This window comes from Lytechinus variegatus, chromosome 10, assembly GCF_018143015.1.
Source record: "Lytechinus variegatus isolate NC3 chromosome 10, Lvar_3.0, whole genome shotgun sequence".
In the NCBI taxonomy this organism is placed as follows: domain Eukaryota; kingdom Metazoa; phylum Echinodermata; class Echinoidea; order Temnopleuroida; family Toxopneustidae; genus Lytechinus; species Lytechinus variegatus.
This window is the reverse complement of record NC_054749.1, coordinates 26,673,576-26,808,514: the sequence shown is the minus strand read 5'-3', so window position 1 is coordinate 26,808,514 and position 134,939 is coordinate 26,673,576. Positions and strand designations below refer to the sequence as shown.

Sequence of the window (134,939 nt, the reverse complement as noted above, 5' to 3'; positions counted from 1 at the left end):
TATTCTGTAAACGAGTAAATTATATACCACGACCATCTTTCATTTATAGGTCTATTACGATTTTTTCATGGCTATGTTGTAATGAATTTGTTGAGATATAAAGTAATGAATTACAGTTAATATCAATTATGCGAGCGAGTGAAGCAAGCAAAATGATGACCAAAATTTTATTTCAAGGGGTGTATAATTATTGGAGAAATACAGCGAGTGAGCAGTCCTTTAAAATAATGCATTATAATTATTACAGAGGATGATAAAAGGAAATTATTAATGAATTAAACTTTAGAAGAAATTAAAAAGAAATATAAATAGCAAATAAGTATCAAACACTCCTTTTGTTCAAGGAAAATTAATATGCTCAGTGGTTAAAGGTGAGCTAAGAATAAAAGAAGGGATGATTATTATCGTGATTAAGGGTGCTCAATGAAATGGTTATAGGCAATCACATGCCACAAAACACATATTAAAAGGAAAACATTGCAGAAAGTAAAGATTTTGAATAATATTTAAGATTATTGGGAGATGATGCAACATGCAAAAAATTTGGGGAAAATCATATTTGAAATATTTATCAGACTCTTATGGAATGTTGTTTAAAGTCTCCTGAAATGGATGAAATCGTAAAGTGTGTGGGAAACGTTGTCCAAACTTGCCTCTGTACGGTAGTGATTTGGTCAATGTCATCAGAAACCCATCGTACACTTTGCTTGAAGTATAGGCTATGTCAGGGCACTTGGAACGATTTTTTTCACTGGGGGGGGGGGCTGATGTAAATTTGAATAGAAAGAAAAAAGATATTCACTACGGAATGGAGCTTAAATTCGTCCGACAAATTTGAAAAGCAAAAAAAAGTTTCATTACAAAATGAAGGTAATTTTCATTATATATATATATTTTGTTTACTTCTTCCAGAATACCTGATGGGGGTGCTGCCTGTATGGAGATGGCACACGAAGCACCCCAGAAAGATTTGGGGGTGCTTCGGGGGTCACGGGGTATGCCCCCAAAATGCCTATATTTTTTGGTATAAATTGGCAGTGTATTCAAAGGATGTATTGATTGGTCTATGATGAAAAGTTATACCCACGTTTAAAAGTCATTGGTATCATAATATTATAACCATACTTTCATGATGCAGGGGTATGACATTTTCAATAAGCTTAGGCGAAGGGACTCGTCATGGCCAAAATCTTGTAAGATTAGATTAGGCGAGGGAGCAGAGCGAATGCGCGAGATATTCTGCATATTTAGAATGCAAATTGGGTATATTTGAGCACATTGACCGCATTTAAAGATGAACTCACACATAAACAGTAATATTTTGATTATTGAAAAAATATCGTTTCTGTTTTGAAAACTGTGTTGGGTGATTGGTCACGCCAAATAATTTTGAGACATTTCTGACATTATAATTTCAGTACTAACACCATGCTTTCTTTTTCTGTGCTTACTTTTTTGTGCTATTTATGATCGGTCCCCTAAAAACATAAAAAGTAAGAAATTCATTCATCAATAAAATGCATCATGAGGAAATTGATTAAAAAATATTTATAGAATATGATATTAATTGGACCTGTCAAAATTGCCCCACCCCAATACCTCCGTAAAACCCAGGTCTGAAATTAAATCTGGGGAGACTACACACGGGAATTTGGCTCCGTCAGCCTGCTGTAATGTAATTGTTTTTAACAGATTTTGTCGTTGTTTTACTATGATAGTAGTCTGCGCGAGAGTCCCAACTGGCTTTGCCCTCTCCCTGTCCTCCCCATGAAAAATAATTTAAAAATCACTGTCATTTTTTTTTTCAAGTAGCTTCCGATGTTGAGTGTGACCTTTGACCTTTTTGGGGGACCGCCCCCCCCCCCCCCCACTATACAATCTTTGAAGCTTGTCCCGCCCCTGTGAATATTAGTCTGTATGTTTCATTATATAGGCCTCCAAACACCTATATTTATGTCACTGTCCTGCCTTTTCTCTTTAACTGCCGGTAATCGATACTAGAACCATGCCCTTTTGGCTCATCCATTACTAGATTTTTCGCTTTGAATTAATGGGAAACTGGTCATTAATTAGAATTCCGGGATGAGATGGACATACTTGCATTTCTTCAACTTCACTTTTTCAGTTTTTATAAACTTACTCAGCAAGTAAAAGTAAAAATGCATACATATCTAGGGTCTAAGTCTTCAGTAAAGTATACAAAAACTCCAAATACTACGCTATCAATGTGATTATGTGACTTTATGTCATGATGATGGCATCCATATAGTTTATCATAATTGACCACACCCATAATTATTTTGTCGTGGAGAGCTCGAGCAGAGTGATGTGGAAAATTTGGGGAAGTCCCCGAAGTTAACTAGTCTATTCAAAGTCGCCTAAATTTACGATTTTATTTATGGTTTATTCAAATAACAATCCAAATTGCAAAATATAACATTATCATGAAAACATTTCATTAAAGAAAAAATATCCTTTGGAAAATTGTTTTTTTTTTCAAAAGTATATTGAAGAGGCAATTTGAAAACCCCGGCATAGTTTTAATAGTTTTTCAATCGGCATTAATTATTGCTTGAGCATTAGAACGACTACCATCTACCATCGAGATTACATCATGCTATCCGAGTTTATGCCCTATGTCTATGAATATGAATCTTCTGCTGCTGTTGAACAATATAACCTTAGAAGTCCACCACTGCATGACATTGCAAAAATATAGCCTATATTTTTATTTGTGATAACTTTTTTTTCCGGTAACACCCTCATCGTAAAACTGGGTCAGATCTCGGTTGTTCATGGTTAAGGACAAAGACCAAAGTCTGACTCGCTTGATTTCCTTTCAGTGTTTTATTTTGAACTTGAGTCGCCAGTCGGAGCTTTGCATTGAGTGTTGTTAGTTGTCGTGGTCGTGGCCGCCGTGGCTTGCTACATGAGCTGGACTCTGTTCATTGACAAAAATCTAAAGCCAAGGTAGATCTACTCCAATTTCCATTTTCCAATCTCTATCCAAGTTTTCGGCAAAATGTCATTTTGTTCCTGGTTTGGTGGTGAGAAGTACAGAGATCATTTTGAAAATGGTGAGTAGATTTACCGCACTACCGTATGTTTGATCTTCTCTTATTTATATTAATAGATCTGGGTTGTATTTGTCAGTTGTCGTATATATTTAGTCAACACCCACACTCCACCATGACAAAGAAGTCACAGTCTAAATGTTAGGCCTATTATACATTATTAAACTTAAAAGTACATGTAGCTTGGTTGGTTGAATAAATTAAGGACATGTCGATACTAGACTACGTCTACGGTACGGTACATTTAATTCTTTATAGTTCATTTGTTATTCATTTCAGTGTGAATTTTGTTATTCAGTTGTTTTTTTTATTCTTATATTTGGTCCATTTAGAGTTAACATAAAAATTATGTTACTCTTGAATTTAAATTCATCACCATTTTTGCAAACTGTCGAGCTCAAGTGTTGACAGTATGATCATAGTTGTCACAAGAAATGTAACACAGCAATGGGGTCATGCAATGACATCAAAATGTTAAGTTTGACATAAAGTTTAATGTTAGCTTTGTTTTGTGGTTATTTTTAAGGGCTATACATGTAAGTATATGCACAGCTTCTAAAGGAAATAATAAGATGGTTGTTTAATGTTAAAGTTAACAATATTTTATTCCCAAAACTGCAGGCCTTCTGTAGCTTAATTTTTGATTGCATTAGAAATAAAGTGAGCCTCATAATCAGATTCTTTCTGTCGTAAGACTCTTGGTGGCCCTCCTGAATGGTGTAAATTGTAATAGTAAACTACATGTATAGCCTACATGTGTATTGTAACTGTATGCTTATAGCTTTAGGATAAATGCCAGTTGTGCTTATGATTTCAAAATGAATATACTACACAGGATGCTACATGCTTTTTAGAAGTACTTGCCCATTGCAGTCGGGCAAGTAAAATTTTAAATCGGAATATACTTGCCCAAAAATCTTTTTCACTTGCCCAAAAAATCCTTGGAAAAAAAAAACTTTTACCTCTTCAAAAGAAAGTTTTGAGCTTTTATAAACCATTGACCTTTTTCTCTTTTGACATAACTGATCTACCTTGACATTGCATTTCTTTTTCCAAAGTGATTTTATCTTGCCTGCCATGACCAAAATTAGAGTAAATATATCATCGACCCTAATTTTGGTCATTTTGCTGTGAGAATTTGCTTGCCCAATTCGGGCAAGTAGTTTTGGTATTTACTTCTAAACACTTGCCCAACTCTAAATTTTACTTGCCCCAGGCAATCGGGCAAGTGCTTATGTAGCACCCTGCTACATCTCACTACATCATCCAATAAAGTGACCACACAAGTGTCAGTTTGCAAATACGTGTCCAGGGATTCTGGAAGAATTTGTGAAATTGATAATGTGTCACTTCTCCATCTTTCTTTTTTCTTCCTGCGTACAAGGTATCTATGTCTGTGTGGAGTGCGGACATGAGCTGTTCTCCAGCATGACCAAGTTTGAGCACTCGTCTCCATGGCCTGCATTCACCAAGACTGTTAGAGAGGATAGTGTCTCCAAGAGACCAGAAGGACCTAGTGCTTTGAAGGTTGGTACCCTATGTCTGAAATCTGTCTGTTTGGAGTCAAGATTTTAATTATGATTTTACTTCGGTCTCCTCATACCCTTATGGTTAGCCATGTGGAGTGTAGTTTGAGCTAATACATTGTAGACCTGTTGTGAAAAGGCTACAAGATGTTATAGGTCAACACTCTGAATAAGAAAGTTACAATAAAATCAATATGATGATAACCAAGATGTTTATGCTTTGGGGCAATCTACTACGAGGTTAAAGGTCAACGTGCCTTTTGATGGAGGAGTGTGTCTGTAATCCAAGCTGCATGTATGTTGGTGAGGCTTCAAGGTTTGTACCCAGGTCAAATCTTTTGGATGGCAACGTACTGCTTTAAGGTCTGTCCTAGATATATATGATCATATATGATTGATGTGTGTCTAAAAAAATTCAATTACTAGTACACACACTCAGTTTGGAGACATAATATCAGAAGCACACATTTAGTAGACATGATTTTCTTCTGATGGCGATAAGCTGGTACCAAGCCAGGCTTTCCCAAGTAAAATCTTATTATTGAATTCTACAAATACCTAGTAAACATACTGTAGATAGCTGTTTAGCTTAAAGGGGCACTCCGAGTTGAACATAGATTAGAGTAAAATTCACAGAGCAAAATGCTGAAATTTTCATCAAAATTGGAAAACAAGTAACAAATTGTGAAAATGAACCCCTGTATTAGGGCCCAAGCACCTTCTGAAAATTGTCTGAACACAAATATTTTTTATCTTAAAGGTGTACGTTCCTGGGATTCAAGATGCTGTTTGGCGCTTTTGTTATTTGCTGTACTCGCAGCCATCTTAATTATGGATATCATCTGCATGTAGCTAAAAATCATCAGCTAGTCACAGGCACAGTACACTTTCGCTGCGCTGCTTCTGGCTATATCGTCGCTTGCCCAAACATCCGCTGTTGTCACTTCACATAGCAGAAGGAGGCTGAGCCAACCTGCCAGAATCTTCGAAAACCAGCCGAAAACATATGCAAGCTGAGAATCATCAAGAGTTCGGGCATTCATAACGCGCATCTGCCTAAGCGCTGTTTAACCTTGTTGTTCGTGGGCAGCTGGTGCTGCTATCAGTGTGTATGTATGTCCAACAGCGCCATCTTGACTCCCAGAAATATGTATGCCGTACATGTATGTTTTCTTGTATTTATCATTATTCATGTTTGATGCCAGAACTATGATATGCCTAAAGATAAAAACGACTCTTAAATATCTCCGCACACAAGATAAGATCTGTATGAACATTCTTAATGTTAAATTCCTTTGCAAATGAAACATATTCAAAATTGATAGGGGACTATTGTACTGTTGAATGTGATTTTTCCTCAGTCTATTAGGAAAATTTCATGCTGGAAATACTTCTTTTTTTACAAGAAGAAACATTTTAAAGACAATAGAGAGGTGGATTTGCAGACCTATCAGCAATTCATGATCTCAATCCTTTCTTAAATGTCATGCCAGGGAGAATTTAAATATGATTACTGAAATCAGGAGTAAACTTTCAACTTGTTCATTATTTCATTTTGTTTTTCCATGACTAGGTATCGTGTGGAAAGTGTGGCAATGGCTTGGGGCATGAGTTCTTGAAGGACGGTCCAGACGGTGTCCAGTCCCGTTTCTGAATATTCTCGTCTTCCCTGAAGTTCAAGAAAGGGAAGACAGGTAAGAATGGAATCATTAATCAATAAAATGAATTGATAAGGATATTTTACATCGGGAGCATTGTGGCCCAGTGGATTAGTCTTGGGACTTTGAAACCGAGGGTTGTGGGTTCAAATCCCAGCCATGGCATAGTTTCCTTCAGCAAGAAATTTATCCATATTGGGCTGCACTCGACCCAGATGAGGTAAATGGGTACCTGGTACATGTAGAAATTAATTCCTTGAAATGCGTGTGTGCTGTATATATTACGGCCACCAAGCTAAAGTGGGGGTAATAATATCCAAATTCTTTGGAAGCGCATAGAGACATTATAATCATAATATGATATGCGCTATACAAGAACTGTTTTATTAAATTATAATTTTTGTTAATAACGAAGTTTTGTGGACATTGTTGACATTAATTACAAAGAGTCAAAGACTGAAAGAAGTATTCTAATCAGCAATAAAGAAATCCTGGAATAGCTTAATATATGTTTTGCATTTAATTGAAAGCTGTGCATGGCCATGTAGATATTGTGAATAGCCCTGTATATTTTCAGAGGTAAATGTACAAATAAGGTATCATTGAAAAGCTGAGGAGCTGCTCTTTCATATTCATGTAAGATGTAATATTTTGTCATCTTCAAATACGAGTCCAATCAATTATGATTACCTTTCTATTGATAAAATGTGCTATGCCTGTATCTACCTTCGGACTGTAACATTTGATTTCAATCCTTTTACTGGGTATTGAGGATGTTCTGGAGTTTAGACATGACATTCATCTGAGAGGATGGAAATAAACTTTAGAACGTCCACTTTGATTTGAAAGTTTATGTTTGGGGAAGAACTAAATCCTTTATTCATGTAGCATGACAGAGGGTGTGTTATGAATTATCATAGACTAAGTGGATTTGTTTTCTTTGATACCAAGATGTAATGAATATCTGTCTTAATTCTTTTCTTTTCTTTACTTTGTTTCTTGATACAGTCAAAGAGAATGGTACAAAATCATAGCTACATCTAGAGGTTATCATCGATGGTGGAATTTGGCCATCTATCTCCATCCAGATACATGAAGTTCACAAGGCTGAACATAGAACAACAGAGCAAGTACCAGTTGAGCAGTGTCAATTTCTTTTTAGATACTAGTCATATTCTTGCAAGTACAGGAAGGATATAGTCATTTTGAAACTTTAAATGTGCTGGTATAACACAAAGAGATGTAAGCCACAATTTTTTACCGAGCAACAGTTTGTTTTATAAACCTAAATTGAAATGAAAATGAAATAAATATAATGATAAAATATATAATGTACACCAAAAGTTAATCAAATTTTTACAAGGAATGATCATTGTCCCATCACAGACTCAATATATATATATTTATGAAGGGACGGATCAAATTTCATGAAAAAAAATGCTGAAAAAATGAGTTGTTCCTTGAAGAATGCTTAATTTGAAATACGTGCATGTATCAAGATGGAGATGATATCCTTTTTCTGCTTTAAATATGTTTTTATCAAATGAATTATTTGTTAATGAATTACCAATTTTCTGGAAAATAATGATTGAATATCAAACTTGTACAGTAAATCTACTCTGCAGGATGAAATGGTACAACTAACTTCATTATGAATGTTGTACCATTGATGGTTGCATCAAAGTAGCTTGCGCCTTGCATGATATTTAATCGTTTGAAGAAAGATATGGTTCTTTGATTTTAATGATTAATTTGCTTTATTACTATTTCAATCAGCTCGACCATCAATATTTTCAAATAACCCAATTTGCTTGATTGTTTTTTCAAGGTTTGAAGTTACATACCATGACTCCTGCCACCAAAAAATCTTTAATCACTCAACTGCTTTGGTCAAGACCATTGATAATTGAAGGGTTTTTAGTTTGACTGAGGGTTGAGGGGAGGGGGCAAAAACTGATTAAAATTTTTGTTTTCTTTAAATACAAGTGAGTGGAAAAATTAGCTGAACTCTGTACATGTATATTTTTTTGTAAAGGGTTTAGCTCACTCTTCTCTTGGATTAATAAGAATTTGCCCCCAAATGTACAGGAGGGCTTAAAGCCTTAACATTTTAAGGAATGACAACTACCCCCTCTCCCTCGCAACCATGGTCAAGACCAAACAGAAATTCAGTGTCAATGTTTGCTCATGTCATAAGAAAGATTTCTGGAGAGGGTTCGTGATACCGAGTGTCAATGAGACCGAGTGTTATAAACATGTATGTCTATGTAATACATTAGAATATCTTCTGCTCAGCCTGATCTTCAATACAAACTGAAATATACAATCTAGAGAACACATATAACTCAGTAGTTATTTAAACATGTAATTCAACTATAAATCCCCTTCAGGGCATGCTTTGAAACTAAAAGTAACTATCATAAGATTAGGCTATTAAAAAAAGGCAGAAAATAGTTTTGACATACGTAATCCTCGGCCTTGTGGGAAGACCCCAGATTTCCTTTGAATTAAAGTATGGAGGATAATGTTTGAAAGTGCAAGCCTTGGAACAAGTCGAGATCATGAACACCGCCACCTTTAAAATCCCAATTGCAAAGATTATGTTCATGATTTCAGTACGTGCTATTTGTCCTTGCTGAAATGTATTTACTCTTGTCTTCAGTTTATGGAGGGAAAATTCTGATTATATTGTTTGTGATGCAGCATGATTTACTAGAGTTAAAGCTTCTACAGCAGCTGTAGTTCTGATGATTAGCCACAACCACGGTCCCTTCTGTAACCTGAAGACATCATCTTTCAGCAAGTTGTTAGTTGAATATTTTCTGATATTTTTTTTTAATATAAGTTTGCACAAATATGAAGTTTCTTTCATTTCAAATACTTATCACTTTCATGCAGGTTGTCAGTATCAAAGCAGACATTTTTTTCTCTCTTTCTTTATCCTATTTCAAGCACTTACCGGTACTCCAGTTCTTATAATCAAATTGGATTTTTATTTTCATTTACCTGTAAATATACAAGATTTTATTTTTTTGTGATAGATATTTGTCATATTGAGTCTTAGCGTTGTATGTGTACATGAAGGGTTAAAAGATGAAATTGAAATTTAGCTTTAGGCAGTCTGATGTAGGCTACATAAATGTTCGAAGGGGTCGTTAATAGTTTTCATTGTAGAGAAAAGTATCCTATGTAGCAGATCTGCTGTGTGTGCAAATTATACCGTGTGTGCAACACTTAAATACCTACATGTATGTGATTTTGTACCATATGTATTTTGGTTGACTAGCACAATCATGTTTTTTTCAACAAGAGGAATGAGATTTTGTGATGAAAGCAATAAAAATACTACAGTATTTACATAGGATTCTTTCTAATATATACCTGTAATATATCTGTAAACTGTATAGCGCTTTAGAGACATCATCCAATGAATTCTAGCGCTGTATAAAAGCGGAAGAATAAAAACAGCATTTATGCCAGCTATCAAGACTTACTCCATGACTGAATGGATTCCCCGGGGGGGGGGAGTTTTGATGGGAAGGGGACATGGTGACCTTAAGATGACATAATTTTTTTATTGAACCAGTTGAATTAAAATCGACCTCTGGTACTTTTCTGTCTCATTTTTTCCTTCTAATTTTTCTTTAATCTCTGTTTTAAATAAAATACTTTTGTCACTACTTGAAAAAATTATATGGGGAGTATCTGCCCTGCTTCACCTCTTAAGTGCCGCCTCAGGGATATTCCATCATATGGTGAGTGTTTCATAAAGTAGATCGTAAAGTTACGCTTGATTTTACAAACAAATGGGACATGTTCTTTGGTGCTAAGTCAGCAATGTAACTATGGTAGGGATATCATTTAGCACAAGAAAGGGTCACTAGTCAATATGTTGATATGCATTTTAATAAGGAATGGGGCTTTTAAAGGTCAACAAAAGTTGTGCCAAAGCTGGAAATATTTAAACATTCTGAGCAATGAAATTCTCTTGATAGCTAGGATTTAGGGAGAATGGTATGAACCGATGATCCAATGCAAAGAAATGCCCTTTCAGTCCCCTTGCATTCAAAATGTAATAGCCGAAACTGCCAATTTCGGCTATTATTCAGCTATCAATAGAGTGAAATCATAAAGAATCAAGTGATTTGAAATCACTGATTTCATCATTTTGTCGATTAAAAAAATACTGGTTCTTTATGTGCATTGTAAATGGGCCTTCACTGTCTTTTTGAGAAACTTCTATTACTCAAATTCACTAATCACCACCAGAAGTAAATGTAATCCCTACCAGTATCATGTATGGAGTTGATTTGTACTTTTTTAGCTGATGCAATACTTGCAGGGTTAGAATTCAGTACCGGTATACATTTGTAAATGCTGCATGAAAAGAAAGCCAGAATTACAGTGTGTATTAACTGGACCATCCTTGTGTCTCATTGTGTGCGTGTGAATATTATTCATGTGAAATATTAATCCCCAAGAATATCACAAGTGCTCTTGTTATTCGTCCATCTTTTTTTTACCCATTATAGTACTACTGAATTCAGGCACAGTACACAGGCAGATATATACATTATCTTCATGATTTGTGCTAATGAGGCTTTTCTTTCAAAACATGAAGTATTAATGTAAAGCTATGAAAACATCTGTGTTGTATATGTTGGTATGAATTCGAATCTGTTCTCACAAATTGATACTACTGTGTTATTTCAATGGTCTATAAAGGTAGTAGTTTTTAAATGATTAGAATGTGTATTTATACTGGTAACTATAAAATCTATCACCACAATCTTAAAAACTTACACGGTCAAAAATCATAATTGTATTAGAGATCAATTATACCTTAATTGTACCTGAATTGTTTATGCAATTGTGAATAAACAGAAATTCTAGTGATCACTGCAATTGTCTGGGAAGTTTTCACAATTTCTTGTGGACATTTTCATTCTTCATAAAGTAGATGAAATAGAACCTCGATTCAAAGGATTGTTTAAGATTTTTTATTGAAATATATTTAAATAGCTATTGATTATCTTAATTTATCATGTTCTCTAGAAAAAAATGAAATATAAAGAAAAATGCGTTCGCAATGGCTATGTCAGTACCTAATTCAAGCAATTTATTTGATTGTTTTTTATTATGCAATTTGTAGTTTTTAATAAAAGTAGAGATTTTTTCATATTGAATGTTTGTGGTTTGTAAATTATAGATGAATACTACTGATCTTGTGAAATATATTTACAGTCTCAACGTCTTGTTCTTTTAACCAATGCTGATGCTTAAATTTGATCGGGCATCATCATCTTGCCAAGTCTCCCAAAGTCGTATAATAACATATATTTGAGTGTATCTCTTATTATCAAGGGCCTAGTCAGGGGGGGGGTGGGGGTGCACTTGCAACTTCCTACTGAGGCAGAGGAGTTCCAACACTGGCAAAATGAAGTTTGTGCCCTTTCTTCTGCTTTCAACCACTGATTTTCCAAACTTAAGTTTCACCTCCCCAGGATGTGCACCTTGCCCTGCCCCCTTGCTCAAACCAGCCTACACCCTCTATAATTTGTGATATTTTTTCTTTAAAAACAGTGTAGATGTTGTTGCCTCAGGACAAGAACGCCCTTAGAACTGTTAATTATCGTCTTGATGCAAGGGCGAATGTGTCTCCTTACATCTGTGCATTGTATATACATAAGGGTGTTCCTATGCAATTCATTGTGCAGTAATGGCTCCCAATTGTGTTCTTGCCTGGATTGGGCAAAACAACTTGTTTACTCTCAGAGAAATGCACAGTGCACTGTATGCATGTAACAGCTGAAAGTGGCCATTTCATGAAATTTATTTCTTTGCTGCTACCATTGAATTTGCTGGCCCAGCAAATTCAATGGTAGCAGCAAAGAAATCAATGTTTTTAATGAGAAATTCTGATATGCTGTGTGCACAAATTATTATACTATTCACCGTTTTGTTGGGTCTTCCTCTGTCGGTCAGATTTGGGTATACATGTAGGAGATCGATGGTTCTGTTTAAATGAATATTGGAACTTTTTTTAATGCAGGATGTATTATTATTAAAAGGTTACTGGTGTAATCATGTGTGAATTTTTGTTCAAATAAACCCTGGCCTATTGATAATAATTTAGTGGTTATCTGTTTACTTATTTGATGACAATTATTGTTCATATTGCAGACTAAGGAGAGAGGGAGAGAGGAAGGGAATCGGGGATGGTGAGAATTAAATTCCTATGATTTAGTGAGAGAAGAGAGAGGGAGAAAGGGGGGGGGTAGGGAAAAAAGCACAAAGGTTGGAGAACTTGGAAGATATTCAACAAAAATATTGAATGAGTTGAACGGAAAATCAAAGATATCAAATCCTACAGATGAAAATTTACATAACATTCTGTGGGTTCGATCCCTGGCCAAGTCATACCAAACACTTTAATAATGGGACTAATGTACATGTATTATTTTTTTGCAGACTGAATTTGCAGTGTGAACTAATTTGCAGTGTGAATCTCAATTTCATGTGAATGTAAGATCAGATTGGCTCCTAAACCCAAGAATTTCAATAATTTTACCGAGTTCGTGAGATCTCTCGAGTATGCATCCCCTTGTGCAAATGTGATGATGTATATATACTAAGTACCACAAACAACTCGGGATTAAAGTGGGACGATTAAAGATTCACTTTTAAAGGGCAAGTCCACCCCAATAAAAGTGTTTTCAATATATAAAAATCAAACAAGTATGAACACTGAATTTTTTTTCATCAAATCAGAGACAAATACTTTACTTAATTTCACAAACGGTTTGATGCACAATCTGGGGGCCATTTTATAAAGCTGTAGGTTAAGAGTGATTTTAGTGATCTGAAGAATGACTGGTGAACCTTTCTTACGCGCTGAACCATAGCCAATGAACATATACCATTTAACACAAAGGATCACCAGTCATTCTTAAAGTCGCTCTTGACTTACAAACAGCTTTATGAACCGGGGGGGGGGGGCACTTACATTGATGAGTGGATACCATGCGCGACCAAAAAAACATGTAAAAAGGATGTCTTTTTCACGATAGGGCACGCTACGTACGTAACGTGATAAGGGTGTCAAAAACACAAAAATAATGAAAAAAGGGTATCTATTTCGCTCGGAAATTACGTGTTTAGGATCGAATTTGCGAGGATGATAAAACAAAATTAAAATGTTTTATAAAGGATGTCCTTTTTGCCAGAACACTTCGTGTTTAGAGTCCGATTTGCGTGAGGTGCAGAAGGTGGGGTCGTACTAAACCAAATAAGGTAAAGCCGACGACCAAATGACCCGTAACAATAAAACATTCCTGTACTTGTTTAGGGGTTCATTTCAGGGAATATTTGCCAATACTTGTTAAGGGTAGGGTTTCACTCGCCAATACTTGTTAAGGGGTGCATTTTCAGAATATGGAAATTACGTGTTTAGGGTGCTTTTCGAGACCCCATGGTCGCGCATTGTATCCACTCGTGAATGGAAGTGGCCCCCCCCCCCCCCCCCCCCCCCCCCCGTTTATGAAACACTCTTCTGGGCTCCGTAACACAAAGGTTTGCAATCAATCGCTAAATACCAATGACCAGTCAAGATCATCGTTGCATGGGCGCTCTGTTTAAAATACTGACCGGGAACCAATCAGTGCGGTTCTTTCATATTTGCAATTCATCGCAAACCTTTGTGTTACGGAGCCCTGGTCTGTTTGCTATTGAGTGAACTGATGATATCACCCACTCACTATTTCTTTTTTCGTATGGTGAAATATGAAATCTCTATTTTTTTCCTCATTGTATTGTGAGAAAAGGTTTGATTCTTCCTTAACATGTGCAATCGCTATTGTTGATACCTATTGTGATTCAACGAACAGCATCCAACTGTCACAGTCCATATGTCAAATCTGCGAACAATTTGAATACTCTATTATCAAAATAAATAGTGAGTGGGTGATATCATACACTCCTCTTTTGCATGTCACTGTATTGTGCATATAACAAAGCGATAATTTCAAAATCTGATTTATGAAATTTTCTTCGGAATGCTTGATTTCCCTTTCAATTCAAGTTGACTTTTTGTTGGGGTAGACTTCCCTTAACATCTTTGTGAAAGAGCCTCTGGAAATGTAAAATTTTATACCAGGAATGGTGATATGCATGCATCAGAGACCATCTTATTAAGAGCTGTGACTGATCCTATCAATGTCAACTATGAAAAGCCAGCAACTCCAATATCTAAAATGCATATTTGAACTTTTAAGTATTTAAAGTGTTTTTTTATGTACATTTTGCACGCAACATTGTCTAGACAATTCAATGTGCTACTCTTTGTTTACAAAGGAAATAGGGACATTGTGCCAATTTCCAGTCTAAAAAATTATGATATTGATGGATTTCCATAGGTGAAGTTAATTGGATCAATCATAAATCTCCATATAATCTGTAAAGGCAGAGTGAAATATGACATTATACAGGAAGTTTAATTTAAATCATAATTTAATGACTTTATTTCATTATTCTTTTTTCACAAAATGTCATCAAATATTCTTTTTCAATTTCATATGTGAAATATTCTCATTCCATCCTCAATCAATGCAACATACCCTATTAGTCGGGTACTAATACCTGACGTTTTCATGTAATAATTTGTGGCCGTCCAATAAAGCCAAACCTTTTATTTTACCTATTGAATTTCCATACTCTCAGACGTACATGTACAGTATACATGCTACTCCCAACTCTGCTCAGACAAATCTCTGTGCTTTTTTCACATCGGAATATCATGCTTTCTTTAATAATACTCCACAGATAGATCTTCATAAAACTTGTTGCAAAACCGAATGGTGACATTTGATTGGTTCATTGCAAAATTGACATGGGGATTATCTAGATATCATATCAAATATTACAACCCTGGACCACAATACATATCATTGACCATTGATGTCAATTTTGCCATCAATGATGATTTCCTTAGAAAATGCTTTTGATTGGGTATTGATCAACATAGTGGCATAGATTACAATCAAGGCTATTAACGTTTCATGCAGTACGATTTCATATGGATATAATTTCATCTTTAATATCAGTATCTGCAAGCAGAAGAATTGTTATAAAACAAATGCATGAATTCCATTTTAATCATATTGAATGATTTTAGTAGCTTTTGACTGTTACTGAAGATTTGTTACCGCAACAAGTGATTTGAAACAGTTCCAAGAATATTGTATCCCATTGGTTGAAACATTAACAAACAGAAATTTGCATGACATGGAACAGAACACATAATAACGAAAACAGATACAACCATGTAGGTTCTTAGAAATCATTTTCCAGGGGCCCATTGCAGAAAGAGTTGAAATCAAACGCAACTCAAAAATCTTGCGCAACTTGATTTTCAGCCAATGAAGCACTTGTATTTGGGACTTAAGTTTAAACACAACTCTTTCTGCAACAGGCCCCTAAAGACAACAAGAACATACATGTACTTATTGAAATGTCGAGTTTGGTTGGTCCATTTCAAGACCAACAATCGCCCCAAGAAAGATACATGGTGTACCATGAAACCCACTGCATGTCATGTAGGTCCTGACTCAGCAAAAACAGAGACAAAAAACAAATTGTGAGATAGCTTCGGATCACTGTACCCTGTTATTAAACCACTAAGGCCCATATTCTGAAGTCAGGTTTAACTTAGACCCATAGAGATAGTATATATATATCTCTATGCTTAGACCACAGTCTAATTTTGTGCTAAAATTATGGGGAGCCAAAATTTCAAAAATTCTGTTTATATTGTATATTTCTTATGTTTACTATTTTGTTTCCTTTTGCTTTCATAATGAATAAAAATACTTCAGTTATCATTCCCAGACAATTATGAACAATTTGAGTATCAGATAAGTTAATAAAGTGGATTTGAGCCCAAATTGGCTATCCATAGTTAAACCACAACTTAAAACTAGGGTTTAATGTAAACCCAAGTTCAGAATACTCAGGATGTTCTGTTTATAGTTAATTTTCATTTAACCATCTTCAATATTCCATGTTACAGAGTATCATACAGAATGATTAACACATATCAAATTTAATAAGAGCACCTAAACAAAATGAAAACCCATGATGACCTTCATGTTATAATTCAAATATTACTGAATCGCTGATACATGGTGGGGGGAGAGGGGGTAAATAATACAAATTTTCATCTTTTCATAATCAATTTGGTTTTTACCAGTAACCTTGCAAAATTTCGCCTACATGTTTCTGCACGCTTCTTCAGACTAGTGCTGACTCTGAAGAAGCCTGCAGAAACAGGTAGGCGACAGCTCACAAGGTAAAAACCAAATTGATTGTGAAAAGATGAATATTTGTTTTATTTGAGTTCTACCAATCAGATTTAAAGTTATGCTTAAAACTCATCTTTTTAAATCTTAGATTGATCATATCATATGTTTATTGGCCCATTTGATGGTATTTCTTTATTCATGATCTGGTGAGAAAGTTGTAAATTGTAATATTAGTTTTTATACATTTTGTTGTGCAAAGTAATTCTATTTCCTTTATACATGTACTTCATTTTAGAGGCAATTTTGTGATTTTGCGGAATATAAAATTGTTATTATTATTTATTAACGTCACTATCACCAACCTTAAAACAAAGAAACAAATAAAAAGTGAAGGTTCAAGGTTCAGATGATATGGTGTATGCATCATTTCACAACATGTTCACTGTAGCTCATATTAATTCGTGAGAAAACACCATTGGTCTATTTCTAATTGTTGGATAAAAATGGATACAAATAGACTCGCCTATTTGATGACCTTGTCATGAGAAAGGCTCAGTGAGCTGAAACGCTGAAGTATGATCTCCTGGTATGGTATTGATGAACTATATTTGTATACTCTTCTATAATTGTGTGTAAAACATATTGGGCATTCAGATTATCATCATAAATAAACCAATTCCCTCAGGATCAAGCAACTCTATTTCCATGGCAACAAACATAATGAATAAATGATATCTCTATATTATTTAATATCAGCAGTCCTAAGTCTTGTAACACTGTATACTGAAATTCAAAGCCTGTCTAAATCTTAAAGTCAATGGTCAGCAATGTGAATAAAACTTGAGATTCATCTAATATTCCATTATTGCAAAAGTGTATCAGATGTTTTTTCAGATGTAGAATTTTAAATTTGGCATTTTATTCAGCCATTTCATAGAATTTAAATTTGGCTTCTAGAACCACTCTTAGTAATGCTTTTTTTTTCATTATTCAGAAATAGCCCTTTGAGCGCTTACTTTACAAATTTATTCATTGGATATTGGAAGGCTACCAGATTATATCCTGACATTTTCAGCCTATTCCATGCCTGAGAAGGGGTTTTATATAAACAAGACAAAAATATGCAGATCTATACTTTATTTTGATTGGGCACGAAACAAAATCAATTTTGATGTAAAATCTGTATTGGAAAGATATCTTTAAAGGTAAAGTGCACCCCAGGAAAATGTTGATTTGAATGAATAGAGAAAGTCAAAGTAGCATAAAACTGAACATTACATCAAAATTGGATGTAAAATAAGAAAGTTATGACATTTTGAAGTTTTGCTTATTTTTCACAAAACTGATATGTACATTTCAGTGACATGCAAATGAGAAAGTCGGTTATGTCATTCACTCACTATTTCTTTTGTTTTTTATTGTTTGAATATGACAATAAGGATGAACTTGACTGAACCATGTACTATTAAACAATGCTATTTAAATTCCATATGTTCAGGGAAGAATTAATTGTTGTTCACTTGACAATGAGGAGAAATTTAAATTATTTCATATTTCATGTAATAAAATACAAAGGAAATAGTGAGTGGATGACATCATCAGTCTCCACATTTGCATACCGACTAGGAAGTGCATATTTTGTTTCGTAATATTAAGCAAAAATCTCATAACTTTCTTATTTGACATCTGATGTTGATGAAATTTTCAGTGTTTTGCTTGTTGGATTTTTATTCAAATCAACTTTCTGTTTGGGTGGACTTGTCCTTTAAGGAATTAGAAGACAATTTTCAGACAACATGGTATTTCCATAATTCTTAAAATACGGCCTTTCCTGACATGGTATTAGCAGCAGACTGACTTTATGACTGATTGAAATCTTTGGAACAAGTTAACTTCAAGTTAGCTTCATGTTAACAAGTTAGCTTGAGTGAAAACAGAAAAATCATAGAAAAAGATCAAAGATATGCATTTGGAAAACAACTCAAAAGTTATGAGAATATGAATGTCAAAAAGGAGATCCTTTTGGCAATGTGACCAAGAAGTGTGATGTTAAACACTTCTAAAACTTTATATTTTACTTAAATTCTCACTTTAGTAAATACTTTCAACAAATTCAACAAAAAAGACATGTAATTTCATTTTCAAGGACATGCTCTTTCAAAGAAAGGACATGTAATAAAAGTTCACAAAATATATAATGGATAAATCATGAATAAAATGGGTGTATTGGGGGTATATTTTAAGTTTCAAATGGGAGAGTTGGACATCAGAAATCTTGATTGCATTGCTGATTGGAAGATCTCCATTGCATTAGTGTTATCAACATTCAAATGCTCATTACTTTCTCATAAGAATGTGTCTCAAGTTTTACCCAAATTTTTGTTGATCTCATTGTTTTTTATTTAAATGCTTCACACAAGCTAACTTGTTTGAAGGCTTTCATCCCCCCCCCCTTCAATGGGATTACTAATAGGACTTGAGGGACAGCAGTAACAGCATGTTGTTTTTCAGCCATACATGTATAAACATAATTTGCTTGCCTTGTTCACAGCTCACTAACAATAAACTAGTCTAATGAGGCCATTAGCAATGCAATTAAGATGGATGAAGTCCGTAAAACAACGATTCCCATGGCAAAAAAAAACCCTTAGCTTTATCTAACTCATAAAAACATCTGGAAAGCACAAGTGCCAGACTGTTAATACATTGAATGTGCTGAAAACTTTTGTGAAACTGCCCTTGAGTACAGGAGAACAAGGGGTGGCATTCTGAAAACAATCTTCTCTTTTTCTTACCATTTCAAATTATTTTGAGTGCGTAAATTTATAACTTGCGCCCAAGCACGCTATAACAAATTGTGCTTGAATGAGATAGGTGTATGGAATTCTGAAAACGTTCTTAAAATTTATCTTTCACAATATTTATGATATTTACAATAGTTAGACGGCCACCGGTAGTAACAAGGAGGCTATCATAATGTGTATGCCTTCCACTGTTTCTTTCATTCACCCAAAATTTGTTGGTCTCTTAACCTTTTTTTGTATCTCTTTCTTATTTCTTTATTTCCTTCTCTTCTTTGTCTCTTCCTTTCTGTCCTTCTTCTCCTTTCTTTCTTTCTTTCTCTCTTCTTTAATATTTCTTCCTTATTTTCCCTTTGCTTTCTTTATTTATTCTTAATCTTTCTTCCTTTTTATTTTCCCTTTTCATTCTTTTTTTTTTCTTAGTCTTTATTTTTGCTTTTTATCTTTCCCCTTTTCTCTTCTTTCTTATTTTCTTTTTCTTTCTTTCTTCACATTATCTGTTTTTATCTTTTGATCTCTTCTTTCCTTTTCCGTTTCATCCATCCTTTTTCTAACTTTTTTTATTTTTTTGTTTCGTGTTGAAGATGAGAAAGGGGCAGTCTTTGCAGAGATAAGAACGCATTAAGATTGTCAGAATACCGATTTACAATGATTCCAGTGTCATCCTATCTCAATGAGATAGGATAAAAGATAAGAACGTTTTCAGAATAACACCCCTAGTTTAATATTTTAAATACTATATCAAACTTTATTATTTTATATCCAAATTGAATAAAATATTGTGTGATGCTTGTTCCATTTCTGCCAATTTATTCAAATCAACAACCTGTTAAAGGGGAGATTTGGCCTTTTTAAGTAATTCATTCCAAAATAGCAAATTGTGAACAGAATGTACTTTACCATCAATCAGGCAAAACAAAAATAAAAGGATACATTCAATTATTTACAGCCATGAAAAATGATGTGAAGTCAAAAAGGAGTTTCATCGTGATATAAGTAATTCTTAATCCTACCACAAGAGGGCACTCTTCACCTATAATACCCTGTTGTCTTTGAGCTCAACATTACATGTAGGAACATGAATTTTCCAACCTTCATAATCATTATATTGAAGATAAAAAAGTGACAGTTTGCGTTCATTGTGTGCTCGCTCATGCATGACTTGACAAATATAATTCAATCAATATAGGAACATGTCTACCAAGGTTTTACTTATTTTGAATCATTCCAATCTTGTTAATATGTATGTTGATTTATTTCAATAAAACATACAAAAAACTTAAAAATTGTGAAACTAAAGGAAAACTTACTTTCTTGTCTTATGTTAATACATAAATACATGTAAAGGCCACCGCACACCTTATGACCCGACTGGTCGGCGACTGGCTTGCGACTGAGTGAGGGGAGATGAATCGCAAGGCAGTCATAAGCCTCGACACCGCACACCTTGCGATCCGATCTGCGACTCACGCATGCGCTTTTTGCTTTTTGGCATAGCATCTGAGAAATTGCGCTTACTACTGCGTATTTGCGTTGTTTATCACAATACGCGTTAAGCAACTCTACTGTCTGATTGGCTGGAGGTTGGATTGAGCTTGCGATCCAGTCATAAGGATTCGACATGTCAAATCCTTCCGATTTTCCTTGTGACTTGTCTCTGACCGGTCTGCGACGCTCAAGCTGACAAGAGCTGTGGCGTCACATCTCCCCTCACCCAGTCGGAGACTGGTCGGGTCGTAAGGTGTGCGGTGGCCTTAATGGAAAAAATGTATTTGTTTTGTCCTACCTATTGTTAAATTAGAGCAAGGGAAAATACCACCATCAAATCATATAAAACAGAATTGGTCCACAAAGACATGTTATCTTGTACAATAACAAGATAATAATCCACTAAATTTTGAAGATTTATACAAGAACTGTTGTCATGTTTGATACTTGGCTGACATCTTGTATAGTGGTATTTCAGAGAGGTTTTTACTTCTGGGGCCCCCGTTTCATGAAAACATTGTAACCCCACTTTGATGCCATCTCTTCTGAGGGCCGATCTGAACAAGGATGCAAACAATGCACAATACAGATGCATGGAATTTGCACATGAAAAGCATGCTTAAAATATGTTTAAAATATCACATATTGGTACTTTAGAATGACGATAGTCAGATGTATAACTCTTTGTGGAACACCCAGGCCACTAGTCTTTGGAATGGGCTCGTGAGAATTTTCCATATTCTGGCTATTTAACAAACATCTGCAGTATGATCCAGAATCAATGACTCTCATTTCAAGTGGAAATCTCCAAAACCAAGGAGGAGTTTAATAATTACTGAGAAGGCCAAAGCAATCACCTAATTTTGATTTTATCTTCTCCTCTTCCATGCGGGATGTTGCTTGCTATCCTCAGTGTTCTCGCTCTCTGAACTGCTATCTTCTGTCACCGGTCTCTTTCTTGTCCTTTATAACAAATACAGAAAATAATATTTTACCTTCAATAAATTGAAATTGTATTCTTTGATCCCCCAAATCTGCATTTCTATGATCAAATGCAGACTGCTCTTGCAGATAGAAAAAAAAAAACCCATTGAAACACATATCTCACCATGGTTTGAACAAAAGAATTAAGACATTGGTTCATATTGCTGAGGGGTAGGGGAAAGGTTTTTATTTTATACTTGAAAAAGTAGAAAGCTACCAGAAATTAAAGCTTGGGAAACCATGTTGTAGATTATAACCTAGCTTATGAATGGTATTGGTATATAATTTGTCAACTTCACGATTCACTTTGGTTGGGGTACACGTATTTGTGCAAATTATTCTTTCCAAGAAAGAACAGATGGGTAGTAATGGCCTCAGGTCTTATCAGTCTCAAAACATAGAACAGAATAGAGTATGTATTATGTCGAGCAATATCCATTTTATCACAAGGTGGATGAAATGCAATTTAAAAAAAAAATGAATATCAAGTTGATTTATATCAAGATCAGAACCCGACTGGACATCAGAGGAGATGCTTTACTGCATTACTCCTTCATAGAAAAAAAAACAATAGGAAACTTCTACAATAATCAACAGATCTAGTAAGTTTCAAGTAACTATTCTACTTACGGGTTAACAGTCTCACTATCTGATGATCGACTCGCTGGATCCCTGTCTGACGCTGGCCTATCACCTTGTCTAGACCTAGTCCTTCTAGATAATCTTGTCCTAGAACTGCGGCGAGACTGGGCAACCTGTCTGGGGTCTTCTTGAGAGCCACTCCTGTCAGGGGTCTCTGAGTTTAATTGGTCTGTATCTTCACCATGACGATTAGCAGGGTCAGCAGTGTTGTCCTCGACACCATCAATGTCAGAAGCTGGGTCATCAGGAACCCATGTCTTATCACTTTCACTTGAGTCCACATTGTGAAGAGAAGAAATGAACTTTTCATACACTTCCGGGCTGCTACTTAGAAAATCATCATCATCGTCATCATCGTCGAAAGAATCGTACATGAGCAATGATTCGTCAGAGATACTCACATCTGAAGAGACATCTTCTGACTTTCTCTCCCATGGTGGGTCTGCACTGGAGTCTGATTCATCCACGGGAACGCCATAGAAATATTCCCTTCCATCTCTTGAAGCGGCAGTTTCCTCCTGGTGACCTCCAGGAAGGGGAGCATCATGCTCAGAGGCTGCATCAGATGCTTGGGAAGGTTGCCCAGTCCTGTCTCTATTACTGGAGTGACGGCTCCTTTTATTCCTTGAGCTCCTGCGATGTGCCCTGTTGGTTTCGCGGCTCCTTCGCCTTCTCCTGCTTGCCTCATCTGGATGTCTCCTCCCATCTCCACTCTGAGGATCTACGTGAATTATAATCGGTTCAAGAACATTGGATGAAAGGTTTGCCTCTGGTTCTTCCACAGGTTCAGATGCATAACCCTGCTCATTCTCACGGGGGGAAGCTCTTCCCGAGCTGCCATATTCAACACGAAGGCTGCACAGAGATGAGTGTTCATTATCATAATTATTGTCACGGGGATAAAATCCCTCAGCAGGTGCTCCATCATGAGTAAGAGATTGCTCTTCGTGAAAGCCAGTCTGCTGATCTCTGTCCCCATCCTGGTGTTGCCTATGCTGGTCTCTCCTTCCACGATCTCGGTGAGTGCTGCTATGGGGGGAATTGACAGATACTGGATCACTCACTTCCTCATAACTCACATTTTCAATCAAAGAGGAATCCTCCTGGTGCAGGTTATGGTCAGAGTGAGGGCTTGTTGGGCTAACTTCATAGACTTGAACAGGTTCCTGATCATCCGCAATGGAATCAGAATCGCTGCTGTCAAGCAAGGAATCGTTGAGATCACCCTCTGAGTCATTGTTGCTGTCCATATCAGAATTGAGAAAGAATGCAGTGTCTGAATCTTCCTCCTCTTCTCCAACTTCTTCTTCCTCCTCCTCGTCATGCCCCTGCTGCTCTTCTTCCACATGAGGTTCATCAGGGGAATACACTTCATAGGTCTGTGCTTCCTGGTACTCAGGAGTGCTTTCAAAGTCATTATCTTCATTGCCAGAGTAATAGTATGAATTACTATCGTCATCATTATTCTCCTCAAAATCTTGAATGTCTGTGTACTCCATATCCCTACTCGGCGAATCGCTCTCATCAAAACCGGCCATAGACGAATATGAATCTCTCGCTGATCCCCAGCCTGAGCCATAGTCCTGTTGACAGTTCTCTTCCATAGCTTTTATACGATCCTCCAGAACTTGAATTTTTGTATTTAACTTGGCTTCTAATTCAAGGAGTCGCTGCTTGTACTGCTCCTCCATAGCTAGGAAAAGAATAAATACGAAAAAAGAAAAAAAAATTAACATCTAAATCGATCATAAACCATGTTTCACATTGTGTTTAGACAAGGTTTTAGTAAATTTATGTGAGTGGAAAAAGTATTCAAACAATATTTCACAAATGACTTTGATGCTTATACAGCAACTTCTCAACAAACCATTAACGAAGGCTGCCAGCAAAGAAAATTTGTAATTTTCTGACATCTCCCACAGAAAATTGTGATCAGGGTTCTTCTTCACAATCACAAATAAGGATTTACAGAATTGTCAGAGAGAATGACAACTTAAAAGTTATTGTAAAATAGCTCTGTATTTTTAAGCATCGTGATTGGCCAATACGCGTCGCATGAAATCCAACTTTTTTGGTGCACTGCACGGCAGTGCAAAAGGTGCGCAACGAAAATTGATATTGCACGCTCGAGCAAACCAGTGCGGTAGAAGTCCAACAAAACTGTACTGTAACTTTTTAAAAATTTGTTTCTGTGTTGCTATTTCATAAAACAAATAATACACTCGCTCTGTCGTGCGTAAAAGTTAATGTAGAGAAAGCTCGGTTTCTTCAGATGATGCACACTGGGCACTCGCCGCATGCGGCTCGTGCACAATGCGGCATCTATCTAAAGAAACCTTGCGTGCTCTGCATTTCCACCAACGCACTCCGCTGCATGCGTTATTTGTATACTGTCATACATCTACCTGACAGCATACAGCAGGGTGCTACATAAGCACTTGCCCAAATGCCCGGGGTAAGTAAAACTTAAAGTCGGGCAAGTGTTTTGAAGTAAAGACCAAAACTACTTGCCTGAATTGGGCAAGCAAAATTCACACACAGTAGAAAGCAAAATTCTCACGGTAGAATGACCAAACTTAGGGTCAATATGATATTGACCCTAGTTTTGGACATGGCAGGCAGGATAAAATCACTTTGGAAAAAGAAATGCGATAGATCATTTCATGTCAAAGGAGAGAAAAGGGTCAATGGTTTATAAAACCACAAAACTCTCTTTTGAAGAGGTAAAACTTTTTTTTCAAGGATTTTTTCGGGCAAGTGAAATAGATTTTTGGGCAAGTATTCAAAGATTTATTTGCCCAACCGGGAAAGTGCTTCTAAAAAGTTATGTAGCACCCTGATACAGTGTCAGTGAATTTCCTAAGAACCAACTAGAGTTTAGGATAAATTTTTTTGACAAAATTACTTTTAAAAGACCTTACTGTATGAAGTTAGGTGTATTCAATTACTACTGTTAAGTTAATTCCTATCCTTCAGTAGTTATTGTATGACTTTTCTTGCCCTTATCTTACAATTACATTGTGTGCAATATTAACAAGAGTAATGAAAGAGGTTGTGCCATCAGCAGTCTCCTGCATATGCAATCAAATGTCACTCTCACCTGTCATACTTTTCTTCAGCTCATCCAAGCAGTTGTGCTTCTTCAGCTTCTCCATGGAGATCGGTAACCCACACCCTTTCTTACACATGATCAGGCGATATTTGCAAGTCTGTTCATGGGCCAGCATGTTCTTCCTTAGCACAGTCTGTCCACACCCTGTATTCAAGCACTTGATCGGAGCAAAGTCACAGTTCTGGACATGTTTATCATACATCTCAAGCTTGATTCCCCCAGTGCAGCCATGTTCCCTGTTTTCGCAAATGATTAAGAGCCGGTTGATCATGTTCCTGACGATTGGGAGAACTGGTTTAAGCTTGGAGATGCGAAGTCGTTTGCGGCAGTTGGGACAGTTGCTGCGATTGGTGAGCCATGTCTCGATGCAGACCTTGCAGAAGACATGACGGCAGGGACTCTCCAGGGGGTTATCAAGGACACACTGACAGATGCAGCAGATAAGGTCTTCATCAGGAGGATTCTCAAAGCGATCAACATCATATTTAGCCATCTTTAAAAGCAGCAAGTTCTGCTCTATGTACGATGCCTGCAAAGGATTAAAGACAGAATACCAAGAAAATTTTCATTCTTTTGAATGTTGTGTCTGTTTCAAAATTTTTATGAGTATTCATGACATTCCCATGTAATGTTTTTGCATATTATCTTGATTCACACTAGGCCTGGGAGTGAACATGGATTGATTGAATGGTTCGAATGGCTTGCCGCCGATTGCTATTCAATTAGCAAAATTTTCACTTTTCGAATGTTCAGAAGATCCTGATTACACACTGTCTTGGGATAACTCGAATACTCAATATACAAAGAGACAAGATTTAACAATGATAAGTTGTTTTTACATACATGATACAGGTTTAAAAATGATCTTATCGAGATAATTTTTCAAAAATGAACGATGATTGTATCACATTCCCAGTTAAAACACCAACCTGAGAGAGCTCTGAAAATATTAATCCACGCCACCACCCGTACCAGCCTTGCCCTCGATACACAATGCATGTTGTCTGCATGCTTAAAAGTTAAAACAGAAAGTACACATACAAAAAGCTCACTTGAGCTGATACGTGATTGGACGTTCCGACGGCCAATGAAACCTTTTGGGAGACAAAGCTAGAGAAGAGACCACATGGTTCCACTGATCTTTACACTATTCAGATCAACACACGTGCTTCCCATTATCAGGAAAGGCCATGAATTCAGAAATAAATTGACCCCTCCCATTCTCTGTGTGCGTGGGTGTGTGAGAGAAAGATAGGGGCTGGGAGCAAGAATTCATTTCATGTTTCAAAACAAATCAATAAGTCCCCCCAACCCACTTCCCTGTATTACATTCACAGTCACTAAATCATGAACTGGGCTGATTCAAATGTATGCAGGGAAGTGTAACTTGGAGGGATGCATGTAACCAACATTGATTTAGGAAGTATTTTTCATTAGAATAAACTGAAAGTTTTAATCCATTTCATATCGTTTCTTTTGACATAAAAATCAAAGTGGAGGTGAAACAAAAACAGACAATACCCTTTACCCCCGATGTTCAATAATTGAAATTTTGAAACCCTATGATGTAGAATTTCTGCATGATTTGGGTCACCATAAATAGGTCAACTATTGTGACTTTGATTTGAAGGGACTATCAAACCATTTGATTGTTCTTTCAGAAAATAATCGAACGATAAAAATGACATTTGTCACAGGCTTATTCACACATTTATGGATTCCCCATTGACATCACAATGATTTAAGTAATCAGCTAATTGAATGAACAGCTGTTTACTATTATCATCAAATGACATTTTCTCCAGTCTGTATACACTCTGCCAATTTTGATATTAAAAAATATGAAGCTGATCAGTGGGAATGGGCATTAGTTGTTTCTGCATCGTTATTATTTCTCTCTGCTATTCTAGAAAGTGTGATGAATATGATAAGGATTTTAAATATATACATGAGAGAGTAGTTCTAAATTCATCTCAATCTAGATTCTTGCCTCTTACACATTTTAACTATGTGTATTTCCTTTAGCATACTTTAGTACAACAAAGGAACTTATACATTTTTCTTTTAATGTTTACCTCTTTAATTACACTCTATACATGTATCATCCTTTAGAACTTTGAAAATTTCAATGGAATTAAAAGACAGGGATTTTAATTAAGTGCAGCATTCTTTGTAAGCTTCATATTTGGTGGAAATGTATGCATCATTTTTTCACACACGAGAGGCTCTCTACATATTTCATAAAAAGAACACAGGCCCCAGTGTTCATACTTTTTTCCAGTTGGAATACATCCCTGACCTACAATGTAAACTGGAAGATTTGATGAAATTTGCATGGATTCTTATGGAGAAATATCGATTTTAACTCAACACTGATCATGTGACTTTTGCATATCTTTACCCGACTTTCAATTTGACAAACTCAGAAAGAGAATAAGCAGGCAAACATTAATTTTTTGCATTACTAGTAAACATGTACAAGTAGGTTCACACTTAACTGTACAAAGTGTGGCGAATACTGACCAGCTCAGGAAATACAAGAGGTCAATGGGCGATTTCGCCCTCATGACAGCTAAACTCGCCCCTGAAATTCCACCCAAATGCATGCTTTGGAGCAACTATTCTTTCTAGAGTCGTCACAAGATCTCTCACAAAAATTATTATTTAGAAAATATTCTATATGGCAGAATATGTGATTATACCATGTAATTTGTTACCCCTAAAAAGTAACTCTTAAAATGAAATGGCCCTCAAAATTCAGCAATCAACACCAATGTGGAAAATAAGATTAGTAAAGGCACGGATCCAAAAATTGGGAGTGTCCCTGAAAACAAGGTTATCCTCATAAATCAAGACTAATCTTGTCTTGATGAATTGAGATTGTCCTTGTTTATAAAGATTTTTTTTTTCACTTACCCCTGTGGAACACAGCCAGCAAATGCAGGGATTGAGAGTGCTAGAAATTGATTAACTAACCTCAATTCCCCCAGTTCACCATCTACATGTATTTTTCACGACTTGCTCTCTTCCAATAATCTTGTTTAATATAAAACCTGACTAGTTTGACTAGCACACTTGATTGGTTTTGGCACTTGACAGGTGAATGAACTTTCCTAGATTTCTCGTGCAGAGAAATCTTAGAAAACTGAGATGGTCCCTTTATAGATCTAAAATAAATAAGATCGTGAACACATGGGCTGATGCCAATGCTATAGAGTAGAACAGAGTAATGACTAATGTTAGATTTCAACTGAGTTGGACCCAACGATTATTTGTGAAGTGAAGAGTCAGTCTCAGTCACTCTCGGACTCGGTTCTTGAAATGTCCGTCGCGACAAACAAGTTACAGAACTTTTGTCTTTATTTATTTATTCATTTTATTAATTTATTTTTTGTTAGACCAAAAACTTCGGTCTCTGTTATGTTGGTTGTTCAGCTGAACTCCGTTGGCTTCACTCACCAAATACAGAGACCGAAGTTCTAGCGCGATCTGTACAGGGACTCAATGGCCATATGTTTATGTACTTAAGATCGGACAAAACGGGGAAGTGAATTTGCGTGACAGCCGAGGTAAGTCACTGTTTTTGTTCCTTTTAACTTGATTTTTCTCCGTTTTTTGGCAATTAATGCCAAGAGGGAATATTAATTTGCATTTTGGTCACAATAATTGTCAATTTTTTTATTAATTAAAGACAAAAATTGAAGAGCCCCGACGGGGGGATTTTGCATTGCAAGTCCCCTAATGGTGCGTGCACGATAGCGAGCCGTCTGTGACTGTGTATGGTGTCCTAAAGCTGCGCAGGTCCTAAAGCTACGCACCACTCATCGCGCATGCAGTTTTTATGGCAAATGCGCACTCTGTGTGTGTAACTCTGACTGCAGAGTGACGAACGATTCCTATTCATTTTTTTCCACAGAGGCTGCAATAAATCACTAAATGCAGAGAATACCAACAACTGTTTGGAATTTTGGAGTTATATTCGCTTGAATTTCATTTTATCCTATAATGATATGAATATATTTTAATAATTGAGGCACAGGAAATACTATTTTTTTGCATGAAAAATCGAGTGCGTAGATTTAGGACCCCTTCTACATCGGGTGGCGAAATCGAGAGGGGTTCGGAAAACACAACGGGATTTTCGTATTAGTGAGTTTTGCGATATTTTCTTCTTGGTTAATGATCTTTAGAATATTTGCCACAAATTAGTGAAAGATTTTTGTTGAAATATTAAAATTGGGATAGTTGTTACTGTTTGAAAACAAAGTGCATAGGTAGGCACGGCCGTAGTCACTAGATGGCGCTGTCGCGGAAGTGCTCAAAATTTGTACGTAAGCTTCGTCCGCTTGTCAATGAGTGAAATCGCATAGCGATGCGATATCGTCAAAATTAAGCCCCTGTCAGCGCGGATGAATATATTTTCTCTTTGTGATTGTCCTCCCGTGCGATGAAAAATATGTCATCGTAATGCATAGGACTTTCGCGAGCTACCGAAGTCATTTTCGTGCCCCAAATTCCATGAAATCTTCCAAAAATAACCATGAAAGTGTCGGTAAGTCAAAAGTGTCGTGAGTTGCTCTCAATTCTTACCTTATTTAGTTGTATTTCTTGCAAAATGGGTCTCGAAGGGTTCTGGATTTTCCGTTGATTGTGAAACTTGAATTGATTTCCTTTCTGTGTCTTGCAGTTAAATTGCAGCGCGGGGAATCGCAAGGGCTGTGGAAGCCCTTCTCAGTGAGGTTTACAAGCTGAGCTGCCCTTGAATTTGGTCGAATTTCGAGCCATTTTAATCGCGCGCACGGGATGATTAATTAACATAACAATTAGCAGATTAGAGATCAAGATTACGTCACGTACGTGCGTACGTGTGATACACAGAAATGAAATAGAACTTGAATCACACGGAATCACAGTCAAGAAATGCTTTGTTTTCTTTGTTTGCTAAATGATTTCCTGAATTTAAAATCATGAATAAACACCAGAGTAATGACATGAAGGAGATAATCATGGTCATATGAGGAATAACTAAATATTTTCTGAAAACGAGTGAATATGATGGGGCAATAATGTGCATGCACTGGAAAATGAAGTACATTCACCTCACTGTCAGTGCCGTGGTGTCAGTCACTCAGACACAGTGCTTTACTGCCTTTTACTGGCATTTTCTTTGCACTGCCGCCGCCACTGGTTTTTCTTTTGCCAACTAGATTAAAACTCATTTATTAATATGTTTATTGCAATTTTTGAATAAATGGTAATACAAAGTGGAAAAAAATGAAGATAAAAATAATTTGGACTAAAATATGCCATCACCCCCCCCCCTCTAAAAAATACACACTATCTTGAATGACTCGTTTATTTAATTTGCATTTAAAAAATAAATAATTGTGTTTATGCACTTTTTTATTTCTCATTCTTTCTGCCAGAATATCAGATGCCATCATGAATAACCTCACCTCCAGATATTGAACTCCTAAACATCTTGACAATGACTATCTACTGAGATATCTTGCCTTCTTGAGATTGGAAGTTTTAAGTTCAAGTCAGAGTGACCTAAGGCCTACTAACAAGAAGAATCCAGATTTACATAAAAACAAATCCCACGAAAGATACAAACTGATTTTACTCTTAATGTGTAGTGTGTATGTGAGACACTGTGTTTGTGTTTATTTTGAGGAGGACCTCCTGACTCTGTTTTTATTATTTTATTGACTGAATGAATGATCAATACCTAAAAGTGAGAACTGATTTTTGAGGAGAGTACATTAGTGTATGGTTTTGAGTGAATTTGATTTGAGTAACTGTTTTTCTTTATTATTTTTCTCATAATTATTATTTTGCCTTTTATTATATATTTTCAGTTATATATTGTCAGTTTCATTAAGTTGAACTTCCAAATTTGATCAAAGTGTTCAATTCTTGGGATAGAATTTTATCAGGTAATAAAACTGAGTTTGATAAATCTAAAAAAGGACACTGAAAAATATGAACACTTGGAGATGCTCACTAAGAAGAGGAAAAAACATGAAAGGAAATGGAACTTAAGTGGATGTTATAGCATGCCTTTCGCAGATCTCCAAGCACCAGGAATCATAGGCGGCGGAAGTGGGGGGGGGGTATCCCCCTAAATTTGAGGTGGGGAGGGGACGATTCCATCCCCCTCGATTTTTTGTTGATAACCTTATTTTTTATTTTTTTTTGGCTTGTCAATTTTCAATTTTGTTTCCTGTGTCCCCCCAAGATATTATTTGGTCACGTATCTTTTTTTCGGGGGGGGGGGGGTCAAAAGATTTTGGCGGTTCCCCCCTAAAATTTTTGGCTTCCCCCACCAATGCCAGGAATGTTGATGTTTAACTGAGAGTTGCTGAAGTGGAATCTCTGTTTGTCTGTGAACTTGTTATAGAGAATGATTATTTCAGGACAAGTTAGATGATATTACCCAGCCCATAGCATACATCCCAACAATGGAATGGAGGCAATATACCCCTGTAATACATGAAGTATCATATTATCTTTAGGTTGGTTTGGAAAGTAAGTCCTCTAGTCAATATTAATGTCTGCCCAACAAAATGGTACTATCTGGCAATTTGGTGGTTCAATCACAAGCAGAAAAAGTTTAGTAAATTGACACTAGTAAGACAATTAAACAAATATAATACAGCCAAATTGTCTGACCCCTTACTTGACTACTGACTTAACTAATTATTGAAAAATGACAAGGGATGCTTAGGCCCTTTGTAACCATTTCATTGGGCAGACTGAAGCAGATGACTAGAATTCATACTTTCATGAAGATGAAGGAACATCAAAATGATTATTACAATTTAGCAAATATGAATTTATAACACTGTCATGGTTATAAAAAATAATGAATTTCTATCAAGTAAAATGAAAATACAATGTAAGACATAACTGCAATAAAGTAATTTCATTTCCAAAAGATATCTTCCATAATTTAATAACCAAATTTCTCAAGATAATATTTCTTCTGCACAAATTGTATGAAATGCTCAGTGTGTAAATCATGCTGTTTATAAATCTCTAGGAATTTTTTTTTTCAAAATGAAAATACATGTAAACTTAATCAAAACCAGGGGTGGTGGATCCAGGATTTATCCTGGGGGGGGGGCACATTTTCAGGATGAAAATTTTTCAAGCAAAAAAGGGCCTTACGGGGGGGGGGGGGGGGGCATTCTTTGATGAAAATTGCATATTTTCATTACATCTTGACTCTAGCTCTCAAAGGGGGGGGGGAGTTGAGCTAGATGTGCCCTCCCCCAGATCCACCAGTGATAAAAATCAACATTTATGAAAGATTGCATACCTTATATTCTGAATTGGTAAATTCAATGCATATGTCTACAAAATGAAATTGACATGTTTGGATAAATTGCTTATTTTTGTTTCAAGAAAGAATTCATCAATAACAGCTTAGAGTTATTGAGAAAACATCAAGAAAAAATAATATTCTGATATGCAATAACTATATCTATTTTATATATGCCTTTTTTCCAAAAATTTAATCCTTGACATGGGGGGGGGCTGGTTTAGTAGTCAAATTCACCCCCCCCCCCCCCCCCGTTAAGTAAAATGCTTTATCAAAATAAGATTATGCTATCATTTACAAATTACTGCATTTTGGAGCCCATTAAAATTCAAAATGAATCATAGAGGGCAGTGCCACACCTTATTCACTGAAATTAAGGAGGGGCATGCACAGCTGAAAAACTATCAGCAGGGGCAATAATTTACACTGCAATATTAGATATCCTAAAAAAAATCCTGAAAACACATAATTAAAATGAAATTAAACTCCCAGGAAGTGCCCCTGTATACTATTACAGCCCTTGACCTGTATATTCTCAAGGGGTTCAATAATTCCTTCTCTTCCCTTGTAGAGTCGGTTCGGGTGCGAATGTGTCTGAAAAAAAAAGTAAAAAAAGGATCATTAGTAAAAATTGTAGATAGAACAGAACATATCATTTTTAAAAAATTTAGCAAGCAAAAACAAAGATTGATCTGGCATTGGAAAATAAAAGGAAATTAATTAACACCGCCCCCCCCCCCCCCCCCCCCCCCCCCGCTTCAACATTTTTTTGTTGTTTGCTTCTGCTTACAACTTTATAAATTTACCCGACTAATCGGATACACCTTTCAAAACTTTTGGCTCCATTATCATGATTATGCCACTGTTCAAGTATTATTTATTTGGAAACCAATGCTAAAACTATAAGGTGAAATGAAATTATATAAAGAAAAAAATATATATTTCACAAAGTATAAAATCATAATGATGTAGGTCATGTTGACATTAGACCCTGGACTGGACTCAAAATTAGATCAAGTGTAGTGTAGACCAAATGGCAATTAGATTTTTTTTTAAACCAAATGGGTCAAGCCCATTTGGTATATGTATAAAGACTAAATATATGTATATAAGTTCAAAAAAATATAATTAAGTAGCCTAGGTTGTGCTGAAATTAGACCAACTGGACATTTCACAAAATGAGAATTAGACCAAGTGTAGACCAAATGGGTTTAGCCCATTCGGCATTAGACTAAATGAGAAGTGGGCAAATTGCATGTGAACCAAATGAATATACATATTTACAATGTGGAACTGCATGATATAAAGCCAATTTTATGTACCAGTATTTGACAAAGTAAAAAAAATATATAATTATGTAGGTTATGCTGAAATTAGACCAACTGGACATTTCACTAAATGAGAATTAGACCAAGTGTAGACCAAATGGCAATTTAGTTGACCAAATGGGTTTAGCCCATTTGGCATTAGACCAAATGACAAGTGGGCAGACTGCATGTAGACCAAATGAAAATACACCAGAAAACACATTTCACAAGTTGGGACTGATATAGAGAGCCGTAGCAGACGACGGAGATGGGTGCATGATCTGCGTCCGCAAAAAACGCGCACGCATCTATGTACTAACATGAAAAACAGCATATGGGACGATCTGACTTAAAATCGCACATGCGGGGCTATTTGAGTCACAGCAGAGGACGGCTAGCAGACGCCGACGGGCGCGCGCATTTAGCGAGCACATCGTGATCGTTTAAACTATCGATAGTAAGGACAGTGTATTAACAGGGACCCGCGATGTCTATGACTTTTTCGACCCATGTTGGTGCTATGAAATTGCTCTTTTTTGCAGTTTAAATGAATTTTACGTAAGTTTTAAGTGGTTTCACATGACAAATTAGATATTAAGAAATTTTTTGATATCATTCTTGGGGACAACAAACACATTTTGAAATTCTTGTTGTCCTGCCTAGCATAGCCATAGGCCGTAGCTTTAGGTCCCCCCATCATACGAGAAATAAAAAAAAATGTTAAAAACTCCTTGAAACAGACGGCTGCCAGCTGTCTAATTTTTTGTGTGAATTGTCTTTATTTATTTATTTCATTAATTTATTTTTTGTGTGAATTTTCTTTACAGTATCCATTATCAATCTCAAGCCGTCATGGAATCGTGTGATTGCCTATTCAATTATGTACATAAAAATTTGCACACGTCGGTAATAACAACGACCTATCACAAAAAATTAAGAGTCCCGTCATCAATCAAATTGCGAGGAGGAAATTCATGGAAAGTAACCAAGCGTTGGTGAATTATGTTTACTTTTCAACATTCTCCACTTACTAATATACTCACATGGACTAGATCTACATTAACATCAGTCTTCCAGTTCAAATTTCTCGATTTTTAGCAGACCTCAGCTCAGGCTCAGGAAGACATTCACATTCACACGGTCAACTTCTAGTTCTATGCACCGCAAGTGCAATATTGTTTCACAGTACAGCGCTAGCGCTCAGCATGCATTGCGCGCTATTGAAATCGGCAAAAAGCCAAACCAACGTTGGGCGACAAAATTTCAATGACACCCCCCCCCCCTCCAAAAAAAAGTTGGGGGTGACTGACTGTTCTTAAGTTAAGAAGGGATATATAGGAGCTAGGCCAGTGGCTTACAAGTCTGTTTTTTAAGGGGGCCATGACATGGCGTGGGGCGTACGCGGGGGCGTAAAGGGTAAATTTATATATTTTTACTGATGCGAGCGAGCAAAACTTAATCCTTTTCTTTTTGTTGGTTGTGAAAAATTTTGGAGAAGGGCCCCACGTCAGCACGCCATGTGTTTTTTTAACTGTAATGTCAACATGGTTAACTTTATTCCTACAATATTTGAATTGCTCCGGCGAAAAAAAAACCTAACCCTTGCAACCCTGAACCCTATCTTACACTAAATAAAGCCCGAGCAATCGCTGGAGTCATTGTTGTAATACAGAAATGAAATGCCTCATTTAAAAGGGTGGTACATCCCAGCCAGGCGCTTGGTTGCGGGGATAATTATTAAGTCAATTATAAACATGAACATATGCTCTATGGCCTGGATTTTTTTTTCTTCAATAGAAATAAGCATTGGAAAATAAGTTGAATATATTATTATTATTATTATTATCATTGATTATTATTATTATTATTATCATCATCAACATTATTATCATTATCATTATCACCATTATTATTACTATTATTATCATTATCAACATGGCATCACCGTCATTATTTATAAGAATTGTATTACATTCATAATTGTATTTAGTCATTTTCTCTTTAAGGATAGTCATAGCAGAGAATGATTAAGAACATTCCAGAATATCTTTGTAAAGCTTTCTGAATAGAGACTGCAACACAAAGAGATTCCAGTGATAGTGGAAATGAACAATATAGGATTAGTTATGTTGTTGACATGTTAGTTTCACTGAGGTCATTCAAGAGGCTTCTAAATTTAGACTGCTCTAGAAATGGGTAGAATGATCTTTTTATATAATACTAGAAACTTCCAGAATAGAAATAGAAATTTGAATATATAAGCTGGCAGTTTCTTCAAGGACTTCGGTCATCATATCAGATTAGAACTCAGAGTTTCACGCCAGACTTTATGTCAGAGCCGAGTTTATTTCCACCTGGAATACTTTTCTGTGGAATTATTTGCACGCCATCAATGTACGGTTTGCCGTTATTTTGAGAGAGGAATTCTCAGTTCTCATCGAGATCAGTCCAAGGACACCCGTTTTCACAAACATTTGTAGTTCCGAAGCCAGTTCCGAGGACCCTCCTTTTTACAATATAAGCCCGCTCCAAGGCCCCCGTTTTTTGTCTCGCCCGCGGCACCACTTTTTTGGTCGAGTGCCCCCGGGGCCGGGGGGGTTCAAATCTAAACGGGAAAATTCTAAATCATTGATATCTCTTGATGCGGGCGTGCAGCTAGGACTGAGTTTTCAGTATTGCGACTTGAAAACTTACATTTAAAGCAAATGTTTAAAGGTCAAGTCCACCCCAGAAAATGTTGATTTGAATCAATAAAGAAAAATCAAACAACAATAACGTAGAAAATTTCATCAAAATCGGATGTAAAGTTATGACATATTAAAGTTACGCTTATTTTTCACAGAAAAGTTATATACACAACTCGGCAACACTCAAATGAGAGAGTCGGTGATGCTCTCCACTCATATTTCTTTTGTTTTTTATTGTTTAAATTATACAATATTTCCAGGCGCGGATCCAGGAGGGGGCCGAGCCAGCCCCGGCCCCCTATTTATTGACAACCTGCAGTAAAAAGTGAACTCTTTAACTTGATAGAAACTACGAAAAACAGAAATAAAGTATATAAGAAAGAAGTAGGGTATTATACCTCGGATGTGTAATTTACAGCCTCGTGACGGCCGGCCCGACCCGGCCGAAAGGAAACAAGAAAAGGATGAGGGGAAGAATTGGAAAATAGACTTTATATAAAAAATTACGCTCGCGCTTCGCACTCGCATTGCCTGTGTAATGAATCCCATTCAATTGCATTAAAAGATCCAGTTCTGAAATCAATTTGCACACAATATTTCAGCGCACACATCAAGCTTTCACTATTTTGTTTGATTCACAAATTGTTATAACAAATGCGCGCTCGCATTGTTTGATTTGTGAGATACCTATCCTCTTTGGAAATTCTATCCAAATTTTGTCAAAATGCTCCTTTATCATGTCAGTATATCGAAAAATTAAGCTCGCGCTTCGCGCTCGCATTTAATTGTTTGAGATGCACAGCTTGTTCTTTATGTAAATAAAAATGCGCTCAGACTGTCCAGTTTTCAGGCCAGACTATCAAAAAATTTTGAGCTCGCGCTTCGCACTCTTATTATTTAATTGGTGATACTTGTATCCTCTTCATCAATTACTAAAAACAGTCCTAATTGAGTCCCTGATCACGTTACTATAATAAAATTTCGGCTCGCGCATCGCGCTCGCATTGTTTAGTTGGATACTCGTCTTAGTTCATGATTATAAAAAATGATCAGAATCTTCAGTTCTACAGCGCGTCCCAAAAAAAACTATACACTTTTGAAATGGCCGCCAAATAAAAAATCTAGCACTTTGGGGAAGAAGACTCTCATATATGGAAAGCCAATGAAGTCAACTTTCAAATGACACCAAAAAGTTGGAAAAATATTAATGCTTGAGCGAGCACTGCCCACTGAAACAAAGGGTATGAAAATCAGGGTGGGCTGGAATTAGCCTTCCAATTTATTTCAGTTGTTGAGAGGCAAATCATTTCGAACTTGCAAAGTTAAGGGCGTTGTGATAAATTAATGATCAACCTTGATCAGTTTTGATAGCTTAAGCAAATTTTTTAAGTTATTAAATTGAACTTTTATGCATGAGTGAACACAAATTACACTTTTGGAGCAGCATTTCAGCTTTATCATTTGGATCTCTTTTGGGGCAGCATTTCAACTTTATCACGGCGATCTCAGCAATGTGTTCATGGGAGTCGGCCAGTCGGGAGAATAGGGGGTGAGATAGGGCTTAAGTGGGAGAAGTAGGTTGATGGAATAAGGGACAACAGAACATTCAGCCCCGCCCCCTCCCTCTTTCCCACCCTCCCCTCCTGTTGAGAGACTGATGGCTATTCTTATGTACGCGTGAAGTCCAGAGCAGAATGTTGGTTTAATGATTAATTCTGAATTAGGGCATCAACTTTTTCCTATCAATCATTCAATCAACAATTTATCAGTAAATCAACTCATTCAATGTGCAATGTGATCAATAAAACATTCATTTTTTCCAATAAATTATTTCATTAATCATCATAATCATTATTTTTTGGGGGTAATCATTCAAACTGACCATCAGCCACCGTCACTTGGCAGTTAAGTTTTGAAAAGGCTACAATCTGGGAGATGAGACAGAGAGAGAGAGAGGAGGGGGCTGGAAAATGGAGGTGAAGAGGGGAGGGTACCTATGACTTTTAATTTGTAAAAGGACAAAAAGAAGAGGAATGCCCTCTTGCTTGTAACAGGTACATGTACCATCACATTACTCTGACTCTCATGAACACACTTCTGATGTCCACAAGATGAATATGCTACACTAAAATTGCATTCCTGTTCACACATGCAGTACATTTCAATTGAGTAATTCATGAAATTTGCCTATTAAAACCAAAACTTATCTCACTCATGAATAGCAGAACACCCTTAGCTTTGTAAGTTCCAAAGGACTAACCTCTCAAAAAACTGTATGGCTAATTCCTGCCCAGCCTAGCCAAGCTTAGTCTCCCAGGAGGAGAGAAGTGGGGGGGGGGTAGAGATGGAGGGAGGGGTTGCTAAATGTTCTGTTGACCTTAAGCCCATCAACTTACTTCACCTACCTAAGTCATATTACCCCCTCTTCTCCTGACTGTCATGAACACATTGTTAAGATCCACATGATCCACATGATAAAGCTGCACTAAACATTGCAATTCATGATCACTCATGCATTAGATTTCAATTTAATAACGTACGAAATTTTCACAAACAACAAACTGATAACATCTGATCTTTAACTCACCAAATAACCTTCAACTTTGCAAGTACCAAACAAAAAATCTGAAAGAAATTGGAAGGCTAATTCCAGCCCACCCTAATTTGCATACCCTCTGTTTCAGTGGGCAGTGCTCGCTCAAGCATGAAAAATTTTTCAACTTTTTGGTGTCATTTGAAAGTTGACTTTATTGGCTTTCCATATCTATAAGTCTTTTCCCCCAAAGTGCTACATTTTTTATTTGGCAGCCATTTCAAAAGTGTATAGTTTTTTTTGGGACGCACTGTATATAAGGACATAAAATATCAAAGAATTTTAGCTCGCGCTTCGTGCTCGCATTATATATTAAGAACACATGAGATACCTTGTATTGTTTATATATAAAATCTAACATATACTTAAAACTTCAGTCTTTTGTTAGGACTACTCCCTTTAAATCCAAACAAATCAGATTATAGCGGCCAGTCGAGAAAAATGTTGATGGAAATATATCCCCCCCCCTGTTGGCGAAAGCTGGATCCGCCCCTGATTTCCATTTTTACAGATTTGACAATCATTAAGGACCAGTTTTACTGAACCATAAAATGTTAGAACAATTGTAATTCCCCATGTTCATGGAGGAAGAAAACTTATTTCACCTTCCAATGAGGAGAAAATTAAGCTATTTCATATTTCATATAATAGAATACAAAAGAAATAGTGAGTGACGTCATCAGTCCCCTCATTTGCATACCGACCAGGATGCGTATATCAACTGTTTTGTGAAATTTGGCAAAACTTTAAAATGTCATAACTTACCTATTTTACATCCGATTTTGATGAAATTTTCACTGTTATAATATGCTTGTTAAATTTTTCTCATTTTATTCAAATCAAGTTTTTGTTGGGGTGGACTTGTCCTTTAACAGAATTTGAAGATAAACTCAGAATAACGATAAAATTTGTTGATAAAAAAAATTTGATCGTTTCTTGAAAAGTAGGGGCATGATATCATTTAGGGGGGGGGGGGGTGATTCCTGGGTAGGCCTGTCCCGGAGGCCTGTACAGCTCACCCTCACCCCTCTCCAAAATGTTGTATTATAATTTTATGTTATGGATACCCGTCCCGCCCCCCCCCCATATTTACGCCAGTATAGGAGGAGACCGCATTGCCCCGGACTCCTTCTTGTTTGAGGGGGGGGGGGCGTTTCGCCCCTTCCTTCCATTCTTCCCCGGGTTTTTTGGTGTGGGTTGACTTGATGTGAGGCAAGACATCGGCCCTATTTTTGATCTTTGTTAAGGTCAAACTTTTTATACAAAATAAATACAGTACCGTCGTTTCTGTTGAATTAGACTGTTTCTCGTCGTTTCTGCATTTATTTGTCGTTCCCATACGTTCAATGTACAACGAATTGTGCATATGCAGAGTGACAAACGCCTGGATTGCTATTTATGAATTCGCGCACTCCAAAATCCGCGGGAGAAGATTTCAGAGAGGTGTAATTTGAATTCATATCTGTGAATTACTTGTTTTGAATTTTAAGTGCCACTTCAGGCTAATGCCTGATTTATGTACCGTATCCTTGGATTTTGGAGTAGAGCCAGGGTAAGCATGACTCGCAATTATATGAAACGATAGTATGTTCACAGCGGTTTCATTTTTACGATCACCATCTTCACAATCGCAGCTGGCCGGCATCGGAACCAGCTCAAGCGGTATCGCCTGCAGCCCCGGCTGCTCCGGCGTTCGGGTCTTGGGCAGTAAACAATCCACTAGCGGAAGAGTGCGAATTCTGACCAATATTTGCTGCCTAACGTTACACCGGAAAAGTAGTCAATTTTTTGTATTTTATTTTGTTTTGGTCAGTATAATGCATGTAAAATTGTATGTATAATGTAATGGCTTGCATGCTCAGGTCAGGAGCTAGGAGTGAGGCTGAGCATGACGCCATGAGCTGAAGTTTTTTACTTTTAGAGGAAGTCTGAGCCTGAGGAAATCGGAAGGATCTGAATTAACACCTCAAGGCTAAAAAATTAAGTTCTGCAACTCAATTTTGAGGGATGATAGGCATGTTTTGTTACTGAAGTCTAAGAGCATGAAGAGATGATACTGGTATGATAGTGATACCAGCATGACCAGTGGTACCATTGAAAAGCTTTAAAGGGGAAGTTCACCCTGAAGAAAACTTTGTTGCAAAAATAGTAAAAAATATTGGTGAAGGTTTGAGGAAAATCCGTTAAAAAGTAAGAAAGTTATTAGAGTTCAAAGTTTTGGATTTGTGACGTCATAAACGAGCAGCTGCTCCATGTGTTATGTAATATAAAATGCATGAATTTCAAATTTTGCATGGTTCCTGATGACTTAATTTTGTTTTCTATTCATGATCGGGTGTGAAATAATTTGTCCATTGATATACAAAAGGTACAGTGAAAACCATTTTCAATTTTCTGAGAAAATGACATTTTATTGATTTTTTACCATTCGCTATGTAGGAATGCTGCTCGCATATGACGTCACAAATCAAATAATTGAAATTCTAATAACTTTTTAATTATTTGATGAATTTTTCTCAAACCTTCGGCAATATTTTTTATTATTTTTTCTGCTATTTTTACAATAAAGTTTTTGTCAGGGTGAACTTCCCCTTTAAATAAGAGATCTAACGATCATGACGATAGCCAGGATAGGCCTATTCCTCTTTCACAATGATTGATGTGATTACATGTTGTATGATGGTGGTCCCCAAGTCTGCGCACCTAATGATTTAAGTTGAGATTTAACATGATCTTCTTTTTATTTCACAAAATTTTTCTGTCAATAATATTCCTTATAATTATAAGAAAGACATATAGAATTTTCTTTAAAAAACCTCAGGCAGTCATTTTCAGATTGAAAAAAAAATGGTACCCCATGTCTGCACACCCATTCACTTTGCACACGATTCAGGTATTTTAAAAAGAATGGCTGCATTTTGAGGGCATCACATAAATCCCCAAAATTCATTATTTTTCCATCATTTTGAGTCAGATTTTTTAATGCATATCTGCATGTGTAAAGTTTGTGTTCGTTGCGTATCTTCTTTTACCACATGTAGAATGGCGCAGATATGCGTGTACGCAGACAAGGGGGACTGCGCAGACTTGGGGGAACTTGCAATGTGTGCATATCATGGAATTTGCAGTTACCCTGAGCTGAATGAATTATTGATATTATATAGGGAAAAGTTGAAATGAAATGTTGCATAATGCATTGTTTTCTAACTAGTCTCCATATTTTATAGAATTTTGACTATGCAGATGGGCCCGGGTGACAATGAATGCAAAAGCATGAAAAGTGCGACAAGACTGGTATTGGTAAACAGCTTGAGGAGGAGATGTTTTGTCATTAAAAATTTAAGGTTGAAAGGAGTGGTTTGTGATGTGTTACGATCGTTTGCATGCGTAATCGGGTGTTTCAGATGAAAACTATAAAAGATTAAACTTACATGTATGTGTGATTAATGTTTGCTTGGAGTTGGAATAAGAGCTCTCATAAAAATTCATTAATAATGAAACTCTACGGTTTATTTTTAATTCAACATCCTAACTTTTGGAAATGTCAAGCTAACTAAGGTTCAACATTAGTCTTGTCTTGTCTTTCCGTTAATGCCCACAATCATTATATAGATTATTATGGCGTATGAACATCAAGATTGACTTGACCTGAATTTTGCCGGGACCGGCAGGTGCAATACACCAGGTGAACACCCTACTCTATGACGAATAGTGTATTGTTTTTTAACATGCATAGGTTGTGACTCTCCTATATGTACGTAACCAACATTTGCGTCCTTTCCAATGGACGAAGTGTTTTCCAACTGCATTCACACCTGCACCAAATACAGTGGTGAGGCACGCTATTAACACGCAACGCTATAGCATCAGATTTTTGTTAGACGCGTTTCGGAATGAGCGGGGCTTGAACCCCTCACGTTGAGATCTACGATCTTATCTGAACCAGGCGCTCTAACCGACTTAGCTATGCTGCCTCGTCAACATTATTCCAAACATATTCAATCCAATGTGCAAATGAGAATTTTACAATGTGTAGATTTTCAGGCATCAATGCATCAACATCATCCAAACTCGGTCCATCTTAAAAAAATAGGAAATTTGCACCCGGTAATTGGAAAGAACAAATTTTGCAACATTTCATTTTGACATTGCTGCATATTTATCATGTCTGTGCATTTCATGGTAACATTAGCATTACAAATAACACATGATTGTAAAGTCTAAGAGGAATATTCATGCTTTCCAATGATACCACTTTTACATAATGATGATGACACACAAACAAATTTATTACTGCTCAAACTTGAGTTGCAGAACTTTTTTTGAGGGGTTTAGACAGAAACTATTAAACGTTAGATCTACATGTACATGATTTAACTTACATGTAAGTTCTGAATGGAGGCGCCGATTGTTTGCTTCTGAAAGTGAAACAGCAGATTTTTCAGTCTAATGCAGAAGACGCATTCAATTTTCTGTTCCGTTAAAGCAAAGTTGAAAAACAGGAAAAGGAAACAAGAAATTCAATTCTACTTTTTTGTCAAACTAGCAAAATCTAAAAGTTTGTAAGGAAAAACAAGAAAACAATTTTTTTTTCATTCCACTTTTACAATACATCTTTAACATTCCTGATGCAAATTATTGATCAATGACCATTTTTCTGTTAGTGTTTTACATGTATATCTCAAAATCAGAATCAGTTTTCACTCAATAGTTAGTTTTTGCTTTTTCTGTTTCAAAATCAGAAAACAAATATCTGATAGTACCCTGTCCTTGATTGCTATTGCATTAGCCAACCTTAAGCAGATTTCCTCAACTGTAATTGTTCACAAATGTCATAGCAAGTCTCTTGGTCACATTTCAAGGTCAATATGCCCACAGCTTTCCTGAATATCGCAATCGGGAAAGGCTGTATCTTGGCTCGATCTCGACCTGGTCGAATCCTCATTCAGACACCGCTTCACTTGGCATGCATGGCTCCAGTCCACATCAAAATTATGGTGAAGCCAAGCAGAGTGATGTCTGACTGAGTTCTTCCAATGATGACGTCGAGATGGAAGCCGAAATATAGCTCTGTTCCCAATCATATTCAGAAGAGCAGTGGGCATATTGACCTTGAATTATGATTGAGAGACTTGCTACATGACATTTTCAAACAATTACCGTTGTAGAAATCTGCCTGAGGTCGGTGGTGTGAACCTGCATTCTGAATAATCATCAATTGGTCAGATGGTGCTCGTGTGACAAAATATATTTTTCCACTCCATATTTCAATTTTCACGGGAAAAAAATATTCAGAGCTACTGAATTAGCGTTGAGCATGTGCAGTTTCTCCCCAGCAAATTATCCAAACGATACAGCGCTAATGCAGAGTCTCAGGCACAACGAACAGTGCATTGTCTCTATTAAAGAATTTTCTCTGTCTCTAAGAACTTAATGGGGAACCCTCGCGGTGTAGCAGTGCAGACACTGATCAGATTTTGCTGACCTTGTTGGACAAATATGGGCCAGATTGGTGATACAGGCCAACCAAGGACAAGACTACAATGAAATCTTACAGAGATTCATCATTCACTCTTGATAAAGAGATATAAAGCCAGGGCTGCCATTATTGGATATAAACTTGTGTGTAGTTGAGAGTGAGATTCCCTTTGCATAGGCCAAAGATATAACTTGGGGATCGACATAAGTAAGATGAATAGAAATGCATGCAAATTAAACAAAATTTTAGAGAGAAAATATCAAAATAAGCAATTCTCACTAACACTTAGAGAGAGTTGGCAGCCCTGTAAAAGGCCTTTCTTTCAAAAGTAAAAGTGGGAATTATCTTCGGCTCAATTGGACTGGCAATTTTTGAATTTGCAATTTTCCTTGGGGCTTAGTTAGCCCATCAGAAAAATTTGCCAGTCCAACCTCAGGAATAGTTCAACGCTATATTTTCTCAAAGCCTGGTATATTTGTATTCTATACTCAGGTATCCTCAAATTGGCAAGAATCTTACTAAATTAATTACAGAGTGCAATGTGGAGATGTACAAAAAACAAGTTAGTGTAACTTACAAGAATGCATAAAATGGCTATGATGGGTGACCAAACTTCTCATACATTTCAAATTAATTCATCAGGCTAAAGCTGTTTGTAAGTTAAGAATGACTTAGTGTACTACTGGTGGCTCCTTCGCTTCCTATGCTAGTAGCAGTAGCTGCTGACTTATCACCTAGGAACTTGTTTCAGTCCTGTGTAAAGTCAGTTATAACTTTACAAAAAAGCTTTATTAAACACCCACCTGATGTGGATGATCGGCTGAGTCAGGTCAGAGTCCTCTAAACTTGTTAATTTTCTTTTTTGTTTGTCAGGTTCTTTTTGAGATTCATTCTTAAGAAATGCTGTAATGTCTTGAGGAACCTGTAACTTTGACGATAGACCACTCATGATTGGAACCATGGAGAGAACACCGGAGGATGATCTTCCCCTTGAGAAGGTAACATTTTCAGTGCAGTTACAAATAGTTATCATACAAGAACTTTGCTTTTGGTTTTGAAGTACCAATTATGGTATAAGTAAATGATTACATTAAAAGTCTGATGTTTTGGGCACCCGGGCACAATCCCCGAACATACTGCATTAAAATGAATGCAATGTTATCTTGATGAATTTTGTGACTGAACAAGAACTGCACATATTCTTTTACTTTCTATAAAGTATGAAATAAATGGGAATGAAATAAATGAAAACACAATACAATGATTGATTTTCCTGTATTCAATGAAAATTGTGAATATTTTTTTGTCTCATGTGTCAAATATGCTAGAAAGAACTACAGTAAGTATCGGACTATAAACCGCACTCTAAATTAACCTTGCCCCTATTTTCGGATGAATCACAAAGTGATTTTATCTCCCTATATATGCGTATATAAGAAATTAAAGAACCAAAAATAAAAAATGTGAAGAAAAATCAAAGTATTGTTACCGGTAAAAAGTAAGGGGAAATCAGCGCTTCATCAGTTCATCTGCAACTGATCATGAAAGACATTGTCTGACATTATTGGCCACTTATACACACAACACTACCATTGTATGTTGCAAGTATGGTACACATCAATATACCATGATACCGATACCAACATCAACACTAAAAAATAATGCATATCAGTGCATGACAGAAAACATCAAAATACTAATTCAGGTAATCATGAAATGCATGAAGTTGAAATTATGACAAAGTTTATGAAACTGAAGCTTTATTTTGTGTACCTTACTACATGGCACAAAATTCAAATAAGACCAATTGTCAAACAGAATAACTGCCACGGTAAGGTGAATAGCTCCAGCTTACTTTGACTTTGCGATAAACGTGCAGGTCTTATTCAGCTGCGCTGTGCTGTCAATTGGCGTCTGTCTGAACTTTGCCGCTTTGAATCAATGATAACAACTATTCATTATTCAATTTCAGTTTAATGAAGGTAGGTGCTTTTGTTACCGTAATCAAACTTTGATGGACATTTATTGATTAAGATACCAGTAGTCATAGTCGCTTCCCATTTTTACCCGCGGCTCATACCCCTCTAAACGACATTGCCCCAAGTGGTTACGCTTGGCCACCCAACGAGTTGTAAACTGGTAGTGGTCTTGGTTTATTTTCAGGCTTAGTTTGGCTCGGCTCAGACCTAGCTCTGTGGATTTACCACACCCCGAATTTTGGCTCTTGCCCACCAAGGAAAAGGTGCGGTTTACAGTCCGATACTTACGGTAATGAATTAATTTGAGTTAAGTGTTGTTTGTTTAAAAAGGGTATTATACTTCCATGTTTTGTAAATAACAGTATCTTGAATTGTCCCTCTGTTCTCAAAGACAGCACTTAGAAAAAAAGAATTGTATAGATGTACTTATGCATTTCTTCACTTTCCAGGAGGACTCTACTCCAAAGCTGAAGAAGGCAGAAGCAAAGACACCTTCTATTACAAGCTTCTTTAAACCACCAATCAAATCTTCACCTCTGATGCAAGATGGCAAAGCAGCAGACCTCAGAAATTACTTCCAAGTGACAAAGAAAACTGCTGGTACAGGTGAACCTAAAATCTCATCTGATCAGAACTGTAAAGAAGATTTGTCTGTGAAAACTGAAAAAGCAAGTCCCGCCGAAGATGGTGATGGTAAATTGAAAAAGGGTAAACGACCAGTGGAGGGTAAGCGGGTCAGCAAGAAGCCTAAAAAGCACAAAACAGATTCAAATCCTGCAAATGCTGATGATGACACTGATTTTGAATCCCCTCCCAAGAATAGGAAAAAGAGAAAATCAAGATTGGATTCAGATTCCATAGCTGATTTTCTTGACACTGAAGACTCACAACAGAGTCAGAACACTTCGGAAAATGTGGAGTTACAGGCTCCAAAAGAGCAAGATAAAATGGAAGTCTGTGGATCAGTTGACACTGAGGTAAAGTGCAATGGGGAAGATGCACTGAACACAAGTACCATTGTGTCATATGAAGATTTCTTGAGAAACACTATGGAAGATGAGGAGGATCATGGCGAAAGTGATATTGAATTTGAGACCAAAACTTCAGTCAAGAGTGTTGGTGAGGAAGAGACAGGAGATGATTCTCTTGTTCCTGAAGATGCTGATCATCCACCGGATGCAGTCATGCTTACACCTCCTGATTCAAGATGTTCTCAAGGAAGTCCAACCAGTGACCAACCAGCCACACCACCTGGTAATCAGCCTACAAAGAAAGAAGAAGATACCAACGAGGATGACAATTGTCTTCGTAAGGTCATCACTGTCAAAGCCCAGGTGCATAGTCCTCTTGATGGCAAGGATAATGAGTGTTCTCCAAGCACCCTGCAGATGCTCAGACCGGAGACAGATTCCAGGAAAGGAGGGCTTTGTCCCCGTAGGTTGATTTCTAATGTCAGCGTGCTCGACTCCAGTCCAGAGCTGTCACTCATATCTGTGGAGACAAAAGAGGAACCAAAGAAAAAAGGACCAGTGTACAGCATCTTTCAGCCAAAGGCTACAGGTCTTAAAAAGGATGTTACCAAGAAGGAATCTGCCAAAGAGAACAAACAAGAAGAACTTGCTAAAGAATTGTCAAAGCAAGAAGTCAAGGGTAAAGATGAAGATGATAAAAGCACGCGAACAAAAGAGAAGGAAGAGAAATGTGATTCCTTTAAAAAGCAGGAAGTGGACCAGAACATGGTGAAAGAGAGTGAAGAAGTGGAAGTGACTGTGAAGCAGGATTCATCAACTGGAAAAAATGAGACAGTGAAAAGGGCCAAGGAAGGAGCAGTAGCAATAGTTGAGAGTCCATCACCAGAAAGTGTCATTACTTCCAATCAAAGCTCAAAGTCAAAATCTTCAGTTAAGAACAAAGACAAGAGAAAGACTGAGAAGGAATCGTCGATACCTACAAGACGTGTTCTAAGGGCTAGAGTTTCCAAGGCATCCACCGATGCAGATTCTAGTCTGGAAGAGTTTGATAATGTAAAGCCACTAAAGACTAAAGCTCGGAAGCAAACCAAAAAGCCAGCATTGAGTTCCAGTAAGGTTTCTGCAAAGTCTGAGGTGAAAGACAAGAAGAGAAACTCAGAGAGGTCAAAGAAAGAACCCCAGAAGTTCAAGTCTTCCTTGCTGACTGAAGGAAAAGGTCAAGGGTCAATCAAATTGAAACTAACTGCCATCAAAACATCACCAAAGGTAAGATGGTATCATTTAGATGATTGAGATGTTTGTGTTAGAGCTCTTTTGAAAAAGAAAATAATTGATGAATGATATTTACAAAATAGGCAAAGAAAACTTTCTTGCATGTAGTGATTTTTTCTCAGAATTATTTCTATTCAAATATTGCAATTTTTAAAGAATGCATTATAAATAAACAATAGAAGTACAGATTGATTTTATTTCTCATGTCTTTAATTCAACAATAATGAGAATATTCAAATGCATGGAAGAAAAAGGAACAATTTCTCAAGGAAACTTTAGTGTTTAAATGAGGTTGGTGACAACTTTGAAAGATATACTTTGAAAGGGATTAATGTATGGTGTTGAGTACACTGTGTCTGACCATTCTCTCGGAATTGGAACAAATAATCGATGTCACAATAAGGTTGCAACTTGCACACAGATGTTATGAAGAAACACACAATTGCTTATAGATGATACCTCCAAGGCTCCCTCCAATCATGGACTTTTACTTCCATCGTCCAGTCAAAGATCATTGCATCATTTCTCTTTCCAGAAGAATAGCAAGGTCACCAAAGCCCAGCAGCTTCTGCAGAAAGCTAAGAAAGGCCACCACCAGACCACGCTGGTTCCTAAAACCCAGACGTCAAAACAACTTGTGAAGAAGAAAACTACTCAAGCAACATTCCCTCAGTCTAAGGTCATTTCGACAAAAGCCATGAAAACCAAACAGAGAGCCAAGATGGAGGAAACTAAAGAGAAAGGTGGGAAGAAGATTGTAGATGGTGAAAAGACACAGACGCCAAGGAGAAGATCCAGCTCAAGAAACAAACCAAAGACTCCACCCAAACGTGAGTATATTTGATGTTTGTATGAACACACCATTGATTTCACCAAAACTTTAGTATTTGTTTATGTTTGTCTCAAGATTCCTTCCAAATGTGAATATATTAGATATTTGTCTAAACACACCAAAGAATCCATCCGAATGTGAGTATATTGAGTGCTTGTATTTCATTGACAGCTGCAGCAAAATTAGCACCCATCTTCACAAAGCAAGGTCAACTCGCTGCCGCCAAGAAGTTCAAGCAAGACAGCATCATGGCAGCCATGGCATCAGAGTCCATACCAGTAGACGAAGCAAGTAGAGACAGTTTGATAGATCCAAAGGAAACCATGACTGAGCTCAGTGGAATGTCGTTGGGATTCAACATGTTGGAACAGCTCAAAATGGAACCAACGTTACCACAGAAGGATGACGGTGCACAGCTTACAAAGGCGTGTCATGTATTGCAAAGAGGTAAGCATTTATCCAATTATGTTTAGACATGGTGTCTACATGTAAATCAGGGTTGCAAGTAATTTTCATCCTCAAGGGGTTCTTGCCAAAATTCAAAGGATACTTTGTTGTGCAATAAAGAATTCAAATGCAAATCTTATCATTCAGCTGTACAGGTATGTAGAAATCCTTCTAGATTATTATCTTAATGTAATATTCTTTGATATTGTTTTTGGCAGCTCTTGGGTGATACTAGGGAGAAAAAACAGAAATTTTATCACTCCAAAGCTTGGAATTTTAAGGGGCGAGTTTGGCTTCCTTCTGACTTTGCTAAGGCCTGTTTTTAGAACAAGGCCATTTCTGTATTACAGCACAATTTTAGGTTAATATAGAAAGGAATACAAAATTTTAATGAGGGGAAGGGATGGGGGGGGGGCAATGAGGCCAATTTAAGGGGATCCAAGGACATGACCTTGAATTGATTTGAACCCTGTTTGCTTTGTGTTTGATTTCATTTGAATTACATTGGATCTGTTTCCAATTTGACTCATTTAATATTTTAGTTCAGTTCATTTCAATTCTGTTCAACTATGCTGATGTTGAATGGTGTCACAGCCAGTACCATTAGTTTAGGTTACACTGATAATGACAACACTCAACAAGTAGACAATGAAATATTCATACAGTGTTTGATGATTACAAGGTTTATACTACCAGAAAGAAATAGGACAAAAGTTACAAAACAATAAACATTAGGAAGAAACACAAATTGAGAAAGTAAAGGATGAACTAGTCAATTCAGGAACACTGCACAGATTTATGTAGTTCAATATAAATATTTTTTTTGTAATTTCTTTCTTCTTTCATGAAAATACTCCATTTGTTCTTTAGAATTCTCCTCAACCTCTTGTCTGTGACCAAACAAGGGGCACATTAAAAAGTATGCAAATCCATATCTATTGAAGATAGTTTCACACCTTATGTAAAGAACTTTTAGTCTTGCCTGCCCATATTTGAACCTTATGTTTCCCTTTCGTTTCAGATGATACAGATCCATTATGGACGTTACCCAGTCCTGGGTTTGGTAAATGGAAGCTGAGGGAGAATCTTGAACCAAACCCAAAGATCAGTCCAGACATAAAACTGGCACCATCGTCTCATCCCTCTCTATCCAGTAGTTTGAAGATAAAGGTACGTTTGCCAGTGCAGCAGTCCCTTTGAATGAATGAATGAATTAATGAATGAATTAATGAATGTTATTTTGTTTCAATTCTGACAACAACAGCAGTAAATTATTTTTTACAAGTGAAGTGGAAAGAGCAAAATGTAACTAATTACAGAATAATATGTACTGCTACATTATTATGGCACATTACAACATGAAGTGGAAAAGAAATGTGGTGACCTACACATTTACACATTTGATGCTTTGTATAGGTATCTGCAGAATGATGATTCAGAATTCAGGGCCAACTACTGTGTGTAAACAATGACTTGACCTTCAACACTTTGTCTGATCAGAATATTGTGATTGCCATTGCCAGTAACCATTAAAGCAGATACAAACCACAAGCCTCAATACTAGCATCATTTCAAGTCCTCAACTACAGTTCTCAAATCTGGCCAGGTTACTCAGCTATACTTCGACATTCTGAGCAGTGACGTCTAGTAATATAATAATCCCACTTGAATGATGAGACACTAGTATTAATACTCAATACATTCATATAATCATGTTACCAAGTAGTAGCTTTAATAGGACAGAAAACAAAAATATTGTGCTAAAACCAAAAATCACTGTTCGAAAATGCAAATTGATATTTTTTGTTGGGATGTTGCTTTTATCATTCATTTTAAATCATGTTTTGTCCAAATTTTTTTTTCAAAGTAATGTTTGATGTCAAGTTTGGGAGGAAAAAAAATATTTAAACTAGACCTGGAAGCGGCAATAATTTTTTGTCTCGCCTGCATAGCAGATCAAGACTATAGGCGATGCTTTTCCGATAGCGGTGTTGTCAACATTGAAATTAAAGCAAGGTTAAGTTTTTGAAATGTCATCATAACTTAGGAAGTAGATAGACCTAGTTCATGAAACTTAGAAATAAGGGTTATGGTTTATCACTGAAGGTCCTGCCTGAGTTTCAGGTCACATGACAAAGGTCAAAGGTCACTTAGGGTCGACAAACTTTGGCCATGTTTGGGGTATTATTGTCATCAAATTTGGTACCCTCAGGTAAAATGTGGGCAGGGTCATTATCGCCTTGATAATTGCTTTTATTTGTCAAATTTCCATGTGAGCTCTATATATCGCAATGATGGATGATGCGGTGGGTTCGGGGGATACATGTGCTCGGCCGCGCGACCCGCCGAGCATCTCTAGTTCAGTAGATGTTTTCAAAGTCAGCACTGCTGCTATATCGAATTGCATAATGCAGGCGAGACTGCCAGAGGCGTTCCACTTGTTTCACTCTGTAATATGATATATTAATGCCACATACATTATTGGTTTGTGTTGGGTTTTTTCACAGGGTTTTGTAGGTCATCCACCGATCAGTGAGGTAGATAAAAAAGCTGTGTTTGATGAAATTCTTCAAGCTAACCCCAAGTTCCCTGTTCAAAAGATCTTCAGGATGTACTTGGCAAAGAGACATGGAGAAACTCTCAAGAATCAGCAAGACAAGCCTGGTAAGTATCTCTTAGAACAGTGATGATGGGGATGATGATGATGATTTTAGCTTGCATGCAGCTTGAGCGCCGCGATGAGCATGCGTGCAATGCATTTTATTATGAAATACAGGTTTTGGGAAAAAATGCTTTTTTTTTATCACAGAATACAATTTTTCATTCCCAGAGGTTGGCAGGTCTGAGATGATGATGATGATTATGATGATGATGATGAATAAGAAGATGGTAATGATAGTGATGATGGTGGTGCTGGTAGTGAATTATAAAAGAAGAAAAAATAGTACAAATTTGAAAATCTCAGTAGAAGTGATTTGAGTTGGAGCTTTGACTGCAAAAGTGTGATGACCATAGCAAGAAAAATTTATTTCAAAATGTTGTAAATATTAAAGAAGAGAATAATTCTTATTTTGCTTGAAATTTTCTAAGGTATATCTGAAAATTAGAGTATAGTTACTTACATTATTATTGGTAAAACAGACATTTCTACAACAATCAAAGAAAAATCTGTAAGAAGTAACCTGTGTCATGTGAAAGGGCATCTTGGTAACTCCAAAGTGACTTTATTAATGTTTATTTCGGTATCAAAGTGCTCTATTTCTTCCTCTAAAGAGTTCGGTCATTGCAGATGTAGTTCTGAATACTTACATTTTACATCGGAAAAATTAATTTCACACTTGATTGTCATGTATGGTATTGCTGTTGTGCTTCATACAGTTGCAGATGTTCCAACCGGTGACCAGAATCCCAAAGAAGCCGCTGACCCCACAGAGAGCATGCCTGCCAGCAAAGGTTCCAAGCTGACCAGAGGCAAGCGGAAAGCGGAAGATGCAAGCGAGGACAATACAAGAAGAAAGATGGCTCGGCGGAGCGGAAGGGGGTGTGCCAGAAGATCTCTTGAGGCCAGTCTGGATGAGCCTTCGGAAGGAGTTGAGATGGAGGAAAGGTCTTTGAGGAGATCATCCAGGAGGAGCGGTAGGGGGGTGTCAAGGACGGAGGAAGCAGAAGAAGGCAAGGATACTGATGGGAAAAGTGGAGATAATACAACAATAAAGGAGAATGATGCTCCAAAAGAACCAATTACTGAAGGTATAATTTTCATGGTATCACATCACAATTTACTCCTCATTTTTAAAGACTGCCAAGGAAAAAGTCTTTTGTAAAGCAGAAATTTTACAGAATTTAGTTGAGAGCTTTTTTATGACCAAAAATGCTAAATAAGCTAAAAATTATTGAAGAATGCAAACAAAAAGTCTTTTGTGAAGCAGAAAATGTACAGAATTTTGTTGAGAGTTTTTTTATGACCAAAAATGCTAAAAAAGCAAAAAATTATTGAAGAACTTGACATTTCTCACTTCTAGGGGATGATTCACAGAGATTTAACTCTGACGTAAAAAAACCCTGCATGTGTGGAATATAAAACATCACCCCATGGATCAAATCATGCTTTTGGATATGCCCTACAGCATATTAGTCAATTAGATTAAACATTAAATAACCCATGTGCATCAATTGTCACTGGCATATTTAACATTTAGTATGACATAAACGTTTCTGAACACCCCCCCCCCCAGCTTATTGCGTAAACTTAATTTTATAATTAACACACATAAAAAGTCAAATATTCAAATTAAATTTGATCTTCATAATAAGTACACCTTTAAGAATTCAATTTAATTTCAAGAATTTTTATTCAAAATGCAAGCTAATTAAAACAGGCCCCTTATTGATTTGTAATGATGGAGACAGCACAACTCATAAAAATTCTTGTTCAGTTTTGGAGTCCTGAATATATATGTTTTGAAATGGTCTGATGGTATTCATCTTATTTGTTTTGTTTTTTTCTTCAGAGAGTGCTGAAGAGAAACGACGAGCTGGGATACTTTGGACTGAGAAGTATCAGCCGACTGCTGTGTCGGACATGATAGGAAATGCCGCCCTCTGTAGGAAATTTAGCTCATGGTTGACGGAATGGAAGAAGAAAACTCAAAGGATGAAAGAGAAGACAAGGAATTCCCGAGGGAAAGACAAGAAAAAATCTAAAGGTAAAGAGAAGATGAAAGAGCACATTTATACCCCCCCCCCTTATGCAACTTATCAAAAGTCTATGCTGCATTTTTTTTAGCAGGAATCCCACTATGAAGGCGCCATGCATCTTTTCATGGCAGCTATCCTGCTTTCCACATCATTTTGTCTAGGATGAATTTGTAATCAAAACCTGCTTGTTAGATACCTGCAGAAAAAATCACTCTGACTTTTGTTAAAGTGCCTATACTTATGCCTTATTCTTGTTGTTTTTTTTTCATTTGAATGTTTTAATGTTTACAGTAGATTGGTGACATCTTCCATTTTTGCTTTAAAAATTTCATGAGCAGAGCAGCGATATCCCCTGTAGTATCGTTTGAATTGCTAAGCCTGACATGAACTACTTTAGTTTTGTTTTCATACCCATAATCTGCTTAATTTAGAATGCACTCATGAACCATCAGATTCTATCAGTTTTGCGCTCCGTTCAAGCCACTATACCAAAATTCATAGATACTTTTGTGTTTTCAAATATTTTTTCATTGAATAAGGATGGCCCTTTAGACTGAAATTCCTATACTCGCATTTCGCTGTGCATAGGCATGGAAGCTTAACCAGAATATATGTTGTGAAAGTATCTTGATTAATATACAAATAATGCACGTAAGCGCATGCATGCAGGGCCAAATAATGAACGATGTGCGAGAAGAGCCAATGGATATACCGCACCGAGGTCCGCAGGACCAAGTGCGGTATATCCATTTGCCGAGTCAAACACAGAGTTCATTATTTAGGTCCTTTATGCACAAGCATGCGTGCATTGTTTGTTTTATACAACCCCTCACCCATGTTTCTGAGTTGCCCCGAATGATATATTTGATTTAATTCTAGATAATTCCAGAACTCGTACTATCCTGCACTCTGGCGTCAGAGTGCAGGATAGTACTTTTGGTATGACGTCAGAGTGCAGGATAGTGCATTTTTGATGCAATAGTGCGATACGGTGAATGTCATGTGATCCGATTTGGACCAATCAGATAACAGAACATTCTTGGGAGTTGTATAATACTGGTTAATCTAGCCTGCTGACTGTATCAAATTATCAGAGGTGTTTGGTTATTTGGTGTATTTTCTCTGAAGGTTCCAGGATCATTGACAGTGATGATGAGAGTGACGATGACTTCTACTGGAGTGAGGGTGAAGATAGTGAAGAGGAAGATGGATTATGTAATACCATTCTATTGTCTGGTCCACACGGGGTCGGGAAGACATCTCTTGTCTATGCCTGTGCGCAGGAACTAGGATTTGAGGTAAGTAATAAGATCTATGACATTTATCATACATGTAGTTCTGTTTTTAGACCTTGAACATTTCATTATTTTTCGGGAAAGCACACTTTACTCTTAGCCTGATTTGTTCGACTAGAGTAAGGGCCTCTGCACACCTTACGACTGGAATAAATCTCGATTTGTTTGTCTCCTGAAAATGTGGAGGAAAAGTATCTTTTAATTTCAGGTACAAATTAACTGTAAGAATACTAATGTAACAAGTTTGGATGATTGCAGGCCGTAATTTTGGAGTGAAGGCCAAATTAGTTTCAGATAGTAACCAATCATATGAATGCTAATACGTCATTACGACTAAATATTCAATATTCACTTCTAATCTTATAAGGATGGTAGCCTAGTCACCGATATGAAAGTAATTATTAGTACAATGATTCAGAATCTTGCACCATAAGCTGTTCCATGTCTCAGGTTTATTCACATCAGTCTGTTAATACAATGACCAGTCATGTTGTGAGATTAGGATGATTTATCAAATAAAAAGGAAAACGTACAATATCTTCACATAATTTCTTCTGGGCATTAGAATTATTATCTATGTCACCTTTGAAACAGTCCAAATGCCCTCAGCTATGCCTCGGGCATGTTAGAACAGTCCCAAGGGACATCATCCTTTTAATTCTTACTGTTGCCCTTCATTATGTGTATTTTTGTATACAATGTTACTGATGATTTAAATTTGCAGTCCATAGCAAAAAAAAAAGAAAACAAATTTAAGTGTTGAGTAAAGCATGCACTAGAGACTGAACTTATTATTTTGACATAATTTTGAAATTTGTTTTTATCTCCAATCCCTTCTATCAGGTATTTGAAGTGAATGCTTCGTCACGTCGCAATGGTCGTCAAATCCTTGCAGAGCTCGGAGAAGGAACTCAGTCGCATCAGGTTGCTCGCCAGCCTGGCGTCTCCTCGGCTAAATTCTTCAATCTTTCTCCAACAAAGTCTGGCTCTAAGACTACCTCCCCCAAGAAGAAGAAGAAGCCTGTCCTTCCGAAAGCCTTTGCTGGGTTTGTCAAGCTTGGAAGCTCGTCGAGCGTCAGCAACAAAAGGTCTCCGGTTAAGAAACCAAGGTAAGATTGAATATCAAAGATTCTTAATTTGTTTCATACTCATTTAAATAAAATATGTCTAAACTAGATTTGTATACTCTGGGGTGTTTTTCAGTCCTCTATTAAACAAACAACTGTATATTGTAATAGCAAAAGATTTTTTTTTTTTCTAGCTACTTGGTCATATTAAACAAGAATGCATTTCAAATGTTTAATCTTTATTTACCTCAATAATGTTGGATTTGAAATCTTCAAAAATTGGCAAGAAACGGGGAGTAGATGGGTAAAAATCGTTGCACTTTATGTTATTTAGGATCATCGATACCTTCTTTTTATGTTAAGAATCCTCAAAAGAGAAGTTTTTAAATCTTTGATCATTTAAAAAAATATACATTTACATCAGTTTTAGAACATAGTGAATTGAAAATATGTATAGTAATTCCACAGATTCTCAAGTAGTGCAGTAGTGTTTCTTTGTTTAATAGTTTTGTTTGATTATGTTCAAACCTATTTCTTCTTTCTCTTTTAGTGTGAAGAAATCTCCTAAGAAGGCCATCAAGAAGTCTCCTGTCAAGAAAACCTCATCCCAGCAAGCTGAATCTCAGACTGGAATCACCAAACCTAAAATCACTTCAACGTCATTAATCCTCTTTGATGAGGTTTGTATCATGTTTAAAGGGCAAGTCCTCCGCAGAAAAAAGTTGATTTGAATAGAAATTGGAAAATCAAACAAGAATAATGCTTAAAATTTAATCAGATCTGATGTAAAATAAGACATTTGTGACATTTCAATGTTTTGCGTTATTTCGCGAAACAGTTATGCGCACATCATGGTCAGAATGCAAATGAGAGAATCAGTGACATCAAACACCGCCAACCATTTCTGATTTTATTGAAATTTACAGTGTTATACTTGTATGTCATTTTTTTTCCAAGTCAGCTTTTGTTGGGGTTGACTTGCCCTCTGATAACAATAAATAATGATAATATGAAATATTTTCATAGGAGTTAACAATGTTTCTAAGTGCTACACTATTACCCTGGCTTTAGCAGGGCTACTCTGATTGGTCACTCAAGGAAAAAAAGATTTTTCCTACCAGGTACCCATTTACTACACTTGGATGGAGAGTGGTAAATGTAGATATATGCCTTGCCAAAGGAAATGTGTGCTGTGGAGGGATTTGAACTTCATACCTTGTCGCTCAAGGTTTGTAGATTGAGCCAATAAGCCACAACACCTCCATGTTTTTTTTTTATACATGTAATTGGATGTGAAATGCTGGTGGTTAGTACTGTTACAAAGTCTGTGAGAATGACCACGCAAGTTAGATAAGGAAATTTAGTTCTGTAAGTGGTTGATATTGACACTGAATTTCTTATGTATTTCTTCATATAAAAAATCAGAACCAATCTTCTTCAGTTTGATAGAACTATATTTTATTTGTCTTTTTCGTTCAGGTTGATGTGATATTTGAAGAAGACAAAGGATTCCTATCCACTGTGATGTCATTTATGGAAAGCAGTAAAAGACCTATCGTCCTGACAACATCAGGTAATTTGAATTTTACAAAAAAAACATAAGCAACAAACGTGAATGAGAGACCTACTTTTCTACCTGTGAGTTGATAACTCTTTCTTCCATAGCAAGTGCCATGAGTCCTCACTTATGGTGCTCATTCAACCAATGATCTAACCAATGCCAGACCTACTTTTCAACTTTTGATTTTATAGTATAGCAAGAACTTTGTGACTGAAAATTCATAGATTTAAGAAATATTTAATTGAATGGGCAACCTAAGAGAAGGTAAGAAAAGGGGTTCAATGACATTTGCTCCAGTGACAATTGCTCCGATGGAATATCTGCACCTTAAGCCAAACATAAAACCTAATCTACAACACTAAATGAACCCCAATCCTTATCTTTACATTATAGTGATCCAAAAACTCTATTACTATCCCAACTTTTAATGTATACCCTCTGGGATAAAAAGACCGGAGCAATTGTCGCCAGAGCAAATTTCGTGTCACTAGAAAAGGAATCAGGGGAACTGGCAGTGGGATCCTAGGAAAATCTTGGGATTGTAATCACAGCATAATAACCGATGCTTTAATGGAGCAGCTGATGATTCATAATTCTGCATTTCATGCAATGAACATCAAGTGGAGATTGATGTTTTAAGTTATATATCCCACAATCAGAGAATGAAATATGATGTGTTTGTTTTCTTTGTTATTGAATCTGTGGATTTTTGTAACCTTTTTTCTTTTTCTTTAGATCCAAGGTTTTCATTTAGTTTAACTCCTAGATATGATGAGCTGACCTTCAGATTACCGCCACTGGTAAGTCTTCCAGTTTCAGACAACCTAAAATATTTGTTTAAATCTAGGCTACATTTCTTGTAGAAATTAAGTATATGAAATCTTTTGAATTTATTATTGGAATGCAAAGTGTCAATTGTCCTGGGTGTTTCATCATTTGAATATGTAGGGCAACTCCAGATACATCCAATCCCTTCTATTGAGGAGGTTCATGAAATGATATCTATGCTTTCTAGTTCATATAAGTTTTAATACTCTCAGTTTTTCAAGATTCAGGAAGTAAGAGATATTGAGGTCAAACATACAATTCCGAACATTCAAATTATTTTATCAATATAAAGTGATTTCTTTTAAGTAAACTTCTCATTTTGTTCTTAGAACCCTTTGGTAAGCCACCTGAAGCTTCTGTGCCTCGCTGAGGATGTGGCCATCTCACATCAGGACCTGAGATTGGTTGCAGAGTTCTTCAATCGGGACATCAGGCGATGTATTCAGCATCTTCAGTTCTGGGTGTGTTCTGGAGCCACGCCCAAGAGTGACGGCATCAAGCCGGGACCAGACAGGAAAGACAAGGAGATGAGACTTGAGGTGGACGATCATTCAAAGAATCTTGAACAAGAACTGCCAAGTGGTTCTTTAGTCTCTAGGGATGTTGACACTGGTAATGACAGCGGATTAGGTCGAGCCATTGAGGAGCTGACCCAAGAACTGATAGACCTTGAGACAAGGATCATAGCAGTTGGAGAGTATTATTCCATGAAGGGGTACAAACCTCAGGATGTCTTGAAGGTGATGAACGAAATGGGATTAACCACTAAGGAGACACCCAAAGACACTTGCAATGGAACGGACAATATTCTTGAAACCTTAGGACAATGCAGTTTCAGGACGGGACTTGGGAATTACTGTGGGCTTTTTGAGAGTATTGCTGGACTTGGGAATGTGGCCGGTCCAGTGATAGATTCATTAGGTATTTTGAAGGTTAGTAAGATATGATTTATACGCTAAGTTCTTAGGTTTTCAAGATGTGATAACCACAGTTGGGAAACCTGACACAGTCTATGCATTGAGATTAGTATTGTACTTCGACCCTGAAAATGAAGGTGCGACGTATTTGTGCTCGTTAAAAATAGAGATTAATACTAAATTTGAATTTATTCTCCCTCAACATTTTGGAGGTATCAAAAATTTAAAAGTGCATGAATAAGTGGATGTCTGTCAAAAAGCCCTCTTAGACATTTATGTCTCCTCCTCAAGACTTCCCGATGGTGGTCACTGATTTCTGGGCTTTCAAACTTTTGCATAGGGTCAGCCCCACACAGGTAGAGGTTTGTTCCTCTCCTGATTACTTTGAAACTGGAACTTGTAAACAATGATTTCTATGCATGTGACAGATTCGTTTATCAATTTTGTTTCTTGCAGAAGTTAGATGACCCTGTGATACTAGGTGCTATTCTTCGATCATTCCGTGATCTTAGCATTGATGCTGTTCACTCTAACCTACCTCAGATTCTCTCCTCAATTCGTACCTCCAAAGACACCAAACCGTCCAATCAGAATTCATCTAGTGAGTCACCTGACCAAGAACTAAACAAAGATGAGAAGCAGAAAGCATCAAAACTTGGTGGTGAACTGATCGACGTCATGGCAGAACATGCCAACAGAATTTCAGGGATTGATACATTGTGCCCTCACAGTCTAAAACAAGACAGTCATCTTAATCGCTATGGCAACAATGAATGGTGGCATCCATTGCATATGCCTGGGTTGAATGATAGAGAAGGCTGGTTAGGAGATGATTATGAGCTTGTGGACTTCTCTGATTCCAGAGGTGAAGATGCAAGTGTGGATGTGAGCTGTTGCTTAGAGGCCATGTGTTTGAGGGATTGTGTTAGGAGATGCAGAAGAACTGTTGTTGAAGCGAGACAGGATGAAATCAGATGGAAGGAACAGAGCATCTTACCATCAGATGAAGCACTGCTACGAATAGAACAGAGCATCTTACCATCAGATGAAGCACTGCTACGAATTAAGGACATCCCATTTGAAGCAACATTGAGGTATGTGGGCTTAGCTCATGTGGGCGAAATACACTCATACCTTCTCACGAGCCAAACTGTCCTTACCCCGTTGGATTGAATGGCAAGTTAGCCCGACCTTAATTCCCTGCCCTGGGGTTTCTGTGCTCACAACATTTTGGCAATGTGGTCAATCCAATAGTATGGAACTCTTGTGGTATTTGACTCTGTGGTGTTTCTTCATTATCAGTTCCTGCCATTTATTTTAAGCCCCCATAGAATTTTTTTTAGGCCTGTCCATCCATTAACAGAAAAATAATGCTCAGATGTTCAAAAGTTGAATGTGTACTGTGTAGAAACACCATCTTGAATAAAGGTCAAGAATAAATTCAGAGTACTGAGGTCAAAGTTCATAGCTTGCTGCTTATTACTATGAACAATGATTTTAGTGCAATAAGGTGGGGCATCCCTGTGTTATAATGCATGAACATGTCACGTCGTGTTTTGGTTTGGGTTGCGGGGTGGTAGGAGTGAAGTTGGTACCACTTAACATTTCTTTTAAAGTTTAACAAAGTAATGTGTTCAAATGTATTGAATGATGAATACAGAAGTAAACTGAAAACGTTTGTTTAACTGGTAGGTTTGAAATCTATCAAAATTCATGGCATTGGATGCCTTAGACCCTGTCATATCATTACAAACTTTGCATGACTTGCGGGTAACTACTTTTGCTACCCGCAGATCGCCCACATTGACAGTATCTCACACGCATTTGCCCACAGAAGTGCACGCAGGAAGGTTTTGAGCATTGTTGTGGGTGAGTTGCGGGCAATCACCCGCAAGGCTCGCAGGGAATGATGTGACAGGGTATTCAATGTTTGGTCTTGATGCCCCTCTCATTGGCCATGAATACTACTTCTGTGACCTTTCAAATGCCATTATACAGAGATGTGTGCTAAAGAAAAGACACCTTGTCATTATCTAAGGCAAGAATTAGAGATCCAGTATATGAAACCTCTTTGGAATGAAATGATCACCAATTTATTTTCATGGTTTTTTGTTACATTGTAGAGAAACAAATTCTTCAGTGGTACGCAGACTGCCAGACTACATGTATACAAATCATTCAGCCTTGACACTAGACTATTTACCTATGCTCCGAGGGATCTGTCGTCATGAGGAACTCAGAAAAGAGGCCAATCTCAAGAGGAGGTAGGTCATGATGGCCAGTTACGGCCACACGGAAATGTTTTAGCACTAACAGTGGGCTAACAGAGGCACCAGGATCCGAAAGATTTGACCGGACCTACTGTTAGTTCTCTGTTAGTGCTAATGTTTCTCTGTGGCCGGTACAGCTGTGTTAATTGATTGACTTGAAAGCAAATCCAAATTCCTCTCGAGAAGGAATTTGGACTCGAGCACCATTTTACAAAGACTTAGAATTATGGCAACCAGTGTAGAAAATACATTAGGGCGTTGAGCGAATCCACCGACATGACAGCCCAAATTGCCTCTAAAATTTCACCAGATTGTGTGCTTTTGAGAGACCATCTATTCAAGAGTTGCCCCAGCAATTCTGACGAACAATATTCAAGAACAATTTTATAATCACTATTCTACATATGACAGTATTTTCTGCATAATTGTTCTTTGTACAAAAAGCATCCCCTAAATTGAAAAAATAGCCCCCAATCTTCAACAATCACCCCAATGTAAAAAAAAAAACAGCAGCCCTTGAAAATGAAAATATTTCCCACCGAAATGGCAACTTTGCCATTTGGTAATTACCATGGAAACCTTGATACATACAAGGGATCAGGTATATATACTGATGGAATTGCATCTTTTCATGATAGTTTCTGTGAATTGTGTGGGGAGTTCATTTCAGAAATGTACATGTACCTTTTGGAACCCATGCTTAAAGCTACAATGTACTGTTCTATTTTATCATTGATCTAATTTATAATTTGTATTTGTTTATCATTTTCTCTGCAGGTTCTTCCATTATCTCGACAGTATATCATTCTGTTTGAAGCCGGTAACACACCTCAGTCTAGCTAGTGTTCTCAATCCTGGTCATCAACACTAGTCTAAGGCAATCTCTTCTCTCAGGGAGGCTATTGCAGCAGAGAACATGTAGAACCACATAGCTTCCAGGGACCCCAGTAGATGGGACTCTATACAGGGGCTTTGTGCTCGTGACATGTGCAATGCACACACAATTTTCCTATGACATTTCTTTTTTTTTCAGGCCCTGGAGCCGTTTGCCTCTGGCGTCCCTCGTAATATTTTTTTTCTTTTAGACCCAATTCCAATGTGACACAATTTGTCTGAAGGCTCAAATTATGTTATTGAACATTGTCCCAAGTAAACAAGACTATGGAATGCCAAATGTGACTGGTGTCAGATGTTTTCACCTCTTGCATAGTTAACACTACCAATCACCAGTGGTGTACAAGTACGTGGCATTCCATCGATCTTCACCACTTGCTTTAGATTGCAAGAGGCAATCAGTAACATGTGATTTAGACGTCATCACCATCACAATGGATAGCGCTATCAATCACCAGTGGATAGAGCAGTACTTACACCAATGGTGAACAGTCGTTCACACATGTCATCACGTTATCACCACTTGGGATGGACAGTGAGACCAATCACCAGCAGGGGGGGGGGGTCCTGTCTTATCTAATTCTAAGTTTTACTGAGTCTTTTGCTCTCATGATCTCGTAAGCTAATTTTCAAATTTCACTTATTTTTTCATACCTCGATTACTAAAACCATTGAATAATCAGAATCTAAAAAGTATTAGTCACATTTGGCTAGATAAGTAACTCGACCCTGGTTTAATGTGGTTGACCCACAATGCAAAAACTGATGGATGCTTTAATATGTAGGTTCACACATCAGGTGTTAATGTAGCCAGATATTAAAGTTGTAACTGCCGTGTTGATCCGAGGGTCCATCGAGCTGGTTCCCGTCATTTCTTGCATTTCCTTTTTCACATAAGTGGAAATGGAGTTAATTTTGAACACTGCTTTTTCGGTTGGATTTCTTGTACAAATTGGGCGAGATATCTGCACACAATTTCCTATTTTATGAATGATGACAAATGGTGTAAATTCTTACACTTTCAGTTCATTGTTGAAATTATGTTGCATAAAATGAAATGCGGAAAATATATCATGTGGATTGTCAGATCTTGGGACTGAAATTCCCAGTCTGGTAATAGATTTGGTTCTGTTTGAAATGAAAGTAGTTACCACTTGCAATAATCACACAATCATTCAATATCTATATGTAACATAAATTTAATTCAGAGCGACCAGCTCTATAAATGTACATATAATTAAAGAAATTGAATAATCAGAATTAAATCATGAATCACATGCATATCAACATAACATCAAACTGTATTCAGCAGTTAACATCAGCATGAATTAACCTATACTGAATATGTTGCAATAGGTATCTAATGAGAGTGATTTATTTATATTTAATCAAGGCCTAATGATTTGGCATCCAAACATGACAATATTTTTGGTTATTAATTCCACCAATTAAGTTTCATCAAAAGAGGGTTTATACTTGGATGAATACCTACACTGGACCGTAGTATATCTAATCTGGTTATAATTTAAATAGTTCAGAATAAGGACCCCTTCGACATCGTCAATGACTATCGTTGGTCCGATGAATATAGTCGTCTAAGAGCGAACTGCGGTGGCTTCGACGGCGCGAAGTAAAGCGAGCGAACTCTCGACGAAAAGCCAGTCCAGATTCGCGGACGAAATGATGAGGGCTGAGAGCCACAGTACGAAGATTGCTACGATGAATCAAAGTCACGAACTCTGAGTTCAAGGATGAAGTACGAGCCCAGCTCGTCCAGTTCTTTGGAACAGTCGTGCCTGGTGAGATGAGGGCAGATGTGGTGGCTTTACCTGGCCTGTGCTGCCTGGATCCAGCCTGCCAACGATGGGGATTAAGACTCCGCTGTGCCTGCACTACACAGCCTGCAACATACACCCAAAGTAATGGCCTACGAGAACCACACCCTCACACTCCGAGTTAAGACCAAATGTGGAAGGGTCTTCCTCTCCCGAGAATCAAACGATTTCTGATTTGCTTTTACTCAAACACCACTCCATCTTGACTCTCACAAAGACAAAGTCATTAACATTCTCAATATTCCTCTGCTTTACTCTTCCACGCTGAACATATCCAATTAAAACTACTTAACTATCCAAGCTTTAATTTCACCTATTCAAAACTCCCATCTCAAACATTCTCAACAGTCTTTTCCTCTCATACATAAAAACAAACATCTATAGAATTTTAGAGCTCCATTGAACTTAACAAAATATATCAAGTTAAATGACCCAATGCTCATGACCTAAGATTGTCAAGAAGTCAAAGTAAAATTCTAATCCTTACACCCCAGCTGGTTTGATCACTTACTTAAAGATACAGTTGATTGACTCTGGGACTATGACAAGAGTCAATCACCCAAATTCCTTTTATTATATACAAGCTGAATGGTTACTAGGGGTTAACACTAAATAGACTTACAGTCGCATTGTGACATGGATCGTGCAAAAAGGAAACGCTTGTGTGCATATATATGCCAGTAAATCATTAGCAGTATAACTAGCATTACATTGGAAGCCAGTATAAAACGGTATTATTCAATCAATAGCAACATCATCTTGAAGCAGCATGCCTATACTTTATACCATCTCTGTTCAGATTCAGATAAATATATATATACATATATATCTAGGATCATTCTAAATGAAGAGTGACCACGGCTTGTATTCTGAAGTATTCTGATTTAATTTAAACACTGGTCTAGGGTTGTGGTTTAACGATGAATAGCCAATTGTGACATAAATCCTAAAAGTAGAGGCTCAATGTGCTAAGCTGATCCTCATATCATTCGTAATTGTCTTGGAAGGATAGATAAGATAGATGTCTTTACTATTACAGAATTATAGAAGAGCACAGTAAACATAAGAAACGTTAACAAAATTTTTACATTTTGGCTTCCCATATTTGAGACAAAGAAGGTTTTTAAGAATGAAATTACAATTTCTCACTAAGTCACAAATAGTGGGTATTTTTTCAAGTTGCCCCGATAAGTCGCATATGTACCTGCTATTTTCTATATTTTACACAATTGTACTATTTGTAGATTTTTGTAGCAAAAATATCAGATTAAAATGTCATGGGTATTAGTGTGTGAGCATAATAGTAATGAAGATCAAAGTGGAGATAGATTATGAATATTGATGGCTGATATATGCAATTTCACAAATTTTTAACTCGTAAAGACACAGTCTATCAATCTCTAATTATTTCCAATATTGTATGAGGAGAATTAAGCAGTGAAAGAAGATAATGCAACTGTCAATTTCAAAAGCTGATCAAATGTGGCATCTAATAATTCACTTTCCTGAAATACAGTTGATGCATGCTTTTTATAGAATGTCTACAAACTTTTGACTATGTGAAACTGGCTGTAGAATCTCTCTGTATCTCTCCATTTCCTTATCTGGGGAGTGTTTCACAAAGATTTAATAGTCGCACTTACTTTTTAGTTGCGTGCAATATATATATATTACATTGGTCACATCTTGGGCGCAGGATGTGCACTACCAGGTATCCATCAATCTTGGCCCTGTCTTACAAAGAGTTACAATTGATCAATCAATCGTAAGTGATGGTAATAAATCAGTGTCATAATTTTTTTCTACAGGGAATTTGCACAATCTCCTCAAAACCAAAAAAAATTACACTGAATCTTCAAGAGAACGATAAATGAACGAATGTACATCGTATCTAGAAAATATTTTGAACAAATTTGCATATTTAGATGTTGACGTTGCTGGCCCTCCTTAGTTGTGATTGATCGGATGGGGCCCAGGTGAGATTATGCGTTAAATAATATGTGTGCATTGGCGCCTAAGCTTGACTCTATTAAAAAAAGTCACTTTAATAAATCTTTGTGAAACATCCCCATCCCAGATCTTTATATCAAGATTTTACTTTTAAATTAACTTGTCATATGCAAATAACCCATGGATGAAATATGTGATTGAAACATTTTGATTCGTGAAAGTGATAAGAAATAAATGGTGTTTGTGAAATTATATATACATACATTGTTAATAATTAAAGAGAAATTATCAGTCATTTTATGATCGAGGAAAGATTTGCGATGAAGCACAAATGAATAATCAAGTGCAAGTCCCAATAGGTTGAGAATCCAAGATGCAATTGATTTTCAGAATTGTGTTGAATTTGCAAATCCAACTCTGACAAGGGTCCAATTTCCTGCAAGGTTAGCAGTGCTACAATGTTAACAAGGACTTTTAGGAACTTTCTGAATTGCAAAAGCAAAATGAATTCCTATCCGCTAATGTCTGTGTCTTGTATTGAAGATAAATAATAGTGTATTGTAGATAAAAGATGGCAAATCATGGTATAGTATTCCTTTGTGCATGTAAATGAGCCTGTTAAATTTATATTTTGTACATTTTCATATCTAATAAATTTTTGAGCTTAACCATCAAGTTTGCCATTTGTGACTTTTTATTGTAATTTTTTTTTAGATTCTTACTGTCCGTCTTCAGGAGTGGTATGGTTCATGCTTTTGTCTGATAAAGAATTTGACTCCAAATATGAGTTTGGATGAGCTTTGAATTGGAAGTGTTGCATGGTAGTACAAATAATTGAGAAAATGCTTCTCATTGTGTGGTGAGTCATGGATGGTAGAGTGTTAGAAATTCTAGCTAAAGTGCATGAAAGAAAAAAAAATTGGAAAGGGGGAATGGTATTTTGACTCTGGCCAGATTGAATTTGCATGATTGTGAAAGATGTACATTATGCATTAGCAAATAAATATGAAGCTCCCTTTTAAAAGTGAAGTTCACCTTCGCAACATGTTGGTTCAAAAATGGCAGAAAAATGTATATTGGTGAAAGTTTCATGAACGTTCATCAAAGAATGGAAGAGTTATGATTTTTCAAAATAAGTTGTGACATCATCGGCGAGCAGCTCGCCCATATATCATGTATAATATACATGTAAATTCAAAAACTTTTAATGAAACTTAGAAATATTTTTTACTAGAAGGGGATATTAAATGGTGTGTTTGATGATATACCACATCCACAAACCAATTAAATTCACTTTCAGGTTTTTATGAAAATTACATTTTAAAAATTTCATATCACATGACAAATGGAGGCACTGCTCGTCAATGAGGTCACAAAATCGTAAAATGATAATCAGATACAGGTACACTTCCACGAGTCAACCGCCGATACGAAAAATATTTCAATCAGTCAAGGCAATTTGTCAGTCCTGAGGGGGGTAACATAAAAGATGCCATCTATTGTACAATTAAGTCCATGGGAAACAATGTTCAAAAAGTTACTATCAGTTATAACTATCAAGCATATATTTTTATGTTACACCCCTCTCCCCCGTCTATATTTTGCAAAGCATGATATACGTACATTTTCTCAGTCAAATTAATTCTGTGCTCCCAAAAGATATGATTTAGACAAAGTTACATGTACTCGTGCTTGTGATTTTTTGAAAAGAAAAAATACAATACGACAGTCCTTATTTTTTCATGATTTATTTCATATCAAGCACCTACTCATGTACACATGAAAAAATATAAATCCATATATATTCTGTATTGCATTCAATTATTACAGGTATTTAATAGTTTTAAAGAGTTCATTCTTATATACACATGCATTCTTCTATGATCTCTGTTGTGTTTATTTTTCAAAATCAGACTACCAAATTGTGAACAATCATAATTTCACAAATTTATGAGATCATATATATCAATTTATTTCAGGCCTAATCATTCCAACTGGCTTGGTGAATGTATTCATTATGAATCAAGTTTATGAAAGCAAGATATTCCTTCAATTTATCAAACTAGTCAAAAGGGCATTTGGAACATGATGTATTATCAAAATAATGTAAAATGAAGATTATTAAAAAACAAAATGCTTTAATAATAACAATAGTAATAATTTAACAGCGCTCATCGCAAATTATTGAAATCACATTAATTATAGCCGAATTCTTGGTAAGATTTACCCCATGACCAGGTTCATATTAAGTGCTGGTGCTTTGCTGACACAACACCAAGAGGTCAACACCAAACATGAAATCACCAATGTCATGAATTTCTTTCAAGTTTAGTGCTAAGCTGACAAACAATGGACAAAACACTAACACCTAAAGGTCAACACTGAGTAGAAAATCACTGGTAACCTGCCAATTTGTCTATTGCCAAAGTGTCCTTCATTTAGTCTAATTCCATTCCATCCATCACTATTTTGTCTTATAACAATTTGGTCCAATAACCATTAGGTCCAATAATCACTTTGTCTAATCACCAGTTAGTACATGACCATTTCGTCTCATAACAACCTGGTCTAATACCCATTTTCTTTTCATGCATTACGCGCAATTACGCCCAATGTAACACTTGGTCCCATCAAACCAAATGGTATATGGACTAAATGGCTTTTGGACCAAAAATGACAAAATGGTAAGTGGACGAAATGACAATTAGACTTGGTGGGTGTTTCATAAAGCTGTTCGTAAGTTAAGAGCGACTTTAAGAACGACTGGTGATCCTTTCTTGTGGTAAATGCTATACACCATTTGGGATGGTTTAGCGCGTAAGAAAGGTTCACCAGTCGTTCTTAAAGTCGCTCTTAACTTACGAACAGCTTTATGAAACGGCCCCCTGGTGGATAGTAGTGGACGAACTAATGGTAGACCAAATGATCATTGATGAGTTGGTAATTGGACAAATTGGCATTAGACCAATTGGAAATAAACCAAATCACCAATGTCATCAATTACTTTCAAGCTTAGTGCTGAACTGACTAAAAATAAAATTACCTACAACCAACAACAAAATGTCAGCAACAAACTTGAGAGCGCATACATTCGTAATTCCGAAGCTTCGTTATTCCGAAGGTTCGGATATTCTGAAGGCTCCTTATTCCGAAGGTTCATATTTCCGAAGGTTCGAAAACGAAATGAGGTTCATAATTCCGAAGGTTCGTTAATCCGAAAACAAAATGAGGTTCGTAATTCCGAAGGTTCGTTAATCCGAAAACAAAATGAGGTTCGTAATTCCGAAGGTTCGTTAGTCCGAAATTGTAATGATTAACGAACCTTATTTTGTTTAGGGACTAACGAACCTTATTTCGTTTTCGGATTAACGAACCTTAGGAACAACGATCCTTATTTCGTTTTCGGACTATCAATCCTTTGGAACATCTAACCTTATTTCGTTTTCGGAATATCAAACCTTCAGAATAATGCCACAAATGTTCGGATAAACAAACCCTTTTATGTGTTGGGATTAACAACATCGAGGTATAGACAATTTACGTGTTTCGGAAATACGAACCTTCGAAATAAAGAGCCTTCAGAATTGCGAAGTGTAACCCTTGAGAGAGTGAGCAACAGACATATCCCTGTTTTTACAGGAAATGTCATTTCAGGTACCTGTCTCATTGTGCAATCATAGGGTATGCATAACTACATGAACATGTATACATGTATAGGTTAGTCTTATATCAGCCTTTACAAACCTAACATATGTTACAAAGTTAAGGACTTTGGGATTTAAAGGTTTTCACAAAAGCATTGCCACTTCCTCTGTGAGAGGTTGATGAATATGCAATAGAATCAAATACCCCAACACTTATTCAAATGTATTCATAAATATATATTTTTTTCAAATTATGGAATGCATTATATGAGTAGATTTCAATACACATAATTCCCTTGTTATCATCTGTACAGTACCACTCGTAGAAAAAAAAAACAAAGACGAGGACAAAGATGACACACATCATATTCTTTCTCTTTGAAAGTTTGGATTTCTGTTTGAAAGAAAACTGCACATCAAATAGGATCTATCAAAATGGAAACTGAAGCACCCCTTCCCATATACATGTATATTTTAACCAAATTAATTCATTTAACCAATATTATATGCCATGCCAATATTAAATAAATAGTAAACTCACATGGCATCAACAAATTTCTATACATGTATCCCAAATAATGGATTTTAGTATTCTATCCTTCTATCTTATCAATGAGACAATCAATTTTATAAATAATTATATATGAAAATGAAGGAATTTAAGCAATTATCTGGACCACCAAAATCCATTCATAAGTTAAGCCTCTAACAGATCCAGAAATGAATAACTTTCATAAGTAAATATGCAAGGTACAAGTGCTTTCACATCAATATGGTAACATACATGGATAGAATAGATAGAACGCACAATGTACATGTCAACACCAATCGATAATACATTTTGATCATAAAAATTCCTGTTAAAAAACAATCTAATTTAATCTCCCTTTGGCAGCATTTATTGCAAAATATGAAAAATCAATCGCCACAATACACATTTTTCAGGCACATAATCATTTGAAATATTTTTTACAAATTACATATAATAATAAAGCCCAGATTCAAAACTTTGGACTACGGACTCAGGACTATCCCATCAGCCACTCATTTTTTCAAGATGAACAATTACATCTACAGACTTCAGTCTCCTGCACAGAAGTACTATCCTTTGGCAAGACAATGATGTGCATTTGCCACTCCTTACCCAGGTGTAGAAATGGTATGCATTGAGGATCACATGAGGCAGATTCATTTCAACCAGGGTATGACTAAAAATATTTGTCCTGCTCTGCTAAATTTGCAATGAGAAACACACTCATACCATGACAATGTGTCTCTAATATTCATTGATGAAATTGAGTTGAACTGATTTAAAATGGCAATTGGCGAAGAATACCTAAAATGTTCTGGCAGAAACTCATCTGGGTTATCATCTGTCTGTATACAAAAACACACACACACATGCAATCCTATGGGGATGGGTAAATCATACAGCCAGGGTATTCAATACTTGATCCAATAGTGGAAGACGAGCATGGTCATGATGACCACCATGCCTGCGTATCCCCAGGGTGCATTGGAGTAGGGTTTAAGAGCATCCATCAACATCTCATCCACTGCAATGATACACTCTATCACTCCATCCGTCACGTTGGAAGCATCGATGCGGATCTCGTTGCACGTGTCCTTGTGGCGGGTCCGTAACCTCGTCTCTACGCCACTGCCTGGGAAGACTAGAACCTACAGACATGGACAAAAAAAAATGAGATTGTCTGAACCAAGATAAATCATTCATGAAGCATTCCCTGTTTCTGTACAGTAGATAGTCACTTATGGTTGGATATATTCACATCATCATGAAAATAATAGAATCATGAAATTATACAAAATGATAATACAATGCAAATTTCTCACAAGTGCACTAGAGTAAATGGAGAAGATAATGTCCATTTTCCATTAGATATGTTGGTAACTAAATAATAGTGACTACCCAATGGAAACATAAAATATGGCCTTTATAGACAGGTGACTGCTATCTTAAACACAATCTGCCACCATGGAGATTTTGGTTCAGTGGTCACTATAAACAAGTGGCTGCTATAGACAGGTGGCCACCAACACAGGTTTAACTGAAATAGTTCATTACAATCTATTCTGGGAATTTGTAGAGTGCAAATATTAAGTGGCCCAATAAAAAAAGACAGGTAGGTTTCAATTTCATCCTTATCATCACCTTAGATGCGTTAAGAGAAGCCAACACCATTGTTGAATTATCACACGTTCTTCCACCAAACCAGCTTTTCTGCACAGCTATCCCAAACTGCATTACACTTGACAAGGGATCCCTGTTGAAAAAAAAGTGTGAGATTTATAGATTTCTTTAATGGGCAAACATGTATAAACTCATCACATTTGCCAATTTATTATATACACACATAAATATATATCACAAATAAAAAAATAATTCACAAGTTATCTTGACAAGCAGAAATATATTTTGCAAGTTATTTCGGTTCAGATATTATAGTTTTGAAAAAATATTTAATCATTCAGATGAGCATGTGGAACTATTAACTCAGCCCAGAACACCATACACACCTCATTTTGAAATCATCTGGCATTTATCTTTAGAATATTAGGAAAGAGTTAGGAAAAGATAGGAAACATATAATGTGAATACAATTTTGAAATCGTTGGCTTCCGATAATTCTAACACAGAATAAGACCATGGCCTAAGTTAAACCAGACTTCAGAGTACATGACAATAGATCGTACTTACTCAGAGTCTCCATTCACCACTGATTCTACAACGGAAGCTGCTATCACATAGCCATAGTGGTAAGTAAAGTCCAGGTAGATCTCACCACTCGTCTTGTTGTTGACGGCTGCAAGTTCATTGACAACAAGCCCATCTGTTTACAGACAAATACACATTATTTCCACGTTATTCTGTCTTTCATAATGTAAGCAAAATAAATACAACTTGGCAACTCAAAAGGAGATTCTTTTTAATCTTAAAAAGTCCCCCAAAATTTTATATGTATGTCTAAAATATTTGTACAAAGTAAATATCCAGCTGTATTCCTGCTGGGTTCATCAATAATATCTTTCAAATTTACTTCTTAAGCTGGAAGATGAGAATATATCTTCAATTTCATGTTCAGGCCTATTAAATCGAGGTTGATTGTCTTGAGAGAAAAAATAATCTCCAATGGCTCTACAGTCAAAGAGATACACAGTACGTGTGAATGTGAATTGTCCGCAAAACTATGAAATAGAATGCAAATCTTTCTGCCGGATCTTCAAGGAAATTTAATGCTTCTTATGATTCTGAAACAGCAACACACCCAGATCCTCCTCAACTTCTCACTCCTCCAGTATGGAGGCAAGGTATAGAAAATATGGTTAACCCCTCTATTTTGTGCTGTTATAGATCCTATTCTTGGTTTTAGTATAAACAAACATTCTAATCCTGGATTCAGGTCTTTCTTTCCTTTTCTAGAAGTATTTTAAAATCATCTTTAACTTAATAGATACCAACCTGCAAGTAGGTTGTCTGGATCACATAGCCAGGTTGAAGGTACACCATTTCCACAAAATGCAACAAAGCTATTGGGATCCCACTGGTCAGCCGAGGCAAGGTCAAAGGTCAGAATGGAGAGAAAGACCGTAGGAAATACCAAAACGGAAGGGAGCTGCACACCGAGAATCATGATGAATTACTCCCAAACAGAAGGCAGAATGATTATCTGTAGTTTGATAAAGAGGGAAGAGAATGCTAAAACCTAAAGACCTAGGGCTTGGCTCTTATTAAGTTTGGCAAATTCCCTGTGCCCATCACTCACTTGTCTCATGCACTACTCTGATTCATACTTTCCTAGAATGGGCTAAAAAGGTAAAAAGGTCAAGATATGATCTTTGTAAGGATTTTCGGTAGACTTTTTATATTCAATTTCTAAATTTATTTTAATAGTTAAATGTGTGTGCATGTTCAAAAGGTCCTAAACAAGTGTCACTGTCCAATAGAGGTGCCGGTATGAAAATGAGGATTGTTCCTGTTTACAGGGATTGTCTTTATTTATATTTCAAGCCCCATTTTATCCAATGGTTACCATAGTAACGTGCTTCTCAGCCAATCAAAATCAATGAAAGTTGTCCAGTCTGACATCTTGCCAGACAAAAATGTTGATGAAATGCCCCCAGGTCCGTAAAGCAAAGTAGCAACAGGATCAGCTCGAGTCAGGTCTTCCTTCCCCATGGAGGACAATCGATGCACGCAAAGTCAGATCACTTGACAAAAATACACTTTTTCCATAGCCTGTGGGTAGATTTCAAATACATCTTGTTCTTTCCGAATGGATTTTATTGCATCAACATGAAAATCTACTTTAACTCGGTTAACATCCATCATTTTATTTAAGAGGCATGTTATAAAATGTAGTTTTGAAGAACAATTTATAATCAAGTTTCAAATTTGTTAAATTATAATTTTTATCAAGATCTATAAATTGTTCTTCATAACAGCATTTTGTAACACTGCTTATCGAAGTTACGTCATAATGAAGCGGTTCAATCCTATTGACTTGTATTTGTGGTGCTTACAAATGGATCGAGGGATCTACATGAGATTGGTCTGGTAAGAAACCTCTCATTTTTCATATTCATACTAACAGTTTTTTTCGTACCTTCATATACGCATTAGACGTATGAAGGTGTAACTTTTACATGTATAACGCTAGATAAGTAAAATCCGACAAATTTACCTGATTTCTACTAATTCTAGCTTTAATTATGGATTTCCTAGGGAAATCCATCTTTGTTTATAGGTCTCGCTAAGGCAAGTATGGGGAGGGTTTGAAGGCTCCGTGATGTAAAAGTAGGCCTATATGAAAAATGTTTTTAAATAAAATCAGAGTCCTCAAGGCTACGCCCACCCATGGGTGCATTACTGCAACCATGTACAGGAAAATTGAAGGCACGGCGCATTGTTCTTCGCCAACGTTACCTGATGCACGCATCTGTAACGTTGGCGAAGAACAATAGGAAACAAGATGGCGGCGTAAACATCGGGCAAATCTCTTCCGTCTTTTCACAATATTTTTCTCATTTTTTTGATAAATTCTTGTTCAAAAATAACGAGAGCGTAGAAATGTCGGAAATGAAGTTTTATCCCATGTACATGATTTAGTGCTAGATCTTTTAGAAGGAAAGTAGAAATCTCAGGGGTGAAAGTTTCAGGTTTCGGCTTCCTTCGTGTGGGTCAATGAGAAGGAAGACCTGGCTTCGTATGGGAGTAACCTTACGAAGTTACGTTAGTAAATGATTTTTACTCTCTAGAAGCCTCCTTTCTAGGTACACGCACATGACTGGGAAGGAACACCTGACTTCATTGAGAGAAAGCCCACGTCAGTAAATGATTTTTACTCTCAAGAAGCCGCCTGGCTAGGCAGTAGCGGAATGAGTTTCGGCTAACAAACATTAATTGCGTTATGAAGCGATGTTAACAATAACACTAAACAGACAACTCTAAGTCTAAAATCCATTGCGTAAACAAGTTCGTAGTGCGAGGTTAATATAGCATACTAACCTCGCAATACGTGTGAGTGGGCTAAGCCTAAGCCAAGCCCAAGGCTTGTCAAGACCCAAGGGCAATTGGCAAGGGCAAGAAGGCGAGATGATAAACGTTGTCTCTTCATATTAGTAAACAACATAAATCCCAATATGTGGGACAGTCGCTACCGGCAAATCCCGAATTCCGAAACTCTTTCACTTTGATAATAGACATCTCTTAATTTTCTCAATAAAACAAACATGAAAATCATACACTGTTATTGTTTGATTGGACAGTCACAAATACAAATATTTACCCTGACTAATTATGATGAATTTAGACCAAAAGCAGTACCGTCGTCGAAATGTAAACTAACCGGAAGTTCATCACCCGCACAAGTACAACTAAAGGCCTGTTTACACAGCCTCAGCATCCGGCCGGCCGGCCGCCTGCACGGCACGCGCGACATTCGGCACGGCGTGCCGGATGCAGTGTAAACGAGCCTGAACTTGAAAACCATCCACAGAGCATGCACGGAAGCTCAGCAAAGCAGCAGCAGCGCAAGGGCCCGGCGCAAGGGTCGGAATGGGGGGGGGGGGGGGCGCAAGCCGATCCAGTGTAGCTCTAAACTGCTTTAAATTCTGACTATTTTCTTTTTGAAACGCCCTCCCCCTTGCTCAATATTGTTGAATGTTCTTGTATTATAAGTAATAGGCAGCGGAATTGGGGGGGGGGAAGGGACGTGCCCCCCCCTTATTTTTTGTGGGGGCGTTATTCTTAGTTGATAACCCTTTTTTTTTTGCTTGCTTGCTTGCCAAAAATTTTTGGTGATCCCCCCCTCAAATTGTTGGCTTCCGCCGCCAATGCTATAAGCTTTAAGCCCCGAAAGGGGATCGATCGAGGTAGGGGGCCACGCATGCAACACGTTTCAATTAGTGCAGTACGTCATGAAATCACTTTGACTTTTTTTAAATCAAATTTAAAGTAGGGCCTATATGTACTTACCCAGCAAGTGAAATTCAGATAATAAAAGACTCAATTATGTTTTTTTAAGTATGATTATTGTTTTCTCTCAAATAAAAATATACAATAACTTTTTATCAGCAATTTGTACAAACTATTTGAATCATGATTATAAATTATACAATAAATCCATAACAAATATAATTCTACAAATTATACATTAAACTTCAAAGATACTAGAAATTAATACTAATGCGTTTCAGTAATTACAAAATGAAATACTAACAAGATATATGACATGATGAGAGATAAAAAAAAGATAAAATGTGTTTGCTCTACCCCCCCCCCCCCGTCCCCAGGTTAGGAGCACTCTCCCTTTAATGGAAGGGACTCCAATTCTCCGTTATTTTTTTTCTTTCTGTGTTTTTTATATATTTTGTTTTTTGTCTCTCGTTGTATATATACTTTTACCTCACTCTCCCTATATATTCTTTTAATTAAGAGTTTCCCATTTCCTGAAATGTAGAGACATTTTACCTCTACCATTCCTAGCGCCAGCCTTCTTTCTTCCCATTCTTCTTCTTTAAATTTCCTTTTAATTTCATCCATGGTTATAAGTGTATCCTTTTCCCTCCCTTTGAAGATTGAAAAATTAACAAAGATTAAAAAATGATTGACTAAACGTTCCTTTCCTTCGTCCTTTAATTCTACACCTACAAGAATTTCCTCCCAGCTTAAATTACCCGTAGAAATAAAACCAAACTTGTGACTTGTTGTAACTTGTTGCATTGATTTATTATTCTTAAGTCATGTAGATCTAGTTTTATGTCGGGTTCATCAAATCGATCGAGAAGTGAAAATGCTTTAAATAATGACTGGGGGCATGATCAGAGTAGTAAATAAATGACTCTTGCCATGATGCCCCCCCCCCTCAACGCTTCGCATGATAATTCCGAAACGCAAACTAAGATAGCGCCCCAAATTTATTAGACTTTTTTTTAAGTCTCGCGTAACTTTTGAGACCAATTTTTCGACATATACGGGTTCAGGCGCGGATCCATGCAGGAGGGGGCCGAGCCGGCCCCGCCCCCCTATTTTTTGAGTACCTGCAGAAAAAAGTGAACTCTTTAATCTTGATAGAAACTACGAAAACAGAAAGAAAAGTAAGAAAGATGTATTATACCCATGTGTAATTTACAGCCTCGTAACGGCCGGCCCGACCCCGAAAGGAAGCAAGAAAAAGGTGAGGGGAAGAATTGGAAAATAGACTTTATATAAAAATTTGCGCTCACATTGCCTGTGTAATGAATCCCATTCGAGATGATTAAACGACACTTCATATATCCAGTTCTGAAATCAATTTGCACACAATATGTTAGCTCGCACATTAAGCTTTCATTATTTTATTTGATTTACACAAATTGTGATTTTTGTTTGATTTACACAAAATTTTCAGCTTGCGCTGCGCGCTCGCATTGTTTGATTTGTGAGATACTTATCCTCTTTGGAAATTCTTTCCAACATTTTTCAAAATGCTCCTTTATCATGTCAGTATATCAAAAAAAATAAGCTCGTGCTTCGCGCTTGGAATTTAATTGTTTGAGACACACAGCTTGTTCTTTATTTGAATAAAAACGCGCTTAGATTGTCCAGTTTTCAGGTCGGATTATCAAAAATTTTGAGCTCGCACTTCGCACTCTCATTATTTATTGGTGATACTTGTATCCTCTTCATTAATCACTAAAAACAGTCCTAATTGAGTCCCTTTTTACGTTACTATAATAAAATATCGGCTCGCGCTTCGCGCTCGCATTGTTTAGTTGGATACTGTTCTTTGTTCATGATTATAAAAAGTGCTCAAAATCTTCAGTTCTAAGGACATAAAATATCCAAAAAAAAAAAATGGCCTGCGCTCGCATTATATATTAAGACCACATGAGGTACGTTGTCTTTTTATAACAATAAAGACTATACTTTAAACTTAAGTCTTTAGTTAGGACTACCCCCTGGAAAAAAAAATCAGATCATAGCGGCCAATCGAGAAAATTGTTGATGAAAATATTTTTCGGCCCCCCCCCCTTTGGTGAAAGCTGGATCCGCCCCTGGGGTATAACATCGATGCCACATGGCTTTTTACGAGACAATGTCATGCCGAAAATGGCTCATTTTTATACTTTGTGTAATGTTATTGTGTACAAGTCTTTGGGAGATTAAATTTATAAAGGGTGATTATTTTCATTCTATTTGGTCTGCTTGATTAATTTAGTTGATAAATGGTCTGTAATAATTTCCAATGAAAAAAAAAAAGATGATAAAACAAAGAACGACATAAGAAATTCTAAAAACAAGGAAATACATGTGGAAAAATTTGGCTTTCGCCATTTTTCTTTTTTGGGAAACATTAATGAGGTCAAACTTGGTGTGAAATATGCAAATAATGTTTTTCACGAATAAATTTGCATATTTCATTCATAATTCAAAAATAGTATTTTCAGATTTTTTAAAAATCTGGCTTGTAGTTTACATGTATATGGTAAAGAATGTGCCTGACAAATTTGGGCGTGATCGAGCGAACGGTGGCCGAGATCAGAAGGGGGCCGGGTTTCACACGCCAATACTTGTTAAGGGGTGCATTTTCAGAATATGGAAATTACGTGTTTAGGGTGCTTTTCGAGACCCCATGGTCGCGCATGGTATCCACTCGTGAATGGAAGTGCCCCCCCCCCCGGGGAAGGGGGCCATCCCCGTCCTCAATACATCTCAAATATAGTCCAGTCCTTTCAGGGTTAAACCTATAAAAAATAGATTTCTCGATCTCGGGGATTTTTCGGGTCGAGCCAACCACCCAGAGGGCCCGCCACTGGCGTAAATCCTGTTCGAGCCGTGGGGGGAGGGGGTAATAGCAATATCATAAGTGCTTTAAATTTCATGCCATGATATAACAGATTTCGCGCTCTCATTATTAATTTGATAATCAAAATTGTCCTTTTTTCAGAATGGAATATCGACAGGTTTCATCTCGAGCTTAGGAAGAGAAATAGGAAGATAGTCATCATTTTCATTATGATGATATAGTGTTCTTAGAATGTCCCGGTCTTATGTCAAAACTCAAAGTACGGTAATTATAATGAAACACCACCTCTCTTTTTAACTGTGATCCATATTCACCCATTGGCGGCGGAAGCCAAAAATTTTAGGAGGGGACAACCAAAAAAAAAAAAAAAGGTCATCAACAACAAATTTAGGGGGGACCGTCCCCCCCCCTCAAATTTAGGGGGGGGGACATGTCCCCCCCGTCCCCCCCCCCGCTTCCGCCGCCTATGTATTCACCTCACAATTTTCTTACAAAATAATTGAAATACAGAGTTTAAATTGACCCTTTTCAGATCGGAATATCAAATATTTTAAGCTCGCGCTTTCATTGGCGGCGTAGCAGAGGATATCTTTTGTGTTGGGGGGGGGGGCGCAACAATAAATATCTATTGTTACGCCCCCCCCCCAAACACAAAAGTTAATCTTCTGCTCCGCCGCCAATTCGCGCTTTGCACTCGCTTTATTGATTTTCATAATAAAAAAGTATTTATAATGCCCAGATTCAAGGTCGAAATCTGAAACACTCGCGCGCATGTTTATACAAACCATGTTCTCTATTTAAATCATTATCCAGTTTCAGATCACAAATATCAAAAAATTTCTGCTCGCGCTTCGCGCTCGCATTAAAATTTTATATGAAGATTCCAATTACTCATCCTATTAATAATTTACAAAACATGAATAGTGTCCTATTTGTAGGTGTATATCTCGATTTTTTCGGCTCGCGCTTTGCGCTCGCATTATTGTTTAGTTATATAGGCCTACTTATGATTTTCATGATTTCAAAAAAGTGCCTATATAGAATTTCCATTCTTTAGGTAGAAATTTAAACATTTTCAGCTTTCATTATTTGATTGTTGAAATAAGTAACGCCTTAATGGCTAGCTGCAAGCAACCGTTAACAGATCCTTTTTTTGATCAGATCAAAACGTATATTAAAAATTTCTGTTTCGCGCTCGCAGTAATTATTTAGTAGGATACACATCTCGTTCAGGATCACAAACATGGCCTAGAATGTTTAAATTTTAGGACAAAATACATGAAATATTATTGCCCCAACACTACTTGCTTAGGGTCCAATTTGAGCGAGGTGTGTGGGGGTTCTAACCCAATGAAAGCAAATTAGGTAAAGTCGACGTCTGTGATCACGTCCGTGACATAACAATTAAGATATCGTTTTACTTGTTTAGGGGGTCAATACTTCGAGAGTTGCACATGCTAATATTTGTTCAGTTAAGGGGTGCATTTTCAGAAAATGGAAAATAATTGTTTATGGTGCTTTTCGAAGCTATGGTAACGCATGCTATCCACTCGTAAATGGAAGTGCCCGGGATATTCGTGAGATATCTTATTTTGTTTGACTAAGATGTAAAAACAAAACTACACGCATTCGCGTCCCCCTTCATTTTGCTTGCTGTCGGCGTTATATGCATTGCCGGGTCAAACCAACTGGTCAACCCTCTCCACTCTCAAAAAAAGGTAGATCAGTCCCTGCCATTTTAGCAAAACGCTAGATCTGTCACTGGCCGTTGAATGGGAATATAAAATTGATTAAATACAGACATAATCCAGCAATTAAAAAGTCTTGATAAATGATCTTTGGATTACGGCCGACTCGCATAGAGCATAGGCCACGGGGCGGCGATCCATTTTGACGCACTGAACAAGTGCCCTTTTTACGCAAGCAAAATGCCCCCTCACTAACGTGTACTGTGCCCCTTCACATGAGAAAGACTCGTTTTATATGCGAGTAAGTGCCCCCTGCCTTCTTGTAAGTGCTCTTTCTTGAATCAGTGCCCTTTTTTACCCAAGAAAAGTGTCCCTCACGAACGTGTTCTGTGCCCTTTCATATACATGGGAATGATCCGTTTTATGCCGTTAGCAAGTGCACTTTTGCCTTCTAATAATAGGCGCCCTTTTTTTTAGCAAGTGCCCTTTTGCCGTCTAATAGGTGCCTTTCTCGTATCAGTGCCCCTCACGAACGTGCCCCCTTTCACCTGAATAGGACCTATTTTCTTTTTTTTGGCAAGTGCCCCTTGCCTTCTTGTAAGTGCCCTTCTTGAATCAGTGCCCCTTTTACCCAAGAAAAGTGCCCCTCACGAACGTGTGCTGTGCCCCTTCCATACCTGAGCATGACCCGTTTTATGCCGTTAGCAAGTGCCCTTTTGCCTTCTAATAGGCGCCCTTTCTCATATAATACCCTTTTTACCCTCACCATGGACCTATATAGGTCCATACCCTCAAGAACGTGTTCTGTATCCCTTTCACCAGAGAAGGACCCGTTTTATATACATCATGGGGTGTTAACGAGTTTTTATGTGTTAACGAATTTTGGGGCTTATTACGCCACTGTAAATAAGTCGTTTGTTTTTAGATAGTGCCCCCTTGGAAAAAAGTTTTTTTTTCCCTGTGCCCCCCTCCACTTACAAATTCACTTCGCCGCCCCTGGCTGCCTGGCATAGGCTGATTCGGTGGGGGGCGAAGCGGCCGCCCCTCTAGTAAAAGGAAACCCCCCCAAAAAGAGAGAAAAGATAAAGAGGAAAGAAGTATTTTTTCAAAGTTGCTGGAAATCATCGAAATAGCGCTCTCTATAACCGATGAAGATCTATGAAAATTTCGTAGGAAAAAATCACCCGTATCATGATCAAGCGCTAATACGTAGCGAGCCTGGCGGTACGCGCGCGCGTTTGACCTGATTCGACTTTGTCGATGTCGCGCGCGCACACCCGACGACGGTGCTCGTGAATGCCGGAGCTCCTCCTTCATTTTGGACTAAAGAAAAGAGAAGTTTAAGGCTCGATTCCATGAGGTTATTGGTGCCCTGGACATATTCTGAACAGGGTCTGTGAGTAGAAATCCCTGGCAGATCATCATTACGTTAAAATCTTGAATATTGCAAGTCTTGTCAAGTTCGCACACTTGTCTGATTGTCGCCTGTACCGTACCGCAGTGCTGCTGATCGATCGCGCCAGTACAGCGCCTTCCAGGAAGTAGACCTCGGCTACGTTAGTGCATGCATGCCCAATTTGGTTTTCTACTTTTGAAATTGAGTTAGCGTCGCCGATCGCCTAATTCAACATGGCGGATACCGATTTGAAATACCTGACTGTTGACAAACACATGATCAATGACCCTGCTTATCATGCACAATGGGCAGCAAAAAAGCTTGTCTGGATACCTGATGAAGTCAATGGATTTATTGCTGCAAGCATCAAGGATGAAAAATCGGGGCAAGAAATTGTGGTGGAGATACTTGACACCAACAAAAAAATTACAATCAACAGAGATGATATCCAAAGGATGAATCCACCGAAATACACAAAAGTTGAGGATATGGCAGATCTGACTTGCCTCAATGAAGCATCAGTCTTACATAATCTCAAGGACAGATACTATTCTAGCCTCATCTATGTAAGTATAACCAAGGGCAAGGCGGGGCACGAATCGTGTAAATCAAATGCAACCATAATCTAAATGTTAAAGTAATAGAGACCTTTTCTTACGTGCTCCCTCCCCCCCCCCCTCCGTCGCCCCACAACTACAAGCAATGTCACATAATTTCCATCTCAACACACAAGGATCTAGATCTATATGTACACTGTCACACAGCAAATGTCGGATCGTTCGATAAAAGAATGTAAAAATTTACAATCTTTGTCATGTTTGTACACAAGGTCCCCTCTTTAGTTTTGGTTTAGGCCTACATGTACTTGATTACCAAAGCATGCAGAGGTTTTAATTTTCAAACTCTGAGAAGTAGAGTCTAAGGGCTCTAAACAGTTGCTCTAGGCCTATATGGATCAAGAAAAACTTAATTTGTCTGAAGATTATACGAAAATGAATTGAATTTTGGATACCTCAACCTACAAGCTTAAGTAGACCTCTACAACTCCTGATTTGCAGTATTCCTGGTCATAAAACAAAATAACATGTCAAATTAAATAGCATTTTATATTGCATGTTTAAAGGGGGAGGGAGGGAGGATTTGCTTGTGTAGTCGCATGGCTGTTTTTCGGATGGATTTTTTGATCACCATGATCAGGCTTTTGACTTAAAGGTATTGTTTAACTTTGTGAGCAGCCGATTTAAAAAATTTTCAAACCAAGATGAAACATGTGTACAAGTGCATGTATTAGAACTAATAAACCCTGAAAACAATCATTATTGAGAATGAAAAGCTATAACTACAAGGCAAACCCCGATTTTGTAAATAGGCGTCTTATAGACACCTAAATAGTACACATACGTGTATGGGATGAAATTAAGATGGTGTTTCCAGTCACTTTATATTTCAATGTTTGAAGCACTAAATTATTTTCGAACGCAAGTTTTTCTGGGCTTCATTTTTGTAGTAGATCACAGACACAGGTGACAAGTGTGACCTTCCAGCTCAGATTTTTAAAAAGTCAAACCAATGTTAACCAATCACCTTAAGTATTTCTTTATTTTATTTATATTCCTATATTTATTACTTTTATTGGGAAGGATGGGGGGGGGGATGTTGCCTGGAATAAAATGACAACTCTAATGAGGTTCAATAATAGGGAAGGATGAAGCTCCACTGTATAATATGTGGGCATCTTACTTAGTTATTGATTCTATTGTTACTTTCTTATTCAGAGTTTTTGACCTATAACATCCTGTACTCTTGCCTATTCAGTGTAGGCTTTGATGTTAAGCTCCAACTCACTTCCACTGATCAGCACACTACAGCGCGTCCCAAAAAAAACTATACACTTTTGAAATGGCCGCCAAATAAAAAATCTAGCACTTTGGGGAAGAAGACTCTCATATATGGAAAGCCAATGAAGTCAACTTTCAAATGACACCAAAAAGTTGGAAAAATATTAATGCTTGAGCGAGCACTGCCCACTGAAACAAAGGGTATGAAAATCAGGGTGGGCTGGAATTAGCCTTCCAATTTATTTCAGTTGTTGAGAGGCAAATCATTTCGAACTTGCAAAGTTAAGGGCGTTGTGATAAATTAATGATCAACCTTGATCAGTTTTGATAGCTTAAGCAAATTTTTTAAGTTATTAAATTGAACTTTTATGCATGAGTGAACACAAATTACACTTTTGGAGCAGCATTTCAGCTTTATCATTTGGATCTCTTTTGGGGCAGCATTTCAACTTTATCACGGCGATCTCAGCAATGTGTTCATGGGAGTCGGCCAGTCGGGAGAATAGGGGGTGAGATAGGGCTTAAGTGGGAGAAGTAGGTTGATGGAATAAGGGACAACAGAACATTCAGCCCCGCCCCCTCCCTCTTTCCCACCCTCCCCTCCTGTTGAGAGACTGATGGCTATTCTTATGTACGCGTGAAGTCCAGAGCAGAATGTTGGTTTAATGATTAATTCTGAATTAGGGCATCAACTTTTTCCTATCAATCATTCAATCAACAATTTATCAGTAAATCAACTCATTCAATGTGCAATGTGATCAATAAAACATTCATTTTTTCCAATAAATTATTTCATTAATCATCATAATCATTATTTTTTGGGGGTAATCATTCAAACTGACCATCAGCCACCGTCACTTGGCAGTTAAGTTTTGAAAAGGCTACAATCCGGGAGATGAGACACAGAGAGAGAGAGAGGAGGGGGCTAGAAAATGGAGGTGAAGAGGGGAGGGTACCTATGACTTTTAATTTGTAAAAGGACAAAAAGAAGAGGAATGCCCTCTTGCTTGTAACAGGTACATGTACCATCACATTACTCTGACTCTCATGAACACACTTCTGATGTCCACAAGATGAATATGCTACACTAAAATTGCATTCCTGTTCACACATGCAGTACATTTCAATTGAGTAATTCATGAAATTTGCCTATTAAAACCAAAACTTATCTCACTCATGAATAGCAGAACACCCTTAGCTTTGTAAGTTCCAAAGGACTAACCTCTCAAAAAACTGTATGGCTAATTCCTGCCCAGCCTAGCCAAGCTTAGTCTCCCAGGAGGAGAGAAGTGGGGGGGGGGGTAGAGATGGAGGGAGGGGTTGCTAAATGTTCTGTTGACCTTAAGCCCATCAACTTACTTCACCTACCTAAGTCATATTACCCCCTCTTCTCCTGACTGTCATGAACACATTGTTAAGATCCACATGATCCACATGATAAAGCTGCACTAAACATTGCAATTCATGATCACTCATGCATTAAATTTCAATTTAATAACGTATGAAATTTTCACAAACAACAAACTGATAACATCTGATCTTTAACTCACCAAATAACCTTCAACTTTGCAAGTACCAAACAAAAAATCTGAAAGAAATTGGAAGGCTAATTCCAGCCCACCCTAATTTGCATACCCTCTGTTTCAGTGGGCAGTGCTCGCTCAAGCATGAAAAATTTTTCAACTTTTTGGTGTCATTTGAAAGTTGACTTTATTGGCTTTCCATATCTATAAGTCTTTTCCCCCAAAGTGCTACATTTTTTATTTGGCAGCCATTTCAAAAGTGTATAGTTTTTTTTGGGACGCACTGTAGTTGCTCCTCCCTTTCTCAGGAAACACAAGGTTTAGTTCGGTGTGATCTTTTACTTGTAGTAATGCACAGATTTCCTCTATAAGAGCTTATTGCTGCTGGCTGGAGCAAATGTCTTGCAATTCCAACTTTAGAAAAATTTAGAAGGCCCCTGTTTCTTAACGGGCATACCGTGTACAATTATTGCATGGTGGAACAAGGCTCCTACATGTAGCCTCAAAATCATGGTTCCATAGTGGTTACCAATAATGACAGAGCTACCAAATAAAAAGAAGTCCCTGAACTAATACCAACCAGGCGAGTGTTTCATGAAAATTGTCAGTGCTGACTATTTTAGTGAAATTCTTGCTTTTGATGGGCTGAGAAGCACTGACCTCTGACATGTACACTGTCACACTTTCTGTGAACAGGGTTTTCAAAATGACCCCTGATTGGAAAAATGTATCTTTTTCATTTATTGACTTTTGCTTTCTTTGTAAATTTGACCCCTTGATCTTATTACCCTGTTTGCTAGTTTCTTACACTGGCATCCTACCATTTTAATTTGGGTCAGAGATTGTTATTATATCCTGATTCCCATATGCTATATAAGATGACTATAAAAACTGCAGTTATTTACCCTTTTTAGGTTGTGTGTGTAGAGCAGTAGGCCTGCCTGCATGTATATGATTTCCCTGTGGAAAAAAAAATCAGAACTGTTAAAAATGGTGATCACCACATTAACTGACACATTGGAAAGTATATTTTTATGTTAAATCCATTCATAATTTCATTTCCACAATACCGAGTTTCACTTTAACCTGTAACCTGACATCTTGATGGACTTCACCTTTAAAAGAAAATTAAACCCAGATTAAAATTGTAAATAAACAGAAAAAATTAAAAGAAGCAGATATAATGGATCAACATTTAAGAAAGTTTTAATGTTTTCAAAAAGTTAATGAAATTGTAAATGAAAAAGTATACCTACATTTACATGTATGTGATTCCATACTCTACATACACATACTACAATCAATATGTGCAATGTACATTGTACATGTACATTAAAACAAATTTGCCAGATTGGGATTAACAGATCTAATGTTGTTTGAGAGTGAGACAGCCATTACTTTTATATAGGCTATTTCTTAATAATTAATAGTACCACAATTATCATTTTATAATCAAGCTTTTTCCCCCTTTAATTCTGAATGCCTATGAACCCAGTCTGTGTTTATACAAGCAAGCATGGGTCACGTCCACACACACTGGCCCTTTCAGTGACTCACACTGCCTAGCTGGGAGGGCATAACTCTTGCCTCATATTACAGTAAAAAGCATATCCAACTAGAAGCAGTCAAGAATGTGAAATGTTTAGGGAAATGTTAGTACATGATGACGTACAGTACTGGGTACCCCTCCCTCACTGTCTCAATGGCAAATGTTGCCATGTATGGCTACAGGTATAAAGTTATTGAAGTTTGTCCTATTACCAAGCACTTTATGGATGAGCTGTAAAACAATTATTTACTAGAAATTGATCAAACTTATTTTGCCTAGATCTACTGTCTTCATTTAAATGCAATCTCCTGATTGCACTGCACTCCTTTCCACACATAATATAGGGCCTACATGTACATTGTACATGTACATGTGATGATCTGAAAATGATACTGTCGGAGTGAAAAAAAATAGTGTACCACACTATGGTATGATCTTAAAGACTCAAACTGCTCATTAGAAAGGAAAAAAAATACATATTTCAACGTACATGTATAAAGCCTGTAGGCCTTCATCTACATGTTCGTACATTTATTTTGCTTTATAGGCCTAATGTCCATTTTGGTTTTGTGTCATTTTGATTCATCCACAATCTATAGTATACTATACACATAGGCCTACATGTACCTCTCCTGTCCAATTAATTCAGGATAGTTATATTTAAATTGGTTGCATAGACCCCCTCCATTGCCAGTTGATGGAAATACAGGCTGACACTGCTGAATAAAATGGACTTTTTCATCCTAACAGTAACAATAAAATTCTACATCAAGACTGATACAAGGAGAGCAGTCATAAAATAGATTTGTTAGAGGGGAAGTGAAAGTCACCTGTTTAATATCCTGACACACCTTGACCTTCAAACTTTAATTATGATAGCAGTGGTAATCACTCATGTTCTTGTCTCCCTCCTATACGTACACATTACTGTAGGTTGTGAGTAGAAACATGTACTACTTGCAGGAAACTTGATTACATCAGTGTAAATTGCATTTGGTTAATTGATTTGCAGTTATATGAGATGTTAATGATAGACAAGGAAATTAAGGTAGTTTACTGTTCATGTTCATAAAAACGACTTGAAGACTATTTAGTATCATGGCCGTGCTGCATCATTTATCATGTATACTGTATCTTCATGTGTTCGTGCCATTTTTTTCTTCAACTGCTGCGAAGCAAAAGACTAAATATAAAGCTGAATAACACAGATATCTGCACGACACAGGGGTTTAATTAATGATGACTGACTCTAAAGTTCAAGTCGGCATTGCGTTGCATCCTATTTTGCAGGAGCTGTAACGGCTAATGAGATAATATGTCTTCATCATAGAAGAAGGAAATGACCTGTGCCCAATATTTGGAGTTCCTTATAATCCTTACAACTCTTCACTGCCATGATAGTAATCCTTTGGCCTACATGTTCGGCTCTCTTCTCCCTGTAAATGGGCTTAAAATTCTGGGACCATCTTTGTAGTTGTACATGTATGGGGATTTGATTATCATGCTTGTCTGAGTACATGTCTGCAAACAACCTTCTTGAAGTGTTTTGTATGATGTGCAGTTAGGGCCTCTAAAAATTCTCGTATTTTGCCTTGAAAGTGGTCCATGTTTCCTACTGTCTGGTTCAATAGGTTTGAGGTCACAAAATACATAACTGGAAATATCTTAATCTCACTCATAGGATACATGTAATTACATGTACATATAAATGTAAACAATTGAGGGGTCAGTTTGTAGCTCATGTGCACAGGAATTGATGGAGTTGAATTTGAGGGTCATTAGGTCAAAGGTCACTAAATATTGAATGGAGTTTTTGCAAACTATTCACCTCTCGGAGTATATTTCCACCTAGGAACATTTTGATGGTATTTTTCTGTACAGTGTTTCAGGGTCTACAGTGTGTATGCCCAAAGTCTGGTAGTTGAAACCAGAAGTGATCCCCTAGCATGACAATATTTTCTCAAGTATCTTCCCTCTATCCTATCAATAGACCTACCCTAGACACAGGTGCATGATGTGATTTGTCAGAAAGGTCAGCACGTACTGTACAAAAAGATGAATAAATGTGGGGGAGAGATTTATTGAAGAAAAAGCCCTGAAATTACTATTGTCAGCATTGTGCAAGCACTTTGGTCTCAGGAGAAGATGTTGAATTTATTCTAGGGAACAAGGGGCACTTGTTTGTGGATAGTTGATTCTAAGCTGTTGGGTAAACTAATTCAGGGTTGGTAATTTAGTTTCTTTTAATGCTCTGTAGCATGCACTGTATGGGTGTAGTTTTTGACTGGATGCTAACTTACAATTTTCACATTTAGTTATATAAAAGTGATGCAGAAACACAAAAAGTGATTTTATGACTTCTTAACCTTACCTTAAAGGTCATACATGTAGCTTGCATTATTCAAATTGCAGAAAAGAGAAAGGGGAAAGATACAGTAATGAATATTTGTAAAGCAGTGTACAGAAGGCTGTAAAGGCTGCAATTTATTTTTGTTATTGCAAGAATTATAAAATTTTGATTATGTAGGCCAACATGTACATGTAAATTTGTAATCATTTCAATAAACCCTTGTAAACTGAAGAGAAAACAATTAATATTTGAACTTTGGCTTTACTTTAGGATGCTTGATAGGTGTAGTTTATATTTCTCAAGTGTAAGTACATCACTGTACATACATGTATGTACATTTAGTAACTATGTACAGTACATGTTTAATAGTTCAATCTTTTTATATAAAATTATTCAAAAAAGAAAAGAAAAAATAGGCTTTGGAGTTTAGTCTGTATCCTGTCCAGTCACCTCCCGTATCACCGAGAGTCTAAAGCTCAATAGATATCTGAAGTACATGTAGGAGCTTTAATGTTATTAAAGGGAACAGTTATAAACTTCTTTGAAATCAGATCACACACAACAAATCTTTCATCAAACAGTGTAGGCAAAAATAGAAATAAAGTCTTGAATTGATATGTAGCCAATAACCTTTAATCATCAGAAGTAAACTGAATTTCTGTTTAAAAGAAACATTTTGGGTTTATTTGATCTCTATTGGAAAGAAAGTGAATTCAAATAATTAAATCAACAATGTTTTTTAATATATTGATTCAATAAAACCCATAAAAAAAAAAAAAAAAAAGAATTCTAATGATGTATTCATTTGGTTTCTTGGAAAATATTGTGGTATGACTGTTGAAAATACACATTGTTAATTATAAAGAATACTTGACAAAAATGTTGCATCTTGGGTAAGGATCCAGGAACAATGAGAGTACTTTACATTCATAAGTCTTTAACTGGTGCTGAAATTAAAATAAATTTGATTTATTTGTCAATATTTTAGCCAATACTTCAATTTTATAAGCATATTCAGAAATTATTGTTCACTTTACATTTTGTAATGTGACACTTACATGTACTGTATCTGTGAAATGGCAGCACGGAAGTATTATAATTTAGCTACTTGTATGTAAGTTGGAATTCACAACTTGACCTTCATCAAAGAGATTGAAATGAAATGATTGATTTACCCCCCAAAAATGTGAAGTACACTTTATGAGGAAGGTCTCATCATGGTTACATGTATCTGTATTTTCTCCATGTTTTCATGTGGATCCAAAGGAAATACTTTCAAAGAATTTGAAGAAAAATCTATTGAAAACCAGCCACCTGCAAATAAATGGAAGCACTCACCCACCCACCCACTGTATACACTCCCTGTGAATAAGGTTGTTTCATGCAGTGTAAATTTGGGTGAGGAAGTGAATTTCTTGTTATTAGACCAGAAACGCTTCATTTGCATAACAGTAGGCCGTGAATTCAACACCGTTATTCAAGAATGGGAGTGGCAGAGACTGGTAGAGGCCTATTATGTAGTTGTCATTCTGTGCAGAGAGAAGCAGCGATTAAACTAGGAAGTTGTGATACCTGTATAAGTTTAGAGTTGTTTTCCCTCTGATTCATGATCTTTAATTAATACATTGTAGATGGTTTTATGGCTTTGTAACTGCAGGTTAAACTGTAAACAGCACAACTTTATTTAATTATTTCATGTGATCATTGATCACAAGTTAATGCAGAACTCTCAAGCAACCCACCACCTGTACAAATTTCCAATACTTTCACATTCACACTCGTCTTACATGTACATTCAATTTCAATTTTCAATTTCATTTATTCTACAATTCAATAAAAAAAATTTGCATCTACATTGTAAATTGCACAAAATAAATAAAAAATGCATGGAATAATATTTTTTTCCCCTCCAAAATCATTAACTTCATCATCTCTAAAAACAAGCAAGATGCTATACATCAAGTTGATACAGGCATGAACTAATTTAATTTCTTGACTCATCAACATTATTCTCCAAGAAGGCTGCTTGGTGTAATAGTTTGGGCTGATGAAGAACAGCCTAGTGTGTTCTCAAAGGTTATGCCTGAAAATCTATACCTTTTCATCAACTGGATAATTCAAGTTATTACAACTGATAAACTTTCACTCCTAAGTCCTAACCCTTTACTAGCATCAGATTGTTGGAACATACATGTACTGTACTCTGTACATGTTTTGAGAATATTTGGTTGCTTTGAAGAGAACTTCTATTCAAGCAACCAAATGGAAACCATGTTAATGTTTGGGCAATCCACTTTGAACTTAACAAAAACACCCCCCATTTTTTTTCTCATACTGTAGTTGGGAACCTTGTAAATTTATTTACTAGAGGTAACATTGCATAATGCAAATATAAATGAGATCTTTATGTCAACTTTAGTTCAAGTTTTTTTTTCCATTTAATTGTAATTTATGCAGTGAAGGCCTACGTGTACTGAAAGAGCGGATATTAAAAAACAAATGTAATTTGGGCATAGCACTCTGTCAAAACGACAAATTTAGGGACAGTGATTTTCCGCGATCGCGGAAAACGGACGGAATTCACGGAAAAGGCCTTTTGAAACGGAAAGTGGCATTTCAAACGGAAATTCACGGAAAACGTATTTTCCCTCAAAATACACAGAATATCAACAGAAATTACTCCAAAATAACAACAAAATGAGAGTATTAAATGGCCACAAAACCCCAGAAAACACGATCTCACTTCGCTACAATCATGACAATTCACACATCGTAACTGCTCTCGACATCATCACACTCGATAGTACCCCGCGCCCGTACCCGGCCTGCCCGGCCCGGGTTGAGCTTCATATCACTTCATATCGCTCAACTGCATGGTCGTGTGTTGCTGCCCTCTACGTTTGAAGATGTAACAGCACGATATCGCGGTCTTAAAATCCAAGATGGCGGATTGGCGAAAGCCGTTGTCAGATGATAACGATGTCCAAAAAACCCCCAAATTATCGATGAAATTAAATTTCACTGCAAAATAATGCTACTTATGTGAAAGGTGAGGATGTATGCATGCTAAATGTGATCGAAAAATACTTAAATGCACCCGCATAGATCCGATTAGAACGGATTTTATTGTGTTGTTGGTCCAGTAGCAGATACAAATTTTGGCTAGTGCGAGTGTACGCACTGTGATTTTGCTATTCAATGTGTAAACGGAATTGTCACTTTTCCGTGTGTACAAAGTGTATGGGGAAACGGAATTTCCGTTTTCTGACATGCTGAAACGGAATTTGAGATTTTCTGAAACGGAAAAGGCCATTTTTTGAAACGGAAAATCACTGTCCCTACAAATTTATTGAGTGTTGGTAGTGCATCAAATTAAAAGCATGCCAAATGCTGTCACCTAGAAACAGATAATGATAAACTCCACGTTTTTGTATCAATACAAAACAAAAAAAGCAAAGAGGAAGGGAAAAACAAAAGGGGAAAAAGGAAACAGAGATAATTTTCAGTTGCATTATATCACACACTAGGAGGTGAATCAAAGGATCAACTAGTTAATGCTTACAATTCATAGCCGATTTTGAGTTGAACCTGGCACTTGTTTTTTTTTCATTGAAATTATTTTGATTTTTTTTTACCAAGACGTCTTGAATACTTTCTTCGGTTAGTGCAGATTGAATGCAGCGTAGATCATGTACAAGTATAATAGAACAAGATGTCTCAGGTGAAAGTACTTTTTTGCATGCAGCATGGTAGGGCTAATTGCTGTGAAAGGGCGCAGCTTGTGTCTTCTTCTCTCTCCCTCGGATAGACACAGATAGGGATCCAATAAAGGTTATCTTCAAAATGGCAAGGATCGCCCCCCTTGGGCTGGCTACCCATTGAGGTGTTAAACGTTAGCATGTGTGAAGAAATGCACCTAATTGAAATATACTTACATCATCTTGTGTAGACAACATGATATACACTGAGAGAAATGTACAAGATGTTTGATCAGTCGCACATGCAGGGTACATTCATGATTCCAAATCTGGTGAACACTCCTGTGATGTTATCATAAACATTGGATTTTAATCTACAAAGTATGTAAACATTTGGTCTTGTAGGGTAACATGAAAATAAAGATAAGCATTTAGGCCTATACAGTGCCATCTATCGGTTTATTTCCAGTTCGTCCAATTGCCAATTCGTCTACTATCATTTGGTCTACCATCATTTTGTCCACTCACCACATGGTCCACTTTCATTTAGTCTAATGCCATTCTGTCCAATAACCAGTTGGTCCAATAGCCATTTAGTCTATTATCTATATACATTTGGTCTAACTGAATTAAAGTGTTAATTGTGTAAAAATGAATGAAAATGAAATGAGTATTAGACCAACTGGTTATGAGACAAAATGGTGATTAGACAAAGTGACGATTGGACAAAAAGATTATTGGACCAATTGGTTATTAGACAAATGTTGGTGGACGAAATGGCATTAGACTATAAAATGAAAGTAGACCATGTGGTGAGTAGACCATTTGGCAGTAGACGAATTGGGGATTTACCCATCTATCTACATGTACGTGTTGATGAATGATCTGTAAAATCCGAGTGCACTATTATTATTATTATCCTGGCTTTAGCTCGAGCTGCCTCTCGGCGCCTAGTGCATTCAGGGAATTAATCCTGCAGTGTACCCAATAACCTCACCTGGGTTGAGTGCAGCCGGATGTGGGTAAATTTCCTGCTTAAGGAAAGCTATAGGATTAAAACTAGGATTCAAACTCAAGACTATCTGGTTAAAAGACAGTCAGAACTCTTAATACATGTACACCACAAGACCACAATGTGTTCAAACTTCAGAAATCACACTGCATATATTATGTACATGTACAGTGTACATTTTGATGTTCTGCTTTTTATTAATGTAATTTTCAAATCTTTTCTGATGGAATCCTCTTTATCTTTGAAATATGATCAGTGGGAATCACATCATTTATGAATTACAATGTCATTTACATATAGGGGCTACATGTACATGTGATGAATTCAATAAGTTTTCAACCTTTTGATATGTACATGTAGGCCTACAAAATGTACTTCTCTACTATTATTATAAATAGGGTTAAATCAGAGTCAGTAATATAACCCTATGGTCAGTGATGCTAGTAATTGCGGGTCATTTAGGAAGAAATGGGCCTATTTTTCATCCCTTCATTGGGACAATTATAGCTACACTAATATTGGTCAAATCGGTAATTGCCCTGTGCGCTGCAAAGTCGTTCATTATTAGGTTCTATTTAAAGTTTGTTGCCTTGCTCCATGTAGCATTTGGTTTAACCATATTCCAATCTGGTAATGCCATTTGAGCAGTAATTTGCTTTAAAAAATACTTGCCAGTCTGTGTGTGTGTATATGGATGGGGAAAAGAACAAGGATGACAGCTGAGTTTCTGCACCATCTTCCAAGGAGAGATAGGTCATTATATAGCAAGTGCAGGATCCTCATTTATACAGGGGAAATGTCTTTTACATCTAATGATGGCAGGTAGCAATAACAAATATTCACAATTGCAATTGTAAAGCTAAGCCAAGCTGAAGCAACAAAAACTATGGAATGAAAGGAATGCATGATGAGCTTTGGCTGTACCGGTCCATGATATTTTACTACATTCTACCTGCAATTTTACACAATAATATTCAATAATGTTATTATATACATGTACATGTAGGCTTACTATTTTACATTATTTGTATGTACATGTATATAGGAAATTTTATTTCAATATATTCACTATCGCTCTGTATGCCCAATAAACATACAAATTGAAGGAAATTGAAGGAACAAATACAAGTTTTTCATTATTTAATCGGTTGCATCCTTTTAATAGTCATTTTAAGATATGCAGCAAAATTGCATCATTTGCAATATACTGTATACTGCTCTTCGTTCATGGGTGTTACATGTATGAAATGAGTGCTCAGCATTGGTTGAATAGAATAGGGCCTACACATTGCCATGACTTTGTCACGAAACACCAGTGCAAGTTAGTTTGTCATCATGACGTTGTGTCTTCAACATCAAGTGTCTTTGGTGCATGATGAGAAATAGTTGTGTATACATAGAGTGTTATGAATCAACTGATTATAATAATTAGCAGCGAGGCGCTCAGATGACTAAGTCCACCGTGACGAGACTGCCAATTCTGATATCAAACCAAATGTGCCTTATTTCATTCATTCATTCTCATTCATTGTGAACGTGACTGATGGTGATATTGTGGAAGAATCATTGGCCTTGTGATGTATGTTATCATTGTGTAAGGGCATTAGGATTTGTGTTTGTGGCACAAGGAGAAGTTTTGTCCCACCACTGTGCTTTACAATTGGTCAGAGTTGACTGTATAATTGTCTCATTTCCCTTTTGAAATGGTTGTTTTAAAGTCATTGACCATTTGCTTTCAACTTGTTGACCAGTTGCTTGTAAAGCCATTGACAATTTGCTTTAACCTTTTTGACTTAGACCAGTTGCTAAATAAAGTCATTGACCATTTGCAGTTCTAGTTGATAGAAGATATAGCTGGATTTAAATTTGGCCCTTTTGTGTGGATAGGTTGATTGAATGAGTTCCGGGTGATGATTCACTGTGTCCAATTGAAGCTCAAATTTGATTCAGCTCAAATTTGAATTCAAATCAATGATTCACAAAAGACTTTAAATACCACTGTGGTCTATTATACATACTGCTGTGTAGAATATGCATTGGGCTTGAACAGTATCTAATGGCACTTTTGATTGTGCATGTATGAAATGAAAATTTAATTCAAGGGAATGAAGATGATTACTTGAAGAACTACCTACAAATATCAAAATTCAAGTATACATGCATGTTTTATTAAAAGAGCTGTGTAGATATCAATTTGCACATGAACTCCACTTGTTAGCAAATGAAGGTGATCAAATTATTTAAATGAGACCCTGTATTGAATCAAAGATTATAAATATTGGAATGTAATTAATGTACCACTGTAACATGTAATGAGTGCAATATTTAGGGTGTTTCATTAAAAAAAAGTACAGGGAGAAGGGAGTGGGGTAGATAGAACCATGGATCCGTGATAGAACTAAACCAGAATTTGTATGAAGTTTATTTCCGTTTTCTATTGGAGTTGATCTAACCACTATTTTCCTCTTCCCCTTTGCCCCCCATCCTCCCACAGACCTACTCTGGACTGTTCTGTGTGGTCGTTAACCCCTACAAGAGACTTCCCATCTACCATGAAAAGGTCATCGACCTCTACAAGGGAAAGAAGCGCCATGAAGTGCCCCCTCACGTGTATGCCATCACAGACACTGCCTACAGGAGCATGCTTCAAGGTTTGTGAAAATTATGTGTTCATGTCCAAGTCAATATTTAATGTGATGATAAGAGCAATGATATGCTACAATAGCATGATTGAAACACCCATGTACGGAAAAATATGTCTGTTAAACAAGTGAAAATACACTTTTACTTTTACATACAAAACACTATCATCACCATAAATTTTGTTGAAAATTCCTATGGTGTGATGCATGGAAAAATGATACAGGGCTGGGGGCGATTTAGCCCTTGAAATACTCAAAAGAACCCTGGAGACTAGAAAAAAAGAAGCACTGGAAATCCCCATTCATTGCGATGTTAACTAAAAGCTTATTCAATGTTGCAGATTTAGGCAGTAAGTTGTGAAAAGTAGCCCCTGATAATAATTTATTTTTGCCTGGTGTAATGAAAGGAAAATTACTTTCATTTTTACATGATGAATGTTGACAGTGTACGTGATAGCCTAACTTTCCTTATCCAGTTCTGTTGTGATGTGAAGCTCCAGCAATATTGAATAGAAAGCCACAAATCAAAAACGTCCCTATACATGGAAGGGGGGCCCCCCTTATGAAACCAAGACACCCTGCGTATCGTTGATGCCTGGGACAAAAATGATCAAAAATAATCTCCTGAGTAATCCTTTGTCATATCATAAGGAGTGGTGATATGATTAATCTTTACCCTCTTTATAAAGCCTATCTTTACTTTGGGCAAATCCTTCAAAAGTGCATGTCATTATTGCAATTCTTTACTAGAATATGTATCTACTATTGGTGAAGGATATGAAATAAAAATGTGCTTTCTTTTATAAATTTACTGATTTTACATCAAAAATTTATTTTGATTGGGTGCTCACTCAAAAATTTATTTTGATTGAGTGCTCAATCAAAATAAAATATCTATGTATTTTTGGCTTGTTTTTATAACACCACTTCTTGCTGATGAAATGGGCTGAATATTGCAGGATGCAATCTTAGCCATTAGATTTTTAATATCCAATTTACTATTTGTTATAGGTTAACATCAAAAGGCTTTTTTCAAATAAAATAAAAACGTTACCACTAGATACCAAATTTGACTTCTAACGGCTGAAGAAACATCCAATGACCACTTTTGTAACATTTGAATTAGAGACGATACTTGGGAGTATAATTCGCTTTTCTGACCCTTTTCCAAAGCTTTTTAGAAGACTTTAAAGGACAAGTCCACCCCAACAAAAACTTTATTTGAATAAAAAGAGAAAAATTCAACAAGCATAACACTGAAAATTTCATCAAAATCGGATGTAAAATAAGAAAGTTATGACATTTTGAAGTTTCGCTTCATTTCACAAAACAGTGATATGCACATCTGGGTCGGTATGCAAATGAGGGAATTGATGACATCACTCACTCACTATTTCTTTTGTATTTTATTATATGAAATATTTTGATTTTCTTGTCATTGTCATGTGAAAAGCAGTTTCATTCCTCCCTGAACACGTGGAATACCATTATTTTAATATTTTGTGCTTCAGGCAAGGAGGTCCTTATCGTCAAATTCGTAAAAATTGAAATATTGTATAATTCAAACAATAAAAAAACAAAAGAAATAGTGAGTGACATCATCGACTCTCTCATTTGGATGTAACTGGCTCGTTCATATAACTATTTTGTTATAAAAATAAGCGAAACTTTGAAATGTCATAACTTTCTTATTTTACATCCGATTTTGTTGAAATTTTCAGCATTGTGCTTGTCTGATTTTTCTCTATTGATTCAAATCAACATTTTTCTGAGGTGGACTTGACCTTTAATGCAGATGTGTCAAGAGGGGACAAGAATAGAGAGGTTAAAAGTAAACCCATTCATGAATGTAACTCTGGGAGGTAGACATGTTTGTACTACTGTATGCAGCAACAACTGAAAAATTCTATGATCCTGAGCACAGTGAATGTGATCTAATGCATTCCTTGCTGAGAAAAACAGGTTGTAATACTTCTAAGGGTGAACTTTATGCATCCATTGCGAGGACAGAATCGGCGATTTCAAACGTCGATTCAAAACGCCGATCGTAAACGTGGTTCTGGGAGTGCTGTTTATGCTTCACTTTTCAGAGCAAATCATGATCTCCAGCTGGCTTCGCATCGTAAAGCGAGGTCAAATTGGGCGCGCCTTTTTTCGAAAGTTTTTTTTCCCGATTGTTGTTATTACGTAGAGATAACATGGAGCAATACGACTGTATTTGCCCGCGGATTTTCATCTCACCGGAAGCATGTACCAAATGACGTCATTTAAACACGTTTATGATCGTGGTTCTGTTTATGCTTCCCCAGAAAGCCTGATTCTGGTCAAACAACGTTTACAAACGCACCTTTTTGTGAGTTTACGATCGGCGTTTTGAAACAGCGTTTAAATGAAAATAAGCATGGACGCAACCGTGTTTTGGACTAATCACGTTTGGAAACGCTGATTCTGGCCTGAAAAGTGGAAGCATAAACACGGCCTAAATTGTTGAGAATCACAATATCCTTCCATCTCCCAAGATGTGTGCATCTGGCTTTGTAATCATGTCATCCTAAACCCAGCTCAAAGAGATCATTCCAAAACATTTCATTGACACCAATTATGCAAAGTTCGCACTAAAGCAAAACGATGATCACATTCTAATGTGAGTATACAGTACATCAGTTGGAAAGTTTAGCACTCTGTGGGTTAATTGTAATTGGAAACCGATAGTTGTCCTCGGAATGCAAAACGAAAATAATAACCGCACAGACAGAATATAATTGATTGTAGGAGGTAGGCACCACCCACCTGCCTCCAATGTGAGACTGAAACTAATAGTAGCATCATAGTTGGCTGCCGGTCATATCATTCAAGAACCCCTAATTACAATGCAAGTTGGTTATAATGAACAAATGACCAAAGACATTTGTGGCAAACAAACTCATCTTTGAAAAGTACATTTGTACAGGAAGTTGATGACGAATATCAGATACATGTGCTTGTAAAACACAAGAAGTGCATTGCCATTTTACTCATGTATATGTGCCTTAATAATTTCTTAATTTCACTTGATGATTTGGTTTCCAGCAGGTACATGTAGACCTACAATTTATTATTCTTTTATTGACATCTTTAACTTTTGCTTTGATACTATATGCTTTTTACTACCCTCCCCCCAAATAATAGAAAAAAATATATGGATGCAAAAGAAAAAAAAATGAATGTAGAACTGTTTTATTGCAGAATTCAGAAAATACCTTGGGAATCATATTACTACTATTTGGGTGAACAGATATTATTATTTTTGAGATATGCCTGATTAGAGTATAAACAATTTTATTGAACTTGGATGGATATACAGTACTAATTTATGTGAAAATGCTGGCGTATTATTTAAATTTGATGTACTTTTCTTGTGTCCTTAGTCTTTCCCCCTTCGTTCTAATAAATATTTTAGCCAGAAACTTCTTCTTGAAATCTTTGAAGACATAAACCTCATCCATGCAAGAATGTCAGAATTGCCACCAGAGTTGTATGCCAAAACACCCCTTACAATTGTAAAGAAGCACTCCCATATAAACCAAGTCAATTTAGTCTAGCCATTGGCATTACAAACAATGCATACAAAGCTCTTGCGGTATTCATAAAGAAAGAAAATAAATGTTATTTGGTTAAACTTTTAGAAAGCCATTTTGATGGCAGGGTTGGGCAAAAATGGAGTCTATTGTGCTCTGAGGACCCCAAGGTTCTTGGGTTTTCTGACTTAGGTAGGATTCAATCATGATCTAGAATGATAAAAAGAACAGGGCAAAGTCCAGCATCATTTGCATGATGCTACCTGTTTGTCATGGCACTTGGTTAGCATATAATTAGCAAAGGCCATTGTGGCTCTTCGCAAGTTAGAAAACTTGGTGATATACAGTGTATGTACATGCTCAAACTGTACAAATATGGTTGGAAATTTGTCTTCTGTATCTTGTACATCCATGTTCTCATATAATTTAGGCCTTGGATGTACAATTTATCCTATTGATAACAATGTTTATTTTCTGACTGTCTACCTTCATGTCTAAAAAGTTATATTTTAATTACAAACTTCACTGAAAATTGACTTAATTACCAGTCATTTCAAATGAACACATTGCACTTGTGGTGTTTATTATTACATTATGCAAATATATCTACTTAAATTTGAATATTAGAAGGAAATATGTATGTTGCCTCTGGCAACGAATGATTATGAACACACAGGCCCTGTATGGCATCCAAGCCTACAAAAGAACGAGGCCCTGTCCCTGAAAAATCCAAACTCATGATGTAGGCCTACATTTCTACCCCTCTCATACATGTACATGTAGGTACAGTATTCCATACCAAACCTCACTGCAGCTATATTATGTAGTCAAGCCGTGCAAGATAGAGCTGGTGTAATCTTGTCAGGGTGGCTAATGCTTCAGCTGTAATCGTGTTGAACTTGATTGGTTTAACACTCTCTTTATAATTCCATCCACTGACACGCTATATTAGAGGACGAAGAGCGTTGCCTAATTCGCTTCAATCTTCTTTTTGGAGGGTGCTGTTACCCCCTTGAAACGTGATTAGATAGGATACCTGCAGGAGATGTGGTTGGTGACTTGAGGTAGAGGATGGGGGGTGGGGGTGGTTGTCACACTAACAAAAAGGAATTCTTGGTTACTCCCATGATTAAATAGGGCATTTGTAGGAGAGACGATGGTTTGGTTGGCGAATGGAGGTACATGTAGGAATGGGATAGGGAAAAAATTACTCTGGGACCGGGGGCGATCGAGCCCCAGGAATGCTCAAACGAACTCTGCAAACTAAAAAGAAAGAGCCGTGGAAATCCCCATCTATTGCAATGTTATGCATTTAGCTTTGATATCCAATGTTGCAGATATACAGTAAGTTGTGAAAAGTATCCTCAGAAAAATGTAAAAATATTTTTTTTTGCCTGCCTGAGGTCTTAAAATTTTTGCAGTCTTCCAGGTATCCAGGGCAGGTTGAAAGTAGGCCTATTGTATTTCTTTCCATTGGTCTGCATTGGAGTTCAACTTCATAGTCCTGTCATAGACATTGTTTGGCAGGTGTGAATAATCTGTCTTGCTACAATTTCGCTGCAAGAGTGTTACTAGGTGGTTTCAAACCGCCTCAATCACAAGAATCCCCGTTAAATTACGAGAACTTTTTAAGGCTAAAAAATACCCGTTAATTATTCCTGCATTCACACCGCCCCGAAACACATCCTTCGGGATAAGTTCCCGAAGTTACGAGCATGCGCAGTGTGGTCTGATAAGCAGGCAAGGCGGGAGATTCAAAATCACTAGCCCAGCAGCCACCCACGCCGCCGCGCCCAACGACACGCTGGGATAAAAGTTCCCGTAATTTGCTTTCACATCGCCAAAATACCTGCGACCTTGGAAAAATCCCCACGAAAGTTCTCGTAATTTCGCCAAGTACCTACTATTTAGCGGGTATTTTCTTTCGGGGATATTACGCGTAGTTTGCTTTCACATTACCAAAATACCTGGTATTTTCTGATCGGGGTAAATTTCCCGATCAGAGAATACCTGGAACTGGCGAACTTCGAGGCGGTCTGAAACCACCTATTGTGTGTTCCATATCTACATAAATTACATGAGTAATGATGAATCAAACATGAATGAAACATGATTGATAATGCCAATCGAAGACTTACGGACAGTTGTGAGCATTAACTGGGTCCAATTTTTTAAATTTCCTTTTCAGTATTTGAGGTGGCTAAGCTTTTAGACTACAGCATAGAATTCAGAAGATAGATGATGAAGCTAATACAGGGTAACCATCTTTATAACTTAGGGCCTATAATATAAAAATAGAAGGTTCTATGTTTTGAAAGATGTGTTTACATGGTGTGAAGACCGATGATAGACATGACGACTGTTGACAAAGAGTGTTGTAGAGTGACTTCCATATGGTATTTACATCAGTGAATGTCTTGGAAGACCATCTTACGATGATGCTATCCTTCATCCCTCATCTCTGTTTTCATTTTCTTTGTGAGAATTTGTGGGTCATCATATGCCCTGCATATAGGCCTACTTGCCTATTTTCAACAGTAGAAATCTGAACAGTTCCCTACATACATGTAGGTTTAAAATTAAACTATAATAGTACTCGCAGCTAACAATGACTTCATGGGGAAAGTCTATAAAAATATCAAGGCCATTTTTTTACCATTTCTTTGTTTAAGCTAAGACCGAATGACGAAATCTCAAAATCTAAATGGAGAGTGAGTGCAAGTACACTATGCGTCGCCAACACTGATAAAAGCTCATGTGGCATTATGTATGATTCATGCTTTGAAAAAGACCAGACACCTGGTGGGAATGTCATGTTTATTTTGCTTATTTCTCAGCAGGATACCCATTTTGTACCAGGATGATGATTTGGATACATTCAAACACTTGGAATAGTTATTTTTATTCTACTCGCCTCAAACTCATCACCGGAACTGGCATTTACATGTATGTTTAAACAAAAAATCAGTGGTTTCTGCAAAATGTGCAGATTGATATAATTAATATCTATAGGGCACGTTCTATCATAATTACAATCTCAAGGTGCTTCAGAGCAAATTAAAGGGCAAAGAGTGAAAATCAAAATTTATGTGATACATTCGTAATGAGAAGATGGGTATCATAGTTCTGGGATTTGTTATGTAAAAACTGGAACAAAAAGGTAATATTGAAAACGGCTTTCAATGGGACCCATATGGATAAAATAAGTAGAATATCATCCCCTTGAATAGACCTCTGTGCATGTAGTCTGAAGCAATTTTGTACAATGATTTTTGCATAGAGGTATAGTTTACACTTTGTGAGCAGCCGATTTAAAAAATTCTCAAACCAAGATGAAACATGTGTACAAGTGCATGTGTAAGAACTAATAAACCCTGAAAACAACCATTATTGAGAATGAAAAGCTAAAACTACGAGGCAAACCGCGATTTTGTAAATACATGTAGGTGTCTTATAGACGCCTAAATAGTACACATAAGTGTATGGGATGAAATTAAGATGGTGTTTCCGGTCACTTTATATTTCAATTTTTGAAGCACTAAATAGTCATTTTCGAACGCAATTTTTTCTGGGCTTCATTTTTGGAACATATCACAGACACAGGTGACAAGTGTGACCTTAAGTTCTAGCTCAGATTTTTTAAAAGTCAAACCAATGTTAACGAATGACTTTAAGTTTGCTTCAGCCATAGAGGTAAAGCTTCTACATGTTATCTCCATGATTGTGCCTAGTGCCTGTGAAATAACTGGAGCCTAGCAGGTGTATGTGGGAAAGTGATGCCTTCTATTGCACCGCTGTGGCGATATTTAGTGGAATAAGACCAGTCGGTGATAAACCCTCTAATAACATTAGTGAACTGGACAATACATGCTGGTATGGTGTCCTTCAGAGAATAATCATCAACAAAAAACCTTGTCCAGTGGATGTTGGTGTTGAAGACCCCAACATGCTGTGACGTCCCAGCATAAACTGACCTCTTGGACCGAGATTTATTTTGAAATCATCCAGCGTGAAATATGAGAATATTCAATACAGTACCTGGGAGATAGATAGCCGACTCCCAAGCCTAAAGATATTATCATAGGTGTCATGAAGGATGGCTGAGTGACTTTGGGTTCATAAGAGATTTGGGGTCCTATAGAAATAAATAGCTTTGTAGTTGTAGTGCATGCTTTTAAGGAATAAATCAAATATTGGCTTTCAAGTGCCATGACAGCACTTCTACAATAACAAAAGAGCTGTATGCCTTTATAAAATCATTTTTTTGTGGTATAATTTCTGGAATTGGATTCTAGGTTGCAAACTTTTACACTGTGCTCAACACTATTTATGAAATAATTGCAAATACTGAATGCAAAATCCATGTCATAATTTTTTTGGGGTATTCAGTTAGTACTAGGCTCTAATTAACATGTGATAATGATACTTGGAATGGTATTCCTAAAAGTGATTACAAAACTATTTTTCTATGCTGTCAGTATTTCTGGTATTGGATTCTATTTTTTCGACATTGTTTATTTTGCTCATTGAATTTCTGAATGCAAAAGCCATAGACAGATTGCGTTGTTTGGGGATTCAGTGCTTCTAAATGTAGGAATAATATGCTCTGATTCTGATAGTTGATATTCGTTAATAATATACTTGGGACCCGTATGCCTGTACTTTATTATTACATTCAGATCCGATGTAAAGTTAGCCCTCCTGATATTGACTGTATTTCAGATTGAGCCAAGTAAATGATACTGAGCACCTCGACTTCTAGATTTCTTGTCCAATTAGGTGAGGAGCACATCACCATGTCATACGTGATCTCCCCTATGGCTCCCTCCATTTCAGGTATTTCCCCCCATGGCTGTGCTCTTCTCATCTCTAAGTATGCCCTGGAGGGTGGCAGTTGTCTAGCCGGGTATTAAAGGGGAATCCGTGATAATTAATCATGGAGTATCTCATAGAACCAAAAGTAGCTTCTAGTCAGTGAGATGGTCCTAAGTATTATCAGTCAATTTGGTGCTTGTTTTTTAGTGTAGTGCTGAACTGGAGAGTCTTCTACATGTAATCCAATTTGAGTGCAGGGTGAATACCACAATGATAGAATGGGTCTGTTGATGTGATGGGACAGTGAATTTAAAGTAATCATGCTATTGAGATTACTTGAAAACATAGCTGTAAAGAGGACTTATAAAAATCCACCGTGTCCATGATAGACCTGATACAACATACATGTAGGTCTATGTTATGGTGGCTCAGAGTTGGAGTGCCTGACTTATTAGCAGGAGGTCGTGGGTTTGATCTCCGGCCCAGTCATACCAAAGACTTAAGAAATAGGACCTTCTGCCTTGCTCTGTATTGAGCATTTAGATCAGAGAATGTACAATTATAACATACATGTATGTAGCACCCTGCTGGGAGAACAGTTTCATAACTGAAGGGGCTAGCTTGGACCCTGGGTATATTGTTATTACATGTAAGTATGGTCAGTAGCGCAAGCAAGCAAACAATCCAGAATCTGCGAGGTCCATGATAGACCTGTTATGATTATGATTTGACAAGTTGTCATTTTTTGACGAATTTAATAATTATCCTCGGTTTTTGATTAGCTGGGAAGCATTGGTCATCACCTGTTTTTATGGTAATTGCCAGAGCTTGATAATGATTATCTTTTCTTGCATGGGCTGACAACTTCTAGGAAAAGATGTCCAGGTATAGGAGACTCTTTTTCACTTTAGCCTAGCCTCCCAGACCAGACATCACTGTGATGCAATGAATGGCAAAACAAGGCAATCTTTGACCTCATTAAGGACAGGGTCAGACTAAGCCCAACCCCCTTGGGGCTCAGATAGAGTGACCTATGGTGAGGTCACTATACCAACACCAAACATTGTACAATTGATTGGCAGGTGCAGCGGCACAGAGCTACAGATTACCATCTTGGGTTTTATAGCTACTTCTGGTGTTATGAAAAATTTATTGTCTTGTAAATCTTGAACATGATCCATAATCAGCTCAAACTGTGGATAATTTACAGTGTATTCTTTGGTGATATGAGAACATTTCCATTTTAAAGGGCAGCACAGGCGTGTCATGCACTGTAGTAGGCTCAAGAGTTGTAAAGGTATAATTTGACCATTCAGTACAATGAGGAAAATACACGTAGGCATGCTTACATCAGTGAGCGATACAGTGTAGCCTACAGTATATCTTCCAGTCTAAATAGACTCAATCAGTGAGGCCTTGATAACCTGTTGTTAAGATTGTACGCTTGAAATATTTTAGGTCAATTTGGATAATATAAATCGGCTAATGTATTGCCCTAGATGTTTTTTTTTTATTGTTGAGAACCAAATAGCTGAAAAGATTAGCTAATTCCTCTCTACCACCCCACCCCTCTCCCCCTCTTTATTTTTGTAGGGGAATGCAAAATTTTTCAGGTATGTATTGCAAGCTCAGAACAGAAGCATATAGGCCTACTGTATATTTTCAATTGAACCCCCACCCTCCCACAAACACTTGCTTATGGCTTGGTTTGTACATTGTATTTAAAACCCAATCAGAAATGAATTTGCTTGTTGGCACAGTACGTAAAGTAGGATACTTATCTTCCAATATCTCATGGCATTAATTTCATTTCATATTTTGAATCACTATCAGTTTTACAAATCTATTTTTGAAACGCCATTGTACATTGGCAGCTAACAGGATTACGATTACCCACAATCTCTGCTGTTATGTTTTCAAAACTGATCCAGGGAAAATGTTTGACATTGAACGAGACTGACAAGTAATTATATAGGGATAAAAATATTCTTGCTTTCCTCAGAAGTGAGACAATATTTTTGTGATACAATGCCAGGAATGTGACCCTCTCCCCGATCCCTAGTCCCACCTCATTCACTCCGGTGTTGGTGAGGAGGAAGCAAACAGACTCTATGCTCCCGCTGTCTGAGGGGCGTGACCCTAAACCGCAAATATGAAATGTCTTCCAGAGTTCCTGCCACTCTTCAAACTCCTGGACTTTTGCAAGAATTTTATATGGAAGGCCTTGTATTTCCAAGAGTTTGATAATAATTGCTGCCCAAACATTAAAAAATATGTTTATTTTGGAAATGATAACTTTGTTGGTGCAATTATAGTGATGTGATCATCACAAAAAAGTGTCTTTAAAAAGGAGCGAGAATAATTGATTTTAAAAGCAAATTTGGGTCTCTCTTTTGTAAAAAAATATTGTCTACAATAATTGCAATGGAATACTAAATACATGTAGTAATAATTTTCTATACTAGTTTTCACCTACATGTACATGTAATTTAGTTTTTTGTAATATTTTTGGTTTAATTTCAACATTTTCCCACCCCAATCAGATTCTTCTCTTCTCCCTTTCTTTGCCCGCTGTTTCCTTTTCCAAATTTGTTGCTTGTGTTTCCTCTCTTTTCTCCTCCCTTCCTTAACCTCTCCTATTTTTCTCTTCCCTCACTCCATCACACCTCTTGATCATCTTTTTCTCTTTTCAACTCACTACCATGCAATTTCACTCAAAGCTTCTAAATCCACTAATCATTCACTGTCACTTCCATAACACTGGCTACTGCATCAAATTTTCCTCTGTTATTGTAACATTATGAGTTCTTTTTCTCACCAAAAGAGGAAGAGAATATAATAAACATTTTTAATGGGATTCTCCTTTTATTAAGTTTTCACAATCATTGTTATTTTGTTATTGTCATTTTGTAAACCCTGTTTCGGCTGGTAAAACATTGAATTGTAAATTCCCTTTTTTGAGGCGGAGCATTAAAAAGGGAAAGATGGGAACGGAAGTTGGTTGGTTGCTCTTTCGGGTTGGACCATCCCTGCCAAGTCTGGATGAAATTGCATCTGATAGGACGATGGTAGCCCGCTGCGGACCTGACCCTCACCTGCTGGGGTGCTGCCTTCTTAAACTCCTTCATTACCTCTCCATCTCACCACTTTTACCTTTTCTTTGCCCAATCTTGTCCCCACTTGTGCATCTTTTCCCTGTGAGGTGCATCTTTGTAAACTCTGAGGATCTGATTTCAGGGATTGACGTAGATAGGGTCAGGTATTTCTCTGTGGTTTTGAGTCAACTCCTCTTTACTTTTTTTTATTACAAACATTGAAAGGTTCTGAAAGTCATATTTAATATGGTGGGTCAAAAGAGCAATGATACAGTTGATGTAGTGCAGACCAGTTATTTTAATACAATGCCATTTGGATGAATGATAATATGGAAGGTTATTAGGCCAAGACCAAGAGAAAGAGAGTACAAGGGAACTGATCTTATGAAGGGAGTGTTAGCTCCTTGAAAAAGAAATAATTTTATTATCAATTTATTTTAAGTTTATACAATCATTATTAGTAGTAGGCCTACCATGGTTGAGGTTGGTATATTTTAATTACTATTATACAAATACTAGAAGTAGGCCTATAGGCCAGGGCGAAAATGTAGGCATTTTTAATCTCGAGCCCTAGCAACTGACCTTCCAATGAAAACAATGCACAAACGACCCGTACAACGCAGCGTTTTGGCATGCCTACAATGCATAATACATGTACATGAACAACACATTAATACTTTGTCACTGTGTTTGACGACGTGATTATCGAGTTTACCCATTTCGTTATCTGGAAGTTTACAAATCTTTCTGAAATTTTCAGTGCTGTTTCTGACATTATATCATTGTGTTTCTTATACTTTGTTTTCATTGCACTAAGGTCAGTGCTGTCATCATTAAGCGGATGTGACATCACTCCGCCCCTGCCTATACTTAAAAAAAATGTATGATCTGAGACTGAAGTAGACATCACAAATAATATGTACAGTCTTGGCTTTACAGTAAGTTTTACATTTTGCTCAACGGACATACATAAGGCGGTGCTGCACCATCCCGAGTTTGCTCAATCTTGAGATTCAAGAAACCCCGTCTCCACCTAGGCAAGAAGAGCGATTCCTGCTCGAGCAAGACTTTGATGCATTATTCTGACGCCTGAATAAATAATCCCGAGTGCGTCTGCACCTATGAATTAGCGCAATAATTTGTAAAATAGCACGCTGTTTTGCAAATAATCCCAAGTCAACTTGATATTTCAATCTTGAGATTAATCGTACGAACTAGCGCGATAATTGCGTCTCCATTACAAATAATCTTGAGATTGTTCAGATTGGGATAATTTACCGGATCAGAAATAGCGCTCTAATTTGAAAACTCGGGATGGTGCAGACGGCCCTTTATACATGTTGAGTAGTGTATGTGCAACAAAAGGGAGAGTTGTGTCTTGCTAATGGCTTCAGCCAGGAATTCTTTTGTTTTTAGAATGTATTAAACAAACAGGATGAGTGGGAATCTATTATCTATACGGAGATTGACAGGAAGTATTATTCTCTGGTATGTGATGGAGACAATGGTATCGATAATTGTTCAGTGGATAGCAAGTCGGCTGTGTCTGATTGAGAGGGTCAGAGCTCCAAATGTTAGTTCGCTTCAGTCCCAATGTAGAGGTGTAATATGTTCCCCCCATCTTCTGAGAAATTATCTTTGCCATGTGTATTATACAATTAATGCACATTTATGAGTGTGTTATGACGATGCAGCACACTCGAGGGTATTAACAATTATGCGAAAGCAAGAGGCGCTTGCGCCGAGTGCTTTTGCATGATATTGTGAATGCCCGAGAGTTGCTCGCATCATCACTAATATCACGAATCTTAAAATGTGCATTAATTGTTTTATAAAACGGGTCGGCAAAATGAATTTTTGATGGAAATCTTGTTCAAATCCCTCCAACTTGTGTACGATCGCACAGACGAAGAGATCACAAGACTGTCAATTATGACATCACAGGCGTATCTACTATGCGCGCCTAAGTAAGCGCATCAAAATCCTAGCCAGCCTCTTACTGAACGCGTATCAGTTTTTACGTGCTATTGGAACTAATGCTGCACAAAAATTGCACAGTGCTGCACAAAAAATGCACAGTGCTGCACGAAAATGCACAGTGCTGCACGAAAAATGCACGACTGGAAGGTTGCGCATAATTAAAGCATGAACACGTGACTTGAATACGCACTCACCATTGGCTACATCCTTGAACCCGTTTTATAATCTCATTTACTACAAGGATTAGTCAAATGCACACTTTTCATACAACTGTGATAAATAAATGAATTTGTTAAATTTCTTCATCTAGAAGAAAAAAATATAAGCATTGCTGAAACTAAATCATGAACATACTTGTCCAAATGTGCTATTAAAGCTAATGCCAAAGTTGAATGAATTTAACAATTTTGATTAGTGAAAGGTGTGTCGTTATTTAATAGCTCATCTGCACTAGGCTTCCATGATTTTGAACTATGTTTCAAAACCTTGATATCATGGTAACTATTAGTATTACTACCACATTATTGGGGCTCAGTCATTGATAAAATTCAAGGTTTTCATGGCAAGTTGCCTTTAAAATGAGATTTCATGCAACAGGGAACTTATACCCTGGAAAATCTCTCCTGGGTCCTTTTTTTCCTCACCGTATCTTTTTTTAGGGGGGGGGGCGGGGGGAGGGATATATTACTCAAGTGGACTGTTCTGATCATTCATGAAATTTTGTTAATTGATCCATTGTTTGAAGTAAGCAATGACACCTACATGTAACTATGTAAAAGGCTTGAAGATGTTGCTTGACTTCCATTTTAAATGATCTATGATGACTTCTTGTTTCACCTCTCGTAAACCATTATCATCACTTTTATGTTTCATAGTTGGGCTTTACACATTTAACAATATAGATAGGATTTTCCTTGCAAACTCAGCACATTCGTTTGAGGCGATCTTGCAGTGCACTTGACAAATAAACTTAATAAATGACTCCCAACTTCCTTGATGTAAGATATGAACTCTTTTGAATTGAATGTTCCAGTTCAGCAAGTGATCAAGTACTCGAAAAATACTTATGTTCTATATTGCATTCAGTACACAATGGTTAAAGAAGCAGTTTGTATTTTCAGATGGTTGCTGTTTTAAATGTCTTGATGTAGGCCCTACTTTTCTGCAGTTAGTCTTGAAAGGTGTGGGCATGGATTTTGTTGTTGTCTGGCGTTCTACATGTCAGAAGGTTCTTTCACACATGCCTATCACAAAATACATGTCAATTCATAGAACTTGTTCAGGCATCAAGATACCTGATATTTTCAATTACACATTCACACTTTCCTAAACCAGATGAATTCCCCTTATGAGCTAGCAACAAAATTTCCACGTTGCTGTAGCTAATGTTGCAGAGACTTTGCCGTACTTCAAAAGTCCTTCTAATTTGCCCTTATACACTGTAAACATGCTGTTTAGATTTGTATAGCTTGAACCTGTCACTCTAACAACTATTTGTAAACTTTTCCAAGTTGTTTAAACTTTGAAGCAAGATGTAAAAATTTGTAAACAAGTTTAAAAAAGTTAGAGTTATAGACTTTATAAACAACATGCTTCAAATTTTAAAGAGCATTTGGACAGTGTACTGTGAACATCTCCACACCTTTGTGATGCCCCTGCGAAAATATATTGTCTCTTAATCTTGAAAACTATATAGCTTAATTTTTTGGATATTTCATTTTGGGGATATTACAAGTACTTGGCTTTCATACTGGGCAAAATACTGGGGAGTATTTCATGAAATACATGTACATATTGTTTTTTTTTTCAATTATTAACAGTTGTTATAAGCTACTGAAATGCTTGCATCTGATTGGCTCAGAGCAAATTTGTCAGTAAAAATAAATGACAGGGATGCTTCATGGAACACTCCCCAAGGTTTTCTTATCTGGCGGATGTGAAAGCACTCGGTACTAAATATACCAGCAAAATATTGTTTTTATGAGGTTAATGTTGGAAGATTTGGTTACTGCAACCAAAGGCCAATGGATGGAGAGGAAAGGGATAGTTAATCTGGCTAGTAAGGTTGTATGATACCATGATATCTACAAGTACAAGGAGGAAAAGAGAACAGTTTGAGCAACCAGGAACTCGGTATTGGATTATCGCTTGGTAATGATAGGAAGGCCTGGGATGCAAACCATGACAGGATTCTCTTTTCTGTTTTTTTTTTTCGTCACTTCCTGATTTCTACAACTGCATTATTGAGCAGGAAGATTTGGCATTCATTGGTATTCATATCAGTGGAATACCCTAATGAGTACAAATTGATACAGAGTTATTTAGAATCAACACCTATCTGTTGTCTCATTCATCAGTATGTAAATTTCCTTGATATTAGTGCTGTTGTCGGGAACAAAAATCTATGTCGACATGTCGCTTAAAAATTAATCCCGACATCGACAATTTCGACATGAAAAAGGGACCGTAATTTAGCCTAGGCTCCCTAACAAAAAAAATCATTCGATCGTGGAACATAACACTCTCAATCAAATGTATTCACCTTGCCACGAGTGATATCCCCACACTAGATCTATATAATACAGGCTCAGTTCGGGAAAACATATTTTCACAAAGCTAGAGTGAATTCACTTTCAAAATCACCAATTTAATCCACATCTTTTTCTGGAGAATCAAGTTTTGTACCATGATCCGGTCTCGAAACCATTGCGCAAGAACACTCGGAGCCAATTTGAGAATCACCAATTACAATAGTGATCATTGCGTATTATACGCTGGTACACATGTGCTGCAAACGCAAGCTCCTCAAATTGACAGTAAAAAATAATGAAAATCGACCGATAATTTCAGTATCACTTCCGCGGCGATCCGTGCAACGATCTCCAAACGAAGGAAGGGAAGTTTTCTGTGACTTCGTGATTTGAAATAAGCGCTCAATTGCGGCGGTCACAACTTTGACAAAAACGTTTATGTGAAAAGTAATGCATTGCTGAGCAACGTATTATCAAGCACGGTAATGGGTACGGTGAATGCTACTACGCTACGCTCGCTATACGCTAGCTAGATCTAGAGCGATCGTCGAGGGGCAGCTCGATCGATCGGGCAGGCTGGCGCCCACACTCAGCTCAGGCACTGACGTATTTCTGCTGCCGCGCAGCTCGCAGGTATTCTTTTTTTCATTTAATGTGCCGCTTTATAGCTGAATAAACCTTTTAATCGCGCCACTTACTGTGGATAAAAGCTTCTAACTTTTCAGCTAAGCTTTTATATACTCGTGACTTTATACTCGTGACTTTAGGCTAGACCCCTTTTTATTTTATGTTTGCATGTCGATGTGGGTGCGTGCATGTCGACATGTCGGAAACATTGAAAATCCTTTGTATGTCGACATCAATGTCGATATGAGGCCTATCGACAACAGCACTTCTTGATATTGAACAATAACAATGTAAAAATTAGGCATTCATAATGATTTCTAAGAGTTTTTAAATTTAAGTTATCATTGAAATTAAACCTTTCAGTATTTGGTTAAAGTCTCCCCTCCTCCCAAATAATGTGAACTCTATTCCATTAATGTGTTGCATAAATGTCTAGTAATATGTCCTAAATTTACTCTGTTGTTATAAACATGAAAAACAAAACCCGAACAGTTTTATTTGAGGTATTTGATATTTACATGAAATTGATTTGGATCCCTACCAAAATAAGAATAACTACATATATGTTTTTGTTACTTTTGGTTTATACTCTAAAACCATTTCTCATTCCCCAGAATGGAATGGACTAAACATTTTGGGATGTTATCTTTGCCTGTATCATTGTGACATTGGCCTATGTAATTACTGAACTAGCCAGATAAGGATCTTATAAAAGCAAAAGATAAATAAAAATATCAAATAGAGGGTGTAGAATTGTTCTGACCAAGAATCAATGGATAAAAAGGAGATTTAATGGGAGTTTACATCTACTTTTGTAAGATTGGAATGTTAAATAATACTCCAATATATGTAATTCACATGACTAAACTTTTGCCAAAGCTTTATGTGGGCTTTAAAATGTTTTGAATTTCACTATTTTGTTTGCACAAATGTTGAATAGATCATATATAGGTCCAAAGAATGCAAGAATCACACTACAGTCCTAGTTTGTTATGACAAATAATGGATTCCTTTCAGTATGAAGAAATTATTCACATGGAGAATCAACAATTTTGGTTTCAGGTTTTGTCCGGTTCTCATCATTGATGAAAGGTTAATGGCTAATAGTTTGTTGGGTCATTAAGTTTGACTAATGTTCATCATTACCATCAGCATATTAATTGCAATGGATCTCGGGGTACATACATGTATGTGTGACTTTTAGTCTGGCCCCCAGATTCATGCTAGCAGTTTGGAATCGCCCCATTTCATGGACACCTACATTCTACAGGGTTCATGTAGAAGCGGACATCCTAGGGGTGGATGTTGTTTGGCAGTTGTGGCAGTGGAAGTCCTTCCCAACTCACCCTTGTATATCCTGTTTTTATATCCGATGGTGTATTTTATGCTTAAGTTGACATAATGACTTGGTTGGGAGTTGAGACTTAATGGTAAAAAAGCTTCCAGTGATTCTTCCTGTGTTATTCAAGAATATCCGGTAGCTACCGTTGGTTTACCATGGGCAAGGAGAAGCCTCTTTGGAGTAGAATACATGCCCACGGATCAGACTCCTTACTGCCTGTTACATTCTGTTGTATAACAGTAATGCAAATAGCTTTGAATGCTGCCTGTTGTAAGGTGAAAGTTTGGAGTCTTTTGAATTGAAGAAAAAGTTTAATTATGAATAAATTCACTCCTTAGTCCGTGTGAAGGTGTTGGTTCTTTATATTTCGTCATTAAATCCCAGTTAATACTATTATAAATAATCATTAAATTCAACCAGCTATTTATTAGGAACAATTCAGAATGTACATCTTTATTATGTGGATGGAGCTGAAAGAAGAGTCCTAGTTTTAATGATCCATGGAATGAGGTGTGAAGACCCTGGTATCACCCCTCTGAAGGAGCTTTCACACCAGCTCAGTTTTACAAGACATGATGACATTTGATGCTGGAGCCGATAATTGAAGGGATTAAGTGTGAAATTCCTAGGACATCTTGAAGGGTACGCACAAACTCATTGTGCTGAATTAGAATATTTAGGCCAATATTATTTTTTTAATGAAAAAATGGCAAGAAAGTGAATTGAGTTTATCCTGACAAGCAATTGTTATCTTGGAATTTATGTGAATTATCGCTGGCTAATTATTCAGAAACCACAGTTTGTTACTTGGCTGTGTTTGTCGCTTTCCCCTTACGTCTCGTGTGAAGGAGCCCATGCCGTTAAACCGAAATGCATTCCTGTCATGTATCCTGGCATCAAGGAACCCAGGCTTAGTAACATGATTTTCATCACCCCCTTGCACTCCACAACATTGATAAATCCATCGGCATTCTTTCTTTCTCTCTCATTCTGATTGGATTCTAATGATGGATGTATTTATTTTAGGGCAGGGTGAGGATGTATTATCAGGTTTTGATTTCTTGTGGGGGGTGAAGTGATATTACTTGATCCTATGCCTGATTTACTATGTGAAATGAATATTGCATGGTTGATGAAGACAAGATATCTTAGCAATGAACGATATTCTGCATCTATTAGATCTCTCAAAATGATTATGATTAAGGAGAGGAGGGAATGTTTGGACAACAAAACAATTAAGCCTCGTTCAAAGACATCAAAATCTCTAGCAGTAAATGCAACTCCAAATATCACGCGCAACTTGATTTTCAGTAGCTACCTCTCTCTGAATGTGTTGTTTAATAAATGAAGCAATGACCGTTTGAAGGATGACATCAGGGAGGTGTCTGAGCATCAAGGTCAACCCTTCTCATTGATAAAACCATGGACCTACTAAAACAGGATACACTGAGTTCAGGGGTGAACAGATGGAGTCAACATCACTATCAAACTCTCAAGGAACTGCTCCTGAAATTGGGTCAAAACTCTCACAGGAAAAGCCCCCTTGTTGTTTCATTGTCTGGACCTGATCTAGGAGTCCGTTCAGTCAATCAGTTATTTTCATTCTTTGGTTGCATGAAATTCAGGCAGGCATTTTGTAAGGAATTCTCTCTCCCAGGCAACCTTGATTTCAACCTGAGGGCAAAAGACATGAATGATGAAAAGGAATATGCAACAAATGATATGTTTTGCTATTTCACTTTATTTACTTGCACTACCATAGTCTATTCCCATCTCAAGGATGTGATTTGTTTGGCTGACTGCCTACTGTTTGAGGAGTATCGGCCTCCAGAATGTAGAGTAAAGCTAATGAGGTGTGGTCAGATAACAATATGGTATGCTATTACACCTCTCTTGAATTACACTGAAGTAAAATCAGTACATACAGATCACACAACTTTTTGATAAATGATTACGAAGGCTTGAGTATGGCCATTTTCAATAAGTAAATCCCCCTTAGTTCCCTGTTGTCATCATTGGAACTTAACAAGTAGACATCTTTATGCTATTGAAAATACATTTTACTCCCCATGAAAGTCTTCTGTTTGTTATGACTGCAGGTATTATGAGCTACCATATTGGCTATAGTGTCATACTCACAGTGTTACGATCATCTAAAAATACTCTCCTCACTAACCTGCATACAACTAGGGTGATTGAGTTTTCTCATGAGGACACGTTCACACTTCATCAAAGGTGTGCTGTGCCCATTATTATTTCTACTACTACTAATAATGCCTCATATTGCGGCCAAGGGTGAAAAAAAAGGGAGAAGAGAAATGAGGGAAAATAGATCCGGTCCTGCCGAGAATCTAGATTGCACATACTTGAGATGTGAGTCAGCCCTGTATTTTGGCAGCGAAGAAAAAAAAAAGATGGAGGGTATGACGGCATGAGCCTTTAGTAAAATCCATGGAGTTTGACAGCGGGTATTATTATGAAGCCAGACAGTCGTTGATCCATGACATCCAAGGCTTTAGCCTCAAGGAATTCATTAATAATGCATTTCCTTGCTCTGGTTAAAAAATATTTTCAACAACTTGACCAAAGACTAAGTTTGTGCTCTATCCACGATGTTGTGATGGTGTTTTATTTTTTCTTTTTAATACCTGAATGCTACATACATGTATGAAAGCATATTATTAGCAACCAAAGGACTGGCAGCTTAATGTCCTCTCCAAGGGACCTTGGGATGTCCCATGCGATTGGTTAGAAATCAAGCTACATCTTATGATTGGTACATTTACGAAGACCCCTGATCTGGGCCAATGAAAGTTACTATAGGTCTGATGGTTCATGTAACTTTTACATCTAACATTAACTTCCATGGTAACTATTCCAAACAGCAAATCAAAACCAAGGACTCAGAAAATTACCACCGGATGGCAAAGTTACCATAGATGTAAACTTATGTGCAATAAGGCCCTTGATTTTACTTTGAAGTGCCCTTTCGGGCCGTTATTGTCTCGAATCTTTTCTTGCAGTTACCTTCACATTATCTTGAAGATTTGAGACACAGCATCATTTGTAATCAAATGACAAGAGTGCATGATTGTGGACATTAGCATTACTGACAACAGGACCCTTGCAATGGGATACTTCTGCCACGCCCATTTAGGATGAACTGTAGCATGGGTGAAAATCCTAGCATGGTATAAGCCCTACTTTATGCATCACTGTTTATAACGATCCAGTTTGATTGCTCATTAGAATGGCATCTATAAGAATAGAAAAAGAACAGTATCCCATTTGGTAAGGCCTAAAAGATCAGAAAGGGGAGCAGTAGATCACCAGAATATGCTGTACAGTGTTACCCTAATTTTCTAAAGTCAGGGGTCAAGTCTGAAGCTATGATAACAATTCATTTCTTGTCACTGGGCGTACATGCCCGAAGCATACCCAGAGAGCCATTCAAGCCTGATTGAATAGGCTATTTTGATGAAAGCATCTCAGATGTGAAGCATAGCTTGCTTGTATGCAATATGGCAGGGGTTCATCCTCTATAATGAAGATATGATTCTTATGGATGAAGAGAGCAGGTGGCCAGATTGCATGTTGGGTTCATCCAAAGTGCCCCCTTTTCCATAACTTTAATTTTGATAACTGCTAGTTTCATGTCTTTAATGTACATGTAGGCCTATGAGGTATTGGATGTGACAAGTCTGATGCATAGGGTATGAATTGCTTCATTGTCAGTGGTTGGTAGAAAATATAGGCCTGCCCCTGTTAGCCTCATTTTAATGCAATGAGCCGGTTTCCATATGTTGCAATGTTGAAAAACCTTAATAGATGCAGATAAAAAAGGGATAAATCTTGGGACTAAACATTTGCTTCTATTAAAAGGTGAATTCATCACCATGCAAGCTACATGTACAAACAGTGTAGGCCTATAGTCTAGCGCTAGGACTCTGAGGGATCGTACACAAGATGTATAGACCTTGATACAAACTGGCTACTGTGCACGTAACTAATGAAGAGATTCGATTCCTTCGTACACTGTGTGTCCATGTATGTAGCTACCCCATTGCAGACTGTCAGTGGTTGTTTTCATTACTTGACCTCAAATGACCTCCATACCATTGTTAGCATACTTGGCTGGGCTCTTGTGGTTTTAGGTCCTAGGCCCTTGCTCTCCTCTCCTCTACCCCTCCCTCCCCCTTCAAAAGACTTCCAAATTGAATTTTGTTATGTTTTCATTAGGGAATTGTTACCAATTCCCTGATTTAATGATAAAATATAGGCCTACAAGGAGAAAATTATATGGAGGAGGCGCTTGATTTTGAAGTAGATATAATCTGATAGCCACTGGGCTGAGCTCTTGTGAATTTGGTCTGAGATCCTTGGCTCACCATAGGCTAGCCTTACTTATATAAATTATTTTTCTTTTGGTTTATGTTGATTTTTTGTGCAGGCTGCAAGGAGAAATAGGTGAAAATGGAGGATAGGCCATAAATTTTGAAGTGGATATATAATCTGATGATAGCTTGATATTATTTCATATAGGCCCTGTATTGTATAATCATTTATACTGAGGGAAAATATCTTTCTTTTCAAATGGAGACAACTGTAAAGCTTTGCTTTATGTACATGTCAGACCGTTTTAGATCAAGATCTAGAGTATGAAGAATGCTGTAACAATTACACATGATATTAAAATTATTGCTCACTTCAACTACACGAGCCTATGAACTTTAAATTTGTCACTCCTCTGTCCATATGACTTGACTGATTGCCATGTAGGCCTATAAAACACACATATATAATATTATCCAGTTGTATTAACCTGTGAATCCGGATATGCCGTTGATGGCAGCAGAAACTCCTTTAATGGCAGGCGAAGTATAGCCCAAGACATTTTGCATTTGGTACGCAATCCATCGACACATTATTGCACTTGGTATATTCTACATTTGCACATGTGCCTACTTTGTCACGTATCATTTGATTCTGAACTCTGTGCAAAATACATAGGGACTGAGGTAGACAAGAACAGTTGTGTTTTCATGGCTGGATACTGATTCTGGGGCCACAGTTGTTTCCAATTAACAGAAACAGAGGGTATTCTTTGAAGACATTTACCTTCAAAGTACCAAGTTTGCAGAAGACTCTCTAATGATCCTTTGCAAAATATATTTTCATGGTGATTGAATATATTTTTATTACATCGTTAATAACGGGATGGTTTTCTCTTACCTAATTTTGAAAAGCATAATCATTGCTGAAATTCCCATTTACAGTGTAGGCCTATGCTTTAATTGCTCTACTTGTGTGTGTGAGCAATGTCAAAATTCATGAATATGATAATGGGTGATATTTAGACCCTTATCATAAACCTATCCTCCAATTAGCCGCCTAAGAGTAATGCGGATAATTCAATAAAAATTGCGTTCATAAACTCCGAAAATAAGCCGCATTATTTTTACGAGCGCCCGTCTTGAAAAAGGCGGATAATCGCCATGACAACTGGACACGCCCCCTCCGATGCGGTTGTGTTGGAAAAGGGTGACCTTGTGACCGCACCATGGCAATTATCCGCATTATTTGGAAATGCGTTCATACACTCAAAATCTTGTCCCGATGCTGCTATTATGCGGATAATAGCAGCATCAGAGTAATGCGGATAACTCTTGTCCTCCTCCAATTTTACGACCAAATTATGCTGCTATTAGCCGCCTAATTCATTTTAATGGGGTTTATGAAAGGGGTATGAGAAGAACAAAATTCTGAATGTATTTCAAAATTTTTGAAATATTGGTTTTTATGTGATAATTTCATTAGGTCTACCCCAAAATAGTTGTTTAATACTTTGATGTTTGGAGAGATGAAAGATTGTCCATTCACAATGAATCCTGTCCATTGGGTGGTATATTATCACCCCAGACAACAATCCTTGTAAAGGGGAAGTTCATCTTAATTGAAGTATCAATCAACATATTTGGAATAAGAGTGTAGGCCTGCTGTGGAAGTCCCCAGATTAGTATTCTTAGCTACCACTGTTGACCAGAGGAACCATGATGACCATTAAAGGGGAAGTTCACCCTGACAAAAAATTCATTGTAAAAATAGCAGAAAAAATAATAAAAAATATTGCCGAAGGTTTGTGAAAAATTCATCAAATAATTAAAAAGTTATTAGAATTTCAATTATTTGATTTGTGACGTCATATGCGAGCAGCATTCCTACATAGCGAATGGTAAAAATTCAATGAAATGTCATTTTCTCAGAAAATTGAAAATGGTTTTCACTGTACCCTTTGTATATCAATATACAAATCATTTCACACCCGATCATGAATAGAAAACAAAATTAAGTCATCAGGAACCATACAAAATTTGAAATTCATGCAGTTTATATTACATAACACATGGGGCAGCTGCTCGTTTATGACGTCACAAATCCAAAACTTTGAACTCTAATAACTTTTTTACTCTTTAACGGATTTTCCTCAAAACTTCACCAATATTTTTTACTATTTTTTCTGCTATTTTTACAACAAAGTTTTCTTCAGGGTGAACTTCCCCTTTAACTATTGTTTACTGTCCAGGGTATCCATGGTAAACACTGACCATAGATGACCACTGAGCTAACTTGGGATGGGTGGCTGTAACCTCGCCAAGCCTTCTATGTTCTAAACTAATCTGTGCACTCATATTGCCTTGTATTAGACCCCTTCTGTGGTCACTTTTATGTAATTTATATACAGTGTAGTAAGTGCTTGATGATGATAAGAATTTAGAGGCAATGGCAGGTTAGGCTAAATAAGACCTAAAGCTAACTGACATACCCCCCTGACCCTTATTTTGATGCATTTTTACAGTCTTTTTTTAAAACAAATTAAGTTGATAAAAAAATTGGTAAATTGTAGAATATTGTCCATATTGCTATCAGATGAGTCTTTTGACTACAAAGCAATCTGCAATATCCAGATATATAAATAGCTCAAGGAGCTCTTTCATATCATGCCTTAAAAAGATAATGACTGACCCTACTTTTTTGCTTCGTTATGGCAATCAAACATTTTTAAGGCCGTATTGGAGACTTTAATATCTGATTCTGATGGCATGAGGAGAAAATAGAGATTTAAGTCATTGAAAAAAAAAGATAAAGGAAGGGCCTCTGTCATGAAATCACAACACCGCCATCCTCAGCAGTGATATTACAAATTAAACAAACTTAAGTAAAGCAGTTCTTACAGAGTCTTCATCCAGATTTTTTTCATGCAGCATAAAAATGTATCTATAACACTGCAGGCCAGTTGAGAAGTCCATCAGGGAATATCAGTATGGATTTGATAGATGAGTCAGGATTATGATGAAAGATGCTGATGATGTGCTTCATGGGCGGGTGATGCCTCTCCTCAAATTCACCTAATTTATATCTTCTCTCAGCCCCCGAGACAGCTTGACTACAAGCAGTAATAGAATCCTCATCATCAGTGTTTACGTTGCAGTGAACCTCCCTGTCCAGAAGAGGTGGATACATGTTGAGAAGTTGCGCTAGAATGTTAATTATTGATTCCTTGATAGATTTGTCAGTTGCACAGAGCTGCCAAGTAGTACGGATTTTCCGTATTTAGTACTGAAAACTGAGAAGAATACTGATGGTTTCATGCAAAATACTGATTTCTCAAGTTTCATTTTTATGTGTTGTCCTATGGTATTTCTTTGAAAATACTGATTTCCTCGCCAAAATACTGATTTTCTGCTTTAAAAATACTGAAATGTTCTTGTTCAGGTTGGCAGCTCTGGTTGCATCTCTTGGTGTCCACACCCACCCCTCTGTATGTACAGAAACACAAAATTATACAAGAATGTACCCATGGCATAAATCATTGTGTGTGTGTGGGGGGGGGGGGGGGCTGAGGAGAGGGGAAGTGCCCCTTGTATTTCAAAATTTGTACAGCATCCTATGGAGAGGGTTGTCTCCCCCCCTTTGATAGACCAAAAATCTAATGAAGTCACCACCTATGCCCCTATGCCTTGTGATAATTACCTTCCTTTCTGTTAGCCTCTCTATTACCTTTTCCTGCGAAGTATATCAGTATATTTCATCTAAATAAACGGAAACCACTGTTATGATAGGAAGAGAATGTTACCAGGGATTTATTTTTAACATCCTTGAATGTTCCCCCACAAATCTATTGTAATGTAGCAGTTGTTTAGTGAAAGTCATGAAATATTGCAGGTAGAATTTTTATAATGATAACATGAGGCCTTATTTCGCAGAGAGTATTGGGGAAAGAGCTAGATTTATTTGCCTGTGTGTGACACTGACAGTTGGTATGTGCTTGTGGTTTTATTCCAGCTACGTATTTTTTCCGGATAAACATGACATATCATTTCACAATAGGCATGCATATCAAGCTCTCTCAACATAATTCAAGAGTTTTCTGTACATGATGAGGCCACTTGAGAATAATGACAGGCGCATGCAATGAGATCAGTATGCACATATATGGACATATGCAGAATATCAGGCATTCTTTTTTGGTTTGATGATTTCACTTAAAAGGTATTCAATGGTCTTGACAAAACGGTTAAACTGCCACGTTTTAAAACCTGAATCAGACCCTAAGTTTTCAATCAAATTAACCCCATATTGCATCTACTAAATTCACAGATGCAGTGAAAATGTTTGATCCAATATCCCCCTGAACCCCAAAAGGCAAAAGCTTTTGGAAAAAATAAATCAGACCCCAATTTGATTATGATTGTTGTGGTTTCTTCTGTTTGTCATTGCCTGCTACTGATTTTGTTTTCATCATCATACATGTAGCTCATGGAGGATTTCATGTCAAATGTGCCTTATTAATTCAAGAGTTAAAGTCATGTTAAACGCAAATGTGTAGGCTCTTTCATGCTTAACCCATCAAATACATGGAGTTTATCTCCATGATCCAGCCATTACGATCTGTGTTAGTAATCCAACCGAGTCTTGCTCTGCAGTGGTACACACAGCAAACTCATTGGTTCCAACCCACACAGTGGTCGGTACACCATAGGTTTACACCACACTCAAATGCAACGCTGTCGTGACCTTGGTTCGGGTCATCAGCAGAGGTCGCATGAATGTCTTCAAGACCATGGTTTCTAAGGAACATGGAAGGTCTTTGTCAAAAGTGAAACTTGGAGAACTTTGGAATGTTGGATGTTAACTTTGAGGCCTGTTTTTCTGTTTGAATCTTGTCTGGGTTAGTCTGCAGTTATTCAGACCGAAATAAGATATCGACTTTATTTAGGATTTCTTTTGATATTGATTCTTTCTCCTCTGACTTTACTCCTTTCCAAGCCACCTAGTCTTTCAGCAGATATCAGAAAGTTTGAGCTACAGATGGTATTTGAAACAACTTTTTTCCCTTTTTTTGAGGTGGGGGGGGGGGGGCTGTGCTGATATTAAAAACAGATAAACATGTATTGCTGTAGAATGAATATAATGCATTATGTGTTGAAAGGACTACCTATATATTTTCAAAGAAAACATGAATAATACACTTTAAGATATAGATGCCTATAGTAGTAAACTTAAATCCTAACATTCAAAATGCATGTCTTGATTAGCAGTTGTTTGATTCATTTAGAATAAAGAAATTTCAACATTTTCAAAATTTCAGCCAGAGTGACCTGTTCATTCCATCATCCCATACGTCACAATGTGCGTCGATTTGACAGAGATGTTACATGTACATGCTTAGAAGTTGCATAATATCACATACTATTTCTCATTAAAGTAATTAACTTATTTCCCCTCTCAACAACTGGACCGTGTGATTGTCTGGGGACAGACATAGAAGTTAGAAGAAACTCTTGCTGAACATGTGTAGTTTTCAACCGTGACAATATGAGGGGGGCGATGACTCACTGTTTCTTGTACTGTGACTGAGACGGAACCGCATCAAGCCCATTCATGAATCCACTCTTGCATACAACCATTCTCACCAACAGCATACCAGCCAAGCCTTGTTTCAGACCCTTTTAATAATTATTATATCAAATGAACAAGGGGAACTTGGAGTTGATGGTACTCGACTCTGATTCATATTCTACAGGTCTTATATTCACCCAAAAAATGATGTGATATTTTGGAAGCAAAGTATTGATGGCAATTATACATTGCCATTTAATATAGAAAAGGTGAAGAGTATTGTTGCTGAGGCTGGGGGACCTTCAGATATGCACTTCTATTGTTTGCCGTTAAAGCATACAGCTATTATGCATTTACCCAATCACAATTATCCTGATCAATAGGAGACTGTAGTTCTTCATTCGTATAAAGATAGCATTATTGTCTGATGGATTCACAAACCTATAAGCTTGTTATTCGCTTATGTGCAAATGTTTGGGCTCCTGCTGTGTCTCTTTCTTCATTGCGTGTCTCTGTTAATCCATTCTCATGAATTCTTTCTCTTCAGCTCATGTCTTATTAAACTTCCCATTCTATAAAAAATATCTTCACGTAGCAAGGAGGCCAAATCGTGTTTGTTCACTAAAATTGGTCCTCGGTCTTCACAATTAAGAGTGCTTGCAAATTATGTGCTCATTACAGTGGAATGATGAGTACAGTTCTTTGCTTGAAACACCTCGTGTTGATTTAATGGTTTTGGGGTATTTCATTCGTCATTTGACAGATACCATACATGCCAGTGGGTTTTGGTCTTAGAATGAGGTCATCCAACCTGTCTGAGTGTGTATAACAACAGACCAATGTAGTCACAGCAAAGTAGTGATGGTCTCGGTAGGTTAAAAAAAGGGGTGTGGCACTCTTCAGCTGTTTTGTTGACAATTGCATACTGTACATGTACCAGACTGGCTGACCTCCCTTGGGTAACATTGCTTTGAGATTACACATACAAAAGAGATAAATAGATCAACCACAAAATTATGATGATATGAAATTGGACTGTTATCTCTATGGGAAAGTAGAAGGGGAAACAACGGAACTTACAGAAGCTCTACATGTGATAAAATTTTATAGAGATTTCTTTATTTAGATGATAGTAGAGAGAATAAGAAAGTTGAAATTGATGAAAAGTTGGCCCAATAGCCAGAGACATTTGTTTGAAATTAGAAAACCAATATTACCTTTAGAATCATCATGCATGTAAATAAACTTGTAATAAACGGATACCTGAATCGCATCATCATTTCAAACTTTTCCATGCACTTTGCATACAGCTTTCAATATCAATAACCAAACAACAACAACAAATAAATCATTTTTTAAATATATGATTCCATTGATGCACAAAACATTTTCTATCATCAAATTCTGTATCAGGTGTAAGATTCATGAATACCTACTGGGATTTGAGGAATGAGAGTTGTGAATATACACCCAGAATATCACATATTTGATATAAAGAGGGAAACAGTTGTGCCAGAACAGAAGTGTAGCGGAAAGAAGAGTCTAGAACAGTTGATCCTCTCTATGCCTGGAATCAGAACAACACTGAACCATGACTTCCTCTGTAGCCCTTATAGAACATTTGATGAGGGTGTATGTCATCGCTCATAACATGTTCAGAACTCAGGCTATAGCTTAGATATTCAGCAATCCATGGGCTGAAGCGTAGTGATCAATCATACATTTTATTATGTGTCTGTGTGTGTTTTTATTTGTTTGTAATTAATTAACAAACAAACACATATCAATTGATTATTTACATCTTGCACTGACCCTTCACATCACCATACAAAAGACATGACTTGGACTTGAATCCCGAACCTCTCCTTCGGTTTGTAACTTCTCCCATGAATTTTGGGTTACAGGGGCATTCGATGTACAGTGTACCGAGTTGTATGATGATTTGTATAATTGATCAGTCTAATCAATCGTAAAAATCAGCCTTAAGACCAGGCATTTAGTTTTGTGTCACAGTCCCCCCAGATCTTTATAACAAAAAGAATACAACTATTTTTATGTATGAGGAAACACCTTGCCAGTGAACTGTTGATGTTTCCATTTCTTGATATTTAATTTTAACGTTGAAACTTTTAGCATAGGCTTCAGGATTTTCACACATATTTGTTACAGGTTTAGGTTTAAGTATATCTGAAATAGATCTTAAATACCCTTGAAAAAAAAGGAACAACAAATTTTGCTTATTTGAAAATCATTCAAGGGTGCATCTATTTTCGTCCAGATGTAATGTTTAAAGATGTGTGTTTGACCTTTCCTAAGAAGTAGTTGCAAAATAGTATCAGTTATCGGTCATTTACCTAAAGCTTTGGTATTAACAATTTATAATGCGAATTATACTAGAATAGCATCTAATATTCCAAACTTCAATCTTGAGAAATAATTATTAGACCATAGGCATAACATATGGAAGCTTAGCTGTGGCGGAATGAGCTGAAAATTTATGAGGGGGGGGGGCAGACATGGCTGATGGCATATAACTTCTAGAAAGCTGTGAGCGAGCAAGCAAAACATTGACCTTTTGAGACAAATATAATTTTGTGATAGATTTTGACGATATTCAGAAAACGATATAGTTAGGCCTATAGATTAACTTCTTATCATTTAATTATACAGGGTTTAAAGTTGAGAGAGTATGTTTGTTGGTTTATGAAGTGCTGAATGTGACAAGATGAGGTCATTGAGAAACATGAGCTATATTTGGCACTCTTCCAAAACCATCAAAATGCATTTTTTTTCCATTCAGTAGAAACCATAATAAAAAAGATAAATCTTTCATCTTTTATGACCAATTTATATTATGTTCCTATAATTCCTCTTCCATTTTATTGATATTTATATATACTTTTCAGATATCATTAGCTGTGATGCAGAAACAAAACTTATTTGCTCAATCTGACTCACCTCTTTATTAGAGAGCAGTTGTTCCAAAATATGGGCCAGTGTGATTTCTATAAGTAATGATTACATGTATGTAGGATTTATGCTATTTCATCTGACCATTCAAAAATATCCTTTAGGATTTAGCTTTAGTTTAACAGTAATGCAATTTCTTATAAGTACCAAAAAAAAAATAGATTAGAAAATGAATTGAAAAGTGTGGAATTAGATCAGATAGCAAGGACTTTTGATTCAAATCACGTGAAGTGTTCCAGATCATTCTCAGTCCTGATCACTCATATGTAGCAATCAAAGGGGAGAGATGAGTCTATGTACCATGAATTGTTCTGAGAACAAAGGTTGTGGTGAATTCCATGCATTCTTTTCTTTTATTTGCTCTCTATTCCTGTCTCCTTGTGTGTGTCTGCTCACTGGTGTGCCCACTGTTATATACCCCATAGTGCGATGTGTCTTGGCTTTTTGAAGGGGAGTGGCACTTCTTTATAAAATAGGGGGGAGGGGCTGATTTGTTTTGGAAGTTGATTTTGGAATGGCTACGTTTGTTGTTTTCTTGAAAGTAAGGTAATTTTTTGTACCTATTCCACCAATAATCAACACTAAATCTAAGGTTCTCCCTGATATGCTTGTATGTAGTAATTCCTTTCTGATTTTCACTGTCTTCATCCAATAAATCAGTTGAAAACAATGTGATAGCGGGGTTTTTTTATGGCGACATTAAAAATTCCTTATCTGAGGTGGGGTGAATAAATACATAAGAATGTTTACTTGAAGCAGCTCATATTAATAGAATTGCTCACATTTTAAATGTGAGCAATTCTATTAATATGAGCTGCTTCAAGTAAACATTCACACACTTTATTCATTTGGCTACATCCTCCATTGATAAATAAAGAAAAAAAGTCAAAATATGATTTCTGCGAAAGGTTTTATCATGGTTTGTTTACTGTCAGAGTCCTTGCAAACTAGCCGATCCAAACAAACCTTATCAATACTGGGATCACATTGGTAAATACAGGGCCTCCTTCATTTACATTTGTTACTATCACCTTACTAAATACCCACTAAAACAAACAGATGATATTTTCCACTGCATACCATACCATTAAACCTTTTGTTAGCTTGGCACACACATTATGTAAGGTAACCAGGAATATCATGAGCTTCTTAAGCTTGAATGGTATGCAAGCATTAGCTTTAATTTAACTGAGATTCATGGTAAAAATCAATGGAAACTTCTTCCATAGATAATTCACCTTGAATAAATCAATTGCAAGTAGATATACATGAAAAACATCATTTTGGATTAAAATGTTGAAGATAAAGCATAAAGCTAGCAATCGTTCGGGGGGGGGGGTAATTTTCCACAATTTATCATACACAAAAATCATCACATACTAAATGATCAATACAGGGTCTGAGGTGTTTGGGTGTGTGGGGGGGGGGTAAAATGGTCACAGCTTTTTGCTATTATATGTTTCATTAGGCCAACAAAAATAAAATACCGGAAAAATATACCATCAGATAAAAACAAACACCCCCATAATTGAAAAAAAAAGTTGTTATCTGACCCCTGTGAGAAATGAAATCAAGTTATCCTTTCTTGTCCATGATATATATATTGTTACAAGTACAACACACATTTAAACTAATATTAGAATCTTTTAGTCTTTTTCTATACACATGTGAGGTTGAAATATTATGCAGTGTTACAAATACACATGTAACAAATAAAAGAGAAAGAAGTTAAATGCTACTTGTACATGTACTTGGCCTACCTATGATCTTGATTTAGTTAGCACTCTCATTGAACATACAATGTAGATCCCATGCTGTGTGGTTTCTATGAACTCTATTGGTTCCAATTAATAAGCAACAATCCATGAACTTGAACTATCTACAAAGATTTGTTCAGTACTGGGGTCATATTACTGTTTCTATAGAAAGGTAATGGTGCATGATCACTTCATTTACTCGGTCAATAATACAATTGGAATATATTTCAGCTGATGAAAGCATGAAGCATGTTTGTGTTAACCCCCCCCCCCGAAGCAGATGTTCCATTTACCTGAACTCTCCCATTCAATTTGGCTAAAATATCCTATTCAATGTGACTGAAACGCTACACTTCCATATTCAAAATTAACTGTGTAATGTTTGTAGTAGCATGAAAGCGAATGAAGTACTATTATCATGAGTCCCTGTATGTTGCGTGTTCCGTTGGTTTGCGGAAATATTCAACTCCAGGGAGGAAATCCTCAGGTTTGAGCTGGATTACACATTTGTAAACAATTTACCTCTCAGTGGGTGGACACACTGCCTTTGATAATACATTGCATATCCTTCTCTTATTTCTCCATTCTCTCTCTTGAATTTTCATATTGCAAGGAAAGTGCTGTATGGGGAGGGGGTGATATTCTAGGTTGACAATACATCCTTAATTCAATTCAATTTTCAATTCAATTCATTTATTTTCTCTTTCAATCTTTTTACATTTACAATGATAGTTCAATAGACATATTTACAAAATATAATATATAAGTCATTTCTATAATACAATAATGCTATGAAATCGAAAGAGAAGGAGACCAACTAAAAAGCAAAGCTTGTAGGGTGAAGGCCCCCTTTCATAAGTACATTTTATGAATAAAAATAAGATAAAATAAAGAAATAAACAATACATATATACAATGAATAAAAAATAAACAAAAATAAAAATAAGTAAAAATAAAAATTAATGAATCAGTGTACACTATACAGAAATCATAAAACGATTAAACATATATACAAAGAGAAATTAACAAACACATTTACATATTAAGTTCTGAATTACATAACTTTGTGAAAAAAAACACGATAATCTAATATGAATCCAGAAGATATTTTTTCAGTTTTCCTTTGAAATTTTGTATTGAATTACCTTATACTTCAGTAAAAGTTTAATTTATTCAATATATAATATGAGGCTTATTCAGTTACATTTTACAGCCTTAATGTTGCATTAACTGATACATATTATAATTAATAGAGTTATGCTTTCATACATGCACATCTTCTGTGGACTGACACAGAAGTCTTATTATACATATACCAATCTCAGTTAGTACTTTTAAAGCTGTTGGCCTACATGTTTAGAAAAGCTCATACTTGAGCTATCAACTTCTTTGATTAGGAGATGTTGATTTTATTTGTTTTTATTGTCATCGCAAATCATAGAAACCTTGTAATAATGCATTTATCCAGAAATACCCTTTTTTAACATGACATTTTCCTTTTCTTTTCTGTACAGATCGTGAGGATCAGGCTATCCTGTGCACGTGAGTATGGTCTAAACTGCATCATTGATTTTATGCCAATGGGATGTTAAAACCTTACAACTATCTTAATAATTGTTTTTTAAACCTATCTCAGAAAAAGCTGTGTTTTCTATTCATGACTGAAGTATCATCCTTCTTTCACATAGAAATAGGACTTTTGTTTTCAGACAATAATAGTTTGCCAATATTGTGGTTATACTAAAATACAGCTTTTTCTTTGCCTGCTCTAAAAATTGTAATTTTTGAGAAACAAGAATTTAATTCCTCAGCAACGATAAATTTGTAGGGGCTAAAGGGGCCTTGTGCCCTTGGCACCAATTTCAGGTGGAATAAAAGGTAGGAAAAATAAAAGACAGATGGAAAAATCTTGAAAATTTTATCTGATGGACAAGTGAAGAAGTAGCTAATTCCAAAAGTTGGAATTCAGCATGATGTTAGTACTTTCCATTGTACAGGGAGTCCCCCAATTTTTTTTTTTTTTTTTTTTGGGGGGGCACTTTTAGATCACCAGCCTGATTTGCATTACTGTATTACATTTTGCATGGGACCCTCTGAGAATATCCGGGGCTCTTTTTAAGTTTTCTGTCCCCACAGTTTATTTTACCTTGATACTTCACAGAAAAGGTGTTGATTATAAAGCTGAAAAAATAACTTCTCAGCTGATGAATACCAGCAAAAACAATGAAATAAATAAAGGTGATGAATACAATAGTCTTGTTACATAACTGTCAAAACACCATCAACACAGGTAATATATGGGGAGGGGGGTGGGTATGTCCACACTGAAATGATTAAAAAAATAGAAATGAAGACAAAACAAAAGGGTTGATTCTGATGATGAAAAATTCATCAATAGCTTTATCCTGGATTATTTCCATCAACACTTAAATGTGCATGTTGTTTGATTTTCGCCTTTTCAGAAAGGAAGTGGAAACGTGATTAAGCGTAGGCAATAAAAAACTCTGAATTTTCCGTATTACATTGTCAACACATTTTATTTGTAAAGCCTGGTTAGTGTAGAAAGTTACTCAAAATTTTCCACAGAAGGTAAATCAAAGTGTGAATAAGTAAGCAGACAAAATGGAAACAAGACCATCTGGGCACTATCCCAAATGATAGCTGCCGTGTATTGGACCAAGTGATTGTTAGACCAAATAGCAATTATACCAAGTAGTTAGACCAAATGGGTTTAGCCCATTCGACAATTTGAAAAGGAGACCAACTGCTTATTGACCAAGTACATTGGTAGATATAAACCTTGCAAATGGACACACCATCTCTGCCCTCCTTCCTAACTCACTCAAGAAGAGTAAAACACATTGCTTGAATTCAGTGACCAACACCTCGCTACACAGGAGTGCTCATTCAGACACCTGTCTTGGCCTTGGTTAACCTTTATGATAGTTGAAAGCACTGTTATGGAATATGATCTTGGGGGGAACTGATAAGAATCATGAAGGTGCCTGGCTAATATCTTCCATGTGACTGTCGGAACCTAATCTGACATGTCGCCAGAAGGTGGCAATTCGCTGCATGAGGCACACCTAGGCCCCACCAGTGTACACCAATGGTTAAGTACTAAAGGGAGTTCATTAAAAAAAAATTGTAACAGGAAAAAAAGGTGGTCTTCAAAATTATGATCATATGGATATCACAATTCTGGAAGAAATAGTTTATGCATGTAATTTGGTGATGTAAGTTCTTCAATACATGACATGATTCTGATTACTAACAATTTCTGAATCTTGTTTGCAAACAAAGTATTATTTGATATATTCCTTTCTACATTTAAACAGAATTATGTCAGAAATTGATTAAGTTATTTTTAAATATTTCTCCTTAAAGATATTTAGAAGAAACTCAAAAAGTTTATGCAGTTATAAAGTTTATACAATGAAATGTGAGTTCATAGTTGAACTCTTTTTTTGCGTGTTGATTTAATTTCCCACTTAATTTAAATTTTATTAGCCATGACCAAAAAAATGGTAAATGGAAATATCAAAGATTCATAATATTCAGTTGATTTACCCTCAGACTGTTGAGGTCAAACAGCCTTTGTAATCTAAATCATGTTTTGACGCAGTGTCTGTGTAATCTGACAATACAATCGTGATTTAGGTTGAATTCCAGCACTATTTTTAGTTTCTTTGCCAGGAGCATTGTTTTGCACTAGCAAAATATGACCCAATATTGATTTGAATACTTTAGTTGAACTACTTAGGTGTTTCTGTTTTCGACTTCTCTTACCTGTTAGATTCTATAACTATCAATCTACATTCCAACCAATCAAATGCCTTCAAACTAGAACTTTAATAGGAGCAAGAAAGAAAGCTTATCTACCGTTCCAGTCAATGATATTTGTACTTGCACTACTCTTATTTTG

General features: G+C 36.8%; 5 protein-coding genes and 1 long non-coding RNA gene across 10 annotated transcripts; 4 read left to right on the top strand and 2 right to left on the bottom strand.

The window, feature by feature from the left end:
- The first annotated feature begins 2,664 nt into the window (after positions 1–2,664).
- Positions 2,665–9,615, top strand: LOC121423315 (methionine-R-sulfoxide reductase B1-like). The gene is made up of 4 exons (XM_041618666.1): positions 2,665–3,077; positions 4,459–4,601; positions 6,174–6,294; positions 7,267–9,615. Exons 1-4 carry the CDS (start codon positions 3,023–3,025, stop codon positions 7,290–7,292), a joined length of 345 nt encoding a protein of 114 aa, XP_041474600.1. The 5' UTR covers positions 2,665–3,022; the 3' UTR covers positions 7,293–9,615.
- Positions 9,616–21,062: 11,447 nt separating this feature from the next.
- Positions 21,063–35,358, bottom strand: LOC121422623 (dentin sialophosphoprotein-like). 2 transcript variants are annotated; one of them, XM_041617784.1, is made up of 4 exons: positions 35,249–35,358; positions 25,572–26,112; positions 22,460–24,164; positions 21,063–21,808 (listed from the first exon to the last, which is right to left on the bottom strand). In XM_041617784.1, the coding sequence occupies exons 2-4, from the start codon at positions 26,074–26,076 to the stop codon at positions 21,715–21,717; spliced, it is 2,304 nt and encodes a 767-aa protein (XP_041473718.1). In that variant the 5' UTR covers positions 26,077–26,112; positions 35,249–35,358; the 3' UTR covers positions 21,063–21,714. The 2 variants fall into 2 exon arrangements, with proteins under 2 accessions (XP_041473718.1, XP_041473717.1); XM_041617783.1 differs by having other exon boundaries at positions 35,261–35,358.
- A 5,489-nt stretch (positions 35,359–40,847) lies between these two features.
- On the top strand, positions 40,848–64,754 carry LOC121422848 (ATPase family AAA domain-containing protein 5-like). Of its 3 annotated transcripts, XM_041618069.1 has the most exons (19): positions 40,848–41,049; positions 45,850–45,974; positions 47,405–49,192; positions 49,734–50,028; positions 50,202–50,477; positions 51,499–51,647; positions 52,985–53,141; positions 53,856–54,227; positions 54,989–55,183; positions 56,304–56,473; positions 57,314–57,579; positions 58,088–58,217; positions 59,017–59,110; positions 59,834–59,898; positions 60,256–60,858; positions 61,300–61,846; positions 61,889–61,937; positions 62,967–63,107; positions 63,891–64,754. In XM_041618069.1, exons 2-19 carry the CDS (start codon positions 45,924–45,926, stop codon positions 63,982–63,984), a joined length of 5,442 nt encoding a protein of 1,813 aa, XP_041474003.1. In that variant the 5' UTR covers positions 40,848–41,049; positions 45,850–45,923; the 3' UTR covers positions 63,985–64,754. The 3 variants fall into 3 exon arrangements, with proteins under 3 accessions (XP_041474003.1, XP_041474002.1, XP_041474001.1); XM_041618068.1 differs by having other exon boundaries at positions 49,737–50,028; positions 61,300–61,937; XM_041618067.1 differs by having other exon boundaries at positions 40,850–41,049; positions 61,300–61,937.
- Positions 64,755–70,676: 5,922 nt separating this feature from the next.
- LOC121422850 lies at positions 70,677–72,073 on the top strand. The gene is made up of 2 exons (XR_005971195.1): positions 70,677–70,946; positions 71,385–72,073. It is a non-coding gene; the product is annotated as an uncharacterized LOC121422850 (long non-coding RNA).
- Positions 72,074–72,498: 425 nt separating this feature from the next.
- On the bottom strand, positions 72,499–77,345 carry LOC121422849. 2 transcript variants are annotated; one of them, XM_041618070.1, is made up of 5 exons: positions 77,244–77,345; positions 74,918–75,125; positions 74,156–74,288; positions 73,610–73,721; positions 72,499–73,116 (listed from the first exon to the last, which is right to left on the bottom strand). In XM_041618070.1, the coding sequence occupies exons 2-5, from the start codon at positions 75,087–75,089 to the stop codon at positions 72,880–72,882; spliced, it is 654 nt and encodes a 217-aa protein (XP_041474004.1). In that variant the 5' UTR covers positions 75,090–75,125; positions 77,244–77,345; the 3' UTR covers positions 72,499–72,879. The 2 variants fall into 2 exon arrangements, with proteins under 2 accessions (XP_041474004.1, XP_041474005.1); XM_041618071.1 differs by having other exon boundaries at positions 74,918–75,126; positions 77,249–77,345.
- Positions 77,346–83,683: 6,338 nt separating this feature from the next.
- Positions 83,684–99,670, top strand: LOC121422780 (myosin-11-like). The gene is made up of 2 exons (XM_041617967.1): positions 83,684–84,394; positions 98,293–99,670. Exons 1-2 carry the CDS (start codon positions 84,062–84,064, stop codon positions 98,455–98,457), a joined length of 498 nt encoding a protein of 165 aa, XP_041473901.1. The 5' UTR covers positions 83,684–84,061; the 3' UTR covers positions 98,458–99,670.
- The last annotated feature ends 35,269 nt before the right edge of the window (positions 99,671–134,939 follow it).

Excerpts from the sequence above, each read along its gene's own strand:
- LOC121422848 (XM_041618067.1), top strand. The coding sequence starts at position 45,924 with ATGATTGGAACCATGGAGAGAACACCGGAGGATGATCTTCCCCTTGAG. Across the intron at positions 53,142-53,855 it reads GAATCAGCAAGACAAGCCTG|TTGCAGATGTTCCAACCGGT; the intron begins GTAAGTATCTCT and ends TGCTTCATACAG. Across the intron at positions 54,228-54,988 it reads AAAAGAACCAATTACTGAAG|AGAGTGCTGAAGAGAAACGA; the intron begins GTATAATTTTCA and ends TTTTTTCTTCAG.
- LOC121422623 (XM_041617784.1), bottom strand. The coding sequence starts at position 26,076 with ATGGCTAAATATGATGTTGATCGCTTTGAGAATCCTCCTGATGAAGAC. Across the intron at positions 24,165-25,571 it reads GCTGAAGAAAAGTATGACAG|CTATGGAGGAGCAGTACAAG; the intron begins GTGAGAGTGACA and ends TTCTTTTCCTAG. Across the intron at positions 21,809-22,459 it reads GATAGTGAGACTGTTAACCC|GACAAGAAAGAGACCGGTGA; the intron begins GTAAGTAGAATA and ends TTTGTTATAAAG.
- LOC121422780 (XM_041617967.1), top strand. The coding sequence starts at position 84,062 with ATGGCGGATACCGATTTGAAATACCTGACTGTTGACAAACACATGATC. Across the intron at positions 84,395-98,292 it reads ACTATTCTAGCCTCATCTAT|ACCTACTCTGGACTGTTCTG; the intron begins GTAAGTATAACC and ends ATCCTCCCACAG.
- LOC121422849 (XM_041618070.1), bottom strand. The coding sequence starts at position 75,089 with ATGATTCTCGGTGTGCAGCTCCCTTCCGTTTTGGTATTTCCTACGGTC. Across the intron at positions 74,289-74,917 it reads TCCAGACAACCTACTTGCAG|ATGGGCTTGTTGTCAATGAA; the intron begins GTTGGTATCTAT and ends GTCTGTAAACAG. Across the intron at positions 73,117-73,609 it reads CTTCTCTTAACGCATCTAAG|GTTCTAGTCTTCCCAGGCAG; the intron begins GTGATGATAAGG and ends CCATGTCTGTAG.